This window comes from Gadus chalcogrammus, chromosome 20 (assembly GCF_026213295.1).
Source record: "Gadus chalcogrammus isolate NIFS_2021 chromosome 20, NIFS_Gcha_1.0, whole genome shotgun sequence".
Taxonomy (NCBI): Eukaryota; Metazoa; Chordata; class Actinopteri; order Gadiformes; family Gadidae; genus Gadus; species Gadus chalcogrammus.
Window position 1 is genome coordinate 19,588,184 of NC_079431.1, and position 116,295 is coordinate 19,704,478.

At 47.3% G+C, this 116,295-nt stretch overlaps 2 protein-coding genes across 2 annotated transcripts; one reads left to right on the forward strand and one right to left on the reverse strand.

The window, feature by feature from the left end:
- Positions 1 to 20,675: 20,675 nt before the first annotated feature.
- parp4 (poly (ADP-ribose) polymerase family, member 4) lies at positions 20,676 to 62,036 on the reverse strand. Its single transcript, XM_056579148.1, has 33 exons — positions 61,938 to 62,036; positions 61,259 to 61,386; positions 60,912 to 61,143; positions 59,601 to 59,697; positions 57,918 to 57,996; positions 56,274 to 56,369; positions 55,867 to 56,031; positions 55,295 to 55,432; positions 54,382 to 54,552; positions 54,082 to 54,233; positions 53,608 to 53,739; positions 53,303 to 53,401; positions 52,474 to 52,657; positions 52,207 to 52,348; positions 51,681 to 51,823; positions 51,254 to 51,385; positions 42,622 to 42,708; positions 41,974 to 42,138; positions 38,658 to 38,704; positions 38,364 to 38,445; positions 38,082 to 38,219; positions 37,643 to 37,829; positions 37,462 to 37,532; positions 33,568 to 33,755; positions 32,984 to 33,083; positions 32,464 to 32,634; positions 32,243 to 32,323; positions 31,017 to 31,097; positions 30,678 to 30,773; positions 25,017 to 27,101; positions 23,566 to 23,668; positions 22,353 to 22,485; positions 20,676 to 21,778 (listed from the first exon to the last, which is right to left on the reverse strand). The coding sequence occupies exons 2-33, from the start codon at positions 61,382 to 61,384 to the stop codon at positions 21,568 to 21,570; spliced, it is 6,114 nt and encodes a 2,037-aa protein (XP_056435123.1). The 5' UTR covers positions 61,385 to 61,386; positions 61,938 to 62,036; the 3' UTR covers positions 20,676 to 21,567.
- A 10,645-nt stretch (positions 62,037 to 72,681) lies between these two features.
- LOC130373057 (potassium/sodium hyperpolarization-activated cyclic nucleotide-gated channel 1-like) lies at positions 72,682 to 80,226 on the forward strand. The gene is made up of 7 exons (XM_056579288.1): positions 72,682 to 72,995; positions 73,312 to 73,452; positions 73,565 to 73,666; positions 78,875 to 79,036; positions 79,344 to 79,437; positions 79,577 to 79,704; positions 79,970 to 80,226. Exons 1-7 carry the CDS (start codon positions 72,801 to 72,803, stop codon positions 80,192 to 80,194), a joined length of 1,047 nt encoding a protein of 348 aa, XP_056435263.1. The 5' UTR covers positions 72,682 to 72,800; the 3' UTR covers positions 80,195 to 80,226.
- The last annotated feature ends 36,069 nt before the right edge of the window (positions 80,227 to 116,295 follow it).

Consider the following 116,295-nt stretch of genomic DNA (forward strand, 5'->3'; position numbering starts at 1 on the left):
GCCGGCGCCAGTTCGTCGCTACGTCTTTACAGTTAGTATCGGTCCTACCAGCATTCTCGAGTATTATAGCAGCCTGTCCCCGTAGTAACTCTCTCCTTCCCTTCCTAGTATTCTCCGGTCACCGAACTCCTGCCTGCCTGACTACCCGCCTGCCGTCGCTCCCTTGCTTGCCTGTTATCGAACCCCTGCCTGTCTGACTCTCCTGCCGGTTCCTGATCCCTGCCTGTCTGACTCTCCTTCTGGTTCCTGATCCTCGCCTGTCTGACTCTCCTGCCGGTTCCTGATCCCCGCCTGTCTGACTACCCCGGTGGTTCCTGATCCCTGCTTGTCTGACTACTCGCCTGTCTACGGAATAAAACCCCTTTCCTTTATTGCGTCTCCGTCTCCCTGTGTCCAGCATTTGGGTCCCCTCGTCTGTTCCGTGACAGTACGAACTGGCCAAAAGGACCCAGCTGACGCAGAGGCTTTCCGCCAGGTCGTGTCCCGTCAGGGGGATCTCCTGACGCAGCACGATCGGACTCTGCAGGAGATCAGTTCTAGTCTTCGGGATTTAACCATTTCGATTCACTCCCAGCGCCCCGTCTCTCCGACACCACCACTCCCAGCGCCTTCATCCCGTGAACTGTTCATTCCGGCCCCGGAACGGTGCCGGTTTTCGAACTTCAGCCCCAGACTTACCCCACCGATAAGTCGCGGATCGCTTACCTGATCGGCTCCCTGCAAGGGGAGGCTCTCGCCTGGGCGGCGGCCGTATGGGAATGTGGTTCCGCGGCTTCATGCAATTACTCCGCTTTCACCGAAGAGATGCGGAGGGTTTTTGATCAACCGGTCCGGGGAAGAGAGGCTTCCCAGCGTCTTCTGCGCCTTCGCCAGGGATCCCGCAGCGTCGCTTCCTTCGCGGTGGAGTTCCGCACCCTTGCTGCTGAGAGCGGCTGGAACGAGGAGGCCCTACAGGGGTTTTCCTGGGCGCTCTCTCTGACGAGGTGAAGGACCAGTTGACTTCTCGGGAGGAGGAGGTGGGTTTGGATCAGTTGATCGCTCTCTCCATTAGAATGGACAATCGATTACGGGAGCGCCGCAGAGAGAGAGGCTCACGTTCGTTACCCACGCCCTCGTTCGAGTCAGCGGCAATGCCTCGGTCCTCTCCTTCGTTCTCCGCCCCACCTCACCGTGAGCGGGGGCTCTCTCCCGAGCCCATGCAGATCGGACGTACACATCTTTCCTCTGAGGAGAGGGAACGCCGGATGCGCTCCGGAGCCTGTCTTTACTGTGGCCTGTCAGGCCATCTCCGGTCTGGCTGCTCCGCTCTCTCGGGAAAAGATCGGGCTCCCCAGTAACCCGAGGGATCCTGGCGAGCCGCTCCTGTAACCCCTCGGTGTCCCGTCCCCTCCTGGAGGCCGTTCTCCTGTGGCAGGATCAGACACTACCGCTCTCTATCCTCCTGGATTCCGGAGCGGACAAGAGTTTTATTGATCGGGAGCTGGTTCTTCGCTTTGGGATTGACACTGTTTCCTCTGGAGTCCCCTCACGCGGGGTGAGCGCCGCACCGTTTCCGGTCAAACTGCTTGTTTCGGGGAATCATCACGAGTCCATCTCGCTTCTAGTTATTACCAGTCCCTTCTCTCCGGTGGTTCTGGGTTACCCCTGGCTCAAGACACACAACCCCCAGATGGATTGGGGAACCGGTCGAGTGGTGTCCTGGAGCACACCCTGTCTGTCCCATTGTTTGCGGTCCGCCCTGTCACCTCGGGCGCCGGAGCTCGCGTCTGCCGCCGTTCCTCCTGACCTGTCCTCCGTTCCGGAGAAGTACCACGACCTTGGGGAGGTGTTCAGTAAATCCCGCGCCTTGTCCCCGCCCCCCCACCGTCCTTCTCTAGTCTATGGAGGAGTACATCGGGGAGTCCCTCTCCGCTGGGATCATCCAGCCTTCCTCTTCACCGGTTGGAGCGGGGTTCTTCTTTGTTGGGAAGAAGGACGGTTCGCTTCGTCCCTGCATTGACAACTGGGGGCTGAACACTATCACCGTGAAGAACAGGTATCCTTTGCCTCTGATTAGTTCTGCCTTCGTTCCCCTCCACGGAGCCGTGGTTTTCACAAAGCTCGATCTGCGCAACGCATACCACTTGGTCCGCATCCGGGAGGGGGATGAATGGAAGACCGCGTTTAACACGCCTTTGGGTCATTTTGAATATTTAGTAATGCCTTTCGGACTCACCAACGCCCCCGCTGTCTTCCAGTCTCTGGTAAACGATGTCCTCCGGGACATGTTGAACCGATCTGTATTCGTTTATATTGATGACATTCTGATCTTCTCTAGATCCGTGGAGGAGCACAGGGTTCACGTCCGGCAGGTGCTTCAGCGATTGCTGGAGAATCGTCTTTACGTCAAGGCGGAGAAGTGCGACTTCCACGTCTCATCCGTCTCATTCCTGGGCTACATCATCGGTCAGGGCCAGATCAGGATGGATCCTTCCAAGGTTTCAGCGGTGGCCGAGTGGACCTCCCCTCCGACCCGCAAGAGGCTGCAGCAGTTCCTGGGCTTCGCAAATTTTTAGACAGTTCATTCGGGGCTACAGTCAGGTCGCGGCACCTCTCACAGCGCTGACCTCTATCAAGAGCCCATTCTCATGGACGCCTGAGGCGGAAGCCGCATTCCGGGGTCTCAAGAGACGCTTCGTTTCTGCTCCCATCCTCGTCCAGCCCGATCCCGCCCTTCAGTTTGTGGTGGAGGCCGACGCTTCGGACACTGGAGTGGGCGCGGTCCTCTCCCAGCGCTCTCCCTCCGACCACAAGCTCTACCCCTGTGCCTTTTTCTCCCGCCGGTTGTCTCCGCCGGAGAGGAATTATGATGTCGGCAACCGCGAGCTCTTGGCCGTCAAGCTCGCATTGGAGGAGTGGCGGCATTGGCTGGAGGGCGCGGCCCTTCCTTTTATTGTCTGGACTGACCACCGCAACCTGGCATACATTCAGTCAGCCAGGTGACTGAATTCGCAACAGGCTAGGTGGGCCTTATTCTTCGGGAGATTTGATTTTTCGTTGACCTACCGTCGGTTCCCAGAACGGCAAGCCGGATGCCTTGTCCCGCCTGTACTCCCCCGAGGACCCGAGTACTGAGCCCACGACCATCCTGCCTCCCGCTTGTCGGATCGCCAGGCTCACCTGGGAGGTTGAGTCTGCGGTGCGCCTGGCACAGGGGCAGCAGCCGGGCCCTGGTTCCGGTCCCCCGAATCGGTTGTTCTTCCCGGACGCTGTACGGTTCAGAGTGCTGCTCTGGGGCCATTCCTCCAAGCTCACCTGTCACCCAGGAATCACGCGCACCCTGGATTTCATCCGCCGGCGATTCTGGTGGCCTTCCATGGATGCGGACGTCCGTGCGTTCGTTGCGGCGTGCGCTACCTGCGCCCGGAATAAGACCTTGACTCGTCCCCGTTCCGATCTGCTTCGGCCTCTGCCCATTCCTAACCGACCGTGGTCACACATTGCCCTGGACTTCGTCACCGGCCTGCCCACGTCCGGTAGCAACACCACCATCCTCACGGTGATCGATCGGTTCTCCAAGGCTGCACACTTCGTCGCTCTTCCCAAGCTCCCCTCCTCGAGTGAGACGGCGGATCTCCTGGTCAGGCACATGTTTTGCCTCCATGGCATCCCTGCGGACATCGTTTCCGACAGGGGCCCCCAGTTCACCTCTCAGGTGTGGCGTGCATTCTGTGCGGCTTTAGGGGCCACTCCCAGCCTGTCCTCCGGGTTCCACCCCCAGTCCAATGGACAATCGGAGCGGGCCAACCAGGAGATGGAGGCCGCGCTCCGTTGTGTCTCCCACGCCAACCCCTCCTCCTGGACCACTCAGCTTCCCTGGGTCGAGTATGCCCACAACACGCTGGTCAACGCATCCACCGGCTTGTCCCCGTTTATGGCCTCGCTGGGCTACCAACTGCCCTTGTTTCCCGAGTTGGAGGAGGAGATCTCTGTCCCGTCAGTCCAGGCTCATATGCGCAGGTGCCGGCGCACTTGGAAGCGCACACGCACCGCACTGCTCCGCGCATCCTCCCGCTCCCAACTACATGCCAATAGGCGCCGTCTGCCTGCCCCCCAGTACGCTCCCGGACAGTCGGTGTGGCTTCGGGCAAAGGATCTTCCCTTGAAGGGGATCTCCCCTAAGTTCTCTCCCCGGTTCATCGGCCCTTTCGAAGTGGAGTCTGTCATCAACCCCTGTGCCGTTCGTCTCCGACTCCCTCCATCTCTCTGTGTCCATCCGACCTTCCATGTCTCCCAGCTCAAGCCTGTCTCCACCAGCCCGTTGTCTCCTCCCGCTCCGCCTCCACCTCCGCCCAGGGTCATCGACAACCATCCGGCGTGGACAGTCCGCCGCCTCCTGGAGGTACGTCGACGCGGCCGGGGCCACCATTATCTTGTCGACTGGGAGGGGTACGGCCCCGAGGAGCACTCCTGGGTTCCCCGGAGGATTATCCTGGATGCCTCGCTGGTTCGGGATTTCCATCGGGACCATCCGTCGTCTTTGGGTCGTCCGCCGAGAGGCGTCCCTCGAGGGGGGGGGTACTGTCACGTCGCGTCCTGCTACGCGGTCTAATGCCGCCATCTAGTGGCTATGGGACGCTGGTGGGCCTCCTTCTCCCGCACCTGGACGTAATTATCCTTAATGATCGTCCCTACATCAGCCGGGGATTTCCTATCAGCCGGCGCCAGTTCGTCGCTACGTCTTTACAGTTAGAATCGGTCCTACCAGCATTCTCGAGTATTATAGCAGCCTGTCCCCGTAGTAACTCTCTCCTTCCCTTCCTAGTATTCTCCGGTCGCCGAACCCCTGCCTGCCTGACTACCCACCTGCCGTCGCTCCCTTGCTTGCCTGTTATCGAACCCCTGCCTGTCTGACTCTCCTGCCGGTTCCTGATCCCTGCCTGTCTGACTCTCCTTCTGGTTCCTGATCCCTGCCTGTCTGACTCTCCTTCTGGTTCCTGATCCTCGCCTGTCTGACTCTCCTGCCGGTTCCTGATCCCCGCCTGTCTGACTACCCCGCTGGTTCCTGATCCCTGCTTGTCTGACTACTCGCCTGTCTACGGAATAAAACCCCTTTCCTTTATTCCGTCTCCGTCTCCCTGTGTCCAGCATTTGGGTCCCCTCGTCTGTTCCGTGACACAATATATATTTTGGATAGATTGAATGTATATATACTGGATATATTCAATATCCAGCCAATTTAGCCTGCCATATTCATCACCCCTCTCCTATTTCTTGTTTGCACAGTCTGAGAAACTTATTGATGGTTGAGTGTTGAGTGTTACTGAAAGGACAACATTTTCTTCATTATGAAGTCTTCGGGTTTGAACTTCAGGTGACCTTTAACCAATTATCACGAGAGATTAGGTGAGTGACAGCTCACAGGCCTGTGAAGGATATTGGATATATTCAATATGTATTCTATATATAATGAATATATCCAATATATATTTTGGATGTATTGAATATATATATACTGGATATATTCAATATCCAGCCAATTTAGCCTGCCAGAATACAACCCCCCCTCCTATTTATTGTTTGCAAAGTCTGAGACACTTCAAATTTATTGGGGTTACATCGTTAGGTAAATGGATGTGACTGTAGAAATTTCAGATGTGTAGTAACAACAGGGGACATTTGACAGGGGGGGGGGGGTTGTATTCTGGCAGGCAATTTAGCCTGCCAGAATACAACCCCCCTCCTGTTTCTTGTTTGAAAATTCTGATACACTTCACATTTCTTAGGGTTACATATTCAGGTCAATGGATGTGACTGTAGAAATTTCAGACGTGTAGTCACAACAGGGGACAATTAGCGGGGGGGTTGAATTCTGGCAGGCAATGGGCCTATCTCACAAAAATCGGAAATGACGTCACACCGGTAAACATTCTTCCGGCGTAGTCATTTTTGTATTGCCGTCAATGCAAAAATGGATCGTTTCTTCGGCACTTCCCTGGTGGGTTTTCCCAAATTACGATTCGAAGATGTGCAGAAGATTGTGGAGACACACTCAGCAACACCACAGCCCAGGCTGACAAAGGGGTACAAGTTTTTTGTGGAGGAGTTTGTACACAATTATCAAGGTAAGTTGTCTAAGGTGTTTTGTTATTGTCAGTAGGCTACTCAATGGCCGCCTTGCTCATTCATGTTTTGTGATGACAAGCAAACCATATACGATCCATATAAATCGTCAGAAATATTGTCTGTGTGTGAAATGTGAGTAAAATGATCATATTTGTTACGTGTAGACTATAATATTATGAATATAATTAGCCATGGTGGCTATGAAGTCTCCGTGTGTAGCGTTAGCATTTTAGCATTAGTTTAGCCAAGGATAGGTTCAGCTAGTTATTTGCTGACCAGTTTTCTTCCGATCAGCGACATATTATTAACATTATGAATATGCTAAGTGTCAAATATAGTTGATGGAAAGGTGGTAGTGAGAGGTAGATGCAACCGCTCGATGAGGAGGAATGAGGAGCCCCACATACTACAGGTTTCTGCTGAGTTAGGGCCCGTTGGCCCAAGTCTGTTAGTTTTGATAGTCTGTCTGGACTAACAACTGCAGTTGCAGTTGTCCTCTTCTTCTGAAGTTCAGATCATTTTCATTGTTCTTTCTTACAAACAGTAGCGTGCTTAAGACTTGGCCCACCTAGCTTGCTGCAATGTTGTGGCTGTACAGACCTATGTATTTTTCTTCCTCTTCATTAAGGCACAAGCCGTAAATAAAGGAAATTTGTTGAGTGCATTAAAAGGACAAACATCTAGGCTAGTTCAAGTTATAACATTGCTAAAACAACAGATGTAATGGTGGCCCAAGAGTTTTGCACGGAACTGTACATGGCTTTTCTGCGGTTGCAGGCTCCATATCAAGGTCCTACCTACTAAGTTCAGTAACTCAATTCTTATGGTGTTCACAGATCACCCTGGAGCTGTTGGACAACTGGGTCTCTCAGAGCTGTAGCTGTGCTGCGGGCAAAGGCTTCTGTAGCCATGTAACCGCTCTGCTGTTCCAGACAGCGCATTATGTGCAGCTGGGCCTTGATGTGGTTCCACCTTCCCTGGCCTGTACCAGTCAACCACAGATGTGGCATCGACCTCGAACCCACGTGTGCTGTTGTGTCCTCTGTTCAAATCATACACTTCAGTATTTGTCTAGAGTATATGAGCATTTCCTGTATTGTTGTTCGCCTCAGGGAATCCATCCAGAGGCTGTGAGTGACCTGGTGGTGAAGAAACCCAAGTCGGTGGGGAAGACTGGAGTCAAGTCCACACTCTACAGAGCGTATGCTGGTAAGACATTTGTTTTGCAATTTGCACTCTGTTAAACTTGCTCATTATGAAAAGATGCATATTTGAATACATCTGTTATCACTACAATATAAAAAAAAACAGTCACATTTTTATTTGACGTTTCGCCCTTTGATGTCCCACATCCTACAGGGAATATCCAGCTTGGAGTTGGTACCATCTCAGCTGTGCTGACCTGGAAGATGTCAGCAATGACCTGTTCTTTAAGGCCAGTTGCTACTCTACAACAGTAGATGAACAACTCATCAATGACTGGAATCTTCCTTGAAGGGCTTGGTGTTGGAATCGCCTCTTGTCCAATCCTCTGTGCTTTGCTCCAATAAGAATATATTGTGTTGAGGGGCAAAACAGACTCCCAAAACACTTGAAACACTTCTTGAGATGGAAACCGAGCATAATATGTCATGGTCTGATCAGACACACAAAATCTGTTGAGGACAGTTTGTGGCCCCATGGACATTTCTTGCAGCCTTGCCTCCAGCTCAGCAATATACTCCAGGGCATCATCCAGTGCACCTACAAAAAAAGAAGACAAATCAGTCTTCATTACCATTCATTCGTATTCACCCTTTCTTTTTATTGTATTGATATTCTGTATACTTAAGTTTATTTATATTTATTATTAAATTGATTTGTACTGTTTTCTGTTTTTCTTTTTTATGTATTAACTATAGGTTGTCAAATTCCTTGTTTGTTCGCAAACCTGGCCAATAAAGCTGAATCTGAATTAATATGCAACCCCAGTTTAACAGTACGTCTGATGTTGATTGAATGTTTTAACGTTAACCATGCCATGTTTGGCAAAATTATACAATAGCCCAACAAGTGTTGAACACAAATAACAGACATAACAGCTAGTTAGCACACATCTACTTACCGGCAGGGGGGCGTGTCGTGTAGTCATGTTCCCCAGTACCTCTCCGGTCCGTTTGTGTTTTGTCCTCTCCTTCAGCTTTTCGAGCTGACACCCGTTTATACACGGGTGTTTTTTTCGGGGCTGTGGTGTAGCTGTTCCAGCCAAAACGACTAGGAACAGCTCCAGTATTCAGCGCAGTACTCCCGTCGTCATAATCAGCCGCTGAGAAATGCCGACTACAGACCAGTGTACTCCCCTTCTGAATTACGAAATTAACTCCTTCATTCCGTCTGATCGCCACTGCTGTATTGGGTATTATTTGGGAAATCGTGGAAATGTAAATACGGTTGTTATGGTTTTGAATTGGCGCATAGAGGTACACAACAGAAGCTTTTGTTTTTTGACCGCGCCATTGTCAAATATCATGGACTACGCGACTGGAAGTCACTTTACCCGGTGAAGGTAAAATCGAACGCCGAACCAGGAAGTTTTGAGATAGGCCCATTTAGCCTGCCAGAATACGACCCCCCCTCCTATTTCTTGTTTGAAAATTCTGATACACTTCAAATTTCTTGGGGTTACATCGTTAGGTCACTGGATGTGACTGTGTGTATTTCTTGTTTGCAAATTCTGAGACACTTCAAATTCCTTGGGGTTACATCGTTAGGTCACTGGATGTGACTGTAGAAATTTCAGACGTGTAGTCACAACAGGGGACAATTAGCGGGCGGGTTGTATTCTGGCAGGCAATTTAGCCTGCCAGAATACAATCCCCCTCCTGTTTCTTGTTTGCAAAGTCTGAGACGCTTCAAATTTCTTGTGGTTACATCGTTAGGTCACTGGATGTGACTGTAGAAATTTCTGATGTGTAGTCACAACATAGGACATTTGGCGGGGGGGGGTTGTATTCTGGCAGGCAATTTAGCCTGCCAGAATACAACCCCCCCCCCCTATTTCTTGTTTGAAAATTCTGAGACACTTCAAATTCCTTGGGGTTACATCGTTAGGGCACTGGATGTGACTGTAGAAATTTCAGACGTGTAGTCACAACAGGGGACAATTAGCGGGGGGGTTGTATTCTGGCAGGCAATTTAGCCTGCCAGAATACAATCCCCCTCCTGTTTCTTGTTTGCAAAGTCTGAGACGCTTCATATTTCTTGTGGTTAGATCTTCACGTCAATGGATGTGACTGCATAAATTTCAGACGTGTAGTCACAACATGGGACATTTGGCGGGGGGGGGGGGGGTTGTATTCTGGCAGGCAATTTAGCCTGCCAGAATACAACTCCCCCTCCTATTTCTTGTTTGCAAACTCTGAGACACTTCACATTTCTTGGGGTTACATCGTTAGGTCACTGGATGTGACTGTAGAAAATTCAGATGTGTAGTCACAACATGGGACATTTGGCGGGGGGGGTTGTATTCTGGCAGGCAATTTAGCCTGCCAGAATACAACCCCCCCCCCCCCTATTTCTTGTTTGAAAATTCTGAGACTCTTCAAATTCCTTGGGGTTACATCGTTAGGTCACTGGATGTGACTGTAGAAATTTCAGACGTGTAGTCACAACAGGGGACAATTAGCGGGGGGGTTGTATTCTGGCAGGCAATTTAGCCTGCCAGAATACAATCCCCCTCCTGTTTCTTGTTTGCAAAGTCTGAGACGCTTCAAATTTCTTGTGGTTACATCTTCACGTCAATGGATGTGACTGTATACATTTCAGACGTGTAGTCACAACATGGGACATTTGGCGGGGGGGGGGTTGTATTCTGGCAGGCAATTTAGCCTGCCAGAATACAACTCCCGCTCCTATTTCTTGTTTGCAAACTCTGAGACACTTCACATTTCTTGGGGTTACATTGTTAGGTCACTGGATGTGACTGTAGAAAATTCAGACGTGTAGTCACAACATGGGACATTTGGCGGGGGGGGGGTGTTGTATTCTGGCAGGCAATTTAGCCTGCCAGAATACGACCCCCCCCTCCTTTTTCTTGTTTGACAATTCTGATACACTTCAAATTTCTTGGGGTTACATCGTTAGGTCAGTGGATGTGACTGTAGAAATTTCTGATGTGTAGTCACAACATGGGACATTTGGCGGGGGAGGGGTTGTATTCTGGCAGGCAATTTAGCCTGCCAGAATACAACTCCCCCTCCTATTTCTTGTTTGCAAACTCTGAGACACTTGGTTACATCGTTAGGTCACTGGATGTGACTGTAGAAAATTCAGATGTGTAGTCACAACATGGGACATTTGGCGGGGGTGGGGTTGTATTCTGGCAGGCAATTTAGCCTGCCAGAATACGACCCCCCCCTCCTATTTCTTGTTTGAAAATTCTGTGACACTTCAAATTTCTTGGGGTTACATCGTTAGGTCACTGGATGTGACAGTAGAAATTTCAGATGTGTAGTCACAACATGGGACATTTGGCGGGGGGGGGTTGTATTCTGGCAGGCAATTTAGCCTGCCAGAATAAACCCCCCCCCTCTTATTTCTTGTTTGAAAATTCTGAGACACTTCAAATTTCTTGGGGTTACATCGTTAGGTCACTTGATGTGACTGTAGAAATTTCAGACGTGTAGTAAAAACAGGGGACAATTAGCGGGGGGGTTGTATTGTGGCAGGCAATTTAGCCTGCCAGAATACAACCCCCCTCCTGTTTCTTGTTTGCAAAGTCTGAGACGCTTCAAATTTCTTGTGGTTACATCTTCACGTCAATGGATGTGACTGCATAAATTTCAGACGTGTAGTCACAACATGGGACATTTGGCGGGGGGGGGGTTGTATTCTGGCAGGCAATTTAGCCTGCCAGAATACAACCCCCCTCCTGTTTCTTGTTTGCAAAGTCTGAGACACTTCAAATTTTTTGTGGTTACATCTTCAGGTCAGTGGATGTGACTGTAGAAATTTCAGATGTGTAGTCACAACAAGGGCATTTGGCGGGGGGGGGGGGGTGTATTCTGGTAGGCAATTTAGCCTGCCAGAACACAACCCCTCCTCCTATTTCTTGTTCGCAAAGTCTCAGACACTTCCAATTTTTTGGGGTTACATCTTCAGGTCAATGGATGTGACTATTCTGACAGCCAATTCATGCTGGCAGAATTCTACTCACTCATTCAAAATGCTCCCAGTGTTGATGCCTATAATGCTTATAATGGATATTGAATATATCCAGTATATATACATTCAATATATCAAATATATATTGGATACATTGAATATATATTGAATATATCCAATATCCTTCACAGGCCACCACAGGCCGGTGGTGGCCTCTCTCGATGGCGTGGCTGTGCTCACTGAGTCTGTAAATAGTAAAGGATTTCCTTAGTTTTGGATCAGTCACAGTTAAATGTGCTTTCTATGGTAGGCTACCAAGAGGTTGTCAAAATTAATATGAGTAAATAACATAATGCATAAATGTATTACTTTTAACTATTTAACTATTACGCATTGAAGTGCTCTCGTAGTTAATTGTCCTGAATGTTGTAGCGTACATGGGTCGTCGGAGGTTCCATTGCGATGTGTTCGTCTTAAAACTTACAACCTAAAATATGCCATCGCTTTCTGTGATAAGTTGCTCAACTTGTGATGTTCTGATATAATATAAGCACAAATTTTGACTAATATTGTCAGAAGGAACAGCGCCTCGAACTAAATGAAAGTATGGGGCGTTGACAATAAGCGAATGCGCGTTCACGCGAAAGGGGGTTGTAATATGCAGGGGTGTCGAGATTCACAACATGCACAACACCGGTCGGGTGCTCACAGACGCAGTTCTGCAGCTACAGAAGGAAACAATAGATGCAGTCAACAACTTGATTGAGGAGATGAGGCAGATTCAAAATGTTATCACCAAAATAGCCACAATATTAAAAGATACTGTTAAAAAAATTAACCTTTAGTCGTCCTCATTTCATAAACGCTGCATGACATCCGCACGTACTCTTGCACCCTTTTGAAATCCGACTTGCCTTGGAGGGGGCTTGGCCTCCGGGTCAGGCTCGGGGGGAGGGAGGTCAGGGGAGAGAGGGATGCCGTTCCTCTTGGACAAATTGTGCAGCACGCCGCAAGCCCTTATAATGCGGCACACTTTGGCAGGCTGGTATAAAAGCCTCCCCCCCGACGCATCCAGAGCGGCTTGGTTTTCCACACTTGGGATTTAATTGACATTTGATTATGTGTTTACAGTGTCACATAAAAATATTATGTTATTGACAAATGTTGGAGAGATGCTTTATTCCATGCAGTCGCGCCGTCCTCTCCTCCTCCTGCGATCCTGGACTGGACAGTATGGAGTGACGAGATTAAATATAGAGAATTTTAATTTTAATTTCGATTCTAAGGAGATGTTTCTGGAGTTATATTTAACGCATGATACGGGTGGAAATTAAACTTATGAAGGGCGATGATAAAACATAATCGTTCTTCTCCCTCTACATTTCTTCAGTCTGACTTCAGTTCACCACCACACCATCTATGTCGCCAAATCTCCTTTTCCTCCAAACCCTGCGTACGCATGGGTCAGAGTTTGCTTAGGGCTGCGGACATTCTCCCGCCAAGTTTGTTTTTTATAGATTCACAACCTTGGCATGGAAAGTCACGTACACTATAAATGAGTTATAAATGAGACCCCTGGCCGAAAAAGATGCTTCGGATTTTAGAGATTAATATGCTGAAAGAATTTGGAGTCCAGGTCCAAGGCTAGTTCATAATTTTTTTAAATAGCGGCATCTTTGGGTGCAATACCGGAATTTGGGTTTATTAGTAGTGGGGGGCATTGGTTTCCACCTAATAATAGTTGCATGTTGTTATCATGTCAGGGTTGTATGCGTCTGGTTCTTGAGATTAATATTCAGAAAGAATTTTGAGTCCAGGTCAATCTGGTGAGGACAATTTTTTTAGCGCCACCTTTGGGTGCAGTACCAGAGAAAATCCACCGAAAATTTCAAGTTTTCGACTTATGGCATAGGCTGCAGGATGACCAAGAAGCACAATATTATGCCATCATCCTTGACTGCAGCCCAGACATCAGCCACAAGGAAAAAATGTCCCTTGTTGTGCGCATATTTTAATTGGTGACTAAGCCAGACATCAAAGAGTACTTCCTTGGATATATGAATGTGGTGGAAACGACAGGCCTCAATCAGTCAAATGTTCTCGAAAAGTTGAGGGAGCTGGGCATTTCGTATGACGATTGCAGAGGACAGTCCTATGGTAATGGAACCAATAAGAAGGGAAAGAGGCTGTTTTGTTTTTTCTCAGCAGCCATACAGCGGTGGGACATCTTACTCAAACATGTCAAGTTGTCTCTGAAATCATGGAGTGATGTAAGATGGGAGAGTAGGCTTCAGAGTGTTATAGCTGTCCGAAGTCAAGTTAAAGAAGTCTGAGAAGCTCTCTTGGAAGCAAGACAAGCTGTCACTGATCCTGTTGAGGCTCAAAGCCTGGCAGAAGAGGTTGGCTCATTCAGATTTCTGATCTGCACCATTGTTTGGGCTGAAGTTCTTTCAGTCACTAACCAGGTGAACAAGCAGTCATCATCAATGCAGCTTGACATTGCAGCCTGAGACTGCAAAAGCCTCCCTTACAAAACACAGGCAGTCAGGGTTTGCTGAGGCCATAGCAACTGCTAAGGAGCTATGTGAGGCTCTAAACCTCGAGCCCGAGCTCAAGCAGAAGAGGTTGAGGAGCACATAAAGGCAGTTTGGCTACGAAGCTCCTGTCAAGCCCTTCAGTGATGCGCAGAAAAGGCTTGAGGTTGAATTTTTCAACCGAGTTGTGGACTCCGCTCTGACATCGCTGCAGGAGCTGTTTGAGACCCTGAGCCAGGTGAGAGACACATTTGGAATGTTACTCGATTTTCTGAGTAAAAATCGAGTAACATGGGATATCCAAGGAGGACCTGCGAAAATACTATCTTGATGTGGAAAAAACCCTCACCGATATAGGAGAAGCTGATGTTGATGGACTGGAGATGATGCCGGAGATAATCAACCTCCCTCAACTGCCATCAAAGACGACTGCCATGGAGATGCTGACTATTCTGCATGACGATACCCTGCAAAAAGTGTATCCAAATCTCTGGATTGCTCTAAGAATTTCTTTGAATCTTCCAGTTACAGTTGCCTCTGCTGAGCGCAGTTTTTCTAAACTGAAACTCATTAAAACCTACCTACGGTCAACAATGGGACAAGAACGCTTAGGTGGCCTTGCTGTCATTAGCATCAATACTGAAGTGGCACACAGCCTGTCATATGATGATTTGATTGGTGATTTTGCTGCCAGGAAAAGTCGTTGTGCACCTTTGTAAAGCCTCCTGCAGCTGCTGAGAATGCACACGGAATGTTGTTAAAGAAGTGCGTTGACAAAAAAAAATGCATTTTGTAAACGTAAATATAAGCATAAAAGTGCAGTGGTGAACAAAATCTAACAATCTAACCAAGAACCTTTCAAAAATATGTTCCATCATTTATGAAGCATGTTTGGCTAAACAAAAAATGTTCATGCCTCCATAACAATATGTTTGATATCAATATGTATGTGTCCAACTGTTGACCTATGAACAGCTTGTACTGTGTAGCAGATCATCATTTCAGAATTCCTATATTTCCAGTTGTCTTCAGAGCATCAGAGAGAAACAGACTAAGGGCCTATTTAACGGTCTGAAACGCAAGTGAGAAGCGGCAAGCGCAAATAGCTTTGTGGATGGTTTTAAGGCAATGTTGCTATTTTACCAGCGCATAAATTACTCTTGCGCCCGGTGCAAATCTAAAAAGGGTTGGTCTAAAGTAGCCTAATTACCCGTAGGTGTGGTTTGGGCGTAACGTGCAATAAACCAATGAGGGTGCCATCTCCCATCGATCCCCTTTAAGAGCCATGAGCAAATTTGCATCTGATGAGTTGATATTTGGACAGCGAGTTTTCAGTCTCCGATGAGACAGATGCATGACCACATGAATTTCAAACTTCAAATGGCTCAGTTTATGGCCAAATAATATGGCCTAATTCACACATGGAATAGAGTTTTCTTCCACAACTTCAGAAATACCCTAAAGTCCTAAAATAAATTTTGGCAAAGAAAACTTAACACACATATAATATGCGGTAACTGTGGTTCTATTTAATGATATACGCAATACATTAAGAAACATTGTTTCCTACCAGTATTGTATTTATTATCGTTATCGACTTGTGTTCCTATGTGTCCCGCCATTAATATACATTGCCATGGACTGTATTACGCGTTACGTGGTTATTTTGTGTGTGTTTAAACAGATGGACGCACACACGCGCCCGCATTCATTAATTATTTTACACATACACACACGGGCACCCGCATTCATTCATTCTTTTTAACACTCACTCGCGGTAAAACAATGTTTTCTCACGATCAAATACTCATCAATCCTAAAAGTTATGGGCTTTTACCACGATGTCTGTGTCAAGAAAATATGTGCTTGTGTAACAGACTAAAGAATGAGGAATATTTTTGTATCCTTTCATTTTATATTTTGCGGTTATGTGAGGTTTTTTTCACCAAAATCTTGTATTGTTCATGGTAGTTTTTAGGTATTAGGAGATTTATTTATTGTGTAACTGCGCCCTCTATTGGATAGTGGTGGTTATACACTGGATTTTTGCGTTCCTTTCTCAGTTTGCTTCCACTGGATTGAGAGAGGTAGTGTCAACAGCAGTGCAATGTTAACTTTAAATATACCTGTTCTAACTTTAGTTTTAGTGCATATGGTAACTTGTATTTCAGGATGAGTGCACTTAAATTTAGTCATGTTTTGTCGAGAACATTTATGTTTTCAAACGTGTGGCTACACACAGCACTACAAAAGTCGTCACAATTGAAAAATAAAAAAATATTTGTTGCACAGCTGAACCCTGTATCACATCATGAGCTTGCTGTCCTCAATTCACAACACGCATTCCATCAAACGTAGCCTAGATCAGGCATTCTGATCAAAACTCATGCACTCCCCCCCACCACAATTATTCCAGAATTCAAGCAAAGCAAGAATGCCCAAAAGTCACTGTGTCAACAAGGGACTGACTCCAACGACTATCAATTGCAAGTTAAAACAGCCGAACACTTGAGTGCAAAAAACACAAAAGACCTCGCCACAGCACCAGCAAATTTTAAGCAATAAATATTGCGTCATACCTTTATTTATGTGGCAGTGGTTTGCAGATGCATCCCGTGATGTAGCCTACCACATCCATTTAGTTCAACAGGTTATCGTTCTGATACTGTCCATGGTACTAGCAACATGCTCTGGTGCTTTTTACCTATGTATTCAGGCTAAAATGACTTGATTATCTGATGCCTCATCATCCCAGCCAAAGAGTATTGGTATTATTAGTAATGGCTACTTGCCAAATCGAAAAAATAACTTCACACAGTGTGTCTTTTTCAAATGTATTTGTTATCATTCGTAGCGTTGATCAGCAGAGTAAGAGTGGCGAAGTCACGCCCCTTCCGGTAGGGCTCATGGGACCTATGAGATCGAAAAATATGAATGGGTGTCAATGGAGAGAAAATTATTATTTCTGGTCCCAGTCTTTATATGCCCTGAATTACACATATGTTGTTTGTGGATTTAAATGATAATTTTTCAGGCAAAGAAAACTAAAAATGTTCGTGAAGAAGTTTGATAATTTTAGGTTTCATGTGAGGCCGCTTTGTGAACTACAGCTCTTCGCTGCTCTCGACGCATATGATATACGTCACCACACCCGCCCTTGGAACTCGGCACAGAGATGGCGATCTCTCTGCCCCACTTCACCGCTTTTTCCAAGGGGAGGATAAAAGCATCGAAAGAGGTGAAAACCATTATAAGTCTGGGCACGTGCAGAGTTTCAGTTATGCCGATGGGAAGATTGTCGGTCTTCTCCACGCCAGTCGCAGGGAGTGACGTCACATACGAGCCGTGTAGTCTTTCTCGTTGTGTTTTCTCTACAGCCTTTATCTGAACAATTGCACGATAAACGGTCGAACTCTTTGCATGAAAAATTATCCTTCAAATCCACAAACAACATATGCGTGACATATGCGTGACTTCGCCACTCTATAGAGTGGCGAAGTCACGCCTCTTCCGGCAGAGCCCATGGGGCCTATGAGATCGAAAAATATGAATGGGTGTCAATGGAGAGAAAATAATTATTTTCTGGTCCCAGTCTTTATATGCCCTGGAATACACATATGTTGTTGATCATTTTTCATGCAAAGAAAACTAAAAATGTTCGTGAAGAAGTTTAATAATTTTAAGTTTTATGTGAGGCCGCTTTGTGAACTACAGCTCTTCGCTGCTCTCGACGCATATGATATACGTCACCACTCCCGCACTTGGAACTCGGCACAGAGATGGCGATCTCTCTGCTCCACTTCACCACTTTTTTTCAAGGCGAGGATAAAAGCATAGAAAGAGGTGAAAACCACTATAAGTTGGGGCATGTGGAGAGTTTTAGTTATGTGCCATCTCTATGTGCCATCTCTGTGCCGAGTTCCAAGTGCGGGTGTGGTGACGTATATCATATGCGTCGAGAGCAGCAAAGAGCTGTAGTTCACAAAGCGGCCTCACATAAAACCTAAAATTATCAAACTTCTTCACAGAAATGTTTAGTTTTCTTTCCATGAAAAAATTATCATTTAAATCCACAAACAACATATGTGTAATCCAGGGCATATAAAGACTTAATTTATTTAATAATTTAATAATTTCTCTCCATTGACACCCAGTCATATTTTTCGATCTCATAGGTCCCATGAGCTCTACCGGAAGGGGCGTGACTTCGCCACTCCATAGTTCGCCGAAGTCGTTGACGTCGCTTAGCAACCGAATATGCTGGGGTTGGTAAGTTACTAGACTGCGGAGTGAGACAGATGACGTGAATCAGAGGCAAAAATACACTTTCCTTGAAAGCGGTCAAATATGCTGGACGTGGGCATTCCACTGCATTGAGAAGAGCCGTGTAATAAACAAAAATAATTGAGAGCTGAACGTTAGGAAGGCCAATGCAAGTGAATGGAGCAGTCTACAGCATTGAGAAGAGCCGTGTAATAAGTAAGGGATAATGTATAACGCCGGTCATTATCGGGAAAATAAGCCCTGACAGGGCGAACAGGACACCGACGCGCAGCGAAGGTGTCTTGCTTCGCCCTGAAGGGGCTTATTTTCGATAATGACCGGCGACGTTCTATACATTATCCCGCTTATTACACGGCTACTTGTCAAAACGAAAAAAAATCTTCACATGGTGTGTCTTTTTACAATTTATTTGTTACCAGCATTCGTAGTGTTAATCAGCTGAGAAATAGTCCGCCAAAGACGTTGACGTCGCTAAGCAACCGCAGACGCTGGGGTTGAAAAGTTACTACTTGAGGAGTGATACGAAGACGTCATTAGAGGCAAAAAGTCCTTTGTTTCCCTTGACAGTGGTCAATTAGCCTATGCTTAACAACAGTGAATGATCAAATATAATTCACAGCCGGAAGTTGTGAGGAGCCCATGCAAGTGAACGGAGCGTTCCACGGCATTGAGAAGACCCGTGTAATAATCAATAATTATTCAACTCGATTATTATTTATTTTTTTACACGTGGTGGGTACAAAATTAATCTTGACGAAATCCGGTAATTGAAGCCTATGGGCCTGGCGTTCCACTGGATTGCGAGAGGCTGGTTCATTCCATGAAGATAGAGTCCTGATTCTTTGTTCTCATTGAAATTGTACAGAATAAAGCGCCATAAAAGAATGCAGCTTCCTGTCTTCAGTGCACCGGAACACAATGCAGTAGTCGGCGGCATGCAGACTGTGCCGGCTACACTTGCTGTACACTGTGTTTGCAGATGCTTTGATTTAAAAGTACAACTTATTACCTCTGTATCAGCTGTTCTTTCCCAAATAATTTACCAAGAATGTGTGGATAGGTCGATGAGAGAAGCAAAGTGTATGAACGAGGTGCACAAGCAACATTATGCATGCGCCCTTAAAATAGCATCTGAACAACGCAGGTATTTTCTGGTTTGTGGCGCAACCTTTTTCTGAAACTGCAAAATAGCACCAGGGAACGTTTGCGCCAGAACATGCCTCCTCCTTTCGCCGAACCTCCTCTGGGGCGCAAGATCATTCCCTAATTTACCGCCGCGTGGCGGTGTAGGGAAAAGAACGCTCTGCGCCAGTTGCAAACTAGTAACGACACATGCGTCAGTGTAGAAAGTCAATTGCGCCGGACGCAAGATAGGGCCCTAACAATTTCAGACAGTGATGTGAAGTTTTTTTTGTTACCCTTTAATAGTTTCTAGTGTTGAGATCCTGTGACGGCGGAGATCAAGCCCCGATTGGCACTCTCTGCTCCTCCTTCAGGTTTCACAGTCCTTGCATAGTTTCCATTCATGGGGGCAGGGTCCTCATGGAAAGCTGGAGAACCCCTCTTCCTCGCAACAACAATTTCTGTTTATGACTACGCAGTAGTGAGTAAATTAGTCCTTCGGTTATGTTCAAATGTAGCTACTGTTTTGTCCAAATATAGCTGTTTGTCAGTAGCCAACTCTTTTTGTTCACTTACATTTTTATTGTAAAACGCACACAGACAGTCCATGCAGACAATGCTGCACTTTAAGGACGTTTTAGGGTGTCTGAAAAATAGTTGTCTTTTGATATTTTGTGTTGATGATGCTACTTCCTTTTATACCTTATTTGTGCTCATAATTATTTTCTTTCATCTTTGGAGCCTGCACTTGTTATTATGTTATTATATTGTAATGCTGCTGTTAAGAACGTTTTATATATTACTTATGCATTACTGATGGTGCTGCTCTTTATATATTACTTAATTTATACATGTTCATATTTAATCCTCCCTTTAAGCCTCCCTGACCAGTTGAGTTTAGGGCACCCAAAAGCTTAGCAGTGGCTCTGTATGCACCGAAACTTTTTACAATGCAACAAAATATTTGAAGAGCATTAAGCTATTATGCACTGATAATATAACAGTATATGAATCAGTCATTTGTATTGGGTTAAACAAGGATTTCATAACGTTTTTAATTTAAGGACCACCCACAATTGGTCTGGCCCATCTACAACTGGAATCCTGGCGCCGTGCCTGGTGTGTGTTTATTCAAACAAATGTCTGCATTATCCCATTAATTTCTTTTTCTGTCTATCCACACATAAAAAAAACAATAACTCTTGTTGGTGTATTGATTATTCATGATGATACATGATGATTCAAGATGATATCATATCATATCATGATTTGGTAAGCCTACTGTGTGTTCTTTCTGAATTAATAAAACTTTGATTAAATTCGTTAATTAAGCTTAACTAACCTTTGAAACGCCCCTGGACCCTATTTCAATCCGAGAGCTGCTGGGGCTTCATGAGGAAGTGGTTTGTTGTCTTTTCAGAACAATCAACTTTAGATTCCAGTCCCTTTTCATTAATGTATATCCAATTGTGGAAATAAGAACAAAACTCATTTTGGACTCGTGTTTTAATGATTTCCATTATTTCATTTAATTCTATTCCTGAGTATAATGTGGGATATAAAGGATATCCAGAGGGGATCTTGACGTCCCTCTGAGGTGGAGCCTACTAGAGTTTGAAGAAGACTCCACATACAAGGGTTATTAAACAAGAATCTAACCATGATTAAGCATATTCAAGAAACATAATTATCGACTGTCTGATACATAACCAACTCAAGTCAATTAACCACTACCAGAACAACACCAATTCTATGTGAATGAGGCCGTTAAAAAATAACCCCTTCACACAACGATAAGAAATACAGCATAGCGCTCTGTGGCCCTGTTTAAACAAGAGGAATACAACAGTTATTGAATCTAGGTTTAAACTTCATATATTTACTACAAGGGCACAACGCACAGTTTGAGCCTGTAGAGACGAAGGGGTTGTTTGCAAGAGATCTTCACCAGATTTGACATATGTGTTTTCAACAATCATCTCAGAGAATTGGTGTCTTAGTTTACATTACTATGGATAATGTTGTGAATCATGTTTGATATAATTACACAGGCTAGTAATTGTAAAGAAAGTAGGTAAACATGGCAGTTATAGATATTTTAGATTAATTTGCATATTAACCTTCTAGTGGTGTTTAAAATGAATGTCTACATCACATATGCAACTATTCCCATCCCAAGACTGAGAAAAATTAAAAATCGGTTCACAAAGCCTGATGACATGCATAATTAATCTGCAAACCATTTGTTTTTACGATGGATGTGGTATACTGGAATTGTTAGTATGTGTGAAGTCGTGTTCAAAAAGGGTGAGATGGGCATATTCCATGTGAGTTTGCAGTGAACCTGTGAAACAGAAAGAAATCCTTCAGCATCTTGTCTTCACTGGACCTCCAGGAGGGGCGAGGCCCTCCAGGGAATGACCCCGCTGAGGGGTGAGGCGGCCGGGGGCTGCTCATAGCCGAGGAGCTGGCGCGTGGATGACTCCCAGCTCCGCCCAAACTCCAGCCGGCTGTAGATGCATGGGTACTGGTGGTCGGCCCAGCGCACCCAGTCCACTGCCCGCTTCACCGCACGCCAGCGCTCGCCACATCTGCAACAACATTCTTATTGAGCCTTAGCCCGCACACACCAATAACACACCTTCTAATACGCATGTATGGAGTGTGTATGCTTCAACCAGGTTCCCCCGCGGACCCTGGCATCACTGCTCGGCTGGGAGTCGGCCAACCGATCTTCATGATGTTATGGGTTATTTTCCCTTTCATTTTTTTGAAGGTCCCATATTATACCACCAAGTGTGCGTGTGATTAGCCCACATGTGATGTAACGAGAGGCAGATTTTGAAAACGGCTTGTAATGGCAATATCACTCTCACACCTGGTGGTACAATATGGGACCTTTAAGATTATTTCTATCCATTTTCCAGAGTATCTTTTGAGTTTGAAGTATTTACTTACCTCTCTATTCATTTGGGTGATGTACCTGGTAGCTGTATGAGCCCCTCGTTTTGTTTTGTTTGTATTGTTTATGCCTGTCTACTTATTTTGAACAATGTTGTTTTGAGGAAAATAAACTCAACCACAGAAACCGGCGATGGTGCTGGGGTCTGGGTGGACAGGTGTGGAGGGCCCTGTAGTGTCGGAGTGCTCGGTGAGGGCAGAGACCTGGCCTCCGGGGGCGTGTCCAGGCTGAACAGGTTCCTCAGCAGCCGCCCCTCAGCCACACCCTCCAGCCGCATCAACTGCAGCACGAGCAGGGACGCCAGCAGCCTCAGGATGTCCGCACGCGCCCGCACGCCTACACACATGCGCACGCACACGCACACACACACACACACACACACACACACACACACACACACACACACACACACACACACATCATCATCACAAGGGTAAGCTTCCAGCAAACAGCCGCAGCTTTCCTTAACCCAAGTCAAATGGGCCGCATTCTCTAGAGGACTGGCGGCTGCAGCTAGCCTGGTTTACCACTTCCTGCAGAATTTGACACATTGTTTAACGTGCTCGCATTGTTTTTTCTTGGCTTTTAAAAGTAATCCTATAGTAGTATACAGTAACTAATTTAGTTTGGGCAGTGGCAGTGATTTGGGGGCTTGGGCGTGATGGGTAGGAGGAGGTTCTACTTGAAAACAATAGAATGGAATAAAAAAAGATTTTTTTTTGTAAACCATGGACGTGAACTAGTTAAAGGTTGGGTATGGGAAACGCCAGCAGATTTTGAAAATACACAACTCAAATGGTCCTACCCCCTCTCCTTCAACGCTGACTCTGACTCCCCCCATTCCAAGTACATGGACGCGCAATCATCCTCGAGCGCGAACACAGATGCGTGAGAGCGAGCCATTAGCTAGTTAGCTAGCTCCAGTAGCTACCGCAGGATAACAACAAACAGAAGCTTGCTCTGGGACACGAGCTTTGAGTGCAAGAAGGGGTCACACGCGGGGAGCAGGGGAGGGGGAGTGCAGTACGACCGTTTAATTGACGTACTTACTGTCCAATGCCACTCGGTGGGTCTGTAAATCATTGGCTTGGAGTTTTTCGAGCCCTGCCCGTTCCACAGATGATTGACTTGTTTAATTTTCATGTCAGTATTTCTAACTCAGTGGCTGTAAGTGGGTTATGATAAGGATTTCAAGTAATTTTGCAAAAATGGCTAAAAAAGAGAATTCCATACCCAACCTTTAATTTGGATCTATGTGAACTGAACTTTGAGCTAGCTCTTGTGAAGTGTGAAGTGTGAACCCCCCCCCCACACACACACACACACACACACACACACACACACACACACACACACACACACACACACACACACACACACACACACACACACACACACACACACACACACACCTACCTAGTGAGCAGATGCCCTTGCTCTTCAGGAATACGTTGGCAAATGATTTGATTTCCATCTTCAGGAGCACTCCCAGTGCAACAGAACACTCCCAGTAGCCCTCCTTGAACACAGAAATTCAACACATTGTGGTCAGACCAGAAAAATTGCACACAGAGTACAATCATACACAGTATCCAACTTTACCCACTATGTGGCGTGTCTAATCACGCTATACTAACGTCCAACAAATTGTCTGCCAAGTTCAGGTGGAAAGATATGATCATGATATATAGTTAAATTACAGAATACATATAAACAGAGGTACATAGATACACATACGTATGGAGCATTTCATTGGCAATAACAAGTAATGCCTGGAAGATACACTAACACCGGGTCCAAATGTACTTTAAGAATGATGTCCTGGTGGCACAATCTACTGGCCAATTGATTGAATATCTTACCCTGACATGTTACCTGTGAAAGTGTCAAATCTATCCATCATTGGCTGATGGTAGGTGTTCATTGTGATCCTGAAGACTTAATTTGTTTTTTCAAGGTTAATTAAACCCACACAAAAAAAGGGTGTCACAAACCAGCCAGGTGAAGAGTGGTTGAATTAAATCACTTGTTAATGTCGATTTGAACCCTAAAGCTTGAATCAGTATAGAATCAGCAATGAGTCAATCATTTAGGCATTTAATAGTTTATCAATAATAAAACTACCTTTGTTTTTCTGATTTAGGTTATGGTCATGATCATAAATCTTTCTGTTTAAGGCCTACAGACGTTTCTTACATACTATTGATTGGTAATGGAAAAATGTAGACATGACTTCATTATGATGTGATAATAAAATAAATATTTAACCAAACCGCTCCCTGTGATTCTAGATTGGGGCGATCAATTATTTTTTAAGGTTCCATGAATCCAGCATTTTAACCTATTTTGACAGAGATTTATAGAATGAGTCAGGTCATAAGCAAAAGAACAGCCCTGTTTGACTAAGGGCGCACTCACACTAGGCCATCTGTAACATACTCAAGTATGTTTTTCCCCTAACTACTCTACTAGGCCATTTAAGTCTCCTTTGTTCATTATAGTTATATCATATATAAATATATGTTGGTTTAGCAAGTTGCATTAAAATTAAGAAAATAGTAAATACTAAATAATTTGACCTGGAAATTAGCTAAATTGAATTCCATAATTTTCTTACTTTACAGACCTATAAATGTAGGAACCCGTTATCGTGATGTCAAACGTCATTCACCTTATTGATTTAAATGATGTACCGATTTGCTCATTTGTGGTGAACAGCCTTCAGAGTCAAGAATGATGTAGATGTAACATTAGTTAAATTAATAATTCTACTTCATTAAGAGTATGATTATGCTTTCCATAGGAAAAATATATATAATTACAAATCCTGGTAATTCTGTGGTGGTCCTAAAAAAAGAATTACTTACTGAACATTGCATTTGAAAGATGTTGGTCCACTTGGTGGTTGATTTTTCAGGCTCCATTCTGATTATCTCATCATTCACATCATTCTCAACACCTCTCGGAACGACGGTTTCAAGATCTTCAATTGTCCTCCGCAGTAGACTCCTGCAACCCTCAGAAGACCCCCCCTCCCTAGGTGAAGCGCCTACTTTCATTGCGGCCTTTGCTCTAAGTTTTTTTGAGGGAGGGGCAGACAAATACTGGGGTTGTAGTCCAGGAGGTGCGTCACGCTGCAGGCTAAAGGGGCTGCTGAAGGGAACACCTGGTGGGAGATCATACATCATGGTCTGACCATGGTCTAATGAGGAGCTAGAGAAAGGTTGTGATGGGATAGGAGGAGGTGGAGCACTCTGCCTGCCATAGGCGAATCCAGATAAAGGTTGTGATGGGATAAGAGGAGTAGCACTCTGCCAGCCAAAGGGGGTTCCAGAGAAAGGTTGTGATGGGATAGGAGGAGTAGCACCACTCTGCCTGCCAAAGGGGGTTCCAGATAAAGGTTGTGATGGGATAGGAGGAGTAGCACCACTCTGCCAGCCAAAGAGGGTTCCAGAGAAAGGTTGGTATTGGTCAGGAGGAGGTGGAGCACTCTGCCAGCCAACGGGGGTTTCAGAGAAAGGTTGTGATTGGGTAGGAGGAGGTGCACCACTCTGCCTGCCAAAGGGGATTTCAGAGAAGGGTTGTGATTGGGTAGGAGGAGGTGCACCTCTCTCCCTGCATAAGAGGGTTTCAGTCAAAGGTTGTGATTGGGTAGGAGGAGGTGCACCACTCTGCTTGCCAAAGGGGGTTCCAGAGAAAGGTTGTGATGGGATAGGAGCAGGTGGAGCACTCTGCCTGCCATAGGCGAATCCAGATAAAGTTTGTGATGGGATAAGAGGAGTAGCAATCTGCCAGCCAACGGGGGTTTCAGAGAAAGGTTGTGATTGGGTAGGAGGAGGTGCACCACTCTGCCTGCCAAAGGGGATTTCAGAGAAGGGTTGTGATTGGGTAGGAGGAGGTGCACCTCTCTCCCTGCACAAGAGGGTTTCAGTCAAAGGTTGTGATTGGGTAGGAGGAGGTGCACCTCTCTCCCTGCATAAGAGGGTTTCAGTCAAAGGTTGTGATTGGGTAGGAGGAGGTGGAGCACTCTGCCTGCCATAGTCGGTTCCAGAGAAAGGTTGTGATGGGATAGGAGGAGGTGGAGCACTCTGCCTGCCAAAGGGGGTTCTAGAGAAAAGTTGTGATTGGGTAGGAGGAGGTGCACCACTCATCCTGCATAAGAGGGTTTCAGTGAAAGGTTGTGATTGGGTAGGAGGAGGTGCACCACTCTGCCCCCATAAGTTGGGGACAGTGCTGCCCCATCTCCTCCCCCTGCGTAAGACGGGGGGAGGAGATGGGGCAGCACGCTTACTGCATTTGACGTAAGAGCGAAGTTCAAATCTTTTAGTAGTAGGTGCAACAATGGCCTGGGCCCTGGAAAAGGTTGGGGGAGGAGGGGCATCACTTCGCATGCAATCTGTTAAGTCAGAGGGAGCTGGTGGGGGGCGAGGACGAGGGGCAGCACTCTGCTGGAGGAGTGCATGAGACGATTGAGCAGAATAGAAGGAATCGTCAATATATTCTGCAGCGCTACAACACTCAAGCAATCCGTTCCCCTCTTCCTCCTCTTCATAATCCTCTCCGTCATCCAGTGCTGAAAGTTGGGCAGCACTTTGAATGCAAACTTTTAAGTCAGAGGGAGATGGAGGAGAATCGAAGGAATCGTCAATATATTCTGTAGCGCAACAACCCACATACAATCCGTACCCCTCTTCGTCCTCTTCATCATCCTCTTCGTCAGCCTCCTCATAGTCCTCCCCTTCATTTTCCACCTCGTTCTTCTTCCTCCCCTCGGCCCCCTTTTCTTCCCCGCTCTCCTCCTCCATGATCCAACCCTTGTCCTCCTCTTCTCCCCCCTCCTCCTCCGCCTCCTCTGCCTCGTTCCAACCCATGTACGACAGGTAGTCCACATCTTCTTCTGCAATTATTTTAGAGATGTCTGTGAGCTCTGGCTCCTCTGGACGTTGTGGATCCTGGGGGAGACAAAAGGAGCAAGGATCATTAACATTATATCCATGGAACGATAGTGCATCTGCACCAACCCCAATCTCTGAAGTCTACGGGTAGACAAGGACACCGCAGCCATTGTATGAGGGTGGGACAAGTCCCACACCGTTATTTAAATGATAAGTTTAGACCCCCCCTAGCTTTGACCATGTTTTTAGTTCGTAGAAAATGTGTGCATCGGCCTATTCACTTATTACTCTCTTTTCAGAGCGCTGTGTCAGTGGTTCATTATCAAATCCATTCCGCCTGCTTATTGAGAGAATGCCCAAATCATGAAGTTCAATACCACGTTTACACTGCTATCTTGCACCCAGGTAGATTCTCTCTTAGCACACACACTACAGATAAGAGCGCTGCTGATGTAAGTCATTGATATGAGATGCTGTTGATGTACAGTTGACCAAGCTCTTTGACCAGAGCAGCTTCGATATGCTTAATGAGTTAAAAAGGGTGCTAGTCTCTGGAAAGATGGAAAGAAAAACCTGTGTAAACAAAGCCACCGAGATAACTGGCAAACAACATAACAACATAATAGCTTTGGTGATTCTTCACAGTAGTAGAAATGATTGGAAGATGATTGTAGTTTATTGGAGAATGCATAGGGGCACTTTGGCTACAGTAGCCCTCTCCACTTTACTCATTGATTTGATGACATGAAAGAAATGAAATGAACAGAAATTGCAAATGCATGCAAGCACAAAGATATCCTCATGTTTAAATCAACAATGCGTTGTCATTGTTAGAGATATTGTTAAAGATGGCTCTGAGTTAGTCATTGAATCAATTTCTTTACTTTTAGCTTTTAACATTTTCAGATATATGATCTGGGAAAATATTGGGTGCTCATCTAATCTAAGACTTCCTTCGACAATCATTCAACTTGTCTTACACAAAACCACAGTGCTTAAGTACACTGCGTGCATTGCTTGTATTTGCAAAGGACTGATGGGCTGTCTGCGTGTTTATAGTACCCTTTTGTAGGTCCTTGTTGGTGTTTATAGTACCCTGTGCCGGTCCTTGTTTGTGTTTATAGTACCCTGTGTAGGTCCTTGTTGGTTTTATAGTACCTTGTGCCGGTCCCTGTTTGTGTTTATAGTACCCTGTATAGGTCCTTGTTTGTGTTTATAGTACGCTATGTAGGTCCTTGTTTGTGTTTATAGTACCCTGTGTAGGTCCTTTCTTGTGTTTATAGTACCCGGTATAGGTCCTTGTTTGTGTTTATAGTACCCTGTGTAGGTCCTTGTTTGTGTTTATAGTACCCTGTATAAATCCTTGTTTGTGTTTATAGTACCCTGGGTAGGTCCTTGTTTGTGTTTATAGTACCCTGTGCCGGTCCTTGTTTGTGTGTTTATAGTACCCTGTGTAGGTCTTTGTTTAAAGTACAACGTGCAGCTCCTTGTTTTGTAGAATACTTTTTGGGTTTTTCTTGTAGGAGGTATTTTGTGGTATTTTGTCGATTGTGTGTATCATGGTTCTTGCACCATTTTTAAAGTCAAATTTAAGACATTATAAGACCTTTTTAAGACCAACACATACATAAATGAAGACCCAAAAAATGTCAGAAAAATGATTTGATAGAAAAGGGAATTTATTGAGTCACTTATAAGACACATCAACCTAATTTTGAGTGTAGTGGTACTAGTAGTAGTTAGTAGTACTAGTAGCCGTAGTACTAGCAGTAGTATTAGTACTCTTGCAAAGTTATCTCGGAAGCGTGCGGACACGACGATACGCGAACACATGAACCCACCCGTGTTACCCATAAACACCCATGTCCCGTCTCTTAGCAACCGGACACGCTGGGGTTGATAAATTACCGGACTACTGTAACTACTACGGAGTGATAACAAAGACGTGATTCAGGCAATAAATCCACCGTCCTTGACAGCAGTCAAGTTTGGTGTGCGGAGTGGACCAATTGCGAACTACTGCAGCTGCTATAAGTTAAACACCAAAATAATCGGAATAAGTGTATCCATGTCGATTATAGCGGACTACACCACCTCTTCTGCAGCCGAATAGAATTATATTCCGAATAGATAATTGTATTCCGATTGAGGCGTGTATATTATCCTTTTCTATTCCGATTGAGCTGTTCTTCCACATCTATGCGGATCAGATGTGTCCATGTAAACGCAGCTGCCAGTGATCTCCACACACACACACACACACACACACACACACACACACACACACACACACACACACACACACACACACACACACACACACACACACACACACACACACACAGGCTTTGACTCCGAACTTCGTTGTTCGAATATCAAAAAATAAATCAAAATTCAAACGAATATTAGGCATCCCTTAATATTCAAACCTGTTATGGGCAGGCCAAGAGGGAGAGACGTTGGAGAACCCGACACAGTCTATTCATAATATTGTAATGACCACGGAAGAGGCAGTGAATGAAGTATTGATTAGACAGCGATTTATTAGAAACCTAATAAACCGTTGGAACACGCAGGACCGGTAACCATAGCAACGCCGATAAACAAACCCCGCAAAGCCCAATCCTCAGGTCTTACTGAAGGAATTTAATGGTCAAAATATTATTAATAAATATTCTCATATATTCTAATATTAATATTAATAATCAAACAAACTTCGAATATAATTTTTGGGCAAAAGTCAAAGCCCTAACACACACACACAATTTAATTAATTTACTGTTTGGAAACGTACAATGATCCAGCATGAACTGTGATCCATAGTACCGCCATATATGGATATCCATCTGTTTGCTTTTAGTGGTTTTGTTCATACTCTCGTCGAACATGAGGACGTACTGTTTATCGTTTACGCTGCGTGCCAGCTCTCTTTTTATGAAAGATGCGATGCCGTATTTGGCAAGATAGGCCGAGATAGTCCCGCTAGCTGCTGCGGAGTATCGGATATGTTTCTGCGACCTCATGTGGGACTCAAGAGCTTTTGCTCCCATGGTCCCTAGTATGAATGACTTTCGGCATAAACGACACCTTGCCTCGTAGTCACCTGCCTTATCCAACCACCCCGAAACTTATCCTCCTCAAACCATCTCTCATTGAATTTGCACCGTCCCATCCTGAAAGTAGCGCAAGTTGGCCTAATGATGTCAACTGTCACTAGCTAAAAGTAGCGCCAGCCAGTTAGCCGACTGATGACTGATGTCAACGTTAACGTAATGTAAAACTTCTGAAAATGCCGTAATTAAAAGACACACTATGTGATTTGTTGTTTACGACAATTTTCCCTATAGTCTTAAAAAAACCTTTGCAAAATTTAATACCGAGAGAAAATTTACAGTAAATTAAAGACAATTTATGGCATTGATTTCACACAAAAAAAAGTAAGACTTTTTTAGGACCCGCGGGAACCATGTGTATGTTTTATGTAGTATCTGTTATGTGGGTGTGGGACTGCAGCACATAGACTCAGGTATCTTACAAAAGAGTTGCTTAACCTCAATGAGAGTGCCTCTATAAATAAAGGTTGGTTACAGTGGTTGGAGTAGTCTGCTTGAGCAGCAGTATGTGTATAGTTACCCTCTTTTCGATGGCCACAAAGCTGGTGAACTGGGACAGGATGGAGAACTCTTTGCTCAGCTCAACGATGAACGACTTAAGCTCCGCCTTCTTGCCCTGGAAAAGCAACAATAAAATAAAGCTAAACAAACCCTCCACAGGATAATATTCATGCCATCTGTACAAATGCATGCCACACACACGCACACAGCACTACAATACATGTAGTAGTTTGATTGACAAAGCAACAAAGTGCCTATAGACGTACTATTTATATGCAGTCTACACACACACCAACACCCACACAAACCCACAGCCACCCACCCAACCACATCAACAGCCACACACACACACCCACACCTCGTGCTCAGCTTGACCGATGGACAGCGTTCCGTTCTCATAGTCTCTGATGACCGCTCTCGCCGTCAGTTGGTGGAGGAACTGTAAAAGCAAACACACAGACGATGCCATGACTATATGAATTGATATATTTATATATGTATTCTTATGTAACATTGACACAAGGTTGGTGCTGGTGATTTTGGCGTCTTGATGATTCTTCTTGATGTGTAGAACTTCTGCATGTTCTTTCTCAGATTATCAATGAGGTAGCAGCTTGTGTTATTTTCACAACCATCTACAGTCTCACAATTTCCTTTATCTTTTCTTTGCCAAGACAAATCTGATTGGCCAATACACATTGAAGATAAAAAAAAAATATTTTATTATTTTTAGGATAAACTTAAATTGTCAAGAGATACATTTTTGACGTTGCTCTTCCAATAAAGTGAGTAATGGCAAAACCGGTTGTCATTTTTATTTTGAGGCAGAAGGGGATGTTGTCGGCAGCTTCTGAATGTAACTAATAAAGTAACTTTTAATCTAATTTAGTTACTTTAAAAATCAAGTAATCAGTAAAGTAACTAAGTTAATTTTTAAAGGAGTAATCAGTATCAGTAATCAGATTAGTTCTTCAAGGAATCTGTGGCAACACTGCTCATAATTTATGAGATAAGGATAGGATCCGGGCTGAGGATCTAAATAGCCTTTTGAAAAAAGCAAGCACACATTTCCTACTTATTTCCTTCCTTGAATGACTTTCCTACTTTGAGAGATTAACATGTCATTAAGTGGCATAAAAAATAAGCCTGTCAAATCGCCAGCAACCAAATAATTGTTTCACGTTCACAGTCCAAACCAGTAGGTGGAGGTATGCATTTAGACGTGATTTGCCTGAACTAACTTTGTTCACTGAACCGACACAGAAATGAACAGAAGAGACTGAATGCAATGAGCTTCCGTAGGCAAGTCATTCAAAGTAGGAAATAAGTAGGAAGTGTGTGCTTGCTTTTATTGAAAGGCTGTTTAGATCCTCAGCATGGATCCTATCCTTGTCTCATAATAGCTTCTGTACTATTCAGCTACATGATGTGCAATTATTTTATTAACTTGGGAAAAAGACAATAGATGGAAAAGACCTTAACCCTGGGAAAACCCTGCTGTATATATTAGGGTTGAGGTTAATATGTAACACACAAGCGCACTGTGTGTGTTTGTGTCCGTCTGGGTGTCTGTGAGCATCGTACCGTGCCCCTGGTCTTCTGCAGCTCGCTGGTGGAAACCATGGTGACCACCTCCATCCCACTCAGGTTCCCATGGAGAAGGGCCTGTCCCACAGAGGAGACAGGTTAATTTCACAGACAGACAGACAGACAGACAGACAGACAGACAGACAGACAGACAGACAGACAGACAGACAGACAGACAGACAGACAGACAGAGTAAGCTGACGTGTTGCCGTGGCCACCTGTGTGCAGTGCGGGACAAAGCCATACACCAGCGTGTGGTGGTCATTGAAGAGGGAGTGGATCTGCTGGGGGGCCTGGACAGGGGGGGGCGCTGTGGGGTTGAACTGCTGCCACTTTACAGACACCGAGCTGCAGCCCGGGGAGCCCATGCGCTTCACCTGAGACACCACCTAGACACACACACACACACACACACACACACACACACACGCACACGCACACAAACACACAAACATAGACGTATGTGCATGAAAACATACACACATACACATACTCACACCATTTTGTATGTAAACAAACATTTACAATTAATGTATTGTAGCGAGTTTAAGAGGAAATAGCTAAATTGCTTCCATCACAACACGTGTTCTTCATCGCCATCTGATGGCCGTATGGGTCATGTGCTATTGTTTGGCTTGGCGTCATTCAATTATGTTCGCCAAAAGCTTTTTGTTGAGCTCCTTCCTGAGTTTCGAGAGGTAAGAACCACCACACTATTATCATTAACTTAAGGCTCACCTTTTCTTTCCAGTTGTGTTCGGTTTTCGTGTCAAACATTTCATAGGCTCCGCCCCCTGCTTGTGCAAGGGTTCTCAACATGTGCTGATTGGCTGTTGAGCTGAGATGACACACAAACACAAACACACACACACACACACACTCACACATTTCTAAATGTGACAACACATCTTAGAGATATATTGTTGTTGACCATGAATTTTGGGTCGGCTTAGCTCAGGAGCTGGAGTGGGTTGACTCGCAACCGGAAGGTGGCTAGCTTCCACCTAGCTGAATGTCGAGGTGTCCCTGAGAAAGACACCTCACCTTACCTGCTTCTGATCAGCTGGCTGGGCCGCCTTTCATGGTAAGTAAGACGCTCTGGATGGAAGCGTCTAAATGTAAGGTCAATGTAAATCCATCCTATATCAGATCTGTTTTAGCAATGCAAAAGGTAACACCACACCACAATGCTACTCGCTATGGAACTCCAGCTGCCTTACTTCCAGGGACTTTGTCACCAAAACGGGTAAAAAACAAATATCACCACTCCGTATATCAGGAGTTTTTTTTAATAAACCCAGAGGGGGTGTAGGTGGGCTGACCTGAGGCCACAGGTGAAGAGGCGGGTGTGTTGGTTGTTGTCCCGGAGCAGCTGGAGGCAGAGGCCGGGGTTCTGGATGTGGCCGTCTGACAGCAGCAGCAGGTTCCTGGGCCCAGGTGAGGGAGGCAGCAGGCTGAGAGCCCTAAGGGGCCGCCACAGCTCAGTGCTGCCCCCTGTTGGTGGTGTAGCCTGTGACAAGATGGTACTGTTGTTCTAAAATGTAAACTGAGCGGTGCTGCATGATATTGGATTTTGATTGTGGAGGTTTTGTAGCGGATACATCTGCATAGATCTGTTTGGGACCCCTCTTGTGTGGTGCAACACTGGCAAAGGACTCCAAAGTGTTTTGCTTTGCATGGCATTCAGATATGGCTTTGCACTCGTTATACAGAGCTTTGAGGTGGGGAATTAAATGGGAAAATAAATTAGTCGTGTTGCCTTTTTTGGGGGCAACAATTTCAAGGCCTTCTCGACAAAGTACTTGTTTTTGGTCAACGTTGTCTTTTCTGTCACCAAAATAATTCCATTCAACTGACTTTGTTCGATACAGAGTTAAATCTTTTTTTGGAAGGTTCATTTTAAAGTTTTGTTCTACGACTAGCGGGGGCTGTCTAGGACTGCTTTGGTTGTCTTGCTGTGCATACAGATCCTGCATGTCCTTCCCTAGCAACAAACTGTATCCAAGAAACCTTTACTCTTAAAGACTTCTCATATAGATTAAGAACCCTTAACTCTTAAAGGGATACTTCACCGATTCAGAACCGGCGTTCTATCATTATAAAATTGTTATTGTAGCATATGAATGAGGGGGGCGGGAGCTCACAAACGAGGTGTAAACACAATGTCTGCCATGTTTCTTCACCACTTCTCGAGGACTAGACCGACACAAACCTCAGACCACGGCGGAAGCAAATTTGCAATGGGAAACACCCGAAGTGGATTTTGAAAATCTATTGCTGGATTCTGACATTCAGGGCTATTTGTATGAGCCAGAATACAGCCAGGAAGAATTGAGACAAATAGAGGAGGAGGCTGCTGTGGCTGTAGCTGAACAAGCCTTGCTTGTTGCCGAGGACGAGGAGCCGGAGCGCACCGGAGTGCGCTAGAGTGAACTGGTGGTGTACCTGTTTGCTCTGTTCGCCTATGGACACTAACACGGAGTCCCTGTGCTGCAGCGGATTTCAGTGATGCCAGTTTCTTCTAGAATAAATGGCTGAATCTGGTGAGGATGGGGCCATGTGTGTAACCTCTCACCCAGGCTTTACGCCTCATCTGAACAGTTGGGTATTGGATACATATTTCTGGACCCAGAAATTGAACTGGAAACGCCAGCCAAAGCCCGCCGGGAGAAACAGACGTCTGAGGATAGAGTAAGTGTTGGATTTTTTTAACACAATGGCTACAATAGTTTTGAGTCCCGGGGAACGTGACAATGTAGTTATCCGAAAGTAGCCGATGTTATTGGCAGAGCATAGGCTACGTAACGTTAGCTTGAAGCCTTGCTAATGTTGTTCTCTTTCTTTCTTAGACAGTATCGGCTTCCTGTGTTGTCCAGGCCATCAGAGCTAATTACCCAGCACCAGATGGGCAGTACCATAGCTACCAGGAGACAGTAGATGCTCAAGATGAGCTGTGACTATTTTGACTCTAGCAAACGCACCCTACACGTTTTATTTTTGTAAATAGTTGTTGTTTTTTTTCATGTTTTTTCATGAATAAAACTTAGTATAACACCCAACTGCTGTTATACTAAAGTATGCCTACTTAAGAAGATAAACACTGTACAAATGCTTGATATGCCGAGCTACTGTAATTAGCAAATGTTTTTATGCTGTACAGTAATTTACAAATGATGCGTTTGAAAATAGGAGAGCAGAAGTCTAGTCTAACTAGTCAACGTATCACAGGGATATGTTTACAGAAAGTTTGCTTGCGCTACTACTCGCGCTAGTATAATGGGTCCTTCCTCTTCTAAACGGAAACAGGCGGGCGGTGCAGCGAGCGCAATGCAATGTGGTAGTTGAAGGATTTCTTACTCTGAGAGAACACTTTCTGCCTTTTCTCGGGCTAGGATGAACCGATTATTTATTTTTTTGCACATTTATAATCCATAGAATTATTTACTTCATATAACCTTCATATCTCCACCGGCAAGGTATCCCTTTAAAGACTTCTCTAGGAGATTAAAGAACCCTTAAATCTTAAGGATTTCTCTTGTAGATTAAAGAAACCTTAACTCTTAAAAGACTTATCTTGTAGATTAGTCATGGAAGATGAGAACCGTACAAGGGTATTTATAAAATATATATATATATTAGGGATGGGCGTGAGGAATCGATTACTCGAGTACTTACTTACTCGAGTTTGCATATACACACACAAACAAAGTTTTCTGAAGCAAATGTATACATTTTCTGTCGGCGCCACTAACGCATGCCGTGGGCACAAAGCAAATGAAATGTATCCATTTCTGTGTGGCGCGTTCCGTGCCGTGTGCATGCACGCCAGAATTCAAAAAGTTAAGAAATGGCGGTTAAAGCAAAGCAAAGCGAAGAATTGAAATACTTTAAGAAATAGGAGATCATAAGGTGAAATGTAAAATATGCCAAGCGAAATCGAGCTACAAGAAAGTACTATGCGGCAACATATGCTCCTGAAACACAACGGTGAGTTCGGTAAAGCAGACCTGCAGCAACCAAGTGTGTCGGCTATTTTAACCGCCGCAAGACGCAGCTCTAATCCCGGCCCAGGTAGAGAAGATCACAACGCTGAGTATTTCCATAGTCCATTTGCTGCCGTTTTATTTGCAGCTTTAAATTATTTGCAATGGTTAGGCTACTTGTTTTTGTTTTTTTTAAACTGTTGCAGGCCTTGGTTCGACGTGATTTAAATTGTGAGACGCATATTTATTTTTGTAAGGAAAATGTGTTTGAAACGTTTGCAAAAATAAATAATGAATACTCTGATAACTCAGACTGTTTGATGGAGAATAAGCATTACATGTTTGGTTGGTAATATTGCCGTTCATCATCAAGCCTATTCCTGCTGCAGATGCGTTACATTCTAAAAATAGATTCGATTAAACGAGTACTCGATTGATCCTCGAGGAATTCCTTCGATCACTTGAGTTTGGAATTTACCACTCGTGCCCATCCCTAATATATATATATATATATATATACAGTATGTATATATGTATTATTTTATATCGCACATGCGCGTATCACGATTTCGATACGAAAACAATATATCATGCAGCCCTTCTTTTTACCTGCAAGCTTATTTCCCAGCCACACATAGCATGGCTCTTTGAAACAAAGAATGAACATTATTACATATATCCTACATATTATGCATATTTATACATTTGTTGCATTTGTTTGTAAACAAAAAATTTGACAAAGCAATGAATAAAACATGCAATGGCGATGGAGGGATAGCTCCATCGGTTGTCCCTCCCTTTCTCTGGCCTCTCTCAGCGGCTATTCTGAAGCAGTGATTGGCAGCCTGAACTCAGAGCGTATTCTGAGGCAGTGATTGGCTGCCTGAACTCAGAGGCTATTCTGAGGCAGTGATTGGCTGCTTGAACTCAGAGGCTATTCTGAGGCAGTGATTGGCTGCCTGAACTCAGAGGCTATTCTGATGCAGTGATTGGCTGCCTGAGCTCAGAGGCTATTCTGAGGCAGTGATTGGCTGCCTGAACTCAGAGGCTATTCTGAGGCAGTGATTGGCTGCCTGAACACAGAGCATATTCTGAGGCAGTGATTGGCTGCCTGAACTCAGAGGCTATTCTGAGGCAGTGATTGGCTGCCTGAACTCAGAGGATATTCTGAGGCAGTGATTGGCTGCCTGAACTCAGAGGGTATTCTGAGGCATTGATTGGCTGTAAACTCACCAGGATAAACTTCCTGGCGGGTTGGAGGACGTGGCTGAGCGGCTTGGCAGAGATGAAGAGCTCAGTTTGCTCTGATGAAGGTCAAATAAAAGGTTAACTCCGACTCAAAACAATAATTTTAATCCCAAACTACCAATCAATGAGAATTGCTAAACTTCGGATCGGATAGTGTGGACCACACCTGTCCCGAAGAACACCACGTTGACCCTGGTGCTGGGCGGCAGAGCCTTCAGAACCTCCAGGGCGATCCTTCTGGCGTTCACCGCCCCGTCCTCCACCATGGACTCAGAGGCATCCAGCAGGAGCACCACCTCGTCCACACCCCCAACCCCCACCGGGAAGTCTGGGTAGAACACCAGCATGCAGGCCTGGCAGATAGGGAGAGAGACAGAGAGAGAGGGAGAGAGACAGAGAGAGATGGAGAGAGACAGAGAGAGAGAGAGAGAGAGAGAGAGAGAGAGAGAGAGAGAGAGAGAGAGAGATGGAGAGAGACACAGAGAGAGGGAGGGAGACACAGAGAGAGGGAGGGAGACAGAGAGAGAGAGGGAGAGAGAGAGACAGGTAAACAGACAGAAAGACAGGAAAACAAACAGACAGAAAGACAAGTAACCATCACTCACCTGACTGTCCTTGTCGGGATGATTCTCCACCCACATCCTGGGGAGGTGGAGCTTAGAAAGAGTGATTGACAGCTGGAAGCCGTCAGCCCCCACCACCTCACCTGGGAGCACGTTAACTACCGCCTTACAGGCTGTTGTCTACACACACACACACACACACACACACACACAGACACCCGTCAGATGTAACAGTGCTCTGAAAGTGCATGAGGAAGTGTCAGGAGTACAAAGGCCCAACAGAGGTGAGTTTAGGCCATACCCTCCTGAGCAGAGTGACCCTACCTTGATCTGAACTCTGTGAGTGCTGCACTGCAACCTCAGGATCTCATAGGGCATCTCTACGGACATCTGCAGGCTAAACTCACTACACACACACACACACACACACACACACACACACACACACACCACACACACACACACACACACACACACACACACACACACACACACACACACACACACACACACACACACCTTCGGATTAGATGTGCGAACGTGGGAGTAACCAGAGTATGTTGAGGTTATCAGTGCTATTTAAACTATTGGTCCACCCTGTCTTGAGTCTCAACTCACCGGGAACTGGCGGCATCATTAGTCACACATGTCTTTTCCACACTGGCCTGGAGAGATACACATTACACACAGATACATTACACATATTACATATATATAAAGTACAGACAGATAAAAATAATTCATGGTTATAGCATGGCTTACATTCATTCAATTTAATTAAATTTGGAGAGAGGCCGCGGTTCAGAAAGGCATCTTCAGACAAATGCATCCAAAATGAAATTTGGCATGGGTATACTATATCTCTGCCGTCTTTGGACTTATTTCTATGTATTGATCACCATATAGTCCTACAGTCACCTGGTATATGTGTGCCAAGTTTGCAGCTTTTATCACCTCCAGCAGTTTATGTGTAGGTCTTTGGTCGTGTCGTAGCCAATGCATTAAGTCTAAATGGTCTGACCATATGGGTTGCGACTTGTGAATAGAAAGTTGTTCATCATAAGGAATGTTGCATGTGTAGCAAGTTTCATTGCACTTTCCTAGTGGTAAAAAAATCCCAAAGTCTTGGAAAGGAAGACTCTTCAGCATCCCAAGCTAAAGAATAAATGACGACGCACATGGAAAACCGCATGGAGACAGTGCGTCCAAAGCTTGGCGAGCGGAGGGTCCACACTGTACTCCAAGCCCCCGAGATGGCTCTGCACCACATACAGAGGGAGTAGCATTCATGCTTTCCAAAGAAGCACAGAGGGCCCTTATTAGCTGGGAACCCATCAACTCAAGGATCATCACAGCCAGATTCCTTACTACACACAAGAAAATAAACCTCCAGGTAGTACAATGCTACGCCCCCACGAACGATGCAGCCGATGAAAACAAGGATATCTTTTACAACCAACTATACCACATACTCCAGGCCAAGAAAGAAGGACATAATAATCCTGATGGGAGACATGAATGCCATGATAGGAGGAAACAACAAGGCTACGAATGGTAATGGGAAGACATGGACTAGGATCCATCAACGAAAATGGAGAAAGATTTGCAGCGGCTTGTGCAGACAACAACTTGGTCATCGGTGGGTCCATTTTCCCACACAAGGACATCCATAAAGCGACTTGGGTTTCTGCTGACCACAGAAAATCAGATTGACCACATCTGCATTAGCCAAAGGTTTAGGCATTCATTGCTGGATGTCAGAGTTAGAAGAGGAGCTAATGCTGGATCTGACCATCACTTGGTTACAGCAAGGATCCAGCTGAAACTGAAACGCATGACAAGGAAGAGTCAAATTCAATGTACAACAATTTCAGGATATAGGCACATCTGAACTCTACCAAGTCACATTACACAACCGGTTCCAAGCACTACAATTACTACAACAGCAGGTAGCAGAAACCCCAAGATCACTGGAGGATACGTCGAAAGGACTGAAAAGCATTTGGAAAGAGACATGCAAAGAAGTCGTAGGGAGAAGGAAAAAAAAACCACCAAACCCTGGCTATCCACCGAAACGATCGCGAAAGTGAGCAAGAGAAGGGGGAAGAAAGAGGTACTAAACAGAAGTTCAAACAAATTCTCTCAAGTACACATTAAAAACTCACAGGGGAACACTCCTCAGAACCAAGGAAGACCAACTAAAGAGGTGGACGGATAAACTGCAACCCCCCCCCAGCAAGACTGAAAGCAAGAAGGTCATCACGGCCCTGAGAGGAGGCAAGGCAGAGGGGCGGGATGAGATACCAGCCGAAGCCCTCACGGCAGACATCGAAACCTCCACCAACATGCTTCACCATCTCATGCAAATCATCTGGGAGGAAGAAAATGTCCCCGCCAGATTGGAGAGATGGCAACATTATAAAGATTCCAAAGAAAGGGGACCTCAGGGAGCGTAAAAACTACAGAGGAATAATGCTGCTTTCAACACCAGGGAAGGTGCTCAACCGCATTATACTCGAGAGACTCCAGAAGGCGGTGGATGAGAAACTGAGGGAAAACCAGGCCGGCTTCAGGAACAGTAGATCCTGTGGAGACCAAGTAGCCACCCTCAGGATTATCATCGAACAATCCATCGAATGGAACTCTCCTGTCTTAGTATTTCATAGACTTTGAAAAAGCTTTTGACAGTGTGGAATCGGGAGATGCTGTGGAAATTGATGGGGCACTATGGCATCCCACCAAAGTTCAGCATCATCAAGAATACTCACCAAGGGATGAAATGTCAAGTTCCCAAAGAAGGATGCGTATCAGAGGCCTTTGAGGTCCTGACTGGATGAAACAGGTAACCAACAACAGCCGAACCGGCATACAGTGGAGCTTGACCGAACAGCTAGAGGATCTGGATTTTGCTGATGATTTGGCACTACTTGCACACACCCAGCAACAGAAGCAGGAGAAATCACACAGACTAGAGATAACTGCAGCTTCGCTCTGGCTCAAAATCAACTCATCAAAAACCAAAGTAATGCGAATCAACAACAAGAATAACCATGGATCAAAACCAGCTAGAGGGTGTAACCAGTTTCACATACCTTGAGTGTAATTAATATAGAAGGAGGATCAGAGGAGGATGCCAAAGCCAGAATTGGGAAAGCAAGGACAACATTTAACATCTTAAATAAAATCTGGAAAACAAAAAACACACTCAAGACCAAACTAAAAGTCTTCAACTCAAATGTCAAATCCACTCTAATTTACGGATCCGAAACCTGGAGGACAACCACCAACATACTCAACAAACTACAGACATTCAGCAACCGCTGTCTACGATGCCTTGTGGGAATCTACTGGCCCAACACCATCTCAAATGCCAACCTTTGTGAACTCACCAAACAAGAACCAATAGAGACCCAAATCAGGAGGAGAAAATAGAAATGGATAGGCCATACACTCAGAAGAAAAAATCAATAAATTACAAAGCAGGCCCTAACATGGAACCCGCAAGGAAAGAGAAAGAGGGGAAGACCTAGAGCCAACTGGAGAAGAACCACAGAGCAGGAGATGAAGACGAAAGGGCTGACATGGCAACAACTGGATCGGAAGGCACAAGACCGAAAAGGAAGGAGGGGTTCCATCGATGGCCTATGTTCCCTAGGGAACTTAGGCCATCGATGGAAGGCCTAACTAACTAACTAACTTTGATTCTCATTTTACGAGTTCTACAATCCTGCCATATTTTAAAACTTTTGAGCCGAAAAATTCAGGAATAAAATAATAATACTAACGATTACAATAGGGTTCCTACGTTTTTGTTTGGACCCCTAGTAACGCTACTTACAAACTTGCATACATGCACGCACCCACGCACACAAACGCACAACCATTCCCGTACACAAGCACACATACATCAAGTGTTCCTGTCCTCTCTCTTTACCTGCGTGGTCTGGTTGAGTGCCGCACTCTGTTGCCATGGCGCCACGCTACCAGGAAGCGAGAAGAGGACACAGCCGTCCCTGACGATGAGCTCGGAGACGAAGGTGACCTTGATGAGGACGGTGGCCCCAGGGGGCAGGTTCCCCACGCTGATGGTGAACACATCCTGGGGATGACATCACCAACATCAGAGAGCAGAGCATTGAGGGGCTGTTTTTTGTTAGTGATCATGTGACTCCCTGTGTGGGGTCCTGACTGGCTTCTGGAATAGACTGGACCTGGAATGGATTTGTTTGTCTGGGGAATTAGTTGCAAATTTTCTTCATAACGTGCCACTTTGGATGATCAATCCAAAACCAAATAATTGTAGACTTCAGATCAACTGTGTTCTTCTTCATAAGTTTACTATTAAGTTTGAGTAAATAGTTCAATGAAAGCCTTCCTCTTGCTCTCTACCCCCACCCTGTGGCTCCCTGAGGCCAACACGCCCCGCTTAAAGTCTGGGCAGAGCTTCTCCTTCCTGTCTGAAGAGAGATCCCCTTGAGCTGCTCTAGTGATCCACTAATAAAAGGTCATCAGGTCTCATCATGTCCTCTGGGCCCCAGGGCAGGCAGGGTTGGTGTGATGGGGTGCGGTTGCTGTGCGTTACCGGGGCGTCCTGGTCCATGAGGTAGGCTCCGTCTCCTTGCTGTATGGCTTGCTTGTACTCCTTCCGGGCCTGCTCTTTCTCCTTCACCTGGGATTGAAACATTCACAAAACACCACAACATAGCCACTTTAATTCTGTTTTAAAAAATACCAACCCAATAATACTTAAATGTACTTACTAAAATATAGTAAGTACACTTAGGAGTATGCTCATGAGTATGCTTTTAAGCCTGAGGTTTTTGGATGACTTCTCTAATTTAGTTTTTTTTCTATTCTAGTCATCACATGTAATCCTATTCCATCTTGACAGACAGTCACACAGAAAGGCAGATCAGCAATGTTGGGAGGGAACGTTACTTTCAAAAAATAATTATCTATAATAAAAGTAACTAGTTATCAGGGAAAGTAACTATTTGGGTTACTGTAAAAAAAAGAAAGTTGCTATATGTCAAAGAATTTGGAATTTTCAGAGCAGCTTTTACTTGGCCTTAATGTATTAAATGGTTGAACTGCCCATTCAAGGCCCTGATATACTTCCAACTGAATTTTAATTTACTTAGTTGCAAAGGCTGTGGAACATCTGCCTAATACTGCAGTAAATGGCAACTTTTCATCGGGTTGCTCTGGACTCGCCATTTCTGCTGCTTCACAGAATCTGTTTGGTGTGTGCATGTGCGTGTGTGTGGCGCGCGTGTCCTGGCTTGTGTGTAAAAACACTGGCTCAGATTGGCTACCATGAAACATGACACTGCCTTAGCCAATCATAATCGCTTATCTCATTGTTAACCCACCCGGTCTCCTCACTAGCAGTTTTTGTTTGAAGCCAGGGGTGCGTTCGGATTATGCAGTTTATTCAATCAATTCATAGTAACGCACCGCATTTAACGTACAGTAACGGTAACGGCGTCGTAACAACGGAAACAGTAATTAGTAAGATAACCTCGTTACTGAAAAAATAACAGCGCTATTACAAACACTGCAGATCAGACAGAGATGCTGTAGATACTAGATGGATGGATAAACAGATAGATACAGTACTTTATTCATCTCAGAGGCAGACTGCAGACTTAAACATGAGCACAAGGGCACAAAAGTTACATACGTAACCCTCGTTCTATTTCATTCCCAGAGGCAGTGCTTAACACTGGATGACTATTACCAACGTAGTCACGAGGAATCCTGTACCCACCTATTAGGAAGGGCCTGAGGGTGCCTGAAAAACAGCTGCAGCCACTGCGTGGTGAGCAGCAACATTGACCCTGTAAAATCGGGCAAAGGTGCACGCTGAAGTCCAGGAGGCCGCTGCACAAATCTCACTTGGAGGCACTCCTCGTAGTGCTGCCCAGGAGGTGGAGACACTCCTGGTGGAATGGCCTCTGATGTTAAGAGGCAAAGGCAGTCCTCTGGACTTGTATGCCTCCTCAATTACCTCCACCACTCACTTGGAAAGCCTCTGTCTGGACAGCGCTTGCCCCTTCCTCAGGCCCCCGTAGCAGACAAGCAGGCCATCAGAGTGGCGAAAACCAGCAGTTTCCTGTATGTAACATCTCAAGGCTTCCACCGGGCAGAGTAGTTCTGCTGAACTAGCTTCCTCATCCGGTGGGTGTGGCCATAAGCTGCTAGCTCTATGACCTGATTATAGTGGGCCGAAGGCAGTCTCTTTGGAAAAAAAGATGGGTTAGTCCACAGTGCCACCCTTGTGCCGTCTGAGTTCCAGCGTATGCACTCTTCACTCACTGACAACGCATGAAGCTCACTCACACGCTTGGCTGACGCGATCGCTAGAAGAAAGGCAACCTTTGCCTGATCCAGGTGCTCAAACGGGGAGAGACGGAGGGCTCCAAGTACCAGAGGTAGGTCCCATGAGGGAACCTTGACAGCCCCTGGGGGGTTCCTCCGCTGGGCTCCTTTAAGAAATCGGGTCACCAAAGAATGAGACCCCACCGTCTGGCTATCAACCTTAATGTGCCTGGATGAAATTGCAGCCACATAGACCCTTAAAGTGGATCCTTCCCAGTAAGGACTGCAAAAAACTCAGTATCATTGGCACTGTGGAACACTCCGGTACCTCTTTCTGAGCCTCACACCACTTTGCAAATATCTTCCACCTGTTAGCATAAAGTGCCCTGGTGGAGGGAGCTCTTGAGTCTATGATGGTTTGAACTACCTCCTGGTCACATTCCATTATAAGTGGATCAGGCCCCTCAAGGGCCAAACCCATAGCTGCAGGCACCCTGGTCTGGGGTGCCAGACGTGGCCCCCCAGCTGTGAGAGCAGGTCCCGCCTCTTCGGCAGGCACCATGGATCTCCATCCAGCAGCCTGTACATTACTGGAAAAGGTCTCCCTGGCCAGTTTGGGGCAACCAGCAGGAGTCTCTGGTTCCCCTTCTGAACTCTGTGTAGAGTTAACCCTATCAGTGGAAATGGCGGGAAGGCCTAAAGGAGCTGACGTGGCCATGGATGTGCCAAGGCATCCTGTCCCATCGGACTCGTCTCTGACAGAGAGAACCAGAGAGGGCAATGTGTTGTGGACTCTAAAGCAAACAGGTCCACCTCTGCTGTGCCATATTTGCTCCATTTTGCCTCTACTACCTCTGGGTGGAGCCGCCACTCCCCCGACGGAGGTTTCTGGTGTGAAAGAAAGTTGCCACCGTGTTTTGTGGCCCTGGAATGTACATAGCCCTGAGGCTGGAAAAGTAAGGGGGAGCCCATACAAGTAGTTGCTGTGCAACCTGTAATGACTGAGCCGACCTTGTGCCCCCTTTGTTGTTCAAATTGTAGACAGCTTACTTGTTGTCGCATCGTACCAGAACATGTCTGCCCCTCAAATATGGCAGGAATTTGCGGTGCGTTAAATAAATAGCAGGGAGCTCGAGCACATTTATTTGCCATGTCCTGTGCTGCACACTCCAGAGCCCTCTCACCGCCCTGTGCTGCCACACTGCCCCCCAGCCAGAGAGCGAAGCATAGGTCACTACCACCTGGCGGCATGAGGGGATCGAACCCAGTGTGACACCTTTGGCAAGAAATGCCCTGCGTCTCCAGGGTTGTAATGCCAGGAGGCATTTACTGGACACCCTGACTTTCCTGGATCCGTGCAACCTTGGATCTAAGTGGAGGCCATTGGTCCAAACTTGGAACCGCCGCAAGTGGAGGAGGCCCAGTGACACTATTGACGTTACTGACGTCAACATTCCCAACAGCCTGAGAAAGAGTCCTCCCGAAAATGCAGGAGGATCTGGGGCATGGCCTCTGCGCCGCGGAGACGGGAAGGGAAGCATTTGGATGGAGTCCAGGGTTGTGCCAAGGAACAGTACCTGTTGGCTGGGAATTAGACAACTTTTGCCATAGTTGACTGTAAGACCCAACCTTTCCACAAGGCCTAGGAGGGCTGTGGTGTCCTGCTCTGCCCGTTCCCGGGTTGGAGCGCAAATAAGCCAATCGTCGCGATAAGGGAGGATTTGCATTCCGGTGACTTGCATTGGTGCGAGCGCTGCCCGCATGCACCTTGTGAAGATCCGTGGGGCTAGTGATAACCCAAATGGGAGGACCCTGTACTGGTAAGCCCGCCCTTCGAATGCGAAGCGCAGGTATGGCATGTGATGTGGTGCTATCGGGACGTGAAAATAAGCATCCTTTAAATCTATTGAGCTGAACCAGCTTTGCCGTGCGAAGGCCTGGAGCACTTCTGCTGTCTTTAGCATTTGAAAAGGCAATACTTTCAGAAAACTGTTCAGCCCTCGTAAGTCCAGTATAGGGCGAAACCCACCCTCTTTTTTTGGAACTAAAAAATACACTGAGTAAAACCCTCCTTGCTGTGTCTGAGGATCTACGATCTCGATGGCCTTCTTCTCCAGGAGGGTGGATACCTCCTGGCTGAGGGCCTGTCGCCTTGTGAGATCGCTGACTGTAGTCAGTCTGATCCCCCTGAAAACTGGGGGCCGGTGTCGGAATTGGAGATTGTACCCCTGGGAAAGCGTGGCCACCACCCAAGGGTCTGTAGTGCAACTTCCCCAGCAGATGAGGACAGTGCTGCTGGGCGAAGCGCCCGACGCCCAGCCCTGAGCCGTCAGTACCTGCCCCCACGTCCTCTTGGGGGCAGTGATGATGATCCCCATCCCTCTGTAGGGATGGGGATCATTAATATTTATTGATATCGATACCATTTTCGATACTCCTTAACGATCCGAGTCTTTATCGATACCACTATCGATACTTTTCTATTAATTAGTGGAAATACGACGTGTTTTTAGTGATGAGGAAAATATTTAGGAAATAAATAATTGTATTTTAAATTGAACATGTAATTCTTAATACTTTTGACATCAGTAGTTTTAATTATATATACTAAAATGATTAGAGCACTATAGGCTACAATTTTGTTAGCAATACAGAAACATGAGTAATACAGTATTACTCATGTTTCTCACCAAAAGCTCAATTTACCGTTTCTCTATGTTACGTTTGAACGCATCATGATAACCGTTGTTTTACTGAGCCAACCTCAACACATCATCACGCACCACGTCTGAAACTTTATTTCATTTTAAGATAACTAGCTTGTATACTACCGATTACAACACCGATTTCACAATTACTTTCACGATTACTATTTTTAACTGACGGGACTATAGCGACAATGTCTGTGTGTGCGATTACCGTTCGTACTTTGAGTGGATGATTAAGACAGGCCCGTCTGTGGTGCGACAGGAGACAGGAGGAGTCTTTTCAATTCGGAGACAGTCGAAGGTACTGCATTTGGCCTTTATTTGATGCACAATGCTAATGTACTTTAGGGTTAGGGTTAGGGTTAAGTACTTCCGCTCAATTTGAATTTCCCTTCAGTACTAGGTCTGGACCTGCTGTATGTAATTTGGTTTTCTGGCGCCGCCACAGCGGCGCCCAATCAGCGAACAGAGGGCGTGTCTGAGAACAATGACGATAAAGTCGTGCGCCAGTTTGAGTTGTTGTTGTAGGTAGGTAGTTGATTTACAATGTGCAATTTTTCCCTGATAAAATAAATTCGACAAAACCTGCAGCTGTCGTTGACGGACATTTTCGTGCAGACACGCAAGGTGTTTGGTTTGTGTACAACCTGCGCGTGATTCCCGGCGCATGACATACGTCACAACCAAACGTTAGCGATTGGTTATGGCAGATCCAGAGTGGCACTGGGCAGATCCAATCATTTTAAACTTCAACAGACACCCGCCTTCAAGTGAGTTAACGTTTGTCAATTGATTAGGTCCAGACTCTCTGTACAAATGAAATGAAATGAAATGAAGTGAAGTACGAGAGTCTGGTAGAACCAGGCTAAATGTACTTGGCCATTGAGGTTGTGTTCCCCCCTTTACAATAAATGATTTTCACCCTTTTCGCCCGTACAGCCATCCTCGCGAGCAAAGTTAACCGCCAGACTTCACTTGTTTCACTTGTAATACATGTTTGCCGTGACGCAACTCGAGGGACACAACATTACGTTACAGGACAGATTTTTTTATAAATGAGCGACGGGACTCAATAGTGGTATCGATTAGCCCAAACGTTAATGATTTTCGGGTTTTGAAAAAAGTGGAACCGGGTCCTTGATAGAACCGGGTTTCGATCCCCATCCCTACCCCTCTGTGCCTGGGGTGCAGGCCTTGTGGGAGCCCGACGGGTTTGATAGGGTCGCTCAGGAGCTGGTGAGGTCCTGGGATAACCACTAGGACGCGCTGGCGGCAGAGGACGATTGGTCCCATAACCTTTTGGAGGCTGCTGTCTCGGTAGAGATGTAGCTCCCCGAAGACTAGCAAACTGCTGCCGTGTCTGGTAAGCCTGGATCCCACGATCCAAGGCCTGTTGTGCTGCTGGCCCAAACAGCTCTCCCGGAAATACTGGGAGAGCGCGGAGGGTTCTCCGGCATGGCTCTGATAATAGGGACTGGGCCAGCCATACCTGGAAGCGAGCCAGCTTAAGCGACGACATCAGCCTACCAAGCTCTCTGGTGATAAAGGCAAATGCCTGCAAAGACGTGTCACTTAGACTGTGCTGAAGTATCGGCACTGGATGATTGCAAGGACTTAGACAGGGTCAGTATTAGGGGTGCAACGGATCATCATTGATCCGTGATCCGTTCGGATCATCTATTTCGGTTCGGCACACGCATGATCCGCGGATTGATTTATGAAAAAAAAAATTGCGCATGTTCAGTCCACACACAGCCGTAACCATTCCTGCTAGTTCCAGGGACAGAGCTACTTAACACGCTCTGGGTAAAAGTCCGCAACAGTTCCCTTTTCAATAAGCAAACAGTCCTATGGCTCGTTGTGATTTATTGTCCTCAGCGTACAACATGAAGAACAGTGGGCATGGAAAATAAAAGTAGGCTAGACTTCGGTGACTACTGTAACGATAACTGCTGCCTCCAGTGCTACGTCTGTTTCCATACTCGCGCTGCCACACAAACCTGTCGCCTAGGTTACCACACAGACGTAACACGTAGCTGACATAGCTATTGCCAACATAAAGAAAAACACATCGAGCATGGCCACGCATTTACAGCGACATCACCCCGGTGTTTCACTGACAGGAGTGAAACCGAAAGCGGCTCAACAACCGCTCATCACCGCGGCATTTAAGCAGCCCCTTCTTCCACAATCAGACCGGGCTATAGCAATCACAAACGCTATTTTTTTTTTTTTTTTGCTGATCCGAAAAATGATCCGATCCGTGACTCTTGATCCGAGGAACGATCCGAACCGTGAGTTTTTTGATCCGTTGCACCCCTAGTCAGTATCAAATGGGACAAGGAGTTCCCGATACGGCCCATATGTGCCGCTGTGTCATAGCACCTCGTTAATAGGTCATCAGTGATGCGACACTGTGGCCTGGGACAGCGAGCATTCGGCCTCAACACCTCCTCTGGTGCCTCAATGAGGGAGGCAATGGTCGGCTCTATGGCTGGAATTCGGTCAAGTCCATGCTTGCTGGAATTCTGCATTGAAGCCAAGGCCCTGCTGTCATTGGTGTGATGAGGTAGAGATCTGGGGTCTGGCCAGCATCTGTGAAGCTCCTCAATATATGGTTGGGAGGGAGGGACAGAAGAAGTATCGTGTGGCGGGATACGCCTAAAGAAATCACTAGCTGGAGCAATTGCTGCTGGAGCCTCATCCAACCGTAAGCGTGCCAGTGCCAGTCGGACCACTGGCTTAACCATGGCCGGGGAAGCTTCTGAGCCTGCCCTAGACCCACTCCCTACATGCTGGGAGCCGTCTTCAAAAGCCTGGGTAGAAGCCTTTACCTCGCCCTGTAACGGCCTGTCCTCATAGAACTGGCTACAGGAAGCCCTCGTAGAGAGGGCTTGTCCGTCCCATTCTGGTGTAGTTGGAGCCTCAACCTGAGGGATTGACCCCTGGGTTGACGCTAACCTAACTGACTGAGGGTTAAAGAGCAAAATCTTAATCTCAGCGAACTCTGACACTAGCTTGTCTACTTTGGCAGCATAACCGTCAGCCTTCCTAGCCTTCTTCCTGGACGGGGCAGCCCTGGGTGGGGAGCATACTCGTACCATTGGTTCTCTTCGAGGCGGGGGAAGCTCGCCTTCAACCTGAGGTCCTTCCAACTCGGCTAGTCTTGCCACTTTCAGCCCAGGTGGCATGAAACTACAATTTATACAGTGATTGTCGGACAGCTCCTCCCTCAGGTGGACCACACCGAGGCATTCATCATGTCCATCTAGGGCTAGCAGTGGAGCCATGCAAGTGCGCCAACCATGTGAGCCTAACATTTTGGGCGAATTAAGCTATCCAAAATAGTATTTTTCCAGAGTAAAAAGACTATTAACATAGTTACTACTGAGCGAAAGCACCCGACAGTAATAATTCAACAAAAGGGCAGCAACTGCTCAACGTAAAACTAAAACAGTGTTTTGTTTTTTTCTTTCAAATTTTTTCTTATTTACCCACTAGCCTTAACCATAATCTGGTCGTAAATTCCAAACAATGGAGTACACGCTTCAACAAGCGAAAACAATCGTCAGGGAGCCTTTAATTAACTGAAACAAAAGTTGCCACAAAAGGCAGCAAACGCCGGTAATGGCAATCTCCGATGCAGCGAGGCAAACAAAACAAGACGTAAGCTTAAGCGGTTGCCGAAAACAGGATCCCCTTATCTTACTTAACTTTAAAGCTAACACAGAGAGAATACTTACCTTAGCAGCCGCTACAGCTGGTGAAGATGCTGTGTCAGCTTATCGTTAATGTGAGCCGAGCTCACCGGAGAAAACACCGGTATGCGGCGTTCATAACATAGCAGTGCGTGACTAATCGCAGCCCTTGGAGGACGAATCCGTGGCTCCAACCATGCGGTTGCAGGGCTACCAGCAAAGAGTCACCGGCTAATATTGCTTTTATTCAAGCTTAATCCGTACTCTAAACCTGTATTCGCTACTGCGAGAAGATACAAGGGACATCTTGGAGAGTGACGTGGGCTTATATAGACGGGTGGCCCGACGTCATCCCCGGTCACATGTGACTTTTTTGATATTAAATACTCGACCTGCGTATGCGCGATGGATAACATCCAGTGTTATGCACTGCCTATGGCGGTCAGTAAGAATGAAATAAATAAAAATAGAAATAGAACAGCCGTACCTGTCCCACCACGTGCTTCCCGTTGATGAAGGCCTCGAAGCCACACACCGCCGCGCGCTCCTCCAATGGGAACACGTACTTGGCCTCGATGGGAACACTGCTCTGATTGGTGTATTTCTGGAAGATGATCACCTGACAGCCAAAAGAGACACGGTTGTGTTTCGATCGGAGCATGTTTGCAAATAAAAGAAACTGAAATTATATTGTTATCGGATCAACAGCAAAGCATTTGTGCGTTCAAATGCGTTCTCAGTGGAGTCTTGTGATTGGTTGATTGCTCCACATGAAAGCGACTCACTTCAGACACTCCTAATTATAATTTTTTTGTCCTGACTCTCGTGGCAATATGACTGCTTTCATTACAACATAGAGTACTGTGATCGTAGGGTTATTATAGATCTGCTGTTCCATGGGTGGTCTCTGGTACCCGAGCGAGCAGGTCCATCAGCTTGCACTTCACATGGACTGCCTGCAGGGGGAGCTGTTGGCCCGAGGCGTCCTGCAGCCCAGCCCTGACATCATCCAGTGGGTTCTTCTTACTCTCCAACTCCATCACCTCTAGGTGAAACTCTGAACAGACAGGCAGCAAATCATCTTATTATCCAATCCGGACACAACACACACACAAAGATCAAATTTCAAAATCTTGTGGATGAACTTGTGCATAGCTTAGTGGTAACAATTTTTTAAGCATGGTGGTTGATGGGTGTTGTTTGTTACCATGGTGAGTGCTGAGGTGTGTTGTTACCATGGTGAGTACTGTGGTGTTTTGTTACCATGGTGAGTGCTGAGGTGTTTTGTTACCATGGTGAGTGCTGAGATGTACTGTACCATGGTGAGTGCTGAGGTGTACTGTTATCATGGTGAGTGCTGAGGTGTACTGATACCATGGTGAGTGCTGAGGTGTATCTTTAAGGTGTGCGGTTACCACGGAAACCCCTGTATGTAGTTACCTTGGCAGGTGTCGTATAGAGCCGGTGATAAGGAGGTCTCAATGGAAGGGGTGAACTCTCGGAGCCGGTCCTCCTCTACAGTGAACTGGACCACGTACCTGAGCATCACCTGCCCAGTGCTGTACACCACGTACTCGTCATCCTGCAGAACATCATCCCACACAGTTACTGTAGCTGACACATCCGCGCACACACACATTCGTAAACACACACTCACAAATGCCCATTGCCCACACACGCACGCATGCCCGCACACACACAACGTACCACAAACTGGGAGTGGTTGGCGGGGGTGTGTCGGAGCCCATGGAGACTGTGGTAGGTGTCGGGGGGCTGGGTCAGACGGGTGTGCTTCTTCCTGACCTCCAGGCAGCGCCCCAGAGCCACGTCACACACCAGGACCAGCCTGGAGCCGCTGGCCTCGCTGGGCTTGGAGTACTTCAGACTGGTGCTGTCGGGGCACCACATGAAATGCACACAGGGACTTTACAAAGATACTAACACACACTCTTTCTTTGGTGTTGAGACATGGCAGGTATGTCTATGTACCAACCTTCAAACACCGGGCCATTCAGTGCTTTACAAAGGCAGCAGTAACATTTTAAAGACAATAAAAGGCAATAGAGAAGAAGTTATTGATGGATTAACTAAAAAGGCTCAATCTATGAATGAATAATATAATTGTAAAAGGTCCCATGGCATTCCACCAGGTGTGGTGTGATTAGCCGTTACAAGCCGTTTTGGAAATCTGCTTCTTATGACATCAAAGGTGGGCGTGTCCACCTAGATGTGTGACGGATAGATGAGCAACGCTTGCTACAGTCGACTGGGTAGGCTGGTAGACTGATCTATCCAGCACACATCTAGGTGGACATGCCCACCTGTGATGTCATAAGGGGCAGATTTTCAAAAGGGCTTGTAGCAGCTGTTCACACCACACCTGGTGGCATGCCATGGGACCTTTAAACATTATTACAATTATTTTCATACTTTTATGTTAAACTGCTCGGGAGATAGCACCCTTTAATGGAAATAAATTGTATTATGACTGTGTGCAGAAGACATACGGGAGTGGTGCATTGTGGGTGGTGCTCACCGCATGGAGTCGGTGAAGTAGATTCCACTGCCGAGGTTCCCGATGTCCGTCCGCTCTATTCCATGATCCTCTGATCCAACACATGGAAGAAGCAGACCACTACACACCACATATCAATCAAACGTACGGATTAAGGAACATGGATACGATTGCTTCCTAGTTGAATGGAATTTACTTTATTAAAATCATGTCTGTGATGCCAGACATAAGTAGCTATCTGTTTGCGTATATGTATCTGTGCTTGAGTGGGGGGATGTGTGTCTGTGTGTGAGTGTATATGTGCGTTTTTGTGCATGTGATCTCACCGAGACAGTATTCCCATAAAGTTGCTTGGTGCCGAGGAATGAAGGAGGGGCTTAATATTGCCAACCTCTTTCTTGAACATCTGTTGGTCCTCCCACCGACTGACACGCAGAACCTGCAGTACTTTCACCTTCCTACACAGAGAGAGAGAGAGAGAGAGAGAGAGAGAGAGAGAGAGAGAGAGAGAGAGAGAGAGAGAGAGAGAGAGAGAGAGAGAGAGAGAGAGAGAGAGAGAGAGAGAGAAAATAAATCATCTCAGATAAACAACGTGATTGGTCACAGCTTCTCTGCTTTTAAGGTCGCTATTGCAAACCATCTAGCTAGCAGACATATAATAACAATTCAACAAATCAACCAAAAAAATCCCCTACAATATCTAGCACAGATGAAAAAACCTTGTGCAAAGCCTGCCAGCCGCTCCTTATATACAGGAATGTGAACAGAAACAGAACAAAGTACACATGTTGAACCAATACTTGTCTGACAGCCGGGCCACAACCCTCCGGAACTCTGGTGTTTCCGGGGGAACCACTTCGATGCCACACCTCAGGGAGCGGTACTTCCCCACACTGAGGGACACGGGCGACCTCAGGTTCATCTCGCTGACGTTGAGCATGTCTCGGATCAGCTGCACACACACAAGATCCTCCATTCAGAACTCTGCTGGGCTCAACTCTTAACTTAATAATAAGTAATAGCTAATAAAAAAATAGCAAGTAATAAATGTGATAGCTTGTGCGTGTGTGTCTAGATGTATATATCTGTGTGTGTGTCACCTGGCATAGGTCCAGTTTCAGGGAGAGGTGGCGGGCGGTGGGGACAGGGGGGGCAGTCTCCCGGTGGGGCAGCAGGGCGTAGAGCTCCATGAGAGCAGTGGAAGCGTCCGCCTGGCGGCCCTCCTTCAGCAGCCTCTGGGCCTGCAGCAGGTGGCCCTCCGCCCTGCTCACCTGGACACACACAGCGGCCATAGACCCTCTTTACCTCTGTGAAACACAGCTAACAAGGCTAACACAGCTCACACAGCTAACAAGGCTAAAACAGCAAACACAGCAAACTCAGCTATCTTGGCTAACTCAGCTAACTTGGCTCACAAAGCTAACTTAGCTCACTCGGCTAACTCAGCTAACTCGGCTAACACAGCTAACACAGCTAACAAAGCAAACTCAGCTAACTCAGCTAGCACAACTAACTCAGCTAGCACAGCTACCACATCTAACTCAGCTAACACAGCTAAAACAGCTTAACCCAACCACACAGGGAATCGCAAAAATAACTAAACTTGTGACAATCTGGGGACTTCGATAAGAACTGACTAACTAGCTAACTGACTAACTATCTAGCTAACTTGACAAGTAACAGACTGACGGACTTACTACTTAACAGACTGACTGAGAGTCTGACAGGTGAGCTTAAGGCATGCATGCTTCATGAGTTGGTGAGGACAAAGTTATGTGATTGCAGTTAAAAGGAATCCCATCGCTAAACTTATTCTACAGCACTTTCGAGATTTTGTAACCTGGCAAAATCTACTTATTTTGAATAATGATCCCTTCTTAATAAACCAACTCACTAACAGACTGACTTAATAACAAACCAACAAACTGATGGACTGACAGACAGACAGACAGAAAGACTGACCAAATGTAAAATGTGGGAATAACGCTTTGGTCGCATGACACACAGCCTTACGTCGTTGAGGCTGAGGTCGGTGACCGGGACACTGAGGATGTTGTCGAGGCAACCAAGGGCTTCGGCCCAGAGCAGCTCCACAAACACCCCCACTTCCTGTGGCAGACTTCCTGTGTTCAGTCTCTCCTCCAGCAACAGCTGCCAACGCCAAGGAGCAAACACCAGTCCAATCAAATCAGGTCAACTTTATTCCCCAACACACACACACACACAACAGAGCATGGCTTCTTCTTTTTGCGATCAACTCACTGTGATGTAGTGATTGTGTAGAGGGATTGTGTCGTGAATGTTATAATATACTGTAGTCAATGTAATAACCGTAGTGTACTGAATGTAATTATTTAATGTACTGTAGTGAATGTTAGAACCCTACTGAATGTTAATAACTGTACTGCAGTGCATGTTAATGTGTGATGTGCTATAGTGAATGTAACGCTGGGTGTAGTGAATGTGTGTGTGTGTGTGTGTGTGTGTGTGTGTGTGTGTGTGTGTGTGTGTGTGTGTGTGTGTGTGTGTGTGTGTGTGTGTGTGTGTGTGTGTGTGTGTGTGTGCGCCGCGTCCGTGTGTCTTACCAGCCTCAGGGCTGCGGAGCCCAGCTCCTCCGGGGCGTCCACAGGGAGGAGGAGCTGGGGCTGGAGCCCCTCGGCCTGCAGTTCCTCCCTCAGGGACAGGTACGTGTACACAGCCTCCGTGGAGATCCTGGGGAAGGCCAGCCACTGGATCACCCGGCCAGTCGCCTGTCAGCAGGGCTCAGCGGGTTAGAGCGGGTGCACAGCTAACACGGCTAACTCAGCTAACACATCTCACTTAGCTAATACATCTCACTCAGCTAACACAGCTAGGGCACGGCCGTACAGACCGCCACATGGTGATCCATGACGATCCATGACGATCCATGACCATGGTTCTGTTCTTCCAATACCATACTTTATCAAAGAAAACTCCTTCGTGTTTTTACTGGAGCTGGAGCTGATGTTACCTGGCTCTCCATCCTGGAGCGGACCACCCGGTACCGTTGCACCCCCTCCACTCTGACGCTCTGCAGCTCCACCACACACCAGGCGTCACCCGTCACCTAGGAAACACAATCACATTTTATTGATCTGGCTGGCTCCCATCTCATATCACTGTATGGTACTATCTTCACTCTTTAGTTGTTTAGAGATTTTATTTTTTCCCAAAGTGATTTCTGTGATTATTTTTGTTCTTAATGAGCCGGTGGGTGCAGGCATCTTGCTCAAGGAGGCTTTCTGGTAGACTATGGTCTAGATTGGTTGCACCCAACTGAAACCATCTTTGACAACATTATAAATCATGTGGTACCAACGACACTAGGATGAGACAATCAGAAGACGCAAAACACAACATGGTTATGATGGGTTGGCCTCGATTCATTCTCTCTGGACCTCTACCTGCCAGGGGTTATGGTGAGCGTTATATAGGTAAATATCTGTTGGCTGGAACAATAGAGTTTGAAGCAGGGCCTGGGTTTGGCAGAAAACTGACCCTCCCTGTGGGGAAAGACTGGTACTGATGAGAGACACTATTAGACTTACTGGGGTAGGCGCCTCAATTATGTCAGAAGCATAGATCGATTTCTTAGCCAGGCTAACAAGCTTAACCCAACTAGTGTTCGTGACTGAAACATTGGCTAGTATTTTGCCAGCAGGTTTGCTAATCACTTGCATCCCAGCTGGTATCCAATACTGGCCAAAGTTGCAGCCTAGAAGTTAACTTGGGAGATAGCAGGCAATGCTGACACTGAGGCCCCTTAATGTTTTACCCTGGTTACACCAGCAACTTCAAGCTGGAGGTTAATAATAAACCTGCACCTGGTAGTATTGTGACACTGCCACATGCCGTCTCCAGGTGTAAAAACCGCAGACAAAGGCAACCCCAAATCAACTTAAATCTCATTGTTATTGTTAACTTCCTCTTCCTCAAAGCTGAGCGGACAATCAGCTCAATTTTTTGATGACAGAGCTATAACGAAGATGTGAGAATGTAAGATCGCTTTCAACCAAAGCGCTCTGGCTCCAGGATCTAATTGTTGAAAATAAGATAATAATCTGGGCCATGTGAAACCTGGTTTAAAGCAGATTTATATCTACAATTTAAAGAGGCTGTCAAACCAATTATGGTAGCTCACGATTATCTTAACAATCAAAGAAAGGTGGTTCCTCAGAGTTTCCTTCAGCTCTCCCTACAGTGACATCATCATGTTAGCCAGCACTAGCCTGCCCAGTAGACACCAGATTAGAGGTTCTCTTCACGGCCCTTTCCACCCCTGCCCGGTGCTGTGATTGGACCCCTGCCACCTGAGGGCTACCAGCTCGCTCACCAGCCACCCCATCACTGTGGACAATCCTCATTTACTATTTATTTTACATTGTATAAAATATGTTTGCTTATAATACTACAATGTTTCATTGCATTCCTGGCGCTGTTTAATTCTCCATATTTATTTCATGTCAATTAAGGGTTCTCTTTTTTGTTTGCCCTTCAGGGGGCCAGGGTAAGGGGTCATATATGCATGACTGGTAGAGCCTTCTGAGATTGTAACATATAGGGCTATACTCACATACACTGTCACTACTAAATACATTGTGAAAATATACATTACCTTTTTAAAGATTGAATACTTGGCCACTTGAAAGTCTTCTGGATATGTCGGAAGGTCACTATCCTTCTCCGTGTAAAATCTGTAAATATTGTTTTATTATTTGATACTATATTAGTTGATCATAGTGGCCTGGTTATTATTGGTGGTTGGCACATTAGTCGCGTTTACATGGACACTTCTGATCCGATTAGAAGTGGAAGAACAGCTCATTCAGAAGAAAAAATTATCAGATATACGCCTCAATCGGAATACAATTCTCTGATCGGATTGGAATTCCATGCGGAATAAAAAAGGTGGTGTAGTCCGCTATAATCTACATGTATGTACATGTAAACCGATTGGTTTGGGGTAGGTGCGGCTACTTTTCAATTTAGAGAGATGACATCAGCAGCTGCAGTAGTTCGCAACTGGTCCGGCTGTGCTTTTATGCACAACGAACTTGACCGCTGTCAAGGAAAGTGGAATTTTTGCATGATTCACGCCTTATTACTCCGCAAGTAGTCCGGTAACTTATCAACCCCAGCGTGTCCAGTTGCTAAGTGACGTCAACGTCTTTGGCAGACTATTTCTCTGCTGATCAACACTACAAATGGTAATTGTAAAAAGACCCACCGTGTGAAGTAGGGGTGGGAATCTCTTGGCACCTCGCCATTCGATTCGATTCCGATTATGAGGTCAACGATTAGATTCTGAAGCGATTATTGATGCATCTCGATGCAACAATTTTTTTTATGCACATTTACATGCGTGATTTTCAAAAATATATATATACATCTGAGTTTGCTACTCAGAGTTTGCTTATCACTTCCTACTTTTGTGATGATCATTAAAGACATCAACAGATGAATAAACTTATCTTATATTTTATAAGAGAGAAAGCATTTGTCACAAATATGACTTTCTATGAACAATGCAATAATCAATTCAGCTTGCATTATAACACAATATGGAAGCATGCCAAAAATTTGTTTCAGTTTTATTTTATTTCTAATCTTTTTTTCTACGTCACTAAAGAAAAAGCAGCTCTTGAATTAGAAGGAGTTCTTGTGTCTGGCTGTGAGTTTGCGCTTATGCAATGCGTAGGCTTAATCGCAATCATGTCAAGACAAATCAGATTGGCCAATACACACTGATTTTAAAATTACGAAAATGATCCCTCTCTGGCGAACAGAATGTTGCAGCAGGCAAAAAAAATATCATAATAATAATTCTGATTATTAATTTGTCTGCATCGAGACAGAATCGTTCTAGTGAGAATCGCGATGCACCGAAGAATCGATTATTTTTCCCACCCCTAGTGTGAAGGTATTTTGTTTTAGCAAGTAGCTGTGTAACAAGTGGGATAATGTATAGAACGTCGTCGGTCATTATCAAAAATAATACCCTTCAGGGCTAAGCAAGACACCTCTGCTTTGCGTTGGGGTCCGGTTTGCCCTGTCAGGGCTTTTTTTCCCGATAATGAGCGGCGTTCTGTACAACATTATCCCTTACATATATCATATAAGTACAGACCAACATAACGGTTGTGCGCGAGAGACATACGAACGTATGCTTACCACTTTTGTAAATGCCATATATACAGTACATTCGGATTGCATGATAGGATATTCCGATTACAAATTTAATCGGATCAGAAGTGTCCATGTAAACCCGGCTACTGATGCGTCAATGAGTCTTCCCCACCTTCCATCTCGTTCAGGCTGCCCTGTCTCCTCTGCCTGATGGACAGCTTTGAGAACTGGGGGCGGGTCTACACACTGCACGGCCAATGGTCTGGCTTCTGTCAGAAAAATATTCAACATATTAACATAATTAGAATCCATACAAGACAGAAGAAAAATTTACTCAATTTATTCAAAATGGAATTTGACTTGATAAAAACTACTGTTATTTAGTTAGCTAGACATTGCCTAAGGAAGAGGATTAGGGCCACTCATAAAAAAAAAATTCTGACTTTATTCTCGGAATTCTGACTTTTTTCTCAGAATTCTGACTTTTTTCTCAGAATTCTGATAAAAGTCAGAACTACAGGTACCTGTAAGGACCGACCTCTGTGGGAGAGACACTGTGCTTTTTGCAGTAGGAGGAAACCACACGCAGAGTAGCCAGTAGCCCCAGCCTACTTGTGCTAAGATGTCTTCCCTTAGCGACTTCTTGCGGGTTCCAGAAGTTCCAGAAGAAGCAAATTTGTTAATGGAAGACCAAAAGGTGAGTGAAACTGGAACATGCGTTGTTTTGGTGCCAGTTTCACTCACCTTTTGGTCTTCCATTAACGAAATGGCTTCTTCTGGAACCTCTCAAACCCGCAAGAAGTCGCTAAGGGAAGACATCCCTAAGACCTAGCCTAGAACAAGTAGGCTAGGGCTACTGGCTACTCTGCGTGTGGTTTCCTCCTACTGCATAAAGCAAAGTGTCACTCCTACGGAGGTTGGTCCTTACAGGTACCTGTAGTTCTGACTTTAAAGTCAGAATTCTAAGATTAAAGTCAGAATTCTGAGATTAATGTCAGAATTCTGAGTTTAAAGTCAGAATTCCGAGTTTAAAGTCAGAATTCTGACATTAGAGTCAGAATTCAGACTTTTTTCTCAGAATTCTGAGAATAAAGTCAGAACTATTTTTTTTTTTTTTTATGTGTGGCCATAATCCTCTTCCGTAATTGCCAGACCTAGTCGTAACTGCGTGTTTTTGATTTCCAAGGGCTGTTATCTAGGGTGCGACCAAAATGTTTTTAGACGCAAATTCAAATTATTTTATTTTATTGTAAAATATGATTTTCGATATTTTTGTGCTTGGATATTGGATTCAGAGTAATCGTGTTTAACAGTTGCTTCATTTTTGGGAAGTACCTAACTCACAAGTAAACAACATCCATCATTGAGAGTGAATGTTGCCTTTATGGAAATATACACATCAAATATGTCGCATGCATCACTGATCGAAGGAATTCTACAACACAGCTAAACAACGCTAAAGACAGTAAGATAGGAGAGTTACCTTTCTCAGTGCAATGAGGAGGAGAGGGTGGAGGAGAAATACGATGAGGAGGGGGGTAGGACGGTCCGGGAGAGGGTACCTCCAGCCTGTACATATCAAGGGGCAGGAGGACTCCCTGTTCCAGGCACTGGGAGACATAGTCCGGCCCGACAACGGGCGTGCCAAGCTTCTGCACACTGCGGAACCGGCTGGAGCTCAGGGACGCAACGTCGCTACTGACAACCAGAGAGCACTGTGGAGCAGAGGAGAGCCCAGCAGGGAGAGGAGAATAACCTGTAATCTGAACTAGATCACCCAATACCTGAATTTAACCACCAGTAATCCAATACGTAACTATCAATTAATACCTGTTTATTAACCACATAGGACATGCAGCCGCCATTCTCTTTGATTGCAGATTGGAGTTTCTTCCTCTCTTTAAAAGGCAGACTTTTCAGGTCAAGCAGAACTGACCAGTTCTGAAACAGAGTCATGCCTACACACACACACACGCGCACGCGCACGCGCACACACACACACACACACACACACACACACACACACACACACACACACACACACACACACACACACACGCACGTGCACCCACACGGGCACGCCCAGACGCAAACGGAAGGACAGTCAGAATACAGGATGTATAAAGGTCTATCATAGACCTGAACTGAAAGTTGTGCAACTAGGCCACATCGTGTGTTAGAATGCAGCCTAATGTATAATGGTAAGTTCCAAACGGTGTCAAAATTGGTCAGATAGGCTCAAAGTGTTTTGTAAGACCTACGATGTGGCCTAGTTGCACATCGGCCAGTTTCATTAAATTTGGTTGTAAGGATAATTTTTGTTTTGTTTTAATTATCATAGCCTGATCAGGGCCTGCCATGCCAGATAGGAATATGGCGAAACGTGACCCTTAATCCAGGAAGATTACTAGTAGGCCTAAGTAAACCAACAATACTAATATTGTCGTCTGACATACTCAAGCAGTCGAAGTTATAGTTATGTAAGCACATATAGTTGACATTAACTTACTGGTACTCCGGGGTGTTATTTTCTGGTGTAGGCTGTGTGAGATCAATGTTTTCCAGCGAAGGAAATGTATCGCCTTCCTGGTTGACAACGTTCATAAACGCCCACCTCTTCACGCGTTTCTGTTTACCAGAGCAGGAGCCGCCCTCCAGCGGCCTCGAAGGGAACTACAAGAGATGACAACAATAACCTTCCATTCAGTAGGCCTGTCATATCAACATAACCCCAAGCAAAGGGAAGTGGTATCTGAAAATACACAGTTAATTTGCATGTCACATAAAATTATGTGAATGCTTGACAGTCAAATATTTTAATAAATATAAATGGAGTAAAACGGTGCATCAGGTAATTTATCAAGAATAAAAAAGTATTTTAATAATTAATGCCCATTTTTTGCATTTTCAGATTTGTTCGAGGCAGATTTTTGTTTCATGTTTGTTTGCATAGGGCTGGCCTCAATGTGTACACATTGAGGCCGATCCGATAGGATGTGTACACATTGAGGCCAGAACTATGCAACCAAACATGCAGAGTACGTTATTTTGGGGGGGATATATATATTATTTATTTATTTTAACAGCTGTATAATACCAACCTGTATGGATGTGATATAACTGATATGATTGTTGTATATAGCCTGGCTCAGGTTAACCCTTTGTAAAACACAAACAATTACATACAGCAGCATCTAGCATTGTATAAGACTGAATCTCAATTAATCTCGATTACTAATATAGCAGATCTGAATCTGCTATTAGTACTAATAGCACTTGTTCCTATTGAAAGGTTCTCTTACGATGACAGGAATCTATACTTAGTTCACTTAATAGTGTCATTGTAAGTTTGACTGAAAAAATATGTTTTTTTTCAGTCTAACTATATCATTTATATTTATAATTGTATAATACATTCACTCTTGTTTCCTGACTTGGTAGCTCGAAGGCACATGGGTCAGAGATGATCCGACTTCCCACCTCTGACCGTTAACGAAAGCAGCATAACATGAGTTAGAGATGTTCTTTGGCCATGTAGTAAGTGAGCTAGTCACATGATCCTATCGGATCGGCCATAGACTTGCCGATACCCGATACTGGATTTCAGGTTCAGAGGCATTTCTGATACTAGTATCGGTTCTGGGACAACTCTAATTAAGTCCAGGTAACGGTAGACAGCCGTTAGCTAGCCAGGAAATCCCACAGATCTTCTTTCTCTCCCACATCTCCTCAGCCCCTCTGCGTATTAGAATGGGTTGGGCCATCATGTGCTGTCATGTATCTGTGCTGGTTGGTCCTCACTTGAGTGATAGACATTTCTTATTTCATATCTCCTTTCTTACTGTTTTTTAAAAGAGACTTGCCTTAACAAACCATATTAAGAACCACTTCTAAAGGTGATGGGTATGACCATCTGTGTGGGTGTCCTTACTGGTGCCAGCAGGTAAGCAAGAACACAAGGGATAGGACCCAAAGGCACACACAAACTCAGAAGAACACACAAAAATGATTTGATAAAGAAAACTCAAGTCACAGATCCACAAACTGGCACAGAAAAGACCAACAACGTCAGATTGAGACAAAAGGTGACAAAGGTACATGACAATATAACAAACCAGTAGGAGAACAAAGGAAGTGAATAGGTATATAACGGGAGAGCCTGATCAGGGACTGAGGTGCAGGTGTGAAGATTGACATGGAAGCTCAGAGGAGGGGAATAAAGTGATTGCAGATGGCTGATGGGCGTGGCAGGGTCTGAATAACACAGGGAAGAGTCTGAGAAAATCTGCTGGACAAGTGCAGAAAGGACCTAAAGGACAAACTGTGTGTTTGTGTGCGTGTGCGTGTGCGTGTGCGTGTGTGTGTGTGTGTCTCCATGCAGCCGCCTGCAGTTGAGGCCCCGGCTGATTGGGGAGGAGGATATGACACTGTCCAGTCTGTCCAGTCGCACTATGTAGCTTCTGTGTCCTTGTGAACTAGGAATCAGCTTTAACCTGCTCAAAATAGTGGAGCGTCATTATAAGGCCATGTCTCCTCAGCGCTTTGCTACCGGTGTGCGACCCAAATCCAGCTCCTTTAAAACCGCTCCATCGTTCTGTTGAACACCGGCTTTATTTTCTGCCCGGTGTGTGTGTATTTGGGCAGCACATTGACGCACTGCGTGTGCGTCGGGAATCGCTGAGCTCCTTCTTTTGGTGTGCGGGGGGCCAGCTGCGTGGTGGATTAATGATCCTGGGACGCATGTTCTTCTGGACCCGCGCTGTCCTTGTTGATTAATCGCTGAGCGTTGGAAACAACAACCTGCAGCCTGGGGTCCGGCTGCGGCCCCCACGTCCCTCCACTCTGGGTGGTTCGATATGTTCTTGTCTCTCATTCAGCAGGACCCTGAACACAAAGAGGTCTGTCGGTGCCTTCACACAATGGTCGTGTTCGGGCTCGGCACTGACAGAAGGCCGTCTGGTCGTGCTGTTCCTGTCCCCAGTGGTTCTGGTTATTTTCTGTATGGTTCTTTGTCTCTCTAAGGGTTTAAAGGGAAAGGTGGGCTGCACAAGAAGACGCAAACTTATAAGAGTATCAAGGAAAAGGAGCAGTAAAGGACACAACACCTAAGAGCAGCGATCAGCCTTGTACATGGTGGTCCTTCAGCAAGCCCCCTATGGATAGAGTTTAGTCCAGTAACTATGTCTAGAACCAGTTTATTGGTGAACCCACATCAAAGTCAAGTTAATGAAGTTGTTTGAAAATCAAATGCTCAATATTCATAATTAAAAGAGTGGCATAGTAAAAGATGAACACAATAACAGACACAATGCACAGGTCATGCTAACTATTACTATGTCTGTGTACAATTCACTTCCTGAGGCTTATCAACACAATATTCACCAGTTGGTTGAAAGCCACTCAGTGTCTATGTGATTATCTGCAATGCATTAAAACTGAAAATTATACTATGAACAACAGAAAATACTTAATGGCTCTAAAGAAATAATAATAATTATACACTAACAGATCTGTTGCTACATGCTGCTAAAAACACTGATATAGGACAAACTATGCAAACTGATTCAAGTGAAAGCAATAACAACAGATGTTTAAGAGATTCACACACCCCACAGCCTCTCTGTTTTTTCCTAACCATCATGAATGTTCTGTTGCACCGGCCGTTAAAGGAGAAACATGTGACGAGTAAGTTTCTCCTTTCAATATTCAACCAAATCAATGCACATTCATGATTTACATTTAGCAGACGCTTTGATTCGGGTTGACTTGCAATGAATTCAGACACATGTCATTAAGGAGTAGGTGGAGGATAAGCAGTCTGCTCAAGAAGGCTTGCAGGTAGGCTGCAGACAATAGACATCAAACTCACAACCCTTTGGCTTGGAGTGGACCACTGAGTAGACCCTACTGCCCCAATAAAGGCAAAGACAACATTTGAACTGGGAATGCCAGCTGTCTCTTGCCTGCTGCCGTCTCCAGGTAGCGTCTTCTGAAACTGACCCACACCTGTGATCTCACTTTTGACCCCATATCTGAGGGAGTAGGCCGTCGTGGAAACATCATCACAAAGAGCTGAGTGGGGGAAATCAGTAGCGCCTTGCCAAGATCCAAAGACGAGTGGCTGTCAGGGGGTCGGTCCTCCGGGACAGTACCCCGCTGACCACCTTCAACTGGTTCGGTCCATATCACATCATCCAGATGCAACCACATCAGCAAAACAAGAAGCAAACACCATTTCACTGTGGAATTCCAACAGGGAACGCAATGAGGCATTATGTTGCTTGAATATCGTAGGGTTTGTTGTTGCACACCTGTGTTGCTAATTTTGCATGATGCCTAGATTATCATAGAGAGAGACCGTATTTGCCATATGTTTACTGGAGTAAGCAACAGTATTACTTAATATGAGAAGGAACATATGATGTGAGAAGGAACTGCAAACACGCACAATTTGATCTCTGCCTCTGTGGTTACAAGCAGCAGCGTATCATCATGGTGATAGAAATATTTAAAAAAATATTTTCTTTGTGCCCCCGCCCCCCCGGGATAGCCACTGGTTACAAATATCCTGACCAATGGCTCCAGAGACTCTTGGGTTTCTGACAGCTAGACTAGAATTCATGAAGTTGTTGCAGAAGTTCTTCAAGGAAAGTGATCAAATCCGAGATAGCTTTTAAGAGACTTTATTTGTTATAAAGTATTTCGGTATGGTAAACTAATACTATGGAGCAAAAGGAGGTGGAAGCGTGTCTTTGCACATGCTGAGCGTCTCCTAGCTGATCATAAACATTAACCATTATCTAATCGCTGCTGGAAGATTCTGAGGAGCTTGCTCCTGGAGATTGTTGTTATGGTCTGATCCGCATGGCCCGGAAGGAGTGGGAGGAGCCGGTGTGACGTATTACCCTCGGCTTCCTCCCTTGTCTGTGGTGCTGCCTTCTGTGGATGGAGCAGTTATTGCAGCCTTCAGTAAGGTCCTGCTCCCCTTGTGGCTATGTATAGTATTTACAGCTTATATGTTTGGTCCTGCTTCCTAGGGTCTATGTGTGGGTTGGTCAGGTTCTTAAAATACGTAACAAAGTGACTCGAGAGACAATGGACAATTCTCGTGCCTCAAAGCTTTATAATGTCTTTGTCAACAGTCACTTCGCTGCTGTAGTATTTCCAGTCAAGCTTCTCCGAAAACCTTATCCATAAAAGGGATCGCTATGTGAAATTTATAGCTTGAACTTAAAAAAAAGAATTACCATATTTACTATTTTCACCCAAGAGTCACCAGACGAAACAATACTAGCCATATAGAATATATGGCAGCAAGCCAATCAGACACATAGGAATTAGCATGGTGAACATTACAAAACACTCCAGTTCATCAACCAACAAAACAGTCTACAGTTTCTCTCACACAAACACCCCCCGTGCCCTTCATACACACACACAAAGTGTAAACAATTGCCATTGTGACTTTATTTGACCCCCATATTCAAGTACAACAAATAATAAATCCAATCATTTCGCTTAATTTGACAAACTCAACCTTTATCCCACCAGCTTCCAGGAAAACGGATAACAAAACAAATCACATTAATACGATTTATCTGGTTGATCGAGAACGATCAGGAGGATCACAATGTCGAATCTTAATTCCTCTAGCTTCTCTTAAATCCGTCTAGTATTTTATTTTTAACTTGATGGGGTACTTATTAACCGATATTCTACGAGAAATACAGTCAACTAGACACGATGACGCATGTCCATTTTCTGAAGAAAATGTGTTTTGCCAACTCTTCGTGTCCGCATTGTTCCGTGAAAATGCTGAGAGGCTTTTGCCACGAGGCTAATGAGTGATAACGCCAAGTTTAAAGTCCCTGGGCCGCTCTGAAGCGGACTTCCGATTGATCGAACAATGGGGCTGATCGTTCTTGTTTAATTGCGTAATATGGCGCCCCCTTTTGCCAATGCGGTACTTTACCTTTTGGAGGCTTGCTTACATGCTGTTTCAATACATGTACCAACTTGGACAACCCTAAGTTTTCCGCCTTCAGAATGTCAGTGTTTTTTTTCGACTTCCATTAAACAAAATTGCTCAGTGAGCACCTGCAACATTGGTAATTAGAAATTGATCCTGTGACACGATTGATCCTGTGACACTATCAAAACATACTTTCCGAATTACCTAAGGGGGTTTTCCTTGATGGCACACCAAATGTTTACCTCCGGGGACTCCGGACTTCTGATATGCTGAACAATGGTTGCTCATTTGCATAATCAGAAAAATAATCGAATCAAAACCAAAAACAATACGGTTAGGTCGAGCAGTATTAAGAAGAATGTTGTCCAAAACAGGGATGCGGCATCGGCTCAAGGTCACATAGGCTTGACCACAAGTTATAGCGCCCAGTGGTACCAAACTTTTTGGAGACATCCGTACTTCCGGTCTACGTATGCTTATTTAATTTGACTCCAAGGTAAATATGAAGGGGGCAATATTATTTTGAAAAAATTGAATTGAAAAAAAAGCGAAATCTGTGCGAACGGATTTGTAAACCGTGCTCTCTGGTTCAGAATCTGTGTGCATGGTTTACAACTACACAGCAGAGATTCCCCATGAGCTCTGTTATGGCTTACTGGTCCTACACAAGCCTCATGCATGAGTATAAGATGTATTCAAGATGTGGCAAACATGGTGTTTCAGTCAGGCTCTAACATAATGGTAAAGCCAAGGTAACAGTACAGTAAAATGTAAAAAGATAAACCCTACATTCAGTCATTGATACTGTATAGATGCCGGTCTGAATCAGATGTGCGTTCGCCGTCACAATGCCTGCTGGGGAATGCCTGCTCCGAGGGAAAGGTTTACAAAACGTCCGCACAGATTTACACATCAAGGGATTTATTTCTACCATGTGACCCCAGAGGGGCTCCGTAGGTCTATACCAAATAGGAGAGAAAATAATAATAAGACACAAGTTTACAATAGTGTGGCTTGCTTTGTTACCATTCAAATTATCTTGGTTGAGGGATATACATAAAACACAAACAACATATTATGATCAGCAATATCAGTATCATTCATTATACATTTTATTTACAATTTGATGATTATTATAATTATTATGTTACTATTGTTAATGTAATTATAATACTAACATTAATAATCTTAATATAAATAACATAAAGTATAATGCAAATGTATTATTATATTATATGACAATGATCCGGTATGAGTAACGATGGATGGCTGAGAGTGAGAGGGATTTAATTAGGAGCTTGTTATAGACTGGCCTGCTCTGAACTTGTCCTCACCTCCCTGGCCAGATGTCTTGTTCGCAAAAGGATAATTGTGATATTTAACCCCACTCACCACACACACACACACACACACGCACACACACACACACACACACACACACACACACACACACAAACACACACACACACACACACACACACACACACACACACACACACACACACACACACACACACACACACACACACACACACACACACACACACGCCCACACACATGCAACTCCATTGTGCTTCTGTGTCCTTGACGTGGCTTATTCATGTGGGAAAGAGACAGACATACTGAATACTTGATGAGAGAGAGAGAGAGAGAGAGAGAGAGAGAGAGAGAGAGAGAGAGAGAGAGAGAGAGAGAGAGAGAGAGAGAGAGAGAAACAAAGAGCCAGAGGTAAAAAAAAAAAGAGATGGAAAAGAGAGGGAGCGAGTGGGTTAGAGATAGAGAGATAACCAGCAGGACCAGAGAGAGGGAGGGATGGATGAGGAAGGGAGGGAAGGAGATTGTGAAAGGGAGGGATTGGTGAAGGAGGGAGGGAGGGAGGGAGGGAGGGAGGGAGGGAGGGAGGGAGGGAGGGAGGGATTGTTGAGGGTGGGAGGGAGAGAAAAAGGGGACAGGGTGGGAGATGGAGAGGGTGGGATGGGTGAGGGAGGGAGGGGGGGGGATCAGTGTGACTCAGCCGTCCTATAAGATCACGGACTGGGAGCCGGGACGGGACATCACCTCAGGAGGAGAAGGAGAGCAGGTCTACAGCGGCTCACAGAGAAGTTGAACATCGCTCGCCCAGAGAAAGTGAGGAAGCTGGACCTCTAGCTGTCAGTCAAGTCCAACCTTGCTCCCCCAGAGAGCGAGTAGAATCAGGAGCAGCAGCAGCAGCTGAGGACCAGCTGGGAGGAAATGGTGCGTGTGGCTGTGCAGTAGTGTGTGTGTGTGTGTGGGATGGAGAAGCCGAGGGCCACGGGGGGGTCGGGGGGCGTGGGGGGCCTGGGGACCAGCGGCTGGAGGGCCCTGCTGCTGCCCCAGCTCAACCGCCAGTCGCTGTACGTGTACGGCAGTGAGATCGCCGTGGAGGAGGAGTGCACTCGGCAGCTGCAGAGCGGAGTCCTGGTCATCCACCCCTTCAGCCTCATAAGGTACTACTACTACTACTACTACTACTACTGCTACCGAGTACTTTAGGTAATCGATAACTCATCACCCCTTCAGCCTCATAAGGTACTACTACTACTACTGCTACCAAGTACTTTAGGTAATCGATAACTCATCACCCCTTCAGCCTCATCAGGTACTACTACTACTGCTGCCGATTACTTTAGGTAGTATAATAACTCATCACCCCTTCAGCCTCATCAGGTACTATCTACTACTACTACTGCTACCGAGTACTTTAGGTAGTACAATAACTCATCACCCCTTCCGCCTCATAAGGTACTACTACTGCTACCGAGTACTTTAGGTAGCACAGTAACTCATCACCTCTTCAGCCTCATCAGGTACTATCTACTACTACTACTGCTACCGAGTAATTTAGGTAGTACAATAACTCATCACCCTTTCAGCCTCATCAGGTACTATCTACTACTACTACTACTGCTACCGAGTACTTTATCTAGTAGAATAACTAGCTACAACTACAATAACTCATCCACCCCTTCAGCCTGATAAAGCATCATCTACTAATACTACTAATGCTGCTACGGAGTGCTTTATCTAGTAGATTGACTAGCTAATGCTAGTTCAGTAGTCTCATTAATCAAACGTGAGACTAATATCTATAGTCTAATGGCAAGACAAGATCAAGATAAAATCTGGGTAATTCATCGTTTGAATAATTTCACTTTGTTACAACCAATCAAGTTGCTCAAGGCGAGGATCTTTAAACGTTAAACTAGCAACCATAAACTGGGCCAGCAGGAGTAGACTGTGAAAGAGTGTCTGCATAGGTCTCAAATCAACACAATGGCCACTGTGGAAATACCCTTCTTAAAGTCCCCTTCTGAACCATTAGTCTACCTTTGTTACTGGTAGAATATCCCAGTAAGGAAACAGGAAATTCGGTGTAGCTCCGCCCCCCGCCCTGGCTCTGTGTCATCTCAACCCAGATAGCAAAACTGGATCCAAGTTTAATAGCTCTACTATGAGGTACTTTACAATAACTACATAGTTGAGGAGTGATCATCCTTCCCTTCAGCCCCATAATGCAGTATATTTACTACTGCTACTACTACTAATAATAATAATATTTCTACAACTACTATCTTGTACTTTATCTTGAACAACAACTACAGACTGGAGTTCTGAAGTCTACTATAGGGCAGTATATTTTAATTACCCATTGCAATAAGGTATTACCCTGAACACATAGCGCAAAGTGTCTATACTCTGATAATAGAGGCTATTATTTTGTAATTTAAGTTATCACAATAAAGTCATAAAATCTTTGATTAGCAGTACACTAAATAACAGTTGGGTCTTCAAATAATAAGGAATTGCGGTCAATACAATTGGAAGAAAGTATGCATATTTTATGAGCACTGGATAGATGTCATTTATAAATATCCACAGACAGTTCAAGAAGTCTGGGCGGCCTTCATCTCTAATCCAATATCTTAAAACCTGTGTAATCCCTGACTTTATTCAGTGTGATGTAACATCACTCCCTCACCCCCCCTGACATCTGAGTCGTCTGCTCCAAAAACATTAAACATTATCAGCAGACTGCCCCCCTGACCACATAGCACCTTTCACAGTGACACTGACTAACTAAAAAAACCTGGATGGATTGACTCATGGGCACGTTCTATTTCTGAGAAATGTTCTAGTTCCGATTTTAACCACAATATCTGCAACAAAAAGAGACATATACAGGTTTTAATGTGTACACACAACTCCAAACATGGAAGCTGGGGCGGCAGTGACGCCTTGTTCACACTACATGCGTCCGTCAACGGATGACCGAGGGCGTGTCTGACGTATAGGGGACTAGTCTCTGTAGACGCATACTGGAGCCAATCAAATCACTTCCCGCTACAAAGCCGAAGTGTGGACATAAATACAAAAGATGACACAAACAGGTGACTAAAAACAATTCTATCATTCCATATTTCTTTCAAACGCGTACACCCCTTGCCCACTGCATCCGTCCGTTGACGGATCTCATTCACTTCACATGGGGCGATCCCGAAATGCATTGTGGGTCCGTCCGTTCCGTCGCGCTCCGTCTCTTGCGTTCAGAAGTTGAGAAAATGTTAACGTTTCAGGCTGCAACGGATCCGTCAGCCTATCAGATCGTGTCTCCGTCAGAAAATAACACTCCCCCATCCGTCAGACATGCCCTCCGTCGTCCGTTGACGGACGAAGGTAGTGTGAACAAGCCAGGAGGTAGAGCGGGTTGACTGGTAACCAGAAGTGCATCCGACGCACCCGACGAGCTGGCCCTACGCCTTGTTCACACTACCTCTGTCAGTCGATGGATCTCATTGACTTTGCATGGGGCGCTCGCTGCTTATTGTGGATCCGCCGCTTATTGTGGGTCCGTCCATTCAGCTCCGTGGCCTGCGTCAAAAAGTTGAGGAATGTTCAACTTTACAGGTAGCGGCGGATCCGTCGGCCAATCAGATCTCGGTTCTGCAAATACACCCCACGCGTTTCCTGGATCTATTTTGCAATAACAAGCAGGAAGAAGCAGGAAGAATTTGTCAGTTTTTTGTTTTTTTTAAGAAATATGGAATGATAGGATTGTTTTCAGTCACCTGTTGTTTGTGTCATCTTTTGTATTTATTTCCACACATCGGCTTTGTACTGCGAAGCGATTTCATTGGCTGCAGCATGCGTCTACAGAGACTAGTCCCCTATATGTGAGACACACCCTCGGTCATCCGTCGACGGACGCATTCAGTGTGAACAAGGCGTCTAACTGCACCCAACAAGCTGGCCCTAACTGGCCCTGGGTGGTTTATCTCCGCCGTCGGTGGGTGGATGTGTGAATGAATGATTGTAAGTCGCTTTGAATAAAAGAGTCAGATAACTACAAATGTAAATGAACAGGCATGTACGTGTTGCCACATGTCCAGGAGCTACTACATCATGTGCATGATGGCCATCACGTTCCTCAACCTGATCGGCATCCCCATGGAGATCGCCTTCCTGGACGGGGCGAATGGCCTGGGCTGGGAACGCTTCAACGTCTTCTCTGACACGCTCTTCCTCATCGATGTGGCGCTCAACTTTCGCATGGGCATCATCCCAGAGGACAGCGAGGTCCCCACACACTCTCCACACAAACACACCAAGAACAATAATCCCATCATAGACAAACACCGTCCCCATCTGTAATCCACCTCAATGCACACACAAACAGGATTAAGATCCAGCAGCCCCATCCCAAAGTCCATGGGGAGCCCCTCTGGAGTTATGTTGTCATAGCACATGTGTGTGTTTGTGTGTGTGATCAGTATATGATAATTTGCAGTTCAGCAAGACATTCTAAAATACAAATCTACGGACCGTAGATTGTTTTAACCGTGTCATTTAATTTTTTCTTTTTTGTCATATGTTGCCTGGTCCTGTGTGACAGGTCGCCATTTTGGACCTCAAGCAGATCCGGATAAGCTATTTGAGGAGTTGGTTCATACCAGATGTGATCGCAGCATTCCCCATCGGATACATCCTCTTCTTTGCGGTACAATTTGAACAAACTGACCGTATCTGGTCTGGAGTGAATTATAATGAATGAAAAACATTGTGAATCTTATTCACCCATAAAGTGAGTTTTCTGTGTTTTCTTGCCACAGGACTTACAGTACAATAATGAGGACAACCCCTCCAAGGCAAACAGAATGATGAGAATCCTCATGTTTGTTCGGATCCTCAGCCTCATACGTCTGGTGCGGGTGTCTCGACTTGTGCGCTTCTTCAACGAAGTGGAGAAAGTGAGTTTGGAAGTGCGGCCGTCATATTAGAAACCCAATCACGCTCCTATTCTTCTCAGCCGTTTCAAGTTGCACACACCTTCATTGGGCCTCCAGCTCGGGTGACTGCATGCTTTTGAGACTCATGACGCAATAAAGATTACTACAAGTTGAGTCTTGAAGAAAGAGTTGGAAGAATCGCTGTTGTAGCATTCAGCCGAAAGATGGTTTCACACTTGACTGATGGTTTAAGATTTATTGAAAAATCCCCAAATCCAACGTAAGAGCTGAGCACAAAACACATAAACAATAAATCGTTAGCTTACTTTACATTCGGTTTTCACAGTCTTTTCATCACATTAAGATAGCATCAATTCAACTAAACAGGTGCCAATAAAGTTATCACAAACGAAATTAAACATAAGCCACATTTTTATATCACAATATTACAGCATTACTAACCTTGTGCGTTGTGCCTCTTCAGAGGGTGCTAAATATCTTTAACCGTCGGCATATCTGCAGTTATATTGCCGCTTTCACAGAATCTCCATTCAACTTATTATTGCAGTCAAAACCCTAAAGGATAACAGGAAATACAAAAATGCACCCTTCAAAATAAAAGCCTTGTGCTAATACAACTCTTGTTTAAAGCAAAAACACGATTTGGGTTAGTTACACTCCCACCAAAATTATGAATGTCTCATTAAATAATGTACAGCATTAATAATTTTCACACAAGGAATGAAACTGTCCTTTCACAGTATTAGCTTAAGAAGCATCTGACAACAGAACTTTCTTCTGCACAGGCCGTTCAAACAAGGACAATTTCCCAAAGCGCTCTCCTTTGTTATTCAGTCTCTTATCTCAAACTGAGATCTTCCCTGTCCTTACGAGTCCATCCTTACCACTGACAGTCTCCAAGACCCTTGCAAGTCTCCATTCACCTCTAGGCGATAGCTCATCAATGTCCATAACAACATCACCCACTTGAAGATTTCTCTATGGCGCATGCCAACACTGCCTTGCAGTAATGTCGTGAAGATATTCCCGTTTCCAGCGGCTCCAGAACTGCTCAGCCAGATGCTGTACATGGCGCCATCTTTTTACTCCATACAAGTCTTCTTTGGGGAAGGTGCTGGGTGGAGGCAGTGCTGTGCTGGATTTCATCTGGACCAGATGATTAGGGGTAAGCGGTTCCAAGCTGTCAGGACTGTTTAAGTTATCCACAGTGATTGACTGTTGACTATGGCCATGGCTTCGTAGAGTAGAGTCCGTAGTGAAGCATTGCCATGTCTCTCCTTGGAATTCAGGACACTCCTTACAGTCTTGATCTGGTGCGCCCATACACCACCTGCATGACTGGAGTGGGGTGCATTCATGACAAAGTCACACTGCTTTTGTGACAGAAAAGTACTTAGTCTCTGTGTGTCGCACTCTTTTAAAGCTGCCTTGAATTAATTCTTCGCACAAACAATGTTGGTGCCTTGGTCGCACTGGATTTGACGGACTGCACCTCGAATAGCAATAAAGCATCTCAGACCATTTATGAAAGCATCGGTGGACATATCCTCTAACATCTCAATGTGGATGGCCCGTGAGCAGAAACAGGTGAAGAGTAGCCCGTATCGTTTATGCGGTTTCCTGCCTTCCGTAGTGACAAAGGGGCCGAAGCAGTCCATAGCGCAATACGTGAAGGGTGGGGACGGCTCTAAGGGTGCACTAACACTAGGCCATCTGGCCGTGGCCGTGGCCGTTTTCACACCTAACTGTGCTCAAATCTGCCAGTGTGAGTGTGGCCAGTCTGGCCAGGCCAGGCCAACTTGGCCACTTGGGAGAGGTGTGCTGCTACGGTACGGGCCGCCACGGTACAGATGCTAATGAGCCGACACGCACGGCTATTCAACCTGAGCTGGATGACGTATAGTCCATGCGACGACCATGGACATAATAAAGGCGACGAGCCTTCTTACCCATTGAACGGTAAACATGGCGTCAAGCGGTTCAACTAGTGAGTGTAAACTAGAGTGGGCTCTATCTGAGAACGGCTCCAAATAAGCAACCGATTCAAGTGCGAACTGTGTTCTCTGTGTTCTTGTCCATTGTTGTTAAAACTGACTGGTGGCAGACTTTATTATGGTCCATGCAGCGGACGCTTGGTGATGACGTGTTACGACGTGATGACGTATGTACAAGAGCCTACCGTGGCCAAGCCACAGTTGTGACGGCCAACGGCCACGGCCAGATGGCCTAGTGTGAGTGCAGGCCAGAGAACAATGGGGCCAGTTCATCACGGTTAGGTGTGAAAACGGCCAACGGCCACGGCCAAATGGCCTAGTGTGAGTGAACCCTAAGCGCTCTACAGGTAAGTCACTCATTCTTTGGCCTTCTTGGGGTCTCCTCAGCCTGCGACAAGTCACACACTGGCGGATGTAAGATGATACAGCTCTGCTCATTCCAGGAAACCAGTAGCCACTGGATCTGATCTTATTCGTGGTGACGCCTTTGCCCTGATGCTTTGTATTTTCATGGTTATGAGCTATTATTAACTTTGTCACATGATGATCCTTAGGAATGACAATTTGGTGCTTAAAAGAGTCAGCGAGGGATGAGTGTCGAAGCCTTCCTCCCACCTTTAGGGTACCATCATCATGTACTTCTTCCACATCACCTCTCTCAATGATTTCTTTCATATATGTTGTGTAGTCCTTCTTGTATTTCTCATCCCTGCTGAACTTCCATTGAAGATGACTGAGCCTGATTTCCGCAAGTTTCTTATTATCTGGTAAGTGTGGCCATTGCTTAAAGGGCAGGGGCATCTCCAGATGTCCCTGTTCGTTTTTCTTAATGCCTTCTTTCAGTTTGCTCAGGAATATGAGATCTTGAGAGGTCTTGTTGTCTCCTTTGGTGTCCTTGAAGTCTGACTCCAGTACACTCAAAACATATATAGGTGTTACTGGAGGGAGTTCCTTTAAAGTGACTCTATGACACAGGCTGGTTTCTGTTTCATCAAGGCTTGGTGTTGAGTATCCAACAATGCTCCAACCCAAATCTGTGAGGATGGCGTAGGGCTCGTAGTCTTTACCAGTAATTACTTGTCTGGGTGTTAGTGTTCTGGGACAATTATACCCAATCAGGAGTCCTACATCACAGAAAAGGAGAGGTGGCATCTTTTCGGTGAGTGCTGTTAAGTGAGGTCATTTTCTTGCAGTTTCACATGAGGGTATGTGATCCCGATTCACAGGAATGCAATCTTTAGTGTACGACAGAGGAAGGTTGATGTGGAGGCATGAATTGTAGCCTCTCACACGGAGCCCAGACACCCTGTCACTGTCAGTGATTGTGTTCTCTCCTAACAAAGTGGTACGTTTTAAGGGGACCTATCATACCACCAGTTGTGAGTGTGATTAGCCATTACAAGCTGTTTCCAAAATGTACAGCATTGTGACAGCACAGGTGGGCGTGTCCACCTAGATGTGTGACGGATAGATGAGCAACGTTTACTTCAGTCCACTGGGTAGGCTGGTAGACTGATCTATTCAGCACACATCTAGGTGGACACGTCCACCTGTGATGTCACAATGCTGCACATTTTCAAACCTGCTTGTAATGGCTAATCACACTCACATCTGGTGGTATGATATGCCCCCTTTAAGCTTTACAGCTTAGGAGTCTGCCTATAATTTATTGCTCAAATCTCTGTCGATGAAGCAGCTGTCGCTTTGAGTGTCTAAAGATGCACAGACAAGCTGTTCGTCACATGGGTTTTTAACAGAAGACACCCACACAGGTATGATCATGGAAGTGACGCATGACTGACCTCCTTCAGTGACTGTGAGTGCTGTGGCTGTCGTGGTTTCATACACAGTGGTTGGTTCTGTGTTCCCAAGTGACTCAGTCCTTTTCTTTTCTTCACGTCTTCTGAAGTTGTCGTCATGAAGACAGGTAGGGTGCCTTCCCTTGCATGAGTCACATGTGTGGCGGTGACGACATTCCTTGGCGCTGTGATTTGCCTTGGTGCATCCGTAACACAGCTTGTTATCCTTTATGTATGTTTGTCGATCCTCAAGGGACTTTGTCATGAAGTCTGGGCACTTGGAGAGTGGATGTTTATCATCTTTGCACCACACGCAAGTGAGCTTTGGTTTTACATAGTTTGATTTTGATTCATCACTGTTAAAGGCGGTTTGGGTGCTGAAAACATTGGCTTTTTGTCTCTCTTGAGCTTCTTTTGTCCAGGGATGAATTAGAAGAATGAAGAGCATGTAAAGACGTGACTGGGTTACATGCTATCTCTGCTTCTACTGACACAAAGTAAGCGAAAGCCTCGAAGGTTGGAAAGTCCTTATTTTGCATTAGAGCCACTGTAACCTAGCGATTCCAACGGGCTGCTAACCAATCAGGAGTTCCGAATTAGCTTTTGGTTTCCTTTGCAGTCACTTGATATTTCTAAGCCTTTAACATGTGGCATGGCTTGCAGGCAGGCATTCAGGAAGTCTGAAAATGTTCTTAACCCTTCTGCATCTCCGGGCTGTATTTTCGGCCATTTTGACAATTTCTCCCTGAAGGCTCTTTGGACGACAAATGTCTGTCCATAGCGATGGTTGAGCCTATTCCATGCATCTTTGTACGCCTCTTCGTCGCTCCGATAAAAGGTGCCTTCAAGGCATTGGAGAGCAGGGCCAGGGCCACAGAGGGTCACAGAATCTCAGTTCAACTTATTATTGCAGTCAAAACCCTGCAGGATAACAGGAAATACAAAAACGCACGCTTCAAAATAAAAGCCTTGTGCTAATAAAACAGGAAGTAAGACAATAAAAGCTTAGACCATGCACAAATACGTTATGAACCAACAAAAATACACTGTTTAACAGGGCTTTCTCTTGTTTAAAGCAAAAACACGATTTGTTTTTTAGTTACAGCTGTGTTACCCTATGATAGGACGTAGAGTTCTGGATTGTTAGAAAGGTTCTATTTATTCATGTCAGGTGTACCTTGGTCATCTGAATGACTTATTGAATTACGAGTTTCAACTTTAATCTATTTCCTCTGATGGTATTAGCAGTCAAAGAAACCTAGATCTACCGAATAGTTAGACATATCTAATAGCTGGACGGTAAGATTGGAATTAGATGTACTTGATTATCCCAGAAGGGGAATTAGAGTGTCACATCAGGAAGTACTGCCATAGCAGTAATTCCCCCCCCCCCCCCCCCCCCCTTGCTCTCTCAGGTGTCCAACGCTAACCTTGAGGTGGTGCGGCTCTTCTTCCGTATCCTGTCCCTGTTCATGATGATCTTCCTACTCTGCCACTGGAACGGCTGCATCCAGTACTTTGTCCCAATGCTGGAAGAGTTCCCCGCTGACTGCTGGGTCCGCAAGGAGAACCTCATGGTGAGCCATGGAACCCCTCTTTTATGGAACCATGGGACCATGCAATCATAACATGGAACCATCCAATCACGTCATGGAATCAAAGAATTATGGAATCATAGGATTGAACCAAGCAACCATGCATGTGACGGACTAGGCCTATGTAATATAATAATGTGATGGAAGCATATTATGAAATATTAATATAATAAGAATTTTAATTCCAGCATTCATTCTTGAACTATCCCAGGTGTAAACAATAACATAAATCGTAATCCGAGATCGCCTCATTATATAGTGATCTCTGCGGTCAATCCTGTGTTTGCAGAATGCCACGGTGAGCGTGAAATACTCTTGGGGGGTGTTCCGTGCTCTGTCCCAGATGATCGCCCTCTCCTATGGCTCTATGGATGCCCCTACAAGTAGGCTTCATATTATTAAATGACACACTGTATGTTTTCTTTAAACCGGGAAGAACCTAAGACTACGGTTTACCTCATTGTTTCTTGATCAATGGTAATTTAAAATGCATCCCAAACGCTGTGATCTTCTTATCTCCAGACTATGTGGAGTTGTGGATTGTGATGGTCAGTATGATCTCCGGCTGCATGATGTACACGGTGCTGGTGGCCAACGCTACGACAATGATAGCCAACACAGACCCCACCGCCAAGGAGTACAAGAGCAAGGTCCTCATGGCCCTTTAAAGTACAATGGCACCAAAACACATTCACTTATTACTTGCTTAGAATCTATTTTTGTAATACAGTAATTGACAATAAAGCCTAGAATGGCCGGCCTTATTGCTGATATCGGCGTCCTGACCAGTGGACTGTGACATTCGGGCTTCTGGTGCCATGCTCAGATATTTAGTATTAGTGCATAGTACTGCAGGTAGTTATTAGAAATGCTGAAGACGCTGTTGTTGTTGTTATGGTTGTGGTTCCCCTGTAGATGTGCCGTTTAGAACACTACATGACCTTCATGAAGCTACCCCCTGAGCTGCAGCTGCGGATCAGCAAGTACTACCAGGCGCGCTACGGGGGGAAGTGGTTTGATGAGAACGACGTCATCGACACGGTCTCCTCTGCGCTGAAGGAGGTAAATGCTGGAGGCTTATTCTGGAGCTTAACTTATTTAAACTTAGATAAGATAAACAAAACCAAACTTCTAAACTAATCTAAGAAAGAAAAAATTTTACGAGATGGCAATAGCATATGCTGATCATTACATATCGGAAGATCATCTAAAATAAAATAAGATAAACTAGGAATTCTATGAACCAAACTAAGTGAATGATCTAACATTAATTTAGCTAACAACAAGTTTGGATAAACTAAGCTAAAATAAGCTACAAAAAACCTGCTCAAACGAGCCTTACTCAGATGAGGTAAGACGCAATAGCTTAGACTTAGCAAACTGGTCGTACTTTCTTCACAGGAGATGCTGCTGGCCATGTGCAGCCGGCTGCTGAAGAAGGTGCCCATGTTCCAGGACCAGGACGCCCACTTCATCAACGCTGTGCTGCTCAAGCTCAGCTACGAGGTGTTTCTTGAGGGGGACGTGATCGCCCGGGAGAACGCGCCCGGAGACCGCATGTTCTTCATCGACCACGGGGAGGTGGGCCTGGAGGCCGGTTCCTTCCAGAAGGACCTCTGCGATGGGGACTACTTTGGAGGTGGGTTCAACGTAGGGAAACCAGACATCCGTTAATCCGGGGAAGTCCCAGATTCTGGTGGCGTGTCCCCAGAGGGAGCTGTCCCCTAAAACGTCAATGTTTAAAAATAGGATTCTAAAATAATATGAATGGATCTTTAAATAGCAAGGGAAGTAAGCTCATGCAAATACATTTTATAGGCAGTTGGTCATTAATTTCATGGCTGTGAATCTGATTGGCTGTGAATGCAGTTTTTATGCACTGGGGTCTATCTATTGACTCTAAACCATAAGCAGACATGAACAATCATAAACAATGGCCTATCAATACAATATCGAATAATTCCTTATACAAGTTGCCCGATTTGGATTGTGTTTGGCTGGTTTACCATAGCTATAGAAACATCATAGTAAAATATTGGGCATGTAGGCCTAAAGCCCAATGTTTTACTACATCATTGACAATGACAAGAATAGTTTTAATGTAAAACTTTCCCATCAAATATAATAACATCAGCTATGGACCGCCAACCTACAAATATCTTCTTCTTTCATTTCTGAAATATGGTCACCTTAGTACAACGCAATAGTTGCATTCACTACAACAGAATGGTGGTATTCACTACAACAGTGCACCTCTGTGTATAGGTTTGTTTATTGGGCACTATGGTTACGAGGAGAACATTTTTATGTTATACCTCACACGCATTCATATCTTCACAGTCATTCATGGCAACAATCAGCTCAGTCTGAGGAATTATGTGTGCTGATGGACACCTCAACTCTTAAGCAAGAAGTATGCATTCCCCCTAGAAAATAAGAGGTCTGCCACCCAAAAATAACCCAAACCCAAACGACTCAAAAGCTAATGTTTTAATTGATTACAACACGCTTTCCCAATTTAAAGGGCTTTTGAAAATGTAAAGATTAAGGATTGGACGGATTAGAAGCAAATTGCTCTTCATCAGGCTACACAACCTTGTACAGCAGCAAGGTCCCAAATGAACTGGGCCGTGGTCGGCGTGGTGATTTAAGATTAAGCATTCCCAGTTGATGTGTCCGTGTTTTGATTGGTTCCCAGCAGAGATCTGTGTGCTGACCAAGGGAAAGCATCTGGCCACAGCGCGGGCATTGACCGACTGCCAGTGCTTCTCTCTGTCCTGGCAGGGCTTCCAGCAGGCCCTGGTCAGCTTCCCCGACGTCCGCAAAGACCTGGAGAAGCTGGTCCAGCTGCAGGCCGACCAGGGCTCCAATGGGGTGTAGGAGCCCGGGAACACAGAGGAACAGAGCTCTACTGAATCAACTCGGGTACAAAGACAGCTGCTGGTGGATGGACTCTTTTTTTTAAGTATAGGAACACTTGGTTTTATACAAGAGCTCAAGTATAAAGTATATTTTAAATGGTTTTATACTTAGAGTTAAAGGACATGAAATATATTGTACAAGTATACAATTGTAATCAGTGTAAACCAGGGATTACTGGTACTAGTATCCTAACTCTGTGAATGTATTGTTGAAATTATTTTTATAAGAGCCATATATTGATATTATTTTGCAAACATATCCACGTGTCGGAGAGTGGAATGCAGGTCTTCTGCTTGGATTATAAGAATGTCTTTTTCGCAACAGTAACTTTCCGTCTACAGTATACAGCTTTGACTCCTGGCTCATTGCCATAATGTGTGGTGATTTTATGATGATGTTGAACAGTTTTAAGTTTCATGCGGTGAATAACATGTGCAATAAATACATCTTTGTTTGGAAAGGGGCTTTTATTTTGTTATGACAACAGAAGACTGTCGTTGGTGCCTCTTGGAGCTGCGCCCTCAACTCGATCTGCACCTGAAAACCGATCAATCAGAGAAAGAGGATGACTCGCATCAGATTTGCGATTTAAAGGACCATCCCACAAAATCTCCTCTGGAAATACTCCTTTTACAACTTTAAGGGCTAATAAAGTATGTTAAACGCCCCACCGCTGGAACACACACACACGCACGCACGCACGCACGCACGCACGCACGCACGCACGCACGCACGCACGCACGCACGCACGCACGCACGCACGCACGCACGCACACACACACACTACTGAAGACCACTGTCTCTGTCCAACTTCCACACATACACAGCAACAGAGACACACACACACACACACACACATACAAGTACACAGGCAAATACACACACAGGTACCTCGACATACATAATGAACGCGTTGGATACTTCTTTGTGACAAGCTACAAGGACTACAGCAAACTATATGATAACTATGGTGGCTCCTTGAGTAGAGCTCGGAGCAGTTAGTCAGCAGGAATAACTGGCCTCAGGAGGGGCAGCTGCTCAGAATAGACCAGGCGGAAAGAGGCACCACCAAGCTGTCTTTGGACCACTAAAGTACCTGTGTCAGTGTGCAGGAAGAACACAAAGCACCAGCGCAGCCTCCCAGTCCACCTTTGGAAATTAAAGTTACAATGCAGCTGTACAATGCAAACTGCAATGCTAAGTTGGAAAGGGCCTTGTATTTAATGAAGCCGTCCATGATTAATATATATACATACATTATGGCTTTACCTGATGGCATGACTCTTTGTTCATCTACTATGGTCAGTGAGTTTGTTAAATAATTGGGTTGGATTGCAGTAATGTAATAACCAATATCCCACATCATATGGGGCTTAATGGCATAACAATGCCACAGAAAGTTGCACAAAACTTGATGGACGTTCAGGTGACAGTAGTTTACAAAGCAGGAGCCGCCCTCTGGTGGATGGATGGTCTGTAGCATAATATGGCCCTCTATTAGAACAGCTTCTGAGATGTGCCTTTCACCAGTTTCAACAGGATACTGACTTCTAATTTTTAGGTAAGAGGATTAAGAATGAGATTTCCATTTTTATTCAAGGGTAAACTATGTTGATTAAAAAAAAAGTATATATATGTATATATATATATATATATATATATATATATATATATATATATATATATATATATATATATATATATATATATTGTGGCAGACGCCAGGGAGGAGTGAGGGGAGTGGTAGGTCTGGCAACCTGCTGGCTCCACCCCCAAGCCATATATGGTCTTCCTCCCTCTAACGAGGCAAGCCTGGGGATCGTTAGGCAGGGGTGCTCTAGCTTAAGAGGGCTAGCCAACAGACATGTGGGGAGGTTGGAGTTGGAAGAGGAGCTAGGGCTAGGTAAGGACAGGCAGGATCTGTGTGATCGCCTGGAAGCACGGAACGCCCAGAGAGAGAGAGACAGGTGGAAGGTGTTTGACGGACGATAGCATAAAGGAGGTGGATGTCCCTTTCCCACCCTGGTTTTCATTTACTCGGTAAATAAACCATTCTGCACTGGAACTGCTGTGTGTTGTGTCATTTATCTACTCAACTTGGTAGCGTGGAAACCCCACACCCACTGGCCCGCTACAATATATATATATAGTAGATCAAATGTAGCTATTGGGATACCATATGAATATAAAAACAAATAATTTAAATCCAATCAAGAACAGCTTGAGGGTATCATCTTGAAAATACGATTTAAGATCAATTAAAGACACTACTGGACAATTGAAACACTCAACATTCAAGGTGTAGTGTGTAGAATTGAGTGATATCTAACGGAACTGAGTTGCAGAAATTGAATATGATTTCAAAAGTATATTTTAATTAGTGTATAAATAAGTACTTATTCATATATGGGATTCTCTCTCTATCCCAGGGTTCGGATTATGTCATGTCCTCGTTACAATATTGACTTCTGTACAGATACAAATACGATGTTGTAGTGCCGGAGGAAAAGAAGGACAGTTAAAACTTAATTTTAACTGTTTAATCAAAAGAAACAGATCAGAACAAACAGTCACAGTGCATGGCTAGATCGCTGTGTAACACTCTAACGCGTCCCCCTAGCCCCCCGTGACGTCTAACCAGTTCCCTCCCACTCGATCCGTAAGAGGGGAACACAAACCTATAATGTAGTCACTACACCAGCCCCCCCAGTGTTCACCTCAATACTCCAAATCCCAGAGGCGAGGTGGGCGTATGGCCCGGCCCCCACGACTGTAGGCAAAGTCAGGAGGTGCGGGAGGAGGCGTGACATCGTCCATCACATCCCCATGTTGGGCGTGGCGGGGGGCTGCGACGACCGGAGGGCCGCAAGCTGTGGGGGCTTGAGGGGTGAGACAAGCTGTGTACCGCCTCGAAGACGGGGCGTCTCCAGTTGGCGGGGACTACAGGCCTTGGCTGACCCGTGGAAACGTCGCACAGGAGCTTGGCTCCTGCATCACTGAATAGCACCTCCTCCAGACGCAGCCCCGTGTCCGACGACCTCAGAGCTTGAACGGAGGGGTCGGCGGCCTGATCCACAGCCATGCGGGAGTAGTCCAGGTTCAGCTGGACTGCACCGACCACCGCCCTGGAGAGACAATCCGCAACCACGTTGGACTTCCCAGCCACGTGCTGGATGTCTGTGGTGAACTCAGAGATGTAGGAGAGTTGGCGCTGCTGGCGGTCGGACCACGGCTCCGCTGTCTTGGACATGGCATGTGTGAGCGGCTTGTGGTCCACGTAGGCAGTAAACTCACGGCCTTCCAATAAAAAACGGAAGTGTCTGACCGCGAGAAACAGCCCGAGGAGCTCCCTGTCGAAGGTGCTGTACTTGCGCTCTCTGGGAGACAGCTGGCGGCTGAAGAATGCGAGTGGCTGCCAGGCATCCCCAACCCACTGCTCATACACTGCGCCCACGGCAAAGTCCGACGCGTCCGTGGTTAGAGCAGTGGGCGCAGAGGGTGAGGGGTGGGCCAACATGGCCGCGCGGGCCAGGGCCGCCTTGGTGTCCTGGAAGGCCTTGACACGTTCCTCCGTCCAGTCAACCTGCTGCTTCAGAGCCTTGCCCTTCTGGGCCTCGTACAGCGGCTGCAGGATGTGAGCTATGTGGTGGAGGAAACGGTAGTAGAAGGTCACCATCCCGATGAACCCCTTGAGCTCGCTGACCGTGCAGGGGCGTGGGAAGGCTGCAACAGCTTCCACCTTCGAGGGGAGGGGGATCACACCCTCTGCGGAGACCTGATGGCCGAGAAAGTTAAGGGTGTCCCGTCCGAACTCACACTTTGCCGGATTGACAATCAGCCCATGTTGACTGAGCCGCGTGAAGGGGGTCCGGAGGTGGGACAGGTGCTCCTCTTCCGTGGTGCTCGCGACGAGGATGTCATCCAAGTAGACGAAGAGGAAGGGCAGGTCCTGGAGCACCGAGTGCATGAGGCGTTGGAAGGTCTGCGCCGCGTTCCTCAGGCCGAAGGGCATCCGCAGAAACTCGAAGAGACCGAAGGGGGCGACGACGGCTGTCTTAGGGACGTCCTCTGGGTGCACCGGGACCTGATGGTATCCTCGTACCAGGTCTACCTTGGAGAAGATGCGTTTGCCCGCCAGGTGCGCCGAAAAGTCCTGGATATGCGCGACCGGGTAGCGGTCAGGCTTGGACGGGTCGTTGAGGCGGCGGTAGTCCCCACATGGGCGCCGCCCACCGTCTGGCTTAGGGACGATGTGCAGGGGAGACGCCCAGGGGCTGTTCGAGCGTCGAACGATGCCCACCTGCTCCATGTGCGCGAACTCTGCCCTGGCGACGGACAGCTTCTCCGGGTTGAGGCGCCTGGCTCTGGCGTGGAGGGGAGGCCCATTGGTCTCGATGTGGTGCTCCACCCCGTGCTTCACCGTGGGCGCGGAGAAGGTGGGCCTAGTAAGGTCAGGGAATTCCGCCAGCAGCCGAAGGTACTGGTCACTTTCGGCGAGCGCGTTGGACAACCCGTTGTAGACCGCCTCCCCCTGCGTACAGGCGAAGGAAGCGAAAGTCTGTGAGTTCACCAGGCGCCTGTTTCCCACGTCCACTAACAGGTTATGTGCGCACAGAAAATCTGCGCCAAGGAGGGGAAATGTTACAGCTGCGACGACAAAATCCCAGGTAAAGCGTTGCCCTCCGAAGCACACGTCCACCGCTCTAGTGCCATAGGAAAGGATAGGCGTGCTGACCGCACCCACCAACTGCGGACCCTGCTCCCCCTTCGCCACCTCCGATCCCCCTGACGGAATGATGCTCCACTGGGCACCAGTGTCACAGAAGAATCTGCGACCGGAGACGGTGTCTTGGATGAAGAGCAGCCTGTTGGTGACACCAGCGTTCAGGGCTACTACTGAGAGCCGGCCCTGCCGTTTCCCGTCCGTCCAAAGGAGCAGGGCGAGCGGCATCGTTTGGCCTTGGCGCCAAAATTGGCGTGGTAGAAACAATGGCCCGCAGCGTTCCCCTGCTGGCCAGAGGGTCCGGCGTCGTCCTTCGCCCTCCTGCGACGGTCCGGTGGCGGGGCAGCCGCGGGAGCAAGCAGGTCGGGGGACCGTTGAGGCATGGCCAAGACGAACCGGTCCGCCTCCCTGGCCAGGGCGCGGGGTCCAACGATGGTGGTGTTAGCCAGCGCCATCCTGACCTGAGCTGGCAGCGTGCGCATAAACAGCTCCGTGAAGAGGATCATGGGGTCTTCTGCACCGAGCAGGTTTAGCATCCTCTCCATACGTGCAGAGGGCCTCTCATCACCCAAGTCCGACACGTCAAATAAGCGGCGCACCCTCTCTGCGGTGGAAAGCTTGAATGTCTCCAGGAGCAGGGCCTTGAGGCGCTCATACTTGTTTGTCGTCGGGGGGGCGGCGAGAAACCTAACCACACGCGCTGCGGTGGAGCTGCCCAACATAGCCACAGCATGGTTGTACCGGTCGTCGTCGTCGGTAACGTCGCTTTTATTGAAATGTGCCTCCACTATAGCGAACCATGCAGCAGGCGTTGAGTCCCAGAACTCCGGCAGTTTAAGAGTGGGGGTGCGCACGGCCTGCGTCATCCTGACAGGAGACGGTGATGTCTGCCGCCGTGAACGTCTTCCTCGGGCAGACATGTTGAGAATCGCAGTGTTCTTTGTTTTTGTAAACAAATAAATAACAAAAACGAACGTCGGGGTCACCAGTGTAGTGCCGGAGGAAAAGGAGGACGTAGGCAACTTAATTATAACTGTTTAATCAAAAGAAACAGATCAGAACAAACAGTCACAGTGCATGGCTAGATCGCTGTGTAACACTCTAACGCGTCCCCCTAGCCCCCCGTGACGTCTAACCAGTTCCCTCCCACTCGATCCGTAAGAGGGGAACACAAACCTATAATGTAGTCACTACACCAGCCCCCCCAGTGTTCACCTCAATACTCAAAATCCCAGAGGCGAGGTGGGCGTATGGCCCGGCCCCCACGACTGTAGGCAAAGTCAGGAGGTGCGGGAGGAGGCGTGACATCGTCCATCACATCCCCATGTTGGGCGTGGCGGGGGGCTGCGACGACCGGAGGGCCGCAAGCTGTGGGGGCTTGAAGGGGTTGGAGGGGGGAATGGCCACGGCGTGGCAGGGGGGGCAGGACAGGAGGGCGGCCCCTGCGCGGTGGCAGAGCCACATCCGGGGGCAGCTCAAGGTCCAAGTGAGCCGGTTTGAGGTGATCAACCGACACACACTCAGGCTTACCCCCCATGTCAACCATGAAGCTCTTGGCTCCTGATTCGATCACACGGAAGGGTCCGTCATAGGGAGGTCGTAGCGGAGCCCTGTGGCCGTCGTGGCGGATGAAAACGTAACCCGCAGACTGCAGCTCCGGGGGCACCCGTGAAGCAGGGACGCCATGCTGCGTGGTTGGGACCGGGGTGAAGGTCCTGGCGCCGTCCAGCAGGGAGGCGCGCTGAGCGGAGGCGGACCAGGGCTCCGTCGACTTGGGGATGAAGTCACCAGGGACCCGCAGCGGCTGTCCGAACACCAGCTCGGCTGACGACGACCGGAGGTCCTCCTTGGGCGCTGTCCTGAGGGGACTACAGGCCTTGGCTGACCCGTGGAAACGTCGCACAGGAGCTTGGCTCCTGCATCACTGAATAGCACCTCCTCCAGACGCAGCCCCATGTCCGACGACCTCAGAGCTTGAACGGAGGGGTCGGCGGCCTGATCCACAGCCATGCGGGAGTAGTCCAGGTTCAGCTGGACTGCACCGACCACCGCCCTGGAGAGACAATCCGCAACCACGTTGGACTTCCCAGCCACGTGCTGGATGTCTGTGGTGAACTCAGAGATGTAGGAGAGTTGGCGCTGCTGGCGGTCGGACCACGGCTCCGCTGTCTTGGACATGGCATGTGTGAGCGGCTTGTGGTCCACGTAGGCAGTAAACTCACGGCCTTCCAATAAAAAACGGAAGTGTCTGACCGCGAGAAACAGCCCGAGGAGCTCCCTGTCGAAGGTGCTGTACTTGCGCTCTCTGGGAGACAGCTGGCGGCTGAAGAATGCGAGTGGCTGCCAGGCATCCCCAACCCACTGCTCATACACTGCGCCCACGGCAAAGTCCGACGCGTCCGTGGTTAGAGCAGTGGGCGCAGAGGGTGAGGGGTGGGCCAACATGGCCGCGCGGGCCAGGGCCGCCTTGGTGTCCTGGAAGGCCTTGACACGTTCCTCCGTCCAGTCAACCTGCTGCTTCAGAGCCTTGCCCTTCTGGGCCTCGTACAGCGGCTGCAGGATGTGAGCTATGTGGTGGAGGAAACGGTAGTAGAAGGTCACCATCCCGATGAACCCCTTGAGCTCGCTGACCGTGCAGGGGCGTGGGAAGGCTGCAACAGCTTCCACCTTCGAGGGGAGGGGGATCACACCCTCTGCGGAGACCTGATGGCCGAGAAAGTTAAGGGTGTCCCGTCCGAACTCACACTTTGCCGGATTGACAATCAGCCCATGTTGACTGAGCCGCGTGAAGGGGGTCCGGAGGTGGGACAGGTGCTCCTCTTCCGTGGTGCTCGCGACGAGGATGTCATCCAAGTAGACGAAGAGGAAGGGCAGGTCCTGGAGCACCGAGTGCATGAGGCGTTGGAAGGTCTGCGCCGCGTTCCTCAGGCCGAAGGGCATCCGCAGAAACTCGAAGAGACCGAAGGGGGCGACGACGGCTGTCTTAGGGACGTCCTCTGGGTGCACCGGGACCTGATGGTATCCTCGTACCAGGTCTACCTTGGAGAAGATGCGTTTGCCCGCCAGGTGCGCCGAAAAGTCCTGGATATGCGGGACCGGGTAGCGGTCAGGCTTGGACGGGTCGTTGAGGCGGCGGTAGTCCCCACATGGGCGCCACCCACCGTCTGGCTTAGGGACGATGTGCAGGGGAGACGCCCAGGGGCTGTTCGAGCGTCGAACGATGCCCACCTGCTCCATGTGCGCGAACTCTGCCCTGGCGACGGACAGCTTCTCCGGGTTGAGGCGCCTGGCTCTGGCGTGGAGGGGAGGCCCATTGGTCTCGATGTGGTGCTCCACCCCGTGCTTCACCGTGGGCGCGGAGAAGGTGGGCCTAGTAAGGTCAGGGAATTCCGCCAGCAGCCGAAGGTACTGGTCACTTTCGGCGAGCGCGTTGGACAACCCGTTGTAGACCGCCTCCCCCTGCGTACAGGCGAAGGAAGCGAAAGTCTGTGAGTTCACCAGGCGCCTGTTTCCCACGTCCACTAACAGGTTATGGGCGCACAGAAAATCTGCGCCAAGGAGGGGAAATGTAACAGCTGCGACGACAAAATCCCAGGTAAAGCGTTGCCCTCCGAAGCACACGTCCACCGCTCTAGTGCCATAGGAACGGATAGGCGTGCCGTCTGCACCCACCAACTGCGGGCCGTGCTCCCCCTTCGCCACCTCCGATCCCCCTGACGGAATGATGCTCCACTGGGCACCTGTGTCACAGAGGAATCTGCGACCGGAGACGGTGTCTTGGATGAAGAGCAGCCTGTTGGTGACACCAGCGCTCAGGGCTACTACTGAGCGCAGGCCCTGCCGTTTCCCGTCCGTCCAAAGGAGCAGGGCGAGCGGCATCGTTTGGCCTTGGCGCCAAAATTGGCGTGGTAGAAACAATGGCCCGCAGCGTTCCCCTGCTGGCCAGAGGGTCCGGCGTCGTCCTTCGCCCTCCTGCGACGGTCCGGTGGCGGGGCAGCCGCGGGAGCAAGCAGGTCGGGGGACCGTTGAGGCATGGCCAAGACGAACCGGTCCGCCTCCCTGGCCAGGGCGCGGGGTCCAACGATGGTGGTGTTAGCCAGCGCCATCCTGACCTGAGCTGGCAGCGTGCGCATAAACAGCTCCGTGAAGAGGATCATGGGGTCTTCTGCACCGAGCAGGTTTAGCATCCTCTCCATACGTGCAGAGGGCCTCTCATCACCCAAGTCCGACACGTCAAATAAGCGGCGCACCCTCTCTGCGGTGGAAAGCTTGAATGTCTCCAGGAGCAGGGCCTTGAGGCGCTCATACTTGTTTGTCGTCGGGGGGGCGGCGAGAAACCTAACCACACGCGCTGCGGTGGAGCTGCCCAACATAGCCACAGCATGGTTGTACCGGTCGTCGTCGTCGGTAACGTCGCTTTTATTGAAATGTGCCTCCACTATAGCGAACCATGCAGCAGGCGTTGAGTCCCAGAACTCCGGCAGTTTAAGAGTGGGGGTGCGCACGGCCTGCGTCATCCTGACAGGAGACGGTGATGTCTGCCGCCGTGAACGTCTTCCTCGGGCAGACATGTTGAGAATCGCAGTGTTCTTTGTTTTTGTAAACAAATAAATAACAAAAACGAACGTCGGGGTCACCAGTGTAGTGCCGGAGGAAAAGGAGGACGTAGGCAACTTAATTATAACTGTTTAATCAAAAGAAACAGATCAGAACAAACAGTCACAGTGCATGGCTAGATCGCTGTGTAACACTCTAACGCGTCCCCCTAGCCCCCCGTGACGTCTAACCAGTTCCCTCCCACTCGATCCGTAAGAGGGGAACACAAGCCTATAATGTAGTCACTACAATGTAATGATAGCCTGATTTTTTATGTAACCATTAATATCTTCAGTAATGCGGGTTAGAGGGTTCCTTGTACAATTTACTGCTTTAGTTATATGATAATCTATTGCATATCCAGGCATATTGGTATTGCAACTGAAATATCCCTAACTGAATCCATATTGAAGCAAATCAAATCAGAAATTCCATCGAATCTGGACCAAATCAGTGACCCAACCCCTGAGCATCAGAGAAAATGTGAAGCTTATCTAATGAGATGTTTTGTCATGGTAGTAGGCTATTGGAATGCAATTAATTCCATGCAGTAGTATTGGAATGCAATTTTCTATAGGCTTGAGCATTATTGCCAAATCTGTCTTAATTACATTATAATACAGCTCTTCTTAATGCTGTATTATGCTCCCTTCACTTGAATGGGCCTTCCCAACGTTCGGCGTTCAATTTTTTTCGCATAATTGATCGTTGCTAAGCATAATTGACTGATTTCTTTCGTAGTAGTAGTCCGGTAATTTATCAACCCCAGCGTATTCGGTTGCTAAGCGACGTCAGCTAATCTGAAGCCTACCCGAAAAAAACTTACTTGCCTACTACCAGGCCACTATGGATAAGTTTCCGAATAAATTTAATATTTTTGGGAATACAGCGATTTTTAAGATGGGTTAAAGGCTGAGTTTGGTAACAGATGGTGGTAATGGTAACAAATAAAATGTAATAAGCGGTATAATGTGTAGATACTATGTATACTTAATTCACAGGTTGCCATTCCTGGTTTAGTACTTCAAAGTAATAAAGAAGCATATCGGAGCTATTGGATACTGCATTATTATATTGAGAACATAATTACAATTTAATAAACACTATGTTAAATAGTGTAAGAGACAGGATAGATGAGACACTATATAACGGATGACCATTGTCAGCTGATCAGAACTGGAGACTTTGAAGAAATATGTTGGCATTTTTTTCTTTGCTGCCCAACTCCAAAAATCCAATAGCTCAAATAGCTGTATTAAGATAACAATTTGCAGACATGTTTTTACAGGGGTGATATTATGCCACCAGGTTTGAGTGCAGGCGCGGTTCTAGGTGGGGGCAGCAGGGGCCAGTGCCCCTGTAAAACTGAGCTTGAACCCCCCAGCGGCCCCCCCTCCAAACGTTTCTTTTTTTCTTTCTTTTTTTTACCTCCGTCCGGGCGGGGGGTCGACTGCTTGCGATGGTGTGGCACTGACGCACTAGGCGGAACTTGAGATTTATGATATATCATACTGAATTTATTGCTGTTGGCAGGGGCGGTTCTTGAAAAAGAATTCTAGGGGGGCCAAGGAGGGGCCAGTGTTTTACCAGAGGGGCACAAAAAAAAGGCAAAAAATGATATTTAAAGATTATATAAACTTCATTTTACTTTAAAATCATCAAACATTTAATTTGTAGATGAGTTTATAACTTCACCAGTCTGTATTTTTCTATGAATCCATCTTAAAAATAAAAAAAAAAAAATACAGTACAGGGTACAAATACAGTGTGTCAATGGGAAAAAAAACTCCAGGATACAACAAAGTGAAAAACAATGTGCCATTTCCTATTTCTATATCAGTTTCAGTGTGGAGAAACTGTGTTCTTCCCTTTTAGAAAACTTCACTGTTCTACTGTTCTTTCCTCATTTCATGATAGTGGCTTACCCCCCCAAAAAAAACGTAGGGGTATGCATTACATTTCGTTGCATAACCATCACTTAACACGGGCAGATGGCTACTACTCTTTACTCAAATGTATTTTTTATCCCAATGCAAGAGCCAAAACAGATGAAAATACGTGGTTAAAATCAACAACATTGTGTAGCCTAGACCTATCAAGGATACTGACGATTGGATACTCACTTCTGCTTCAGTGAGTTTGCTTAGATATGATTACGTTTCTAAATATATCGAGACTAGACATTTACCAACCTAATTTCATCATCAGTGTGAGGAACTACAGTAACACGGTTACGTGCAAGAACAATAAGTCAATGGCAGAATTAAATCGTTTTGCTTACCTTCGACTCTTACCCTCGAGAAATCGTGGCTCCTTTCTCCAAGAGTAGTTGCTGAGCTCTCATTCACTGAGCAGCAGCTGAAAATTCAAACTATGCACCAATCAGCGTGGGCACCGCCCACATTTCCCACGGTATCGTGTCTATGTAACGCGGTGTATACCGTCGCTCATCCTCCCTTTTCTTTCAGCACTTGTGCTTATCAGCAAGAATTGAGAACTACTATTAAGAAGAAGATGACTTCAACACAGATCTCCCAAGCCAGTGGCAGCGGCTCGGGCGAGGCCGCGGACAAACGGCCCTTTTCAGGGCCACCTGAGAGCGCTCCTGGAGCTAGGTCCTTTTCAGGACTCCAATGCGCCTCCCGTCCCGCCTCCCTGGCACCGGGTGACGGGCACTTGGCATGCTTTCGGTGCCTCGGCGCCGACCACGCCGCGGATGCTATGACGGCCCCCGTCTCCTGTGTCGCCTGCCGGGAGCTGCCTGAAGAGGGGTTCCTCTCCAGGCATCTCTTCTTTTCCCCTGCGGTGGACCTGGCTGACGCCATCGACCTGTTCAGGGCCGGCCCTGACGACGACGATGGCATCATCGACGCCGACGACGACGCCTCCATGGACGACGTCTTTGGCGACTCGGCGTCCGGTTTTTCCCGCTCCCGGGTTACAACCGCCACCGTCGTACAACACGAGAGACCACGCCGGATGGCTGATCTCTTCGGGGAGATCATGGGAGAGGCCGCGGCCATCAAGGGGATTCCCATGCCGGCCCTGCCTCTCGCCCCCGTATCTGACGATATGCAGGGCGAGTGCTTTCGCACCCCATCTTCTTCCCGGCGGGTTACCCAGTGCCCCTTGTTCCCGCCTGTGCAGCACTTGTTTACTGCTGCAGGTGGGGACCCTTCGACCCTGAAGGCTACGGTGAAATCCTACACGGATTTCACCAACTTGGAGGGGTGGGCCAATACTCAGGCGAGGGATGGCGCCGGATGGCGCCCTAACAAAAAGCCGCTGCCCCCCGACAGGAGCAGATTGTCGGCCTAACAGACAGGGTGTTCGTTTGTGCCTCTCAATCCGCGGCGGCGGTCAACAACATCGCCCTGCTCTCCTCTGCCATGGTCTCCTTGTCGGCTGACAGGGAGGCGTACGGCCCGGAGGAAGACGCGAGATTGCTGGTGGTTTCCCGCTTTTCCAGCGCCATCCTCCAGCTATGCCAGCCGATAGCCGTTTCGGCCGGCCGGCATATGGCGTGGGCTACCATGATTCAAAGGGTCATATGGCTCTCCCACACTGCGGTGCCGGAACGAGAGCCACCAGCCTTGTCCAGGGTCCACTAGCGCCGGATGGCCTATTTGGTCCCGGTTCTCCGAGGTGCTCGCGCACCAGCAGTCCGTCCGTGAGAATCGTTCCCGGTTCGGGGCGATTCTCACAGGCTCCTCCCACCAGCAGGCCGGGAGGAAGCGGGGTCCAGGCCGGTCCCAGCGTTCCAGGGGGCCGCCTCCGACTCCAGCCCTGGTGCCGCAGCAGCAGCAGCAGCAGCAGCAGCAGCAGCAGCATCAGCAGCCGCCGCCGCAAACGGGGAAAGCAGCGCCAAGGACCGGGAAGTTCCGGTAGCTTGCTCCTACTTTTTCTTTCCCTATTAAAGAAAAAAGTAAAGGCCGAACGGCAGTACTTGGTACCTAAAGAGCGATATTCCTTAGGCCACCTGCGTCCTACGCTTGTGGTGCGTTCCTCCATGTTGCCCCTTTCCCCCCCTCAGCCCGGTGGCGGTCGGACGGCGTGTTCACATGGCCTCTGGTTCACCTGCTTCTAAGAAGCGGCGTCTCTTTGAGTTTCGTGGACGGTTTAGAGACTCGTTGCACGAGCCCGTGGTTGCGGCCGCTTGTACCGGCCTCCTGGTTCCCCACATTATCCCCTCTACCTCCCTTCAACAGTTTGTGGGAGGTGAGGAGACGGGTCCGCGCGCTGTGGCTACAGCCTGCGGACAGCGCATGCGCACAGGTGCGGCGGCCGGACGGCTCGCTCCCTGTTCAGCGGGCACGAGCGCGTCGTCTAGACAGCTCGTTGTTTTTACAGCGGCTGGTTCTGGTACGTCTCCTACGCTCGCTGAGCCCTTTCATGGGAAGCCCCCCCCCGTCTCCTACGCTCGCCCTTTCATGGGAAGCCCCCCTTGTCTCACACGCAGTGTGGAGGCGGTAGGGGCCGAGGAATACAGGTTATTCCTGGACGGTTTTCCTCGGCTGTCGGCTCGCCCTCTCTCCGACCGCTATGCGTGTTGGCAAGAGCGGTGCGTTCTGCCATCGTGGTTGGACACCACGTTGAGATGGGGCCATCCCATACAGTTCAAGCGTCGTCCCCCACCCTTTATGGGGTTGGTGGAGACCACGCTACGGGACCCGGCTGCGAGCACGGCTCTGGCAGCAGAGGTGGCACGTCTCTTGGTAAAGGGGGCCATCACTGTCGTTCCCCCCCACGAGTCTCACCTAGGGTTTTATTCCCGCTACTTCCTTGTTTCCAAGAAGTCAGGGGAAAAGAGACCTATTCTGGATCTTCGCGTGTTCAACAGATTCGTTGCCACGAGGAAGTTCAGAATGCTCACTGTCGGGGCGTTGTTCCGGTGTGTGAGAGAGGGCGATTGGTTCACATCCCTGGATCTCAAGGATGCTTACTTCCACGTCCCTGTTCGGCAAGCGCACAGGAAGTTTCTCCGCTTTGCTTTTATGGGGATGGCGTACGAGTACCAGTGTCTGCCATTCGGCTACTCCCTGGCTCCGCGCACCTTCTCAAAGTGTGTGGAGACGGCGTTGGAACCGCTCAGGGGTCAGGGAAAGAGGATTCTCTTCTACCTAGACGATCTGCTTATTCTGAGCAACTCAGAAGAGACCGCGAGAAGGGACACCATGTTGGTGATAAACCATCTCTCCTTCCTGGGTTTTGCCATCAACTGGGAGAAGAGCTCCCCGCTCCCCAGCCAGTCTACTTGGGGCTTTGCCTAGACTCCGCCGCCATGACTGCGATGCTTTCGCCTCCTCGGCGAGATGCCATCCTGTCGGCGCTCTCCCGTTTTCGCGTTCGCAGAAACGTGACCGCACTGTCCACCATGCGCCTGTTAGGGCTGATGGCAGCTGCCCACCCCGTGGTCCCCCTGGGTCTGCTTTTTATGCGCAGACTCCAGCAGTGGTTTGCTCGCCAACGGTTGGACCCCAGGCGACACAAGCTCAGGGTGCTCCTCGTTCCCCGTTCGGTGTTGCCAGACCTGGAATATTGGAAAAGACCCTCCGCCCTTCTCAGGGGTGTTCCCCTGGGCAGGGTGGCGTCCTACGTATTGGTCTTCACGGACGCCTCGTTGACGGGTTGGGGAGGAACGTGCCTCTCTCACTCGGTCGGAGACGAGTGGCGCACGCCACCTGCAGCACACATAAATGTGTTGGAGCTCGACGCTGTGAGGAAAGTGCTGTTGCATTTCTTTCACCTGGTGCGCGGCCGCCACGTTCTGATCAGGACAGACAGCGTGTCGGCGGCAGCGTACATCAACAGACAGGGGGGAGTCCGCTCCCCTGCTCTCCAACGAAAGGCGGTCGAGCTCTGGCTTTGGGCTCATGGTGGACCTCTTCGCGTCCAGGGAGAACACACACTGTCTCTCCCCCCGTTCGGGGTAGATGCGTTGGCACACACACCTTGGCCACGGGCTCTCTTGTATGCGTTTCCCCCGCTCCAGCTGATCCTTTCTCTTCTGGAACGGGTCAGACAAGAGAGACTATCCCTGATATTAGTGGCCCCGGCGAACCGTTCAGCTCTGTGGTTTCCAGAGCTGGCCGCGTTCTCGCGGTCGGCGCCGTGGCCGGTACCGTTCAGGCCGGATGCGCTTTCAATTCAATTCAATTACATTTTATTTGTATAGCCCTTAATCACCATTACAGTCTCAAAGGGCTTAACAGGCCAAATATTTGTGACACCCCCCTTTACCCATGCCCCCACACGGGCAAGAAAAAACTCCCTTGAATCAGCAAGGAAGAAATCTTGAGGCCTACAGGCTCACAGGCCCACGGGACGATGCACCACCCGCCCGATGTCTCGGGACGGCTGTTGGTTTGGCTCCTGAGAGGTTGATCCTGCAGGGCAAAGGTTTGCCTGAAACGGTTATCAACACTATTCAGAGTGCTTGTGCGCCTTCTACTTCTTCCCTCTATGCGGCGAAGTGGTGCGCCTTCTCTAATTGGTGTGAGAGGAACCCCGCTCTCCCATCTCAATGTGAGGTGGGAAGCGTGCTTTCTTTTCTGCAAAACTTATTGGAGAAAGGTTTGGCCTTCTCCACTATCAAGGTCTATGCAGCAGCCGTTTCGGCTGGCCATGCAGGCTGTGATGGTGGACCGATCTTCAGCCATCCACTGGTCAAGAGATTCTTGCGTGGGGCTAGACGGGTTAGGCCTGTTTCACGCGTGCTTACACCACGCTGGGATCTCCCCACCGTGTTGCGCGGATTGTCCAGGGATCCTTTCGAGCCTCTTTCTCAGGCCCCTTTGGATGCCCTGTCCTTTAAGACGGCGCTCTTGTTGGCCTTGGTTTCTGCCAAGCGGGCCGGTGAGCTAACCGCTCTGTCTGTCAGCCCGAGTTGCTTGTTGCTAAACGAGGACAGCTCCTTCGCGTTGCTCAGACCTAATCCTGCGTTCCTTCCGAAGAACATTAATAGTTATTTTCGGTCGAGGGATATTGTGCTTAAGGCTTTTCACCCCCCGCCTCATTCTAGTGAGGCGGAGTTGCATCTCCTGTGCCCGGTTCGGGCATCGGCTATGTACGTGAATCGCTCGGCCGCGTTCCGCTCCACACAACAGTTGTTTGTGTGTTATAGCGACGCTAGCAGGGGCCGCGCTCTCTCTAAGCAGCGGTTTTCTCGCTGGGTATGTGAGGGTGTTTGCTTATGCTGCGTTCGAGTATTCTCTGTGAACCGACTTGGATCTCGGATCTGACGCCACGCCCATACTTCAAGCGTTTTATTATTTCGCGCGGTCGTTGGAGGAAAACATGGACGCCACCCGGAAAGCTGTTGTTGCGGTAGCATTGGCAGAGGACCAGGCGTTCCAAAATAAGTAGGCTATAGGCCATAGTCAAGTCAAGTCAAGTTTATTTATATAGCACATTTAAAACAACAGTAATTGACCAAAGTGCTGTACACAAATACGATATATTTGTGTACATAGGCAGAGATACTGACGCAGTAAGGTATTGCAGTAATACGAGTGATTGAAATTGCCATTTAAACTACCAAAGTGGTCCAAGCACAATGAAAACAGTTCATACTTCAAGTCACAATGGGCGCAGCCATCTTGAATTCTGTCTCGGAATTTTGCTCGGTCACCATTGAGTTCAACCGATATGGCGAGTTCGCCGTCCGAGGAAAAGGGGCGTGTTTGTGCGTGTCGCTAGGCAACGTCCTCGGACCTCCGAGACGGATGGATATTAAAACGCAGCATTAGCCTACTCTCGGCTGGGCTTGGCGCCACCGTTGGGCGTTAAAGCTCACTCCACACGGAGCGTGGCCGCTTCAACGGCTCTACTCAAGGGCGTTTCGGTGGAAGACATCTGCGCGGCTGCGTCTTGGTTTTCCCCCGGCCCCTTTGTCCGTTTTTTTACATGTTAGACATGTCCAGGGGCTCACTCAGCAACTCTGTGCTGTAGTCCGGGACCCCTTTTACGGCTTAAGAATATAGACATGTTCTTTAAAGCGGCGTGGTTGGATTTCCTCTCGCCGGCTGGCAAGTTGGACTTGACTACCAGTCTTACTCTCCCACCTTTTTTTTCAAATGAAAAACAGGCTAGGGGTTTTTTCTATTGGCCCGCCAATTGTCAGGTGGTTTTGTTTGCCAGTGTGGCACTCCCGCCGTTTCTTTCAAATAAGAAACGGCCGAGAGAGCCGGATTTCGTAGCTCCGCCCCCGGTGGTAGCGGACCTAATGGAAACCGTGTTGCTCTGGTTTTTCTTTTCCTTTTCATGGGTTCCATGAAGCACGGATTAGAGCCGGAGTCTTTACAGACTCACTTTTTTCTCTCTTGATCATTGCCTTGCTTGATCTAGGAGGAATTCGTTTTTTATTAAGCTGTTGTGTTTTACACTTCCTTGGCTTTTTGAGTCTTAATGTGCTCTGGTGACTTAAGTCGTTTTGACTGGGGTCCAGCAGGAGTACATTGATCGGGCTCCGCTCGCAGCTTCACCTTAGCCCATAAGGCGAAGCCTAGACGGCGTAGTCTACATGAAATAGAACGATAGTTATGTTATTATAACGCTAGTTCTATGATTGTAGGCGTAGCCGTCTAGTTTCCCACCTGCTGTACCCTCCAAATGCTGAAAGAAAAGCGTGGAGGATGAGCGACGGTATACACCGCGTTATATAGACACGATACCGTGGGAAATGTGTGCGGTGCCCACGCTGATTGGTGCATAGTTTGAATTTTCAGCGCGCGGGTACGCGCGCACGGGAGCGCGCGCACGGGACAAGCCCATAAGGCGAAGCCTAGACGGCTACACCTACAATCATAGAACTAGTTATAATATCATAACTATCGTTTTATTTGGTCAGCACGGGGGGGGGGCACAGGGGGGGCCAGGGACAAAACCGCCATTGCCTGTTGGTGATGTATGATGAGTGGTTTGATGTCGGGGAAGGAAACCCAAAATTTTGTAATATTGACAATTGCTTTAACCAATGAAACATTTCAAATGTATGTGTGGGGGGGGACGTGCGACGTCTGGCCTGCAGGGGGAGGTAGGGGACGGTTGGGAACACCGGATTGGCTGGGGGGGTTGGACCTGGTTGCGAGCAGGTGCCCGCGATCAGGTCCAATCAGGGAATGTGTATTTATGTGCCTGCTTTGTGTTGCAGTAGGAGAGAGATGTTACCTGAGAGAGATGTTACCCGTGAGAGAGAGAGAGATCGACAGACTGTGCTCAACATCTCTGGAACCAGGAAGCCCATGGATCGAGCGTTATGATTTAGTTTGGAGCATGTCTTTTGTTTGCTTTACAAAATAAACGGGTTCCCAACAAAGGGACGAAGGAAACTGGTCTCCCCGCGCTCCTTAACCTGCTACAGTGGAGCCCAACGTGGGGCGAGCGCATTGAAAATGGACCAGTCCCAATTGGGAAACGTGCTCGGGCACTTGGCCCAGATGGCGGAGAGACAAAGCCAGTTACACCACGCACAGAACAAGGTGCTTACGGAACTGGCCCAATCCTTGGCCGCCGATCGGGTCATGCTCCGGGAGCTCCTCACCTCCAGCGGGCGCGGCGAGGGACCCCGGGGGGCTACTCCCAACATTCACATCCCGAAAATGGGGGAGACGGATGACGCAGAGGCCTTTCTGGGGACCTTCCAGGGGGTGGCCAAGGTCTCGGGTGGCCTCGCCAGGAGTGGGCGCACCGTCTCCTACCGCTCCTGACGGGCGAGGCGCAGCTAGCCGCCCACAGTCTGCCGGTCGGGGCTCAGCGGGACTATGACGCCATCACCCGAGCCATCCGGGATCGTCTGGGCCTGTATCCGGAGGAACATCGGCGGCGGTTCCGGGCGCTGGCCTTCGGCGAGGGGGACCGGCCCTTCGCCTTCGCCCAACAGCTAAGGGACCAGGCCAGGAGATGGCTGGTTCCTGACCGGAATACAGCGGAGGAGGTGGTGGAGCAGGTCGCCATGGAGAGATTTCTGGAGGGGCTGCCGGTGAGGACATCCGCCTGGGTCCGATATCACCGGCCCGAGAGTCTCTCCGCTGCAGTCGTCCTAGCAGAGAGCCACCTGCCTCCACCATCACCGAGCCAGCGACCGCCGGTAGCAGGCCCACGGGCCGGTGCGGCGGCCCCGTGGCGGGACAGACCAACACCGGCACCAAGGGCGAGAGGGGGGGGGCCCGGTCCAGAGCGGGCACATGAGTTGCTTCCCCCCCCCACTCCACAGACGGGCGCTCAGACGGCAGGGGAGGGGTGCTGGCGGTGCGGGCGGCCTGGCCACCTCCGGCAGGAATGCCCTATGATGGAGGTGGGTCAGGTCGTCCGCGTCATCGGTGCCCCGTCTCCTCCCCACGGTCCCGGTGAGGCGTACCGTATCCCAGTGAGGATACAGCGGGGTTCGCACCAGGCGCTGTTGGACTCAGGCTGCATGCAGACCATGATCCACCAGCGTCTGGTGCGGTCCGAGGCATTGGTGGAGGCGTTGAGCGTTGTGGTGAGGTGTATACACGGGGATGTGCACGAGTATCCTTTGGTCCCTATCGAAATTCGTTGTGGGGGGAAAAAGCATAGTGTTAAGGCGGCGGTTAGTTCGAGCCTCACGCATCCCCTGATTCTTGGGTTGGATTGGGCTGGGTTTCCACAGGCTGTTAGGGGGACTATGGGGGTGCGGGCACGACCGGTAGGGACATGTAAGTCGTTTGCTGTGTTCTGCGCCGAGGCGGGGGCGGCCGACGCTGCTCAGGGATCAGGGGAGGCGGGGGATCCCCAACCCGAGGTCCCAGCGCCGAGGTTCCCACCGGTGGAGGATTTCCCCCTCGAGCAGTCTCGTGACGCCACACTGAGCTCAGCCTACAACCAGGTGATGGTTATTGATGGGAGTAAGGTCCGGCCAGACACAGCGCTGACTTACCCACACTTTATAGTGGTTAGGGATAGGCTTTATCGGGCGAGTCGTGACACCCAGAGTGAGGAGGTTGTCACCCAGTTGCTGGTACCCAGGAGCCGCCGGGAAACGGTTTTCCAGGTGGCGCATTATAACCCAATGGCGGGCCATTTAGGGTACGACAAAACACTTAACCGGATAATGGCCCGGTTCTATTGGCCGGGGATTCGGGCAGAGGTGCACAGGTGGTGCGCATCCTGCCCCGAGTGCCAACTGGTGAATCCCCCGGCCGTCCCCAGGGCTCCCTTACGGCCCCTTCCCCTGGTGGAAGCCCCTTTCGATCGCGTCGGCATGGACATTATCGGGCCATTAGAACGTTCCGCACACGGGTATCGATTTGTGTTAGTCCTGATCGACTACGCGACCTGGTTGCATAGTCGATCTGATTTAATTAGACGGTTGAATTTTACTGGGAGATTTACTTTTATTTAATAATTTTAATTCCAACGTAACATAGTGTAGCGAATGGATTCATGGATAAGGGGGATTATGATGAGTGCATTCTTTAATTTATCCATGTTTTGAGACGGAAGCAATTCCGTTGCGCAACATCTCCGCGAAGAGTGTTGCGCAGGTGTTGTTTCAGGTCATATCGCGGGTGGGAATCCCGAAGTAGATTCTCACTGACCAGGGCACCAATTTCATGTCAAGCACGATTAGGGAACTTTACGGGTTATTGAGGGTCAAAGCCTTCCGCACAAGCATCTATCACCCAGCCACGGACGGCTTGTGTGAGAGGTTTAACCGGACGTTAAAGTCCATGATCCGTAAATTCGTACACGAGGATGCTCGGAATTGGCGACAATGGCTAGACCCTCTGTTGTTTGCAGTGCGGGAAGTGCCCCAGGCTTCCACGGGGTTCTCCCCATTTGAGTTGCTTTATGGGCGCAAGCCCAGGGGCGTCCTGGACCTCATTAAAGAAAACTGGGAGGAGGGGTCCAGTGACAGCAAGAACGAAATCCAGTACGTCATGGACTTGCGTGCAAAGCTTCACTCACTAGGGGTATTGTCACGTGAGCATTTGCACCGAGCCCAGGAGAGTCAGAGACGCCTGTACGACAGAGGGACTAGACTACGCAATCTCACCCCGGGGGATAAGGTCCTTGTACTATTGCCCACCTCTAGCACCAAATTACTCGCGAAGTGGCAAGGGCCCTTTGTGGTCACACGGCAGGTTGGGGACGTGGATTACGAGGTAGCGCGGTCGGACAGGGGCAAAAACAAGCAGGTCTACCACATCAACCTCCTAAAGAGGTTGAACAATGCTGTCCCTTTCGCGTTTGCGTCTACGTTACCGGAGAGGGAAGAGCTCGGACCGGACGTCCCTAGCCCAGGCCCCACCCCCCCGTTGGTCAGGGCGAGGGTCTCTCAGGGAGTCAGGCGCGGGACATTGCCAGTCTGCAACTCCGGTACGCCAACGCCTTTTCGACCCTGCCCGGTCACACCCCGCTAATTACTCACAACATCGAGACGCAGCCCGGGTTAACGGTGCGGACACGCCCCTACAGGCTACCCGTCCACAAACAAGATGTGGTGCGGCGTGAATTGGCAACCATGTTGGAGTTGGGCGTGGTCGAGGAGTCTCACAGTGACTGGTGCAGTCCCGTCGTGCTTGTGGGGAAGCCGGACGGGTCTGTCCGGTTCTGTGTAGACTACCGTAGAGTGAATGCGGTGTCGAAGTTTGACGCCTACCCAATGCCTCGGATCGACGAACTCGTGGGCCGGCTTGGCATGGACACCTATTACACGACCCTGGACTGCACGAAGGGCTACTGGCAGATTCCGCTGTCTCCAGCAGCCCGGGAAAAAACGGCGTTCTCCACTCCGCTCGGTCTGTACCAGTTTAAGGTGCTTCCGTTCGGGTTGTTCGGGGCCCCGGCCACGTTTCAGCGGCTGATGGACCGGGTGTTACGGCCCCACGCCGCGTATGCTGCTGCCTACATTGATGACATCGTCATCTATAGTGGAACGTGGGAGCAGCATATGCGGCAGGTGGCGGCTGTTCTTCAGTCGCTGAGACGGGCGGGGCTCACGGCCAACCCGAAGCAGTGCGTGATCGGGCGGAGGGAGATCCAGTATCTGGGGTACCACCTGGGGGGGGGAAGGCCCGGCTACAGGTCGCAAAGACCGCAGCGGTCGCCGCCTCCCCTCGGCCCAGGACCAAGAAAGAGGTGAGGCGGTTCTTGGGGCTGGCAGGGTACTACCGGCAGTTTGTACCACACTTCTCCGACCTGGCCAGCCCCTTGACCGACCTCACCCGCAAGAGGGCCCCAGATACAGTCCAGTGGTCGGAGCCATGTCAGGTGTCGTTTGATGCTATTAAAACAGCCCTCTGTGGAAAGTCAGTCCTGTGTGCTCCTGACTTTGATCTCCCTTTTTCCCTGCAGACGGACGCGTCGGATAGGGGGTTGGGCGCGGTCCTGACCCAGCAGGTGGAAGGGGTCGACCGCCCGGTGCTGTACCTGAGCAGAAAACTATCAGACAGGGAGGGTCGGTACAGCACAGTCGAAAAGGAGTGTCTCGCCATCCGATGGGCGGTCGGCGCCCTTCGCTACTACCTGCTGGGGCGCGCGTTCACCCTCTACTCCGACCACGCCCCCCTCCAGTGGCTCCACCGCATGCATGAAGGATGTCAACGCAAGGATCACCCGGTGGTATCTCGCGTTGCAGCCCTTCAACTTTCGGGTCGTGCACAGGCCCGGGGCGCAGATGGCCGTGGCGGACTTCCTCTCCCGTTCCGGGGGGGGGGAGTAAGTTGGCGGCCGGATATGCCCCGGCCTGTGTCGGGCGGTGGGGGTATGTGGGGGGGGACGTGCGACGTCTGGCCTGCAGGGGGAGGTAGGGGACGGTTGGGAACACACCGGATTGGCTGGGGGGGTTGGACCTGGTTGCGAGCAGGTGCCCGCGATCAGGTCCAATCAGGGAATGTGTATTTATGTGCCTGCTTTGTGTTGCAGTAGGAGAGAGATGTTACCTGAGAGAGATGTTACCCGTGAGAGAGAGAGATCGACAGACTGTGCTCAACATCTCTGGAATCAGGAAGCCCATGGATCGAGCATTATGATTTAGTTTGGAGCATGTCTTTTGTTTGCTTTACGAAATAAACGATTTCCCAACAAAGAGAGGAAGGAAACTGGTCTCCCCGCGCTCCTTAACCTGCTACAGTATAATATTGACAATTGCTATAACTGAAGGAAACACTTAATGCTAGTGAAATAAATGTTGGAACAGGAAAAAGCCAATTAATGTATATTGGGTTTTTGAATGCCGTTACTCAGTACTAAACTAAATATTTTGCGTCCCTTCAAGATGGGTGTGCGAGAATAGAAAAATATAGTGCCATACGTCAATATGAATTTCATTCATAGCATTTCCGAATGGATGGTCAATGGTCAGATACAGATCCTGTTATAACGATAATTGAATGAAAGCTCTGGTCTACTTCTAATATTATAACTAAATAAGTGTATATTTATAGATATAGCCTATTATATACATTTTAATATTTAAATAATTAAATACAATAACGGCTTTAAACCTGTGACATGCCTTCCTTTTCTTTTGCCTTTTCTTTTCAATGGGCCTACTCTCATGGTTGCTATGGTGGTTGCAGCCCCCTCTGCTCCTTGCTAGTGATGGATTCAATTATTATTTTCCTTGACTCAGTTCGCTTCGGTCAGTTCGCCAAGAAGAATCATTCAGAATCGTTTGTTTGTTTGTTCGTTCAGTCGAGTTTCCGGTAGCGCTGAATCGAATCATGGAATGCTCGGTTCTCAGCTGAGTCAGTCAGACTCAGCTCCTCCCTCGTTCTCATTCTCAAACGATCGTGGAAGTCGGTCATCAATCAACATTACAACTTTAACCAAACGCAGCGGGATGGGGGGGGGGGTGTAGTTGATTATTGGATGTTTAACATATCAGCAAGATAATAGACTTGATTGAGCAATGATGCTGGGGGTCCCGGCTCGGGTGGAGAACGAACCATGAAAGAACGAGACAGATTGACGAGACATTCAAATATTTGATTTATCTGGCATGACACAGAAAGTACAAAGACAGCATGCATTTACCATTTCACTGATATCGAATCGTATTATCGTACGCTCGCTCACTAAGCCTCTTCCCTCTTCCCCACTCACAGTCAGTGAGCGAACTGCGATTCAGCGACTGGTCTGGGAGGAGTCGAGTCTGAGAACAAACGAGGCAAATGAGAATATGTTTCTTATTTCCCAGCTCTTCCCTGCTCTTGACACGAATGATGTACGTCACCACCACTCTGGTACAGACATGGCAATCTCTCTGCTCCACTTTCTTCCAAGGGGAGGATAACAGCATCGTAAGAGGTGAAAACCATTATAAGTCGGGGCATGTGTAGATTTGCAGTTATGCCGATGGGGAGACTGTCGGTCTTGTCCACGAGTGTGACGTCACAGACGTGAAGTATAGTCTTTCTCATTGTGTTTTCTCTACAGTCTTTTATTGAAAATTGCACAACAAACGGTCAAACGCTTGGCATGAAAGATTATCATAAATCCACAATCAACATATGTGTAATCGAGGGCATATATAGACAGGGACCAGAAAATAATTACTTTCTCTCCATTGAAACCGATTCATTTTTTACGATCTCATAGGTCCCATGGTGGTCTAACGGAAGGGGCAGACTTACGAGCTCTATAGAAAAGAAAAGGCCAAAAAAACGTAGGCATGTCACATGTTTAAAGCCGTAATTGTATTTAATAAATTAAATATTAAAATATATATTATATATATAAATATACAATTATCTAGTTAGAATATTCTAAGTAGACCATAGCTTTTATTCAATTATCGTTATAACAAGATCTGTATCTGACCTTGACCATCCTCTCGGAAATTCTAAGAATGAAATTCATATTGACGGTATGGCACCATATCCCTATTCTCTTCTCAATGCTGTGGAACGCTCCGTTCACTTGCATGGGCCTTCCTGACTTCCGGTGGGGAATTATTTTTAACTTCAGGGCTTAACGTGTTTTTAAAGTTGTTAAATAAAATAACCACAAACTAACATGGATTTGCTTCGATTGCCTGTGACCAGGCTATTGAGCAAACATGCAACCGAGATTCCAAGACAAAAGATGGTTGGACAGGGATAACTCAGAATCGAGCTGCAGTTTATCGCTGGATATTATCCCAACATGAAAAGGCTGCTATAACAAGACAATGTGAGTCAACGGCAGATAAATCTCCTGAAAAACAGAAACGAAAAGACCTTGACAGCACACGGATTCATGCTGATGAAAAGGCTGTGACTAGAATAAGTTCCACCCTAGATTCCATGCTGAACCCTTTTGACACACACCACGATGGTATTGTGTGTCTTAGCTCTGGGGCAGTAGCAGTTGAAGAAATCAAGAAGGATTTGCTGGCAGCTCCAGACAAGGGGGAAAAAGCTGTCAAAGAGTTTATGGACCAGCGACTTTTGTCAAGATCTGTCGACGTATTCGCTCCCATCAAGGCACTAAAACTGAAAACCTTTAGTGACCAGGCAAAGATGAAGAAGAAATCTGCAGAGGGCAAGTATGTGATTTTACGGACTGACAAGAAGCTGTTCTCCAGACTGCTCATAATAGGTCAGAGTAGAAAAATTGACCTTAGGGAAATTGTATCCTACTCCCTTGGAACGGTTTCCTATCCTCTAGCCAGGAAGGATGGTTCAATTGCCAAAACAAACAAATCAGCTCTCATGGATTTATTAGAGGCTAAATGTGGGGACTGCCTAGTTGATAAAATCGATAAAAAGTTTGATGGCAGCGCGGCCATACAAGCCCTTCAGTCCAGACCATCCATCTTTGGAGAGCTTGCTGAGACCATACTACAGTACTTAGTCAATCTTGCTCTGCAGTACAAGTGTGAAAGGGTAGACTTTGTGATAGACCGGTATCCTGAAATGAGCTTTAAAAATGTAGAACGGTCACGTAGAGCTGTTGGTGGCATACAACGGGTGCACATTTATGGAAGGGACCAGAAGACACAAACCTAATGGAAAAAGTTTCTATCTGATGGAACAAACAAAGCGGTACTGGCTGAATTCCTCTTCGATGTGTGGAAAGATGCTGATCTAACTGTTGTGGGCAAGGACTTGACTGTGTACATAGCACATGGAGAACTGTGTCACTGCTTGAAGGTAACAGATAGTTCACAAACTGTAAGTGCTGTTAAGGATATTCAATATGATCATGAGGAATTATGCGACACAAGGGTGTTCCTACATGCACATTATGCTGCACAGGAACATGAAACAGTCATCATTAAGAGCCCTGATAAGATCAGATAAGATAAGATAGTCCTTTATTAATCCCCCTTGGGAGAAATGCACAGGTGACCAGCAGTACAGTGGGAAAACAGTATATATACAATAAATTTACTAATTTAAAACAGAATTATAGTACAAAACATACTATATACATGTAACTGTCCGTTTGTAGGTGACCAGTGTGTTAAGTAAATAAATAAATAAATAAATATGATGAAATCTGATGGATAATATAAATATAAATAAATTAAATAAATAGCAAATAACAAGGTTAACAACAGTCAGTCCTAAGGTGTGGGGTTTAGTCCTTAATCAGGTTGGGAAAAAGGGAGCTGTTGGGGCTTTGGAGACGTTGGGAGCGGGGGGTTGAGGTGTTATAAAGTCTGATAGCTGATGGGATGAAAGAGCCCCCCAAGCACTTTGAGGCACGTGGCTGAGTGAGTCTGTGGCTGAATGTGCTCCTGAGTTGCCTCAGCTCGGCGTAGAGAGGGTGAGAGGGATTGTCCATGATCGCCTGCAGCTTTCCCCTCATCCTCCTCTCTGTCACAGCCTCCACATAGTCCAGATTCATCCCCACCACAGAGCTCGCCTCCCTCACCAGGTTATTCAGCTTGTTGGCACCTCCGCTCCCGATGCCTCCTCCCCAGCACACTACAGCAAAGAAGGTGGCACTGGCTACCACAGACTGGTAGAACATCCGTATAGTAGCCTAGTGCACACATTGAAAGACCTGAGCCTCCTCAGGAAGAACAGCCTACTCTGTCCCTTCCTGTAGAGGGCCTCAGTGTTGTCTGACCAGTCCAGTTTATTGTTCAGATGCACCCCAAGGAACTTTTAGGTGTCCACCATCGCCACCTCCTCCCCTTTTATGGAGGGAAGATAAAGTATTTTAAGAAACTGCATTACCCTCACACAGCCACAAGGGGAGCAAGACCTTATTGAAGGCTGCTCCCTCCACAGAAGGCAGCACCTTTAGATAGGTGAAGAAGCCGAAGCCATTACATCACCCCGGCCACGCCCACTGCATAGGCCACGCCCACTTGACGTCCTCTATCGGAGGACGTCAAGTGAAGAGGCCAGAGATCAATAGGTAGACGGCAGAGAGCCACCGGGCCTAAGCCCGGGGGCTTGAAGTAGATCACGGTATTTTCCTCTCCACGCGTTAGATACAATTCCCTCCCTTAAGCTTCATAATTTACCATACCGAAACATGCCTACTTTATAACAAATAAAGTGAGTTAAAAGCAACCCGGGATTGGACTATTTTCTTCGAAGAATGCTGCAACAGGGTGCTCTTTCTGCGCCGGAAGTCCACCACCAGCTCCATGGTTTTCCCGGTTTTGAGCTGAAGGTGGTTCCCGTCACACCATCCCATAAAGTTCTCAACTAGTTCCCTGTACTCCTCCTCCCTATTGTCTGTGATGCATCCGACAATGGAGGAATCGTCAGAAAACTTCTGCAGGTGACATGTTCAGGAGTTGTAGCAGAAATCTGAGGTGTAGAGGGAGAACAAAAACGGTGAAAGTACAGTTCACTGGGGTGTGCCGGTGTTGCTTGTCTCCACGTCTGACAAGCAGTGTCGCAGCCTGACATACTGCGGCCTGTCCGTGAGGTAGTTTGTAATCCATGCCACCATGTCAGGATCCACCTGCATCACTTGGAGCTTCTCCGCCAGCCGGACTGGCTGGACGATATCGAAAGCACTGGAGAAGTCGAAGAACATGATCCTCACCATGCTCTGCGGCCTCTCCAAGTGTGTGTAAGCTCTGTGAAGCAGGCAGATGATGGCATCCTCCACGCCGATGTCAGTCTGGTACGCAAACTGCAGTGGGTCCAGGCAGTCACGCACCGAGGGCGTGAGGTGCTCCAGGACCATCATCTCGAAGGTTTTCATGACGTGTGACGTTAGAGCCAAAGGTCTTTTGGAGCACTGGGTCGTCCCTTCTTCGGCACAGGGACTACACAGGATGTATTCCAGAGTGTTGGCGCCTTTTTCAGCCTCAGGGAGAGGCCGAAAAGATGCTTGAACACTCCTGCCAGCTGCTCCGCACAGATCTTGAGCACCCTCGGGCTGATGTCGTCCGGTCCTCTGGCCTTGTATGTCCTGATCCGTCTCACGTAGCTGATGTTGATGATTGGGGTTTTTGTTTCTGGGGTCGCTGGGATAGTTTGGGGTGTGATGAGGGGATGACTGCCCTCTGGGCTGGACATTGGTCCAGCCTCCCTGTAAGTGTGGAAAGGGAGAGAGAGAGAGGGTGGTGCTGGGAGGGGAGGTGCAAAAGCTGCCATCCCCGGGTCTTGTGGTGCAGCAGAGAGATGAATAGTGCAAGAGGGGGGTGTAGTCCAGTTGGTGAGTCAAATCTGTTAAAAAAACAGGTTTAGCTCGTCGGCCCGTATTTTTTGTCCCCTCCTGTGATCCTCCAGCATTTTTCATGCCAGTGATGGTTCTCACCCCCGCCCACACCTCTTGGGGGTTGTTCTGCTGCAGCTTCCCCTCTATTCTGTTCTTGTAGCAGTCTTTATTCCTCCTCAGTTCCCTCCTCAGCCCTCTCTGTATTTCCCTCTGTGTGTCCTTATTGTCTCCTGCCATGAAGGTTCTCCTCTTCCGGTTCAACAGGACTTTGATGTCCCTGTTGATCCAGGGTTTGCTGTTGGGGAAGCAGCGAACCTTCTTGGTAGGGCATTGAGTGAGACCCTCAATATCGTCGCTGTAGTCTTCCTGAAACATCTCCCAGTCTGTTGTCCTGTAGCACTCCATCAGGGCCTCCTCAGCCTCCACAGACCACTGCTGCACAGTCCTGGTGGTGATTGGCTGTCTCCTCACAAGCGGCTTATCGGAGACAGTTGTATCAAGCAGTGGTCTGATTTGCCCAGGGGGGGAAGGGCTGTTGCACTGTGTTACGTGTGTGTTTTTCCTCTGCTGTCTTGTGTACTGCTCCAGGTACCAGCCTCCCCATCGGACTGGTCAGACACACCTGCAGCCCCTCAGCATCAGGTGGACTGCTATAAAGCTGCAGGGATGAAAGCATACGAGGCCAGTGGGCCAGATAGGCGAACCGAGTTGGGGTCGCTAACGGTCACGAGTCAGAGCTACGTGGTGCTCTTCGTCGTGGCATTGCTCCCTCAGTGGAGGGATAGTGTTATTGGTTGTTTATGTCTTAACATAGGACTCATTTATGGTAAATAAATAGTATATTGGTATAAATCTTTCTGTTCTCTTTCGTTCTTTAAACACCCGGTTTATTATTAATTGTTGCTCCCCTCTTCCCCCTGGACACCACAGTAGGGGTCGTAACACACTGTATGCCTCCTTAACATTGGCGTACAGTAAGTCCAATGTCTTATCCCCTCTGGTGCTGCATGTCACATACTGGGTGAAGTCAGTCAGTGTCTTTGAGGTGTTACCATGGTTGAAGTCCCCATTCACTATAATGAGAGCGTTGGGATGCCGAGTTTGCAGGTCTGCAACGGTGGAGTGAATGACGTCACAAGCCCGTGCCGCCACAGCCGATGGTGGAGTGTAAGCAACAACAATAATGTCTGCCGAGAACTCACGGGGCAGATAGTAAGGGCTCAGTCCAACAGCTAACAGCTCGACATCAGGCGTGCACAGGATTTCCTTCGTGGTAACATGTCCAGGTTTGAACCATTTGGAGTTAACAAAGACGGCAAGTCCACCACCCAACTTCTTACCGCTCTGTTTGTCTCTGTCCGCCCGAACTAGGCAGGCTAAATTGCCTGCCAGAATACACCCCCCCCCCCCGCCAAATGTCCCCTGTTAAGTCTGAAATTGCTGGAGTCACATCCATTGACCTGAAAATGTAACCCCAATAAATTTGAAGTGTCTCAGACTTTGCAAACAAGAAATAGGAGGGGGGGGGTGTATTTTGGCAGGCTAAATTGCCTGGCAGAATACAACCCCCCCCGCTAAATGTCCCCTGTTGTGACTACACGTCTGCAATTTCTACAGTCACATCCAGTGACCTAACGATGTAACCCCAATAAATTTGAAGTGTCTCAGACTTTGCAAACAAGAAATAGGAGAGGGGTGATGAATATGGCATGCTAAATTGGCTGGATATTGAATATATCCAGTATATATATATATATTCAATATGTATTGAATATATCCAATATCCTTCACAGGCCACCACAGTTCTGTGGTGGCCTCTCTCGATGGCGAGGCTGTGCTCACTGAGTCTGTACATAGTAAAGGATTTCCTTTTTGGATCAGTCACAGTTAAATGTTCTTTCTAGGGTAGGCTACCAAGAGGTTGTCAAAATGAATATGAGTAAATAACATAATGCATAAATGTATTACTTTTAACTATTTAACTATTACGTATTTAAGTGCTCTCGTAATTCATTATCGTGAATGTTGTAGCGTGGGTCGTCGGAGGTTCCATTGCGATGTCTTAAAACTTACAACCTAAAATATGCCATTGCTTTCTGTGATAAGTTGCTCAACTTGTGATGTTCTGATATAATAGAAACACTAATTTTGACTAATATTGTCAGAAGGAAGAGCGCCTCGAACTAAATGAAAGTATGGGGCGTTGACAATAAGTGAATGCGCGTTCACGCGAAGGGGGGTTGTAATATGCGGAGGGGTCGAGATTCGGCACAACACTGGCTAGTTCCACTGAGCAGTCTGATATCTTCCCGTTCAGCCATGTCTCTGTCAGGCACAACACACTGCACTCCCGGTACTTGCGCTGTCAGGTAATAAGGGCTGATAGTTTGTCCGTCTTGTTGGGCAGTGAGCGTACATTCCCCCTGATGACTGAGGGAAGACAGGGCTTGTATCTCCACCTCCTCTCCATCTTCTTGTTCCTCACCATGGCTCCTGCTCTGGTCCCACGCCGCCTTAACCTCAACTCCCTCGGGATCCCCTTCGGGCACACCACTGGTCGATCCCGGTGCTGGAGGAGCTCGTCTCGTGAATAGACGTTGGCCCCTTGTTGCTGTTGTTTGGTGGTCGCAGTGATCGTCCAGCACATTGTTGTTGTTGCACAACCGTTTAAGAGCCCTATTGATTTATAATTGAACTCAAGATTTATGCCTACGTATTAACAAAGCCTAGAGTTGAAGTTCTAAAAAGTAATATCTAGATAAAAAGTTTAAAAAAAAAAAGGAAATAGAAAAAGGGGGTCGGGAGCTGCTTTATCGGGCTGCCACTCGCTGCGGCGCCATGGCAACAATCATGCGCCTTTCATGGCAAGGGCGCTTGTGTTGTTTGCGAAAAAGGAAGAATAGCTCTCTGCATTTACACATCTGGTAAGCAGTTTTGAATGGGACCAGTCTACATTTGATGTGCTGTGCAAATATGTGTGCCACTTGTATGGCCAGTCATCTGCAGAAAATGTTAACGATGCAAGGTATAAAGCATTCTGCATGGCATCATCAGCTTTGCCGGAACTCTCAATGCCCCCTACAAGTGACGCCCTGCACCAACACGGCAAAGGGCAAACTACCTGCAATAATGAGACATTTTCTCAAAGGTATAATGTCTGCCCCTTCACCCATTGGCAATGGATGGCACATTGAGGATGGGGAGTTAAAAGTTACATGGATGACTAAAAATCCTGCCCCTGAGAGTGTGTTAAAGGTAGTCCACTGCAGCTGCAAGCAGATCAAATGCGAGATGGGAAGATGTTCCTGTATGTCTGCAAGACTGTCCTGTATGGATTTGTGTCTGTGCCAAAATTGTGCCAATATTTCCATGGAAACAGAGGATATAACCACATGGGAGATGGCTCTGATGATAGTGATAGGGATAACTAAGAGATGGACAATATCTCCCTTGTTCAGAATACGCAAAGTCACAGCGACCTTCTTCTTCAATACTTAAACGGTTAATTATCTAATCAAAATGTGAGTTTTTGCCAAATTTGAGAAAAATTTGTAATGAGCATTCTTTTTTTAAGTTAAAGGCCCACTATGCAACTTCGGGCATTTCTTCGCTGTTTTCTTGGTTTTGGCACGCACATTTCTCTACACAGCGCCCCCTACAGCTTCGTAGTAGATATTTTACAACACTGTCGTAACAACTCGTTGACGACCCTTCCCCATGCACTTCTACGCGAGCCATGTGCATTTGTTTTCAAAGAAGCCGGCGATTGCGTGGAGCCATGTCAGAAGTAGATGTTCATAAAGTGTAGGCAAGGTTATACATTTTAAAAAATGGTGTATTTGTATTGCAATAAACATAAATCCATAATTTTTTATAGTTGACAGGGAGAATTTATACCCTAGATTATAATTGTTTTATCTTAGGTTGAACAGAACAATCTGTAAGAATGTTGGCCAACATAATAATCGAAATAAACAAGAACCTGGATTCGGGGGTTCAGTCTGTATCTGGGGGACGAGACAGACGAACAGCAAAACACCCATTGAAACAAAGGTGTTTATATGGTTGCAACCAAGCAAGCTAGAAACATACAGGGCTCACAACAAAACGGTCGAGAAAACAATTTTTACAGGGCACACAACAAAATGGTTGAGCAAACACATTTGTACAGAGACTATCAACATCAAGAATACCACGAAGACAAAGTTCACCCAAGGGTACTTTCAATTTCAAAAGCAACACGGCCAAGTCGGCGTCTGATTTGCAGTCTTCTTTTTCTTTCAGTTCACGCTATTCCTGAAAAGCTTGCCCAACGTTTACTCGTGTCTGGTCTCTCTGTCGGTCAGTCTCCCTTTTCTCTTCTTCTGTTCCTCCGACATTGGGTTTCTCTGTCTCTTTTTAGTCGGCTGATCTATGATGAATGTAACAATCCCTTAGTTACTTGTGTTTATATCGAGCCGGTTCCGTGTTTAGGGGTCTGTGCCGTAAAGCAATTCGTTACTTCATGAGACCCGAGACTCCCGCGAGAGTGGGCGGCGGGTCGCCGGCAGAAACATATTCCTTTTCTCCGCCAAGATGCGCAAGGGGGAGTCGAAACAACGAACAATCGAACATAAATGTATAATAGAACCATCGCAATGACTCTTAGCCTGTTATATTAAGGTAAATCAAGCCAAAAAAGTTGCATAGTTTCCCTTTCACTCGTGTCTGATCTCTTTTCTGGTCCATTCTTCTTTTGTTCCACCGACGGTCGCCTCTTGGGTCCCTTATCAGTCGATTGATCCATGATGAATGCAACAATTACCTCGCAACTAACTGTTTATATCTAGCCGGTGCCATGTTTGGGTGTGTGTCTGTGCCGTAAAGCATTTTCGAAACTACAATCGGACTACATTTTCGAGGCGCGATTGGATGCTTCTGCTGCGTCACATCCGGATTGTGTCGGTCCGAACAGAGCAAGTTGCATATGCGCTTTTTCCTTGGAGAGGTGACATGGGGCAATGACACACCCACCAAACGACCCAGAAATGGTTGCAGAACCATCAGAATAACTCTCAACCAGCATAATTAATGTAATTTTGGCTAAAAAAGTTGCATAGTGGGCCTTTAAATACTAAAAATAAAAACAAAACGGGAGGTTACAGTGCCCTTGACCTTCAACATAGAATCAGTTCATCTACTAATAAAGTGTGAGGTTGTGCCTATTTGAGGAGAATTTATCAAAGCATTCTTGAGATATGGCTTTAACAATGTTAAGAAAAAAAAATAGAATGACCTGCTGTGACATCAACATTTGTTTTGTTCAGGTAAATATTGATTTATACCATTTTGTGTACAGATTCTGAACTGTACTGCATCTTTTGTTGTATTGTTAATTTTTTGGCATTATTCCATATTTTGATTGATGTCAGCCATTTTG

What these genes read in the sequence shown, in the direction of transcription:
- parp4 (XM_056579148.1), bottom strand. Translation starts at nt 61,384, where the DNA reads ATGACTCTGTTTCAGAACTGGTCAGTTCTGCTTGACCTGAAAAGTCTG. An exon ending in CAGCCTGAACGAGATGGAAG is followed by an intron (nt 57,997 to 59,600) that starts GTGGGGAAGACT and finishes CAATATTTACAG; the next exon opens with ATTTTACACGGAGAAGGATA. An exon ending in CCGACCTCAGCCTCAACGAC is followed by an intron (nt 54,553 to 55,294) that starts GTAAGGCTGTGT and finishes GTGTGTGTCCAG; the next exon opens with GTGAGCAGGGCGGAGGGCCA.
- LOC130373057 (XM_056579288.1), top strand. Translation starts at nt 72,801, where the DNA reads ATGTCCAGGAGCTACTACATCATGTGCATGATGGCCATCACGTTCCTC. An exon ending in TCATCCCAGAGGACAGCGAG is followed by an intron (nt 72,996 to 73,311) that starts GTCCCCACACAC and finishes CCTGTGTGACAG; the next exon opens with GTCGCCATTTTGGACCTCAA. An exon ending in TCCGCAAGGAGAACCTCATG is followed by an intron (nt 79,037 to 79,343) that starts GTGAGCCATGGA and finishes CTGTGTTTGCAG; the next exon opens with AATGCCACGGTGAGCGTGAA.